The sequence below is a fragment of the Mus musculus genome, chromosome 16 (genome assembly GCF_000001635.26).
Source record: "Mus musculus strain C57BL/6J chromosome 16, GRCm38.p6 C57BL/6J".
Classification (NCBI taxonomy): Eukaryota; Metazoa; Chordata; class Mammalia; order Rodentia; family Muridae; genus Mus; species Mus musculus.
In genome coordinates this window covers 87,736,817-87,880,995 of record NC_000082.6, presented here as the reverse complement: position 1 = coordinate 87,880,995, position 144,179 = coordinate 87,736,817, and the positions used below count along the sequence as shown (strand labels likewise).

The 144,179-nt window shown below is 43.0% G+C and overlaps 2 long non-coding RNA genes and 1 pseudogene across 9 annotated transcripts; 1 reads left to right on the top strand and 2 right to left on the bottom strand.

Moving 5' to 3' along the window:
• Nucleotides 1-8,812: 8,812 nt before the first annotated feature.
• 2810407A14Rik lies at nucleotides 8,813-57,046 on the bottom strand. Of its 6 annotated transcripts, none has more exons than XR_876214.1 (7): nucleotides 51,440-52,269; nucleotides 49,511-49,598; nucleotides 48,407-48,534; nucleotides 47,211-47,273; nucleotides 46,627-47,102; nucleotides 45,151-45,349; nucleotides 8,813-8,903 (listed from the first exon to the last, which is right to left on the bottom strand). It is a non-coding gene; the product is annotated as an RIKEN cDNA 2810407A14 gene (long non-coding RNA). The 6 variants fall into 6 exon arrangements; XR_876212.2 differs by lacking the exon at nucleotides 8,813-8,903 and adding an exon at nucleotides 41,684-42,971 and having other exon boundaries at nucleotides 49,507-49,598; XR_876213.2 differs by lacking the exon at nucleotides 8,813-8,903 and adding an exon at nucleotides 41,684-42,998.
• A 24,308-nt stretch (nucleotides 57,047-81,354) lies between these two features.
• On the bottom strand, nucleotides 81,355-143,053 carry Gm32925. 3 transcript variants are annotated; one of them, XR_385018.3, is made up of 6 exons: nucleotides 142,807-143,053; nucleotides 125,599-125,980; nucleotides 122,583-122,688; nucleotides 113,934-113,974; nucleotides 106,367-106,524; nucleotides 102,619-105,271 (listed from the first exon to the last, which is right to left on the bottom strand). It is a non-coding gene; the product is annotated as a predicted gene, 32925 (long non-coding RNA). The 3 variants fall into 3 exon arrangements; XR_385017.3 differs by lacking the exon at nucleotides 142,807-143,053 and adding an exon at nucleotides 141,982-142,392; XR_001781984.1 differs by lacking the exons at nucleotides 102,619-105,271; nucleotides 106,367-106,524; nucleotides 142,807-143,053 and adding exons at nucleotides 81,355-81,636; nucleotides 141,982-142,392.
• Gm23994 lies at nucleotides 119,353-119,440 on the top strand (annotated as a pseudogene).
• Nucleotides 143,054-144,179: the final 1,126 nt, after the last annotated feature.

Genomic DNA, 144,179 nt, shown 5'->3' with positions numbered 1-144,179 from the left:
AAGAGTGTTCCAGAAGTGAGAAAAAGATTGGGTGAGAGCCAAAAGTACTGGCATTGTCATCTATGCTCCAAAAGGAGCAGCAGGAAAGAAAACTTCACCAAAACAAAGGGAGGGCTTAGATCATAGGAGAAAAAACAGTAACTGGGACCTGTGGCTGCTGATACAGGAATACAGACTCTGCTGTCACCTTTGTGAGCAAGGAAGGGACGTACTGTAGAATGCTATTCAACTTGGCTTCCCATTGAGCATAGCCACCTAGAAGACTCGGGTCTAAGAATCCTGAGGAAGTGGTATAGGAAAAGAAGCCACCTCTTTCCAGTAAACAAGAAGAATGAGGAGGTGCATAGACTCCACCTGAAGAGGCTATGGAGAAATAGAGAAAGCTCTAGAGAATCAAATTAAAACTAGACCTCCACTACATAGTTCTTCTAAAGAAAACAAGGTAGGACATATTCAAAGCCAGAGAATTACAATCTGATCTTGAGAGATGCAGACCAAAAGGACACAAGGCATTAATCCCAACACTCAAAGGCAAAGACAGGCATATGTCCGTGAATTCAAGACCAGCCTGATCTACATAGGGAATTCCAAGCCAGCCAATACTACGTAGTGAGATTCTGTCTCAAGAAAGCACAGGGTGGGAGGAGGAATGAAGAGAGAGGGAGAGAGAAAGGGAAAGACAGAAATGGAGAGTTAGAGAGAGAGAGAGAGAGAGACAAACAGAGACATAGAGAGAGATGGTGTTTTAATAGAACTCTCTGAGCTGTTGATTCAAAGAGTATAATGAACTCCATAATGTATCACCTTTAGTAGGTATTTCAAAACATTCTGAGCTGGGTTTATGTTTCTTGTGTCCTCTACTAAGACGTTTAAGATACATATGAATTGAAGTTCACCCCAAATTTAACTTCACGGGTGGCTCATTGCATACATCTTAAAACATATATAAAGCGACATCTAAGGATTATTACAAGATGTCAGCAAACAGTGCTTTTCTGGCAGTGTTCTTGTAAAGAACCTGGCTTCATTTCCCAGCACTCACTGATGCATCCAGTACTGCAAACATTGGGTTGATAATAAATGCTTATCATAACATATAGTAAACATATTAATTATGATGGCAGAAAAAAAAGATGTCAGTAGCTATGGGATAAGAGAAAATTAACTTGTGACTGGAGAAGTACAGAAACAATTTGGAGAATGGAATGCCTTGATCAATAGTACAGTGTAATGGAATGTAATGGAGAGTTATACTCAATTGTACACCCATAAAAGCATACAATTGTACATCCTAAAAGTACAGGGGAAAATAGAGACAACTCTGCTCAATGTTGACATCAGTTATCTGTTTCCTTATGTGAATGTCTTTCTCTGACAAATGGATATATCATAAACATGACATACCTGTCATCACACTGTAATTGGTCCTTCTCAAATGCTGCCCAACTCCCAGAAATTAAGTCAACCTATAATATTTCACATCAGGTCCTAGGAGATGTAAAGGAAGACCAAGAATCAAATATCAGAAATGAGATGTTTTCTGCCACCTGAAAACATTTCTCTAAAATAATGATAAGCAATCTAGACTATACTCTGAAAGGGGTTGGTACAGACAAATCCCAGATTGCTGAAAGAACAAGTGGGTCTTTAGCAAGGTCTCAAGTCCCTTTATCTTGGAAATGTGAACTGGTATGAGGGGTCAGTGTATACCCACTAAAGAAAAGACAAAAACCAAGGCAAACCATACAGGCCACATGTACATTCACAGTTGTATACACCTAGCATTAAATTACCCAAAAGTGCTCAATTAAAGAGAATTACCACCCCCTTTAAAGCTGCAATCATAGCCATTATGTATCATCTGGCTTAAATCAGTTCCCTGGGAGATGTCCTGATTAAGCGGATTTCCCAATTAAACCTGTCCCAGTTGAGTGGAGTGTACCATTCTGATTAGACTCCTAATTTATATGAGAAGCTTTATATTTTATAGAAAGAGGAAAGGAGTTGAGGAAATTGTCAGTCTATGAAATGTTTCCCTGTGCATTCGTCTCTCCAACAACAAACCTCTCCTCATCACTGACAAACACAGCTACTTACATGCCAAAGCAGTTCTAAGCCTCTTACAGATAATATGAATTGTTCCTGCTGGAGTTCAAGCTATTCTTCAAGAACTGTTCAATACAGCTGGCCATCCCTTGACAGACAAACTCAGAGGAACAATTCAGAAAACAATAGTAAAAGTGTTTGGAATAGGACACAGAGGCTGCTACCATGCTAACTTGCTCCCTGTTGCTGTGACAAACACCGACCACAAGCAACTTAGAGTGGAAAGGGTTTATTTCTTCATATAGGTTACAGACCATTATCAAGGAAAGCCAAGAAATGAAAACAATGCAAAAACAACGAAGGAACACAGCTTACTTGCTTGCTTCCAGACTCATTCATATTCAACAATGGTTCTTATACAGCCCATGGCCAGCGGCCTTGATGTTATACTACCCAGAGTAGGCTGGGTCTTCCTATTTCAGTTTCCAAATAGAGGCTTTATTACATGCATAGCAAGCCTGTGCTAGAGCCATTTTTAGAGTGGATTTTTATGGAAAAGGAAATAAATCAACATGAAGAACCAAGAGTAAGGAGCAGGAAGGGTTTGGCAGAGTACAGCAAGCCTGCATTTCAGCCTCAAGATTGACAGTGGTACTCATCTGGATTTTAAAACTGCTACTGTCTGCTGCGTACAGTACAATTTCATCTTCTGACTGTATCTATTGGGACCTCTGCCCTATCTATGGGCCAGTGTTATATACTGAGAATGGGGAAAAGAATTTGAGAATTATTTTCTTCACTTCACAGATGTTGCTATAGGGAGAAATAGTAGACAGTATACTGTTCTAAGGACACTTATCCCTCAGTTATCTTCCTTACATGTGCACGTGGAACTCTGGGATCCTGAACCTTAAGACTGGATAAAAAGGGTATGGGTGAGGATTCTGAAAGTGCAGCAGAGGACTGACAATCCACTGGCCTTTCCAGTTGAGAAATTGCCTTGGTCTGTTAAAAAGGCAAACTTTCTGTTCATTTCAGACTATTTAAAGGGCTGAGAATATGTGTCAGTCGTAGGGTACTTCCATACTGTAATCTGACTGGGTTCTGGGTTTGATCTTGTGCCCTGTAATAGCTACAAAGGAGTAAAAGAAAACATATACTGGTATTTTACACTATCGCCTTCTCCATTTTTCTCCAAGCTGACAGTATTCCTATTAGTAAAACTCTGAAATTTTGTGAGTTTCTTATTATCTTATTGGCATTCACCCTGTTAGGTGAAAGTCACTAAATACATATCTTCCCTCAGATTTGCACTTCTCCATCCTAGGTCATCTATGAGACCATTGTGAGACAATAAGATTTTTCAAAGTTCTTTTTTTTTTTTAAATTGAAGTCTTTTATTGGCATAAAGAGTTTTCTATTGTAGGACATTACAAAGAATGTAAAGACTCATTCTGCAAATAATCTCTAGTCTGTGTCTGTATCTTAATTTTAGAATCCTTTGCCCTCTGGTGGAGGAGAGAAACAGCTTTATTTTCAAATATGAAAGTCACGACCCTTTTGCTAGATCTCTGAATTTTGAGTGAAAATTGAACATGTGCACTTGTGATTCATTTCTCTTTATCCTTATCTTATGCTCAGCCAAAAGTTGACAGTTTCAATACCATACCTAGAAATCTAATTATTCACATCTGTGAGGTCAGTATGTTCTCAAGACAAATGTGTTTTCAGACTTCGCTGCATAGCAAGTGTCTCCTTTCCTCCAGCATCCAACAACTTTTTCTCATTGTCCTTTGTGCCATCACTAAACGTGACCTGAAGGGCTACCAAGCTTCCTGTAATCATCTATTCAGAGATGAGATTATACCTCGCCACTCCTGGTCCTTTGACCTGTTCTGGATATCTATGACAGATTGACAAATCATGCCTAAGCGGTGGCCCAAACTGACAATCATTGATCTTACTTGCTAAGCTGAGAATGGTTGGAATCAGCTAGGCAGCGGCCACTCGGAATCCATCATGTACTTGATACAGAACAGTGGCTGGGACTGAGCTCATCTCGGAGGTTTCTTCATCCACAAGTCTGTACCTGGTAATAATTAAGACTCAAACAAAAGCAGGAACACTGCAAGATGTCGGATACCAATCCCTCTCCCTCTTTCTCTATCCCCTCTCCTCTCCTTTCTGGTTTTGTTTACTGATGCCTAAACTCATCCTGAAGTTCACTTCTCACAGAAGTGGGATGAGGTCTGACACCCACAGTCATTGCATATGCAGCAAAGAATAAATGTTTAAGTGGGCAATCGAAAATGTATTCAGAAAAGAGCCCAGGAGGTACCACGTAAATGTTTCTACTTGACCTCTCCCAGTGGTGTGACCTCACTTTTGTGATTAGTAATTAATTCTGCTAGCAACAACATTTTGAAATATGCAGCAAATGTTTCCAAAAAAAGGACACTCACCCAAACCCTGAAATCCAGCACTTCCACTGAGAGTCAGTCACATAAACACGGTAGATCACTCATACAGCTGACCTTAGCTCTTCAAACCTCCAGAGGTCAGTTGCTATCATAGTTCAAAGTCTTTACGAAAAATCATATTGATAAATTAACTGTCTGACAGAGCTCAGGGCTTCCAGTAAATGAAGGCATACTTAGCAGACAATGTATTTCAAGAATTCAAAGGTCCCCTGCCCAGAGCTAAAGATAACCCAAGTTTTTCTTTTGGAAGACCGATTTTTAGCAGCGTAGACCCAATGTCTAGGCACATTATTTAAGAGTAGACACATTTTCAACACTGCAGCCAAAGACTCCCTTAATGACTCCCACAGGAGAAACTCTACAGCCACACAGTACTGTTTGACAGAGGCTTGGAAGTCATTCAACAGAAAACTGATCCTGCCTATCTATTAATCAAATATAAATTCTGCTCAAAGTTATAGTTGGGAAACCATCTCACAATGGGGGAGGGGCATTGAAACATTTATTAAAAGGTATACAGTCATCATAGATGATGAGCAAGATGTAAAAAGATCTTCTTCCTGTCTCTCCTGACTGGGAATAAGAACCTTTCCTCACGTTGCTTCTGTTTAAGGAGAAAATAATTTCTTGTCAAATTAAATAAACATAGACAAAACTCCAAGTCTAGGTTCAAACATGGAAATTTCCATTGGCCTGAGCAGAAGTTTTGAGTGACTTGGAACTGCTCTTTGCTGTGGGTGAAACATTTGGTGAATGTATCCTTTCCAAAAGGGCCTGATGAACCCCTATCCCTAGACTACATGAAGGAATACCAAAGGTTCTTAAAGACTATACAATTCCACTTTCTTCCTTTTTCTTATTTCAAGCACCCTTAAATAACTCTCTATGAATATCTTTCTTAAACCTTCTTAAAGAAAAAAAATGCATCCATGTAGCAAACCTGATAGACATTTTTAAACAAAAATATATTTCTGCATAGACTGAAGGGAACAAGAATCCTGAGACTCTTGCTTTGCACCTTTAAGCATTGATGGCACTGCTATCTCTTCCCAGGAGGAGTTAATTTTTGAATATATTTTATGCAGTATTTTACCTTTAGTTTCTTACCTTGCCTTTAGACTGTTAGGTATTGGATCATTTTGGTTGGAATGACTCCCAAACCAGAGAGAAAGATACTTGGCATCAATAAGAAATTATAATTATTCACGTAGCAAGACTCTTGCTTGCATGGTACCAAGGTAGACTCCAACCTCCCTTAGGAGTCAGATTTCTGAGGATGGTTTGTGACTCAAAGAAGCTAAAATTCTGAAAGATTTTAATCTGTGTTGTTCCTAGAAACACCCTTCCCTTTCAAGGCCACCTCCTGAGAGATTTGAGTGGAAGAAAAGACAATCCACAGTCTAGGAGGCATGTGTATCCAACACATAAAGCAGAGCAGAATACAGCGAGCAGGATGCCTAGCCATCATTAGGATGCCATCCCATTTTGTTCTGTCCATGTGTTCCTTTGTTTGCTCTTGTTTGAGAAAAAGTCTCTCATTGGCCTGGCACTCCCCAAGTAGGCTTGCTGACCAGTTGTACCCAGGACCAGCCTGTCTCAACCTCACTGGAGCTAGAATTACAAGCAAGTTCCTCATAGTCAGTTTTTTTTCCACCAATGTCACTGCTGCTGCTGCTGCCATTGTCTAATGTGGCATTTCGAAGGACAGCCACCTAATAAGAAAGCCCAAATTGCCATTGCCCGAGATCCTGTTGTGTACTATATAGCACCATAGAGAAGGTCATACCTGGCTGTCTCAGCTTAGAAACTCCTTCTAGAAGGTTACATCACAAGCTTGTGTTTCCAAGTGAATGTGTGCATGGCATGTAAACTGAGACTATAGTGTCAAGGGAGATTCTTGCACGGGGTTATTTTTCTAGGCTCCCAAGAAGAGCAGCATTATGAGCAGGCTTACAAACACTATAGCTGGTTCCAACACAAAACGATTCTGAAGTTTAATTTAAATTTCACCCTCCTGGCTATTTGTGTTTGGGTTTCACTTCACTTGAAAACTAAAGTAGCTTGAATGGTTGTGGACGTGTGGTTAGGGCTTTTAATTTCCCAGCCTTCATGCACTACTGCTTACACGGCAGGAGAGCTTCCCCTTGACACGGAAGCCAAGTTGCTCAATTGTTCATTGACATCTTTGGCCTAACAGCCACACAGAATTTTGTGTACAGATCCCACTGCCACAATCATCCAAACCAAATGCTGATGACATCTGGGTCTCTCAAAGCTATAGCAACCGCTCTACATTCTATTAACTTCTCCCAGGACAATGTACCAGATAGAAAGAGATTCTTTAAATATGGGGACCCACCTTAAACATGGTAGAAGGGGTGCTAGAAAATTCTAAATCCTTCCATGCTTCTGAATATATTCTTTCTTTAACTGATGTTAGGGATCAGCAATCCAAGGAAAAGAATATTCTCTATATAATAAGAAGTTCATTTTAAACATCCTGAGATCTCACTTCCTCTTCTGTGAACTGGGGTTGTTACTATTATTATTATTAATAATCATTTTATTTGTTTACATTTCAAATGATATCTCCCTTCCCGGTTACCCCTCCACCAACTACCCCATCCCATTCCCCTTCTTCCCCATCTCTTTTGTCTTTATGAGGGTGCTCCTCCACCCATTCACCCACTCCTGCCTCACCACTCTAACATCCCCCTATGCTGGGGCATCAAGCCTCCCTCCCCTCCCATTGATGTCAGATAAGGCCATCCTCTGATACATATGTATCTGGAGCCATGGATCCCTCCATGTATACCCTTTGGTTGGTGGATTAGTCCCTGGGAGCACTAGGTGGTCCAGTTAGTTGACATTGTTCTTCTTACAGGGGTTGCAATCCCCGTCAGCTCCTTCAGCCCTTCCCCTTGCTCTTCCATTTGAGTCCCCAGGCTCAGTCTGATGGTTGGCTGAAAGAGTCTCTTTGGAAGTTGAACTTTGCATTCAGAAGGCAAAGATGTGATCAGTTTACCTGTGTGTGACTCAGCCTGGGGGCTGGCCATCAACCGGTCACTGACAGTGTTTCACTCGTACTCTGTTTTGTCTCCAGGCTGTGATGTTTTGTTTTGATTTATTTTCTGATTAGCAGAGGACAAAGCCAACATGATGGATGAGAGAGGAAAGACCTATTCCCCAAAAGCAGTATCTTCCAATGTGGCCATTCTGGCTGCTGCTCCTTATTAATTGGGTCAAAAGTATGTGGCATGTAAAAGCACCATAGATCATCTTATACTTCTGGTTTTTTAAGTGTGTTTAATTTCAGTACTTAATTTTAGAGAACCTTTTTGTTTGTTTGTGTTTGTGTTTGTTTTTGTTTTTGTTTTTTTGAGACAGGGTTTCTCTGTATATCCCTGGCTGTCCTGGAACTCACTTTGTAGACCAGGCTGGCCTCAAACTCAGAAATCTGCCTGCCTCTGCCTCCCAAGTGCTGGGATTAAAGGCATGCACCACTATCACCCAGCTGTTTAGAGAACCTTTTAAGTGTGAAAACATTCACGGAGCTTCGAAGACCCCTATGAGAAGGTGCTTAGGAACCAATGATGAGCAGGGAGTTTATATTCTGTTGAGGCAAAACAAAGAGGAAGAAATCCACACATAATGGAAGTATAAGAAAATAAAAGGATAAGGATAATGAGGGAAGGGGTCCAAGGTCAGGATTCAGAGTCTAACCAAAGACTGCAAGGCAGAGGGATAAACTCTTTAGTCTCTCAATTGCCATTCATTGCCCACCCCTGGGTCTGACTTAACATCCCTTGTAACTATCAATAAAAGCTTCTGGAATGTATTAACTTAATAGACCACTAGCCACCATGCTATGTTAACATCCAATCTCAGTAATTTCTCTTACAGTTATTCAATGATATTACAATAGATTAGATGAGATTAGGGGTAAGATACTATATTTATAAAATAGGCCTCCAAATTGAGTACCATATTACCTCATCCTGTCCTCAAGATACCATCCCGGAATAAGCTATAAAATGTGACCTTAGCATTCTGGTAAAGGAACAGAAGACACAGCCCACTTGTCTATACATTTTTAACCTGCTAAAAATGGTTGATACGCTCTACATGTTAGCATTTACCAATGACTGGAAATATCAAAAATATTTCATTACATGTGCAAAATATACAAAAATGAGAATTTCTGTGTCCGTAAAGTTTTATTAAAGTATAGATAGATTCATTTCTTCACATACTATTCATAACTGTGTGCTACAACAGCAGAGCCGATACACATTGCAGCAAAGGTCGCGTAACCTGCGAAGCCTGAGAGACCATCTTTCCCTCTACAGACTGAGCCTTGTCCTAAGTAGCACAATTCTGAAAAAGGAAAAAAATAAAGATAATTTTAAAAGTTATAAAGGTAATAATTCTCATTGTATATATCAAGGGCTAACAGCAAGTCCATTGGTCTTTCCCAGAAACCAGCATGGTCTTCTGTTTGTTTGAGAATGCTATGCACACATAAACTGTGTTTTTGACCAAATCCAGTCTCCATTCCCTCCATTCAAATTCTCTCATCGTCACTCCCACCCCATTCTCTCCCAACATCTTGTGTTCATTATTTTTTATTTTGGTTTTGTTTGCTTTTCTTAACCCTCTCCATCCACTCAGTCCTGTATCATGTGCTTAGGATTGGAGGCTACACAGCCTCTTGGGGACCTGCATATCTGAAAAAATGTACCTCTCCCCCAGAAGCCATCATCAGTTGCCATCGGTTTCTCAGTTAGAGGCAGGGATACATGATCACCTGCATTCCCCACACTAGAATTTTTGACTAGCTCAATCTTGCACAAGTCTTGTGCATGGTTGCACAACCAATGTGAGGTCCTATGTGCACCTGTTCTGAAAATAGTTTCACTGTACTCCTGCATCAACACCCTTTGGCTCTTACAGTATTTTTGCTCCCTCTTCCACAATGATCCTTGAGCCTTTGGAGGTGAGATGATATAGACGTCCCATTTAAGACTGAGCACTCTGAAGCTGACCAGCTACAGGTATGTATGCTAATCAGCACCCTCGGTAAGAGAGAAGCCTCTCTGGAGGGTTGAGAGATGACTAATCAATGAGTATGGCGATAAGTCATCACAACTTGGTTTAATGCTATGTTGCTTTAGCAGAATTGTAGTAGGATGTTCTCACTGAGGGCCACAAGTTGTTGCCCCTAACAATGGTGCTAGGCATGAATTCTCTCTTGCAGAGCAGGCCCTAAATCCAAACAGAAAGTGGTTGGTTATTCCTGTAATATACATGCCGTTATTGCACCGGTGGGCATATCATGCCAGGACAGTTATTATTGTACTTTAAAGGGTCCGCATCTGGTAAATGTGCCCTCAAATAACACATTCCAATGTGGAAACGGGTTTTACAGTTACAGATCAAAAGAAAATATAAATCAAGGCACTTTTCAATGCATTGGTGAGAAATGACACAGAGATGTACTACAGAACAGCAGGGAAAACACCCACTGTCCGTCTCATATCTTAATCTGGTGGCATTCTCAGCTTTGTTGAGCACATGGTCTATTAAAACACTCCAATAGGTTGTACTCAATAGTCACAATGATGTTACGTCAGACACAGAAGTCAACAATGAAAGTTGAGAGGACTAAAGAGAGCCCAAAAGAGTTTGGCTCTATTTCTGCAACATTCCATTCAATTCTCTGAAATCACAAAGTTTTAATCTGTCAATCAGCCTTGGAGCATCTTCCCCACGTGCATATCTGGTGTCCTGGGAACACCAATTCAGGAAAGTCAGGTATGTATGTCTCCTAGCACCGCCAGGAGGCTTTATTCTGCTTTATCTTTCAAACAGGGCTCTGCATAAAGGATAAAAATAGCAATTGCCACCCCCTCTTCCCTACTTTGTCCCTGATGCCAACCGTAGCACCAGGCAGGCCCATAAAGAAAGTGGAAATTATGTTCCTTGCTGTTCCCTCCTTCTCTTCTACCTGCTGCTCCTACAGAGACATCTGTAGTCTCCATCAACAGGGCCAGAAGCTGGTCAACATCAGTATAACCAACCTGCCCTGCCCAGCTGATAGAAGCTGATGAATGGTCCTCAAAGCCATCTAGCCACAGTGGCAACAGCCTGAACTACACATGGCTAAGGAGATCTTCCTGGCCCAAGGGGCATATGTTGGGTTGGGAAGATTATTCTAGAGTAGCTCAGTGACTCCTTAATAAAATCACTCTTTTTCCTGTCGAAGAAATTGTCGCAAAGGAGTCCAAAGCCAAGGAATGATCAGATACAGTTGTAGATACTGGGACAGCAAGAAAGGGAAACTCTCAACGGTGCCAGTGTGAGCCAACATCTGGACTCCAGCTCAGGGAAACTGACTTGAGATTTCGACTTCCATAACTTTACCAGGAAACGCTAGCTGTGTTTCTTTTTCATATGAACTGAGCTTCATATCTGATTTAAAAGAAAAAGAAAACGATAACAAGACTTTGACTTCAACTCAAACTCCATCCTCTTTCCTTCGCAGAGGCTATTGCTTTAAGTTTGTCCATGCACAATAAAGCATTTTTTGTCCTAGCTTATTGTCATATACTTTTTAAATTTTCTTTACTTATTCACTTTATATCCCATTCTGCCGCGCCCCCCCCCCCGTCATCCCCTCTGACAATCCTTCACCTATTCCCTTTCCCTTCTGCTCTGAGTGGGTAGAGCCCCCTTGGATTTGTCCCCAACCTGGCACATCAAGTTTCTTCAAGGTTAAGCATTTCCTCTCCCACTGAGGCCAGACAAGGCACTTCAGCTTGCAGAACATATCTCATGTACAGGCAACAGCTTTTGGGATAGTTCCCGTTCCAGTTCTCTGGAACCCACATGAAAACCAAGCTGTACATCTGCTACATATGTGCAAAGAGGTCTAGGTCCCACAGTGTATGTTCTTTGGTTGATGCTTCAGTCCCTTAGAGCACCAAGGGTCCAGGATAGTTGACTCTGTTGGTCTTTCTGTGAAATACCTATCTCCTAAGAGCCAAAATCTTTTCTCCTATTCTTCCATAAGAGTCCCCAAGCTCCAACCACTGTTTGGCTGTGGGTGTCTGCATCTATCTGAGTCAGCTGCTGAGTGGAGCCTCTCAGAGGACAGTCATGCTAGACCCCTGTCTACAAACATAACAGAATATTTTTAATAGTGTCAGGAATTAGTGCTAATCCATACGATGGGCCTCAAGTTGGGTTGGTTATTGGTTGGAGATTCCCTCAGTCTCTACTCCATCTCTCATGACTGCATTTCTTGTGAAGAGGATAAATATGAGCAGTTTTTAACCCCCAAGTTTGTGACAACTAGGTATATAGTGTCCATACAAATGCAAATTCTCTCTAGACTTAGGTATTTTCAGATATTAAAAACGTAGCTTATAGTAGGACCTGCCAAGGTAGATTTGAGAGTAGAAAACAACAACAATAAGGGAAACCAAATGAGGGCTTACTTTTTAAACAGACACCCAACATCAGTGATGAAAGTAAATAACTGTGCGTGTACTTTTTAAAATTTTTTTATTAGGTATTTTCCTCATTTACATTTTCAATGCTATCCCAAAAGTCCCCCATACCCTCCCCCCCACTCCCCTACCCACCCACTCCCACTTCTTGGCCCTGGCGTTCCCCTGTACTGAGGCATATAAAGTTTGCACTACCAATGGGCCTCTCTTTCCACTGATGGGAGTGTACTTTTTAAAAACCACTATCACACAGAAAGCCCTAGTGAGTAAAATAACAAAATTTTAAACAAAGAGAAGTCAGCACTGCTGGCTTCTTTCTGCCTCAGGCTCCAACACAGCTCTGCGGGGTACTTTTCATGATCCCAACTTTACTTAAAACTTGGGCAATTGGCTTACCCTGCTGCTTTTTGTACTGATTTTTCCTGTTAAAAACTTACATTAAAATCATACTTACCTTGAAGACTGAGGTTGGGGCACCCCTTTCACATGGAGCCTAAAACAGGTACTTCATTCCCTTAGTGACAGCCCCTGTAAAGTCCTATCCGTGTAAGAGGACAGGCCACACACACACCATCTCAGCACACTCTCTTCTGCTCCTGCCCTCTTCTCTCAAGAACGGCTAAGAAGAGCAACCTTCCAGACAGATGGCAGAGACAACGAATGAATAGTGGTCAGCTTTATTTCTCCCCACTTCCAGCAACGGTGCCTTTAGCTTTAACAAACGCACAGACACTTGGCATCTCCATAGTTGGTTTGCACATAGTACTATTTGTTTCCATTTTACACAGAATGAAAATGGAATTAAGGGAACAAGACCTGAGAGAGATAAAGAAATTCAGTTGCCAAATGAGAACTTGGGGCTGGTTTCCATTGTGTCTACAAACCCTTCCCACAGGACAGTTCGCCCCTTCCTAGAAGAATGCTTCTTTACTCTCCCTCAGCGAGCCCCTTGCCCGGCGACCTGGCTCTTTCCATTTGCACGGGGCTCTACAACAAAGCTGTACATCCTCCCAAAGATAAACTTGCATTCAGCCCAGTAACTCTTCTCACTCATTCAGCTCGTCACCTCAGCCCCTGCCTTACCAGACTCAGAACTGCAACAATCTAAAAGCCCTGGGCACCATGAGTTGCATTTCTCCATGAGTTGCCCCCGCCTTTCACCTTTTCAGGTTCAGCCAGCCCACGTTTGATATACTGCTTTATTTCTTCCCATTTCCAGCAACAGTGCCCTCAGATTTAACATAAGCACAGACAGTTTGGCACCTTCATAATGAAAAATAATGAGAAATTCCCAACATTCCCAGTGGCCGATTGTTCTACATTCTGCAAATGTGCAGCCTTGGTGTCAGAAGCCTAGCTCATCTTGAATACAAATAACTTCTAGCGTGGCACTTTGGAGACTCTCACAGACTTCTCCAGTCCCACTTGGCACTTGTGACTCCTTCCCCATGGCCACAGTCAGCTCTAGCTACACTTCAAAGATTTCTTTTCAGAGCAACAGGACCACATTCTGAGCACTGGCTCTTTCTAAGATAGGAAGGACTGCCTTCTGTGGACTCGGGAACGATGATCTGTAGGACAATAGTCAGACCTGGAGCCTGAAGCCACGGAAACTGTCCCTTAGCGCTGTCCACCGCAACTGCCCAAAGTTCCACCGAAGACGCTTTCTACATATTTCCCCTTCATAATATCTTGAAGAAAATAATAAGAGTCAATAAAAAAAATCACTTGGGAATTTGTATGTGTGTTCTCTTATCTCCCACAGAAGATATGCTGAGTCTCAGCTACCATTTTTCAAGCCTTACTCAGGGAATGGCTAAAATATAATCTCAGAATGTCTTTTCTCCTCAACAGCCCATACCTATGGATATTTCTTTGCTGTATACATGACTTCCTTTTGCTGATATATTAAGGAGACATGAGCAGAAGAGGTCTCAGTCTCTAGCAGCCAATCCACTCAACAACTTTACATTGTGGGGAAGCAGTGCATGTTCACTGTGAGTATATAAGTTTATGCAAGAACATGTGTATGTGCATGTGGACACCAGAATTCAACCTCAGCTCTCTAACTGGGACCTGGGGCTCACTGCTTAGGCTAAGACTAGATGGCTGGTATGCCCCAGGGATTAACCTGTCTCTACATCAACAGTACTCCAATAACTTGCCATCACACTTGGCATTTTATGTGAGATCTTGGAATTAAAATAAGGTCCCCATGCTTGCATGGCAAATGTTTACCCACCAAACCATCCCCCCAGCCCCTCAAGGGCTTTCTTGATGGCATCTGTGACCGGTCACACATGTCCTGTTTCAGCTTCAGCAGCTCAGACTATCTATAACTTGCCATGGCTGGCTGGGAGAGAGGAGCTCTGTTATGGTCACTGTGGCCCATTTGTCTCCCTACAAATTTCATCACACTTCTAGGAGCATCTGAGCCGGGTGGGTGTCTTTCTCTCTCTGATTCCACAAACATAAGTGAGATTCTACATATTTTTCACAACTCCTTCCCAAAAGCATTGTTTCAGGCACTATTACCATCACTCAATGTTTGGTCTCTCACCTTTCCCCAAGATGGGAAAAGGAACACCTATATTTATTTTTCCTGTTAGCAGACAAGGGTTTCATCCAGCTCTCAACTCCAAGGCGCTCCAGTCTTTCGTGATGCATGTAGCAGACTGGATAGATGCCTGTAATTTTCCTTCCCTTCCCAGGAGCGTTCTTCTTGTGAGGTATCTTATTGGCTCGTCCTATCAGAATAGAAGCTGACTTTCCACTCCTTAAATCCAGGATGCTATTATATCTTTCTTTGGCCAATGAAAGGGATGCTGTGGCAACTCTGGAACCTGCAAGGGAGACAGGTGATTGACAGATGTGGGGAGGCTTACTGCTAAGGTGTGACGAAATCAAGGCCAGAATGCATAATGATGGAGACTCGAGGACATCTTCTGCACCCCACATCTATCAGCCAGTCCCTAGACATGGGCAGAGGCTATGCATCCCTCTATAAGTTGACTTCCAAGCCAGAGTCTGCCATAGCCGCAGTCATCTAGGTTGATTCTGATCAGCAGAGCTCAGGCAACAGTAAACGATGTTTGTGTTAGCCAGGAAATTCTGGAGAAGTTTGTCATGCGGCAAAGGCTAGCTGAAAGTGTTTTCTCATAACATTTTTCTCCGCCTCAGTTCCTCTGCATTTCTCTAAGGTTCAGACTTTTGAAACACTTACTAGCTCCTCTCTCCCCTTAGTACGGATGCTAGATCTCAGCCATGCCATTTAACCTCTTCTGAGCATGCTCCCTTCACTGCAACTTACTACTCCATTTTGAACCTCACCTGCCCACCCCCATACCCACTGCTAAGACTACCACCCCCTGTAGGAAGTAAATAAATAAGTTTACTGGGGGAAGGCAACTATTAAAAATCCTCTTTCCATATGCAGACCATGGAGGAATCTCCACTTTCAGGAGCGAACAGTGGCACCTGAATTCCACAAGTCCAAATGCTAGGATTTTCTCCATGAGTCACAGGTAACAGCCGTTCTTGGATGAAGAGATATGTCATCCATTCTCAGATGTTCTCAAAGAAGGCGTTCACCTCTGTGAGTTGTGGATTTTTACCTCCATGAATGAAAATCACTAGCAATGTCCACCCTAAAAGGTTGGTTTTGTGTCTAAAGAATCAGGAAGACCCCTTTCCCTCTGCCTACACCACTATGGGGTGTACAGTTTCAGAATCAACTATAAAATAAAATTGTTTCTGCCTAGATCACAGAAGGGTCATTTTGTCTTTGAGCTACATATTAATTATATTATTCTCTTGTTTAATAAGTCTATCTCACATGTAGAATATTATCAACATGGGTCTGCTCCTAAAGGAGACAACTCGACCTTAAAGTAGCTTTGTGAAGCTCAAAAGTATTGGCTGCAAAGTCACATGAAGGTGTTGCGGGACATACACAGGACACAGACGTTACAGCAGTGTAGCCACTTAACCACTTAATAAGATTGCCTTTTCCCTTTGAAAACGACAGAAAGAGTATGGCCAATCTCTGAACGTTTTCCTATTTTCTGGTCTCTTCAGAAAATAATACCTCACACTTTTTCCCTACTCCCAACCCTCAGTAAGTGTTGGTGCGTCATGGCCCCTGCTATGGCAAATTGCTACTTGAAAAAAAAAGTTATTTTCAATTTTAGACAGTCCTCACAAAGAAAGAGGGCACACGTCCACGCTAGACGCCTTCTGGAGCACTGTGCCCATTTAGGAGAAAAGGAACCAGCTGGTGTCCTGAAGAAAATACTCTTTGGTGGTGCTGGCTGTCAGATTGCAAAGTAAAAATAAAGATTTATATAAATAGACATACTAAATGACTAACAAAGAAAGCCTAAATGCGAGATATGTCAAGGACTTGGGAAATGCCCAAACCTCTCCTTTTTAGCACACTGAAAAGGCTATTATGAACATCAAGTCTAATTTTACTGTTACCATTTGCTTAATAAAATGGTCGCATTGTCTAACTTATCCACTATTTTCTACTTGGAAGGCATTAAATCAAGGGAATAGCTACTTCTCCCCTCACATAAAGAGCTATTTATCTGAGGTTTTGAATATGACGTATTCATATAGCATCTCTATGTTACTAAACATGACTCCAGGTTAAACAAATATCGTGCTAAGGAAAAGATGAGTTGGTATTCGACAGGAAGAGGGTACAAGAGGCTGTCAAGCTAAGCCCTCCGAAGAAACATGGATTTGATGCAGCAGGGATGAACAGGGACATTCTTACTACAAATGACAAGTCAAGCAAAACATACTCCTGTCCTGTGCCAACAGAAATTTCTCAGAAAAACAAAAGGGGAAAGGGAAAGAAGAATTTGAATGGAGAGCCATGTTTATTTGTGAACAATTAAGACCCAAAGAACACTTACATCCGTACTGGAAAATTTGATGCTATGATGAAATATAAAAAATTTTGTGGAGAACATAGAATTTTGTTTAAATGCTATCCTGGACACATTGAGTATCTCAAGCTACCTGCCGGGGGTCTGGGAAACAACACAGTTAGTCCTGGTTTTGTATTTGATGATACTAAAGTAAACTAAATAGTTCTGTGCCTTAACATGAAGCTAATTTCTTACTATTTTTTCCCAAAGTTAAATTTGTCCTGAAGCCACCTTCCTACTTAGGTTGACCTAAAGGTTTTTATTTATGTAGTGGACTGTAGTCTAACTTGTATATATGCAGAATGTACTCTACTCTTGAAAAAAAATAACTTAAGCCCCATCTAATTGCAAGCAGCAGCTGTTTATATTCACATAAGACAGACACAACTTTAAGCAACTGGATTGGCTCTCCTCTAGTTCCTATTTTTGCATATCACTTTCTTTCCTCTAAGTGTAAATATAACTGGCCCATGTTGGTCAATGGAGCTTTCTGAATCATCTTAGGTGCAGACTCGAGCTGGATTCTAGAACTGCAATTAAACCCATAACGTTTTTTCATAGTATGTATGTTTTAGTTTTGTCTTTTAGCAAAGGCCTTCTTGGAAAAGTTCCCATGATAGTCTATAAAATCTCCTGTTCCATAGTCAGCCAGACGTACTCCATCCCTTGTGACATCATCTCCCTCCTCTCTAGAGCAAGAGGTAGAATTAGTAGCTTGGCAGGCAACCTTTTCTGGTATGGTTATGTCAGGTAAGTCACACACACAAAATGGTTGAAATTGGATTATTACTGTTTTATCTTCTCTCCATTTCCTAAATTCACCTCTGGTCAGCAGTACAATAAGAGCCAGATTACAGTACCAGGCCAGCTGTTCAGCCTGAAAATGAAGATGTACCATAATCCCTTCTCATGACATCTTGGTATGGGCATTTTTATTCCTCCTCCAATTTACCTGTACTGCCTGTCCCTCGACAGTTGAAATAATTTCTAACCATGATGGCAGAGACCTACTGTGGAACTCAAACTCACTGTCCATGGACCTGTCTTTTCTTCTGTCACACCATGAGTACTTTAAAGCTACATAGCTCTGTCTATAATTGTTTGGGCCTAGGAATACACAGTTAAGGAATACACTCTTGCCCTGGAGTAGCTCAATATCAAGAGAAGGAGACATGCCATACTTAAGGTACTACAGCAACAACCTACATAATGGAAATGAGGTTTCTGGGGATCACTGTCAAAGCCTGCAAAAGATACCAGAGGTGACCCCCAAAGACAGAGAGAGACTACATGTATCTAAACTCCATGGTTATAGTTACGCTTCTGCTCAGCTCTACCCTCTACTCTCCCTTTCTAATTGGGTTCAGCCTCCTACCTTCTAAAGTAAAACTGAGACATGCAATGGTCCAGAGTTACCCAGGAAAGCCTTGTCTGCTACCTGCTGTCCCCTACACAGCTCCCAGGCATCATTCTTATTCCCAAGAACATTTCCTTTGATCTGTAAAGGTCTCTTCACTTCCTACTACTTAAAAGGCAAGTCCTAAACACAACTAGCTACCTTAGGAGGAGAACAGAGACAGTATCTGTGGGAAGCCCATCTGGCCTGGACAACTAGCCATGGGTGCATGCAACCGCCTGACCTCCTTTGCTTCTCTATGAACAGGGGTCACTGACATGCAACCAAGCCAATTTCTCAAGTCCCCAGGGGAAAATGTTTTTCTGAACCCCACCAACAACCTCTCTTAGGACCTACTGACCTTTTGCTCTCATTTCCTATAAAGTGACAGCAGGGTAAAAATAAGAATGCTGTGCTGGTATTTTCTATTTTTTTTTCAATTGAATGATCCAATGACTTCTTTGTCTCCTTCCTGCTTGAAAAAGGGAGTAGGAAATAAAACCAGAAGCTTAAGTGTCACAGCTCACAGCAGGGATAGAGGAACGGATCCTTCAGAAGAGAAGATGCTAAAAACATAAAATGGGGCAGAGCACAATAGTCCAAGTCAGGACTGAGTGCCCACAGTGGGTGTTTACACCACTGCAGAAGGTTTTCCCATGGGCACTGTCTCCTCCCTATGGCCTTGAGAAGCATCCCACAGTGGCAAAACTTGCTAGTGAGCCATAAACTCCAAGTACTTCCTCTTATTATCAGTCCAAGGTGCACAGTAACCTGACATATTTCCTTCTCATGTCCCACACCAATTCATTAGCACATTGGCCTGCAGGAATCTGCACCTCTGTTAGATCATGCACTGTTATTTTTTTCTAAAAACTGTTTTCTGCTTTCCTTTGACATTACTGTTCCCTCCCCTAACCTTCCAGAGCTCCTGACATTTAGGCTGTGATCATATCTCACAACAGTTCCTAGAGGTTGTTTTCTAAATGAGGCAATCTCTAGCTTCAGGCTTCAAATGAGCAATATTCATACAGGTTTCCCCATAGTTTATGGAGACAGATCTTTTAGCTTTTTAGAAGTTTCAGAGTAGACCTTCCTAGGTTCCTGCAGTATGGAAGAAGATTTACTAATGTCAATAGCAAAATGATAATAGTTCTTAGTTCCCATCAGCTTAATGGTAACATCAATAGACACTATAAATCTCTCTTGGCTATTTTGGGTATTTCTTATGTAACTGAGATGGAATCTGCTCTTGACTTTTCTTTCAGTCATGTATTCATATTATTAACTACAAGTGTAGATAAAAGTCTTGAAAATGGATTGACGCCCTTGAAGGCCTGCTGAAAGAGCAGAAGGTATAGGTCTAGTCTGCTTCACATCTCATTAATATATATCTCACCTAGTAACCATTCTGAGGTTCCGTATTGCCTAAATGATCCTACCGTAGGATGATAGTGCCCATCACCCCAGAGTTGTTGTTCTGCTTATGCTCAAGTTTTCACACACACACACACACACACACACACACACACACACACACGGCCTTGTTTTAATTTGACACTGACCATGATCAAAAGCAACTTGGAGAAAGAAAGGTTTCTTTCAGCTCACACTTTCAGCTTTCAGTCCATCACTGAGGGAAGTCAGGCAGGAACTGAGGAAAGAACGAGAGTAGAAACCATGGGTGAACACTGCTTACTGGCTTGCTCACTGGTTGGTTCATGCATATCTAGCTTTCAGACCACCTGCCTAGGGTTAGTGCTGCCCACAGTGGGCGAGGCCCACCTGTAACAATTAGCAAGCAAGGCAATGGCCATGGACATGGTCAGAGTCCAATCTGATCCAGGCAACTCTTCAACTAAGGTTCCCTCTTTCAAAGTGACTCTTGCTTATGTCAGTTGACAATAAGAATCAAACAGGATAGGCCTTGAGATTCTTAGCTAACCTACTCTAGTCTCTTTTTAAGGTGAGCAATTGACTCTGTCACAGTTTTGGAAAAGGAATGGGAAAAATATATACTACCCATCTCTTGCTTATTCCTATATTCTTTGTTTTATTTTCCAAATGTGTTTTCCATTACAGTGGATTTAATGGTGTGATAGCTAGCATCATGGTCTACTTGCCACAATCTAAAATCTCCTCAGAAAAGAGTATTGATGAAGGAGTATCTAGATCAAGTAGATCCACAGGCATACCTGTGAGAGATTTTCTTAACTATATTAATTAAGGCAGAAAGACCTACCCTGAATGTGAGTGGCACCTTCCCTGGACTATTTAAGAGTAGAGACAGCTGACAGAGCACTAAGATAAGTGTGTATGCATATTCTCACATACTGTCTGTGTTCTTGACTGTGAAGTAATATGACTAGCTGCTTCAGGTTCATGGCTCCTTGGCTTGTCTGCACCAATCTGAAACTGCGATAAAATAAACCCTTTCTCCTAAAGTTGCTTTTGTCTGGATATTTTATCATAGTAACAAGAACAAAACTACCACAACTTGTATCCGACAAAAAGATGCACCCCAAGTTGTAAACTTTATACTGCATAATATGATTGTGGTGGTTTGAATATGTTTGACCCATGGGAAATGGCAGTATTAGAAGGTTTGACCTTGGAGGAAGTGTGTCACCACTCTTTGGGGCATCCCTGTGGTCAACCTCTGCCCAGTGTGGAAAAGAGTCTCTTCTCCTGGCCATCTTCAGATAAAGATGTAGAAATCTCAGCTCCTCCAGCACCATGTCTGACTGCATATGGCCTTGCTTCCTGCTGTGTTGATAATGGTCTAAACCTCTGAAACTGTAAACTAGCCCCAATTAAATGCTGTCTTTTATAAAATGTCACGGTGTCTCTTCACAGCAATGAAACCCTAACTAAGACAATGACCTCATTTGGAAATAACTCTTCTGTTGCTCTCTGAAAATCTAATTGTGTTTACGATCTTAGAAGGAACATACCTTGGGTTCAGAATGGATTCTAAACTCCATGACTGTTGTTATTTTAGGAGAAGGAGAGGACGAGGGAATAACTTTGGATATGAAAGGGAGAAGGCATTATGAAGGTGATGGTAAACATTAGATCTTACCATAAGTAAGAAACACCAAAAGCCATCAGAAGCTAGAAGACAAGAAGGACTCTTCCCTCTTGTCCCTGGAGGGTTGTGGTATTGAAGAGACCTTGGTTTAAGACTTCTGGTCTCCAGAACCATGAGGAAACACATTTCTGTTTTCTTAAACCATCAAACTTGTGGTAACTTTTGGCAGTTCTGGGAAATTAATGAAGCCTCATCTAATCCAGAAACCACAACCCTTTTCTCCATTGATCCTACCAAACAAATATTCAGAAAAATAGAAATAAGGAGCACAAGCATGTCCTAACTCCTCAATGGAATGAATCCTAACAATGTGAGTCAGGAAAGAGCTAATGTTTACTGAGAACCAATTTGTTGGCATTTATTGAGTTCAAACACTCTATGTCCTGAGTTCCTTTCTGATAAATTTATAGGTAATAATTAGAAATAACATAATTTTATTTAAAGTTAAAGGACGTATTCTCTGTCCCACATACAGCCCAGCTCACTCTCCCTCCCTGTCAACTTAGCAAAAGAATCTTCCACAGTGAAGAACAGTAAGATTCATGTTTCTGGTTTATGTCTAAATGATCAACATGAAGACTACTAGGTCTTTCCATACCACCTTGATTAGCATTCCATTTGGTACCAAGCCTCTTTCCCTAGACCCTGCTCAGAAGAAAAAATAGATTTGAGTTCTTCCTATCATGAAAATTTCAAACAGCATTCTCCCCTTTTTTACCACATCCTTCCTCCAGCCAGGATGCTTTGTCCCAACTTATAAGACAATCTTCTTAAGACAGGAGTTTACTTTTGAGGCTATGTTTTAAAAGCATAAATTTGGCTTTCAGAGGACCTATATAAAGTTCAAGCTCCATAATTCAATATGCTTCTTATTGACTCCTTAGGTGAGGTCACAGATACAGTATGAGAACACACTGAACTGAGCTAGCAAATCTAAATAAGGACTGGAGAGGGTGAAAGAGGACAGAAGCCCAGAAAGGAGATGACGAGAGAATCCTCTAATTTAAAATCAAGAAATGTGACTAAGCAGACATAGACGCAAGCTCCCTTGGTTTCTCTAACGTTCTCATAGCTCATCCTAACTATTCAGAACCCCAGATGGAGATAAAGCTTATTCCCAAGATCTAGGAAGCAGTGCACACAGCCTCCAAGGGCAAGCCAGATGCTCAGAGTGTATTTGAGAGACCAACCATCCAAACCAAGGTGGCCGGTTCAGCATACTTTGTAACACCAATACAATGTTCCATAGAGCATCACCAGCCTAGCATTTTCTGAGTGGTAATGGGTGAGTAGACAAACAAGAGTCCCCTGAGAATCTTCATTATACACGTAGAGCCATTACACTGCTATAGTTGGGTATTCTGTATGAATTTAGTGCCTCTCCCACTATACCGAAAGCATCTCTGACATCTCTTATATGGACAGGTACAGAAGGTCACCTTGAATCATTCTGAGAAGAATGATTGAGTTCCCTTTGGGTTTCCTGGATGGATGAGTGACAGGCTACATTAGAACAAATTTCCCCTAAAACTGACAAGAGAGACCTCAAACTAAACTTAATGTATGTAAACTGTATTCTTTCACAGTAATTGAACTTTAAAATATAGCAGTGTTGCTATGAAGATGTGAAACTTCACATACATTCCCAGAATTTCTGGGCAGGCATAGGAAAGAGGGATTAGTCCTGATGACACACTGTGAGGCGAGCCACATGGGAGTCACTGATAGTTAGAGTAGGGTATGGTTCCCGATGTCACCAATGTGTACCAGTGTACTTTGTGGAGTTGTAAAGCAAAATGAGATGGGGTGGGGAGAAAGAAAGAAAATCATGATTAAGATCTCAGAAGCTAAAAATGAGACATTGTTAATCTAATTCAAAACCATTTTTATGAGAACTATGTACTTGAGCTGCGAACTCTGATGGGCCCCTTCAGGTGCACAGAAAATTTCTAATTGAAATTTGAATGCTCCCTCTTACAGGTAAAGGATTTCTCAACAGCCAAATAACAAGTAACTGTGGCAGATGGCTGTTGCTGATTCCCAGTTTTCCTGGTTCCAGTCTCTGCTCCCTATTTTCAACAGGTACACACAACTTCACACAAACTCTACAGGTGTCCCTGGATAGTCATGACTGACTGCATCGGCCCTAAACAGGGTATATTTGCTGCAGAAAGGGGAAGACATCTTTGTTTATTATTAAGTTTGTATGTGGTAGTGGGTGGATGGCTACATGGGTACGTGGGGTGTGTGTGTGTGTGTGTGTGTGTGTGTGTGTGTGTGTGTGTGTGTGGTATGTGTGGTGTGTGTGTGAGTGTGGAAGCCAATGATCAATATGGATGGTCTTCTTCTTCCTTCACTCTCCACTTTATTTTTGACACAGTATCTCTCACAGAATCTGGATCTTGACAATTTGATTCAGCTGGTCTTTGTGACCAGCAAGTTCTCAGAACCCTCCATCCATTGTCCCTTGGTGCTGGGATTCCAGGGAAACTGCTATGTCCTGCTTTTTCTATGGGTTTGAGGTATGAACAGCAAGTACTTTGGCCACTGATAAATCTCCCTTGCCTCTGTCTTCTTATCACAATTCTTTATGAATGGACTTTTGAAAATATCCTTTATCTGTCCCTCTGATAATATCAATCATGTTCTATTTTTCTTTTCAATATGTGTGTTGTTTTTTTTTTTTTTAAATAACTCAGTACTTTCCCCCATGGAGAAGGGGAAGAGAAGTGGATGGGAGTATGAAAGGAGAAGGGGAAGAAAGGGCTGGAGGAGAGTCGGGGGGGAGGGGCTGGGAAGGTAGAAGGGAGGGGCTGGGAAGGTAGGAGGGAGGGGAAGCTGCAATTGAGATGTAAAGTAAATAAATTACTTAATTAATAAAAAGAATAGCTCAGGATTGGTGAAGAACGACACCGGGATGTGACTGTTCTCCAACAACCAGACTGTCAGAAATGACCACATTTCAGCTGAAAGTAAGATTACAAAATCATAGCCTGAAAACAGCTTTTATAGTCAGTATCCAAATCTAATGCCCACCATGTGGTACCTTCTGCTGAAGCTCCTGAAAGGCATCCTATGCTCCATCAATCTGCATGTGGAGACCCTCTACCATAGCCACAGTTATATGCTATTGAGCATTTCATTGGATTTACAAGAGCTAAGTGGAGAATCCCTGCTATAATGGGAAATCCTGATAAAATAACTGTCAGGGAAAACAACGGCAAGCTCCAGGAGTGGAAGGAGCAGGAACGATTTTACAGACGCTTCATCTCCTGGAATGTCTGTCCCTTCCAGATCTCTCTCCTCGGTTTTCATTCATCTAGTCTGAGCTCAACATTTGCCAGACACTGGGGGCTTTGGCAATGAAACAAGCCAGATTTCTGCACTTTGGGGAACTTGAAATCTATTTGGGGAAGGAAGACTAGCACAGGATGCAGGTCTCAAAACCTACCGGTGCCTATAGTTAAGGGATAACTCTTGCAGATTTGAAGTGCCTTAAAATATCATCAAAAGGGAGTTCAATGGGTAAACCTATCTCAGCTTCAAGGAGTCAGGGATGTATGGGGAGCTCCCTTGACAGGCAGACAACACGAAGGAAAGCAGCCTGTGACTCTCACATTATTCTGTGGTAGGGAGAAAAAAGGGAGGGGAGGAAAATGGAAGGAGGAAGGGAAACTATGGAGAGAATGGGAAGAGAAAGGGACAGAGAGAGAAAGAGATAAAGAGATAGAGAAAGAGGTTGGGAGAAAATAATGGGGAAAGAGAATAGAAGAGAAAGACAGGGAGAAAGGGGAGAGGTGGGGGAGGGGAAAAGGTGACAGAGAAAGAAGAAAGAAGTTGAAAAGAAAGGGAGAGAGACAGAGGGGGGAAGAGAGAGAGGAAGAGAGAAATTAGGATTTACTTGATTTAAACGTGCTATGAGGGGTTCCAATTTAGATCTTTGGAAGCCTTCCAGAATGTAAGTTTACGAGCAGCTATCTCTTGTCCATTTAAAAGACAAAGAGGATCACAAATCTACAGTCAGAAAGAGCAACTCTGGCCAACCAAGGAAGGGCATGCAACTCTACTCTCCTTTATAGCCTGGGACATAAAAGACACACCGTTAGCTGAGATTTGCTCACTCCGTGATCATTTTCACATATATTACCTTCATGTTTTAAGGTGTTGTCATAGCTGTTATTTTACTTCAGATACTAAAGTTTCCATTTTTATCACCACTCACAAACAAAAAGTATAAGAAGGAATTGTGTGGCCTAAGCAAGAGCATCACTAGTCAGAGGCATTGGGTCTCCTGACAGAGGGCCAAGCATTCAATTCACTACACATTATTCTGCTTGCAATCTTTTATTTCCTTATTCTTTTGTCCCAAATGAACATTATTATTTTAACATTAATGAAACAGAAAAAAAGATATCAACATTATGTTACCACACAGGTAGCCTTGTTCTTAGGTTTCCACTGCTTGACCTAAAACTCACTTCAAATGTCTCTCCAAGATACACTCCCTTAACCTGCCACTCAGGTCATACAGTTACCGAGTTATTGCTTCATAGCAGGATTCATTTTAAGTTCTAAAGAAAAAAGTGTCCGTTCCTTGGGAACTCACGGGTCACCTCTCCCCAATCTTCTACAAATGCAATCTGCTTCAGACCTTCACTCTGCTTCTTCTCTTTGAAATATAATCCCAAATCAATCCCTCTCCTCCCTCTCCCTCTCCCTCTCCCTGTTTTTCCTCTCTCCCTCTCCTCCCTCCCCCTCCCCCTCCCCTCCCCTTCTCCCTCTCCCTCCCTCTCCCTCCCTCTCCCTCTCCTTCCCCCTCCCCCTCTCTCTCTCCCTCCCTCTCCCTCTCCCTCTCCCTCCCCCTCTCCCTCTCCCTCCCCCTCTCCCTCTCCCTCTCCTCCCTCTCCCTCTCCCTCCCCCTCCCCCTCTTCCTCTCCCTCCCTCTCCCTCTCCTCCCTCTCCATCTCCTCCCTCTCCCTCTCCCTCCCCCTCCCCCTCTCCGTCTCCTCCCTCTTTCTCTCCCTCCCCCTCCCCCTCTCCCTCTCCTCCCTCTTCTCCCTCTCCCTCTCCCTCTCCCCTCTCCCCTCTCCCCTCTCCCCTCTCCCCTCTCCCCTCTCCCCTCTCCCCTCTCCCCTCTCCCCTCTCCCCTCTTCCTCTCCCTCGCTTATTCTTTAACCAGCTGTGTATCTCTGTATTAACCATCATCCACAACAGAGAAGAACTTCTTGTTCTATCTCTCTCTCCTGCACCCATACTTCAAGTTCCACTCAATATTCCAGGGCCTAGTTACCCATAGGAGCCCAGACAAATGCTTAAATTTATATTTGCTTTAAATCAAAAGTCTTAATATAAAGACAATATATTCATAATAATAAAAGTAGTCAAATATGTTCATCTTTATACCAATATAATTATTAAAATACAATTATTCACTTATTTTATTGAGTTAAAGGATTTTCCATAACAAAAAGTATCTGCCAAGAGCCAGAAAATTCCAATTCTGAATAATGATTAGAACTGTATGCTATCTTTCCTAAGCCTTCATGTTAGGTTAACTTTTCTACTGCTGTGATAAAACACAGATAAGGCGACTTATAAAATAAAATACTTAATGGTGTTATGGTTCCAAAGGTTGGGTCCCTGTTGTTGTAGTTGATTAATCTGCTCTAATCTCCCGGGTGGCAATGGCATTACCCACCCCAATGTTCTGGATTCTCAAATGAAAGACACACACACACACACAGCCTTATATTTACAATGCTTTAAATAGCTCAATAACTGGGCCTCTCCTAAAATTCTATGTTGCTAACATCTCCCCTCCAATACTCCTGAGTTGCTACTAAATCTCTATTTCATCTTTTCTACTCTAGACCAAGCTGAGGGTGAGAAGACCTGGGGCTGTGCGTCCCCTGCCCTGACATAACTAGTATGCTTCTCCTCCTGTCACTTGCAAGCCAGAATCTTATTTCTTTCCTGGCATGGCAATTCTGCCCCCTCCTTGGTCCCCTCACCTGAGAATCCTAAAATCTCACTTCTGTCTCCCTGCTCAGCCATTGGCCACAGGGAACTTTATTTACCAATCAGAACCAGGTAGCAGCAGGGACCCACAGTGTCTCACATGTGAGATTCTGGTGTGACTTTGAGAACCCAAATAACATAATACAAGCATTAAACTAAATGTAAAACAGGTCCCTGATGGTAAAAGGAAGGCATGGTGGCAGGAACAGCCGAGAGGTCAGGTCTCAAACCACCATAAGCAGGAGGTAGTGAGAACTCAGTGGAAATGGTATGGGTATTTGAAAGCCTCCAAACTGGTCCATGTGACACATCTCCTCTGACAAGAGCCACCAGGTTTTTCTCAAACAGTTCCACCAACAGGAAACCAACAACTCAAATATATTAGCTTTTGAGGAGCATCCTTATTAAAGTCATCAAACACGGTAACAATAAGAAGCAGCATGCACGTAGCTTCTCCCAAGTATCACAAATACATACAAGACCTCTATGCGTATACACCACGGCACTCTATGGAGGAGAGGCTCTTGTCTCGATTTTACAGTGGCAATTTGGTGTCCATTTGAGATATTCTAAGGCATATCCTCTTCTACCTATCCACCTGAATCTCCATTATTCTTAAAGCTTATAATATACACATGGATTCTCTTAGTATGTCTGACTTGAGAACTGTACTCTGCAAGAGTATGCAATCATGGAATAAGAGAGTGAAGTATGTTTTCCCAGATGGTTTTAACAGCCTGGCACAGTCCTTATGATGAGTACCCATAACATATCTTTTAAACCTTCATCCTTCATCTCTTTGGGTGCTCACAACGCTATGCGATCTATGGGATATTCCAGACTTAATTTTATTTTGTTGGCCCTTGGCTAATGGTTATGAGGTGTCTGTGGGTTTGCTTGGGGGATGTATGAGGCATTGTGCAAAGATTTGATTCACTGTATTTGGTATATAAATACAGAGTAAAAAATTTCCAGAGGTCTTTACATTTTTAATAAAAAATAAACAGGAAAATACCCCAGGAGATTACCTTAAATACAAGTCAGTTGATTAAACTTTCTAAGAGAGTGCGATATAAGCTGTACAAACAGAAACATCATGTCAGCTTTGTGAATGATTAAAAGCCACCCAGTTTCCTGTAAGATGTCGTCTCTCTGTCATTAATGGCATGAACTCAGTTTGAATGCTTGACTGATTTTAATTTTCAAGTATAGAGCAACTTCACACTGGGTACCATGCCATGAAGGTGACTTGGGAATGACTGTCCATATGTTGACAAAGGAAAGGACTCCTCATTGTGCCTATATACGGCCCCACAGAAAAATTTCCCAGCCAGTTCTCCCACATCACAACCCACTGCTGCTAGGTCATCCTTCCACAGAAATAAATATATTGCCATAAATATAATTTCCAAATCTTTCATTTTGCTGTTGAAACCTTAAAGATATTCCTGGGTTCACCTAGGGTATTCAATAAGTGGAGCCTTCATTATTATTAATAAAACTGTAATTTTTGCCTGATTTCTTTACATTTATTGCTATGATTATTTCACTGTGTTGTAGATAAACGCCGGTTAACTGGGTAATGGTGGACTCCTTCCTTAACAAATTTGTTAAAAATTTCAGTATTACTTACCCAGCTGTCTGATTACCATATTTAACAAAGCCTTTTTCTGTAGGAAAGTGAGAGGCTAAGGCAAAGGCTGTCATTTGCATGCACACTTCAACCAGCTCTGAGAATGTGACCTTGATGTAGGCATTGAATAATGCTCTAAGCTTCACCCATCCTGCTTGTTAATCACCGCAGCCATAGCACAGTCTTACACTGGGCAACTAAATTATTTTGTAAACACAAAGCAAATTGTCTATTAGCCTGTTTGCACGTTGCCCTCAACAGAAAGCTAACATCAGGAAATGTCATTGAATGAACTAGACAAGGGGAAGAATGATATAATATAATGATAAGAAAACATATTAAAATATTTGTTTCTCTTTGTATTTCAAAAATAAAGCTTTATAGCAATTATTAACTTTCTACCAAAATCAATGCAAAGGCTGCTCAAAACACTTTTACTAAAAATATACGTAATGGCAACTCTGTAGTGCTGATAATAACATACAATAAAATAAAAAGATGCCTATATTATAATGCATATATTATAATGCATTAATCTGTATTTGTTACCACTGACCCAGACAGTGAATTTGAAACCTACAAAGCTTCAGAAAGGGAACAGCAAAGAAATTTAAAATATCTCACTACTGAAATAGAAATAAATCTTTCCAAAAGATTCCATGGCAAATACTGCGTGGCTCTTAGAACATGAGATTTTAGGTGGACTGGGAAATGTGAAGAGATCCTTGTCCTACGGCCGCTGTTATTAAACACGTAGGCTAGGTTGGTCACCATGGACTGTTTGCATGTGAGAATGACAAAAGCACAGCTTAAGAATCTTTAATTGATGTAAATCAGAAGAAAGACGGTCATTCATGCTTCTTTCCTGCCTTGGGGTTTACCCACTTTCTAGAAAGGAAACCTGGATGTCAACAAATATAAAATGAGTGACAGACAAAGGCCTGATTTCAGTGACCACTGAGTGTATTTGCTTTTCTCTTACAGTGCTTTGTAAACTTCGCTGTATTCAGAGAGGTCTATACATGTGCATACAGATTCATGTGGCTGTTATTATAGCATATATATTGAGCAGTCCAACAGATGAAGCCTGTTTTCATGTGACCAAGGTCAAAAATTCTATAGCCCTGTTTCATTATCAGACATGGAAGTCTAGGTTCCAGTTAGTGGGGGCTTGAAAAGCAGATTGTGAGTCCCAAGCATGAGGGCAAATGATCAAAGGTGCAGCCATCTACATGACAGGCAGAAAAAAGATCAGGTCACAAGACCAGCAGCCTGTTTGTTAGAAAGTTTGTGTGGACAGAAAGCACTCAAGGTGTGAGGTAAAACTTCAACCACCAGCCTTCAGCACTGTTAACTAAGCATAGGTAAGTGTCATAGTTACACGTTTTAAAGAATAGAGAGCTTTCTTAAGGTCTTTCCTGAATCATGTATCTCAGGAGTTTTACAATATAGTTTGGGTGGGATTATGAACACAAATTCTCATTCCAGAAGACTCAAAGACACTGGTAGAGAAGAGAAAAGTCTTGTTCTGCACTCTCTCTGTGTTATGAGGAAGTCACTGAGGGGCTACTTCTGTTTGTGCACCTATGTACCACCTAGGACTATAATAGAGATCTTGGGAAGAAATGTACTTTACTTGGTCCTAAATATTAAGTATGTCGATACCAGATTATTAGAACTCACTTAGGAGTGCTTCCATCCCTAACACTAGAATAATATTTTCATCCAACTAGCTGTACTGTCAATGCCAAGGTGATAGACGAAATAACTCACTGGAACAAAAATGACAATAAAAAATAAAGCCATAATGGCAACAGATTCTGTCTCTTAGATCAAGTTCCTAGAAACCTGGAATCGCTTGTGGATAATGTGGCCACTGAGCATGATGCGGAGTAAGGTTGGCTGGGTTTGACAAGACGCCACAAAGAATATCTCTGTGAATGTGTCAATAAACACGAAGCTCACCCTGGAATACTTAAAAGACCACAGGCAACTGCAAAGATGGCTGGCTACAGAAACAGGAGAGGTAAGCACAGAAACCAGAGTTGGCAAGAGCAGGTGTTCCAGAAACCCACCAGATCAAGAAGAGTATTCAGGGTATAGACAGACTGAAGCCAAGGAGACAGTTTGTATTCAAAGCCTGAGCTGTGCCTAATGACAATATCACTATTCTGGGCAGCTCTCAACAAAGGTCCCTTAATAAAACCAGCCTCCAGATCTTGCAGAGCTCATGGGAATTTATGAAGACTCAAAAAAAAAAAAATCTGGTAAGGACCTTCATAGCCTAGATGAATAGCAGAATGTCATTGACGAGCTTTCTGCATCCAAAAAATGGCCTTACACACTTGAAGGTGAACTTCAGAGAGGCAGAGATACTTAACTGTTTTATTGTTCTAGACAAGAGACTAATAACATCAATTACAAAGGCCCTCGCACAGTCCAAGCAGACACATGAAGGCCAGGAGATCTCCCTCTGTTTGTTCTACTGGTGTCTACAAATTAAGGAAGTCATTAGCAGATTGTTGCCATCCACCAAGGATTTCTTCAGCACCTGTCATCCAAAAACCGCCATGAGTCCGTGCCAAGGTGACAGATAAAATAAATCTGGTTGGAGCAACACTACTGGGGGCTGAGGAGACAACTCAGATGGCTTCTTATGCACACATGAGGACCAGAATTTAGATCCCCCCACTACCCAGGAAAAAGCCAATAATAGCCAAGGGACAAGGATAGGATCCTGGGAGCTTGGTCTCCAAACAGTGAGGTTCATGTTTGGTAGGAGATCTTGTTTGGAGGAAATTATACTGAGAATGATAGAGCAGGGCCCCTGTGGTAGTTGGACTATAACTGGCCCCCATAAGGCCGTAAAGAGTAGCACTATTAGAACGTGTGACCTTGTTGGAGGAGGTGTGGCCTTGTTGGAGGACTTGTCTTAGAGGTCTCATATATACTCAAGCCACACCCAGTGGCACAGTATCCTGCTGCTGCCTGTAAATCAAAATGGAGATCTCAAGGCTCTTCCAGCACCATGTCTGCCTGGACACTGTCATGTTTCACACCGTGACAATACTAAACCTCTGAAACTTTAAGAAGCCAGCCCCAATGAAATGTTTTGCTTTATAAGAGTTGCCGCGGTCATGTTGTCTCTACACAGCAATAAAACCCTAACTAAGACAGCACCTAATGTACTCCTCTACATTCTACAGATGTGCACATGAGCACGCACACACATCTGTTCACACATGCATTTGCCGCACACGTGCATGCGCGCACGCGCACACACACACACTTATGCATACATACACATAATTGAGACAAAATTATGAACATGCTAGTGTGCTGTGCCACCATTTAGCCAGCTATGAGCTGGGAGGAAAGGAACGTAAGAAAGTACAGAGCAGGCGATTTTGCAGGATTACAGAATAGGGAAGACAGAGAAGCCGTACCGAACTCCAGTGCTGATGCTCAGAGACCTAGCTGTAAAAATGTAGGAAATTGTTCTTCCATAATGAGAGAAAAATCCAAATAACTTGATGAGGCAAGTGAAAAAAAAAATTCAATGTGATGCTTCAGGAAAGATATCACAGACATTAATAGCAATTAATGTCCTTGCGCATCGTATTGTGCGTGGGGTATTGCGATTTCTATATAGTAAAATGATCAATTTCTCACTCCATTAATCAGAAAACATGATCATTGCGATCAGAAAGTGGCTTCGTTTTTACCTCCCAACCAAGACTTAATGGCAAATGCTTGTGACGAGGTCTCATTTCCCAAAGACTTTATCACAGTTAAAAGACACACTGCAGCCCATTAGTCTACTGACTGGATTATTATAATAAATACTTAAAACCACTTATCAAAATAAAGAAGCCAAAGCACATCCTGCCAGGCAGCAGGTCTGACTTTTTAATCAGAGTCTCTCTCTCGCTAATTGGAAGTGCTCAGACTCCAAATGGCTCGTCTTATCATTGGTGAGAATTAAAAAGGGTTTACGCTGGAGATACTTTAGTGGGTTTTTTTTTCCCCAACTAGGTCACCCTCATTAGACTTGCTTTGAAGCTACTATTACATTTTCTTTCTCATATGTCAGTTCAACAAAGGACTTTAAGGAGATAATAATGCTGGTGCCTACAGCCAGTGGCCTATCACATGGTTATTCCATATTTAGGCAGCTATATACACAGTCACTTGCTACAGGGGAAGAAAATCAATTTATTTCAGGAGATTATTAAAGCTATTTGATTTTATTTATTTGACAATGTACCAAACTCCTGCCTAAAAAGGAGGCGGTTCGTTTTATCTGCTTATGTACTTGTGTATAAGCCAGACACCAGGCAGCTTCAAAGGATTGTCAACATAAACAAAGGACCTGTCAACATACATGTTTAGCCTTTTGTTTTGTTCTGTCGGTGATGTTTTAAAACGCTGCCGGAAGACTAACGAGGGCAGAAGAGCACCTCCGTGTCCAGAGGCTCAGACCTTGCATTTTTGTATAGAGTTTTTCTCTGTGTCTCACAAAACAATCAGATCAAACAATGACTAAAGGAAGAGGAGAGAGGGAAATGGGCACAGCTTCCAGGAGTGACAAGAAAACATAGGACACTAGAGAGCAACACTTAAGAAAAACACTCTGTCCTCTGAGGACGAAGAGGTGGGACTTTGAATGGGAGAACATCAATCATCACTCGAGTGAGGGCACCAAGTCCTCATACGTACCACCTTCTCCTACCACGTGACGCACCACCTTCTCCTACCACTTCTCCACATGACCCCTGAAGGTCACGAGCTATTATAGTACACTGAAAGTAACTCTTCACTTTCAACAAACTTGACACACCAAAGTCAATCACTCTGGACCCTTCCAGAACCTACCATCTGCCAGGTCCTTCCAATAAGGGCAAAGGTAACCCACTCTGTGGGCTTGGATAATTACTACTGCAAGTTGAGCTAATTAGGATTGCTGTCTCATTATCAAGCAAGCTCCTCTAACCTGTCCTACAGCAGCTGACTCCAAAGACCTCTCTCAGAAGGCAAGCCAGAGCACACACACCTTTGCTCAACAGCAGCCCCATCTTAAAAAGGGAAAAAAAAAAAAGTTGATGGATGGAAGACAGAGTCATGAGTTTCATGGAGACAACAGTCAAACATAAACCCTTGCAGCCAAAAGAACATGGTAAAATAAAGAAAAACTTCATGAAGGCAATGTTCAGCTCCGACTCAGCTCTGACATCATTTCCATTCTTGTATTTGACCATGAAACATGTCTAAGTTGTCTCCTACAGGGTGAGGTGTAAGCCTAGCACTGTATGCCTAACAACAACGTTGCATGTGTATGGCCCCCAGTCCACAAGGAGCAGTGCAATGACCAAAAACGACAATATTGCTGCTGTCCAGACCAAGACAGAGTTAGCAAACATCACTGGAGAGGTGGGCCACCCTCTAACGCCCTGCGTTCACCTTTCACTTAGCAAGTACTTCTGCTTGGCAGCACAATACAGCTTCTGCTTCAGGTTGTCTGCCATGATCTCATACCTCCTGAGTCTTGAAAGTTCGGAGAAAGCCGGGTGGTGGTGGCACACGCCTTTGATCCCAGCACTTGGGAGGCAGAGGCAGGCAGATTTCTGAGTTCGAGGCCAGCCTGGTCTACAGAGTGAATTCCCTGACAGCCAGGGCTATACAGAGAAACCCTGTCTCGAAAAACCAGAGAGAGAGAGAGAGAGAGAGAGAGAGAGAGAGAGAGAGAGAGAGAGAGAGAAGAAAGTTCAGAGAGAGGAATCGTAGCTCAGCACTCTAATACAGTATAGTAAAAATGCCCTCTCAGCTCCCTTCTTCTTCAAAACTGCCAGGGACTAAACCACCAACCAAAGAATACACATGGAGGGACCCATGGCTTCAGCTGCACATGTAGCCTTGTCAGACATCAATGGGTCGGGAAGCCCTGAGTCCTGGAAAGGTTTGATGCCAGTGTACAAGAATGATAGGGTGGTGGGGCAGGAGTAGGTGGGTGGGTGGGGAGCACCCTCCTGGAGACAAGGGGAAGGGGGTTAGAATGGGATGTTTTCAGAGGAGAAACCAAGAAGGGGGATAACATTTGAAATGTAAATAAACAAAATAACCAATGAAAACCAAAGTGCAGCCTTTTTCCTCAACTGGACTGTGGTTCTTCTGTAGTCAGTCGTATTTTCTGACTGTCCTGCTGCCACACCCTCCTGCCCCTTCTCATACCCTCTGGACTGTTGGCCCCTTCATTTTACACTAACCAGACTTCTCCATGCCTGGATTCTTTGTCCCCACAGCACCTTCACACTTCCACGCCCTTCTGTAAAAACTGTCATCAGTGTACCTAATTTTCTTCCAACATCTCACCTCCGTGAAGCTTTAAAAATCTGGAGGGCCACGATGCTCAAGTAATAACAACACAATGCATCGCAGTCCCCAGTGCTTAAAAAGTTTGCACTGAGGGAATCTGAAACTGTGAACGGTCAAAGTCTGATTTCTCTGTCTCTACTAGATATCCCTCCTACTCCTATTGGAGAGACACTGGAAGTCGGTGGCCTGAGTTTATGCCTGCGAATATTATCCCTATGGATATCACTATCTTCAAATTCCTCAGTTTCTTCACTCAAAAAATTATGGACACTCAGGATCAGGAGCGTCCTTGTGGGTGCCCCCTGCCCACCATGCAGTGTTACTGCTTAGCATCCACTTTTCAAAGGGAGAGGAATCGAAAATTTTCCTAGTTGCTTTCTTAGTAATATTGCAGTGCAGAAACAGACATCAGGAGGGATTCTAAAAGTGCACGTGTGACATGGAAATTAAAGTTATTTGTAGCCAAAGGGTAGACTGTTAGACTCCTACTGTAGCTTCACCGCTTAGTGGTCACTGGGACTCAGTGTGTCACATCACAATCTTAGTCTTTTTGAGGCTCAGATGGAGGTGGAAGCAGACAATACCAGGTATCAGACCAATATGGAGTTTGAGAGATTAACAAGTGTGACAGGCTAGTAATGGCTAGTTCCCACCTAGTAAGGGCTGTGACAGCATTTGATATCAGATATTACTGTTATTAAGTTTTATAAACATGCCTCACGTCACTCAGGGAGGGACCATTCAGAGAGACAAAGGGGCTGCAATATTCTTTCACCTCGCAGTCCAAGCATAAACACCCACTACTTACTTCTCACCTACCGTTCCACAAAGACACCCCATATACAGTACAAACTGTACCACAAACCCTCGGAAACACTGGATTCATCCTGTGAGTAACTTCAGTATAATTATACCCTCTACTGCCTAAGTTCTAGCTCTCTGGTGGGTCTCTCTTTCTAAATTCATGTCTATCCCATAATAATAGTTCCAATAATACTCAGATTTACAAATTGCTTATGATTCACTTTACAAGCTTTAAACTTGTTTCATTTGCAGAACAAACCCATTATTATACGTAAAATTATTTTTTTAAAAAAATGAGGAAGCAAAGGATAGTTAAACCACATCACCCGAAGTGACACTGCGAATTGTATAATGTTAAAAACACGAGCGCATGAAGCAAACGGAGAACAAAAATAGCTCCGACGTGTAACAGCTCATCAACTACTCCAGGTGGATTCTGTCACCAAAAGGTGTCAACCCCTTGTGAGCTGTCTGGAAAGGTCACGGATAGCAGAGACTGGAGCTGTTTGTTAGGCTCACAGTCTGATGACTGCAAGGTCCAAATAGCAGGACATCAGCCTCCGAGGCAAGTGACCCTTAGCTACATCACAGCCCAGAGCAGAAGCAGGCAAGGGAGCCTGTCACACACCAGAGGGGTTGCTTCAGGAGAAATCATCTTTGCCTACCAGATCTGACCCATTCTCCAGGGAGGAGCCCCTTCAACTATCTATCTTCTCTGCTAGGCTTCCTGACTCAAAACCAGCACAAAAACCTAAAGGCTATAGCACTGGATCCTAACCACAGAAGGTGAACTAAAAGGAAATATTGCAAAAAGAGACAAGGTCAGACGAGAGTGAGGCATGGGCAGAGAAATCACTGGGAAAGGAGAGATAGGAAAAAGAGAAAATGGAGAAGAAACGGGAATGGCCATCAGCAAAGCTCTCACTGAGGGCAAAGCTTCATCTGGGGGCTTTTCCTGTGCATGGCTTACTAGTACTCTAAAGTCTTTGGTCTTGTGTCTCACATTGTACTTCTTGGGCAAGACTTCAAGCTCTCTCCAATGCTGCATTTAGAAAGTGAGGTCATGGCTTCATCTGTTTTCAACTTATGTTCCCTCACCCAGTGAAGAGATCCGTATGTGTGTTTTACTTCTATGTTTTGCACTACATTAACAATTGAGATGATATCAGCAGTTGAGTGTTGTTAAATATATTATTATATTTAATCCACGCACTATTAAAAGTCTAAACATCCCACAAGCGGCTGTTTCATCTGTTTTCAGGGATGAGTTGTGTTGTGGATGGCTCTGGTGCTGCCTGTATTTTGGTGTTAATTCCACTTTCCCAGGAGGACTTGTCTGGGCCGGCCGAGGAATGGCTCACATACCCTCCCCCAATGAATAAAGGGCCCAATCACTGGGCAAGTAGGCGGGACTTCCGGGTTGGACAGAGGACAAGAGGAAGCAGGAGAGAGGGGACTTTTCATGGGGATAGCATAAGGAAAAGATGTAGCTGTTGGTGTCTCCTGGTTTCAATGGTGGATCTTCCAGGATTCAACACTGGAGGATTTAAATTTAATATGGCTTACAAGATTAGGATTCTAGTTGATGCGCCCATAGATTGAGTTACCATTGTTTCTGAACTAAGTTTGTGTGGTGTTTTCCTTCATGTGGAGGCTCAACTAGGTTCCAGAGAGAAAACGTGGGTTTGCCAGTTGTGCACCACAAAGGCCGTGGGGGTTTTGAAGTATGGGGCTGGTGTGGTAACGACCCATCAATGGGAACCTAGCGAGCTGGGTGGAGAGATTTTGGAGCTCTGAGTCAGAGAGTCTCCATGGGATAAGAACAGGCTGGCCACTGCCCGCCAGAACTGGCTGGCAAACCTGCCAGGGCAGAGAGTAGCAGGGTGTAGTGTGGGAACTTGCAATTCTTCCTGAGTGTTTCCCACCACAGAGGTGTGCATTTTCAGTTATACATAGAACACTTACATCATAGAAGGTGAAATCATGGCCTTAATTTTCTTTACTTGGACATTAAGCATGACACAAGGACAGGCATGGGTGTCAAGCTGACCAAGATCGTGATGGTTAATCTTGATTATCAAGTTATTTAGATCTAGAGTCAGCTAAGAAACATTCGTCTTGACGGGTCTGTCGGGAGCTTGCCAGAAAGATTAAGGGAGACTCTCCTCCCGCGTGAGACGCACCTTCCGTCCGGTGGTTTAGTGATGCAGGACACTTTTCATGAAAAGCCATGAACTAATATTTACCCACCCAGATGGGAAGCCAACAACAGATCCAAGCAACAAGAGCACGAAAGTCCAACTTGGTGAGCCAGTGAGTTTTTGAAGGTCCCTTACAGGAGCAGGGATGAATCAACGACAACTGAACCACATAGAGCCCACCGCATCCTGGGTGACAACTCGTGAAAGCAGGTATACCAGAGCTCCCGAACATTTCTGCGTGTTGTGGATGCTTTGTTTGAAGTCACGCTTGTGCAGCAAGACTGAACACGACGCAAACGCAGGGAACACATTGGGTGGCACTCATCACATCGCTTCCGATAGTCAGCACAGTGCCCGGTGTGTACAAGACTCACAGCCAAAGGAAACAACTAAGACTCGCAATGAATCTAACTGTTGCTGGGCCTGAGGATACAAAGCAAGTTGTCGCACAACTGCCATGTCCTGCTCATGCCTGCACCACTGCTTCCACAGTTCACTGCCCACCCATGTGATAGCGAATGTTCATCTCTAACGAAACAGAGACAAGAGGTAGAGATGCTTGTGGTGGTAGCTGAGGTCCTCAGTTCAATTCCCGGCACCCATATGGCGGAAGGAAAGAAAAAACGATTCCCATAAATTGTCCTCCTAACTATATAGGTTCAATGTAGCATGTGCACACACACACACACACAATGTACGAACCACATAGAACTATAGCATAACAAGATCATAATTTGTTCTAGATATTATTGGACCCTCACAAAGCAAATTTTAAAGAAATGGACCCATTTTGGTGCAGATTTTAATGAAACAAGCTTTTGCATTCATTCTAATGCAAAAACAAAATCAAACACACAATCTGATAAGAATCTAGAGTGAACTTGCCAGTCTAATGACATATGTAAACATGAATAATGAGATCTATGAACACTCGAGGGTAGAAGGCATATTCTTTCCCTGGTGTGTGTAAGAATTTTCAGGAAATCTGCATTACTGGAAAAACTTAACCAGGAAAAAGTAACGACAAGATATTCATCTCCCATATGTCATTGTTTGGATAAAACAGGAGGTGAGAGGAAGGAAATAAATGAAAGAATGAAAAGAGGGACCAGAAGGAGGGACCACGGAGGGACAGTACACAGTCCATACCACCAGACTCCTAACTGCTTTAACACAAAGAGGGCTGGGGTTTACAGTATTGGGAAAGCAGCACGAAGGTTGGCCTTGCAGAAGTAACAAGGGCTCAGCCGCAAAACATACATTGTCGGGGAAAACAGATCTCCCACCGTAACAGAAATAAGCACTGCGCTGAGAAGGCGAATAAAAATGCTTCCCACACAGAACCTCTGGGCCTCCAGGCAAGTACTCCTCAGCGCTCGTCGTCGGCTGCCACCAAGCGGCCTCTTTAGGCATTACAGCATCCTCCAACGTTTTAAATCCAAATACTTGCCCAGAGAAAAGCAGCCGTAAAAACTAAAATCTAGACTGTGTCCTGGGATCTCCCGTTAATTTACTCATCAAACAACACTCTGGAAATTTTTATTTTCCCCTTAATATTGGATTAGACTGAAAAATAGACATAATGGTTAGGTTGAATGAGCATATCTTATACAGTTTCATCTTACCATTCATTCTCACCGTCTTTTAAAATGTATTTAGTGAGGCTGTTTCTGTCCCTCCTCTAGGATAAAAGTCAAAGATCTCAGTCCTCTCTGGGTATATCAAATTCTGTTATATACTGGTTAGAACCGGCTTAGCAGGGCCAGGATCAAGCAGGACGCTGGTTGCTTGAGAAAGAAGGAAGCGTTCTCTCTATGCCTGCTTGGCACTTTAAATTCTTTCCATCTCGCTTGCTTCAGCTTCTGACCCTTCCATGACTGAGATCCGAGGATGGAAATGAAGGAATGAAATCTGAGTCAGTAATCTCTTGTCCTGGATTCTGTGTGGATTCTGGGGACATACTCCCTGTGGAGATCTCTGCCTATGCTTTCTCAGTCTGGGTGCTATGGACTGAAGTTTTGCCCCTCAGAATTCCTAGGTGGAAATCCTAACCCTTGATACAATGTTATTTAGAGATGGACCTTTGGGAGATCATCACTGTTGGCTATGACCATGAAGATGGGTTGTGGTCCCTGACCTTATACAAAGACACCAACACCATGACCCTCCTGGCACATATAGCGAGGGATGGCCATAGGAAGATACAGAGAGGAAATCGGTATCTTCTGTGGGCCAAACGGCAATCTCACTAACACCCGGCTCTGAGTTCTCAGCCTCCTGAAGTTGTAGAACATAAATTTATGCCGTGGAAGCCACCCAGTCTGTAACAGTCTGTGATAGTACCCCAACATGACTAAGATGCTTGGTGAGTATTTTTTGATCCTAGCTGGGTTTCTCACATTCTCTTCAGCTCCCAGGATACACCCTAACCTAAAGATCTTCCTGTTGGGATCTTGTCTTTCTGTGCAGCCTTCTTGGGCGAGACGCTAGCAGAACCCCATGCAACAGATGGCTCATGAGAATAGCACCTTGGCATTTTGTGTCCTAAGACAGATAGGCAGGAGCCAGTCCTAAGGCTTTTTGCTTCCATTCAGAAATTGACTGACCAGCCAGCCCTGTCTCTCAGTTCACTCCATGAAACCTATAAAGCATCATTTCCCTCTGGCCTTTAGGGATCAGCGTTGACATCATCTAAGTGTTATCTCCCGGGCTTGGGTTACCTGTTCTGCATGCAGTGGCCTAGCCCACAGGAAATCGCCATTCCTCCTACTCTGTCTTCACTGAATGAATGCTAAGGACTTCTGATGGTGGCAACAGGCTCAGTCTCAGCAGCCACAGCCTGGCGCCATAGCACTGCAGTCACACTACAGTAGAATGGACGCCATCCAAAAGTGAGAGGGTGGATCCGTAATGCTCACGGTCTCCTGTGAACCAGTGGAAGTTCAGAGACATGCTGTGTATTTGCAGGGCATGATGCATGTGTCCACTGAAAGCTGATCAAGTCACAACACCCAGCAATCCCCTTTCTGTTTACATATTTCCAGCTCTGCTCTCTTTTAAAGTTTGTAAACTTTTAAAGTTTAAAGTTTGATTAGACTGGCCACGGTACATTTGTTTGTTTGACTGACTGGTTGATTGACCAACTGACTGATTGATTGATTGATTGATTGATTTTAAATTAGCTGACATTTCAATGGGACACAACTTCATATTTAAGGTTTTGTTTTACTTTTATTTAATTGGTAGACAGCAGTTGCGTATACCCGTCTCACAACTTACATACAATGGCTATGTCCTGAAACATCCATCACAAGTTGAATACTTCCTAAATCAAAGACATATTTAACATACCTACGCTATCAACCATCACCGCTCATGTGCACGCAACTCAAAGAAGCCTGAGGTTTGGGCTGAGACCGCTAACACAAAGGCTATTTTAGAACATAAAAATGTTGACTACCTCATTACATTATTGGATACTACACAAGAGGTTGTTTATTCAATAAGTCTCTGTGCTCATCATTAGCATATGTTTACTGTGGGTAAAAATAAAGTGCAACCTTCACACCATCAGATAATTGGAAAATGGTGAAACCACCTCAAGACTGAAGCCATGTCTACTGTGTCAGCTTCTTTTGCCTGCGTTCACATGACTGGTACACTAGGAACAGAAGCTCGCCCTTACCGTGTGATACTGTGTAAGAAGGAACCAAGATGAAGCCATTTTGAATAAAACTTCCATTTTGAATAGGGGTCAAATAAAATTTAAGTTCCCAAGACCCCCCTGCTGTAGCTGACATCCTCCTTGGCAGACATAGGAATACTAGGCAAGTCTCCCCTCCACAGCGGTATCAACCAACCAATGAGAACAGGATAAATGTGCCACACAGAGAAATGTTCCCAGTGAAGGCCCCTAGCCCTGAATCCTGACTGGTAGAAAAATGTAACTACAGCTTAGCACAGATGTCTGTGGTTTTCAGGCTTAAAAGCTCTATAACACTCTGGCCTGAAGGGGATAGGGGAGGCAAAGTTCAGCACCCGATTTGACAACTGCACATTGGCGGGAGAAGCTCAGAATTCAGTTTGAAGATATAGTTTCTCCTACCAGGGTATCATATCTGCATGTCAATTAGAAGTCAAGTCTGCCATCAAATGCCAGCGATGGACTATATATAGACAGGGCACAAGATGGTTCATTGATGCAGGTGTCCACCACAGTGACCAACTTGCAGGAATTAACAAACCTCTCATTCCGTTCACACACTTCTTGTTCAGTCTCTCCTTGTGACGTTCGCAGACAGGTCAAGTCACAGCACTGCAGCAGCTAGAAGTGGCTTAGGAGAGGAGTTTCTTCCTTGATGAAAGCTGACTCCTAGGGTAGGGATCTCCAGTAATTTTTCTCTCCCCTTGAATACTCTCTTGACACACGTGAAGGGCTCTCTTTCCTCCTCTCCCACTTCTTACAGTTGAGTACCATCTTGACACCTAGAATACCACAGCACAACAGCAGCACTGCACAACAAAGAATACAAGGGGCTTAAGAGCCTCTACATAGGCTCAAAACTGTAGTGTGTCATCATTAGTTACAGCTGCCTCGCCACACCGAGGTCAGAGCAGCTCGTTGTCCTAGCCAATGTGTATGCATCCTTCTGGTCCACCATCCTCCATATACAGGTTTTACAAAGAAAAATTTTATTTTTGTATTTTTTAAATTGACATTGTATGGTTTCATCAGATATAATGCAATCTATAGAATATTGCATAGAATGACTGAATGTAATTCATTAGCAAGCGCATTGCCTCATAGCTGGTTTGGTGAGTGGGTTTTTTTGTTTGTTTTTTGTTTTTGTTTGTGTGTGGGATGGGATTACATTTATACTTTGGAAAGGAACAGTGAGGAGATGTGTGGAAAACATAAAAATTTAAACAAGGATTATGCATGGAAATAGTTCCAAGCTCTGCCACGCGTAAACCTAAGCATATGAAACCCTTGGCCCAGAGCAGTGCTCTAAGTCTGGCCGTTCTTCACAGCATCTCCATTCTGCCTGGAGCCTGCTGCAAAGACAAGGTGGACTTCTCTTCTAAATAACCTTGAGTGTGGATGCTGTCATCTGACAGAAAGGGTATGCAGGGTTGTCAGTTCTGTGACTTCACACACCTGCTGGTGTTTAAGAGTGGGAAAGAAAGGAGGGAGGTGTGGCCAAGTGCCAGATAACAGGAATTAAGAACACACTAATACAAAATCCCCAGATAATGAGGAGAAAGGGAAACTTTTTAGAGGCATGGGTTGTTGATGATGTTGTTGTTGTTGTTGTTGTTGCTGCTGCTATTATTCTTAGTTATTGTTCTTGCTGTTATTGTTGTTGTTAGTTATTGTTCTGCTGCTGTTGTTACTGCTGCTGATGTTTTTGTTGTTAATTATTGTTCTTGCTGTTGTTCCTGTTATTGCTGCTGCTGCTGCTGTTGTTGCTGTTGTTATTGTTAGTTATTGTCACTGCTGTTGTTGTTGTTGTTACTGCTGTTGTTGTTGTTATTGTTATTGTTAGTTATTGTTCCTGCTGTTGCTGTTGTTACTGTTGCTGTTACTGTTGTTATTGCTAGTTATTGCTACTGCTGTTTTTGCTGTTACTGCTACTGTTGTTTTTGTTGTCAGTTATTGTTCCTGCTGTTGCTGTTTGTTGTTATTGTTGTTGCTGCTGCTGTTATTGTTATTGTTAGTTATTGTCCCTGCTGTTGCTGTTGTTGTTATTGTTGTTGTTGCTGCTGCTGTTATTGTTATTTTAGTTATTGTCCCTGCTGTTGCTGTTGTTGTTATTGTTGTTGCTGCTGCTGTTACTGTTCCTGCTGTTGTTGTTGTTGTTTTCAGTTGCTTGAACTTGGTTTGGCTTGGTTGCACAGTGAGCCCTGACTAACCTAGTTTCCCAGGATTAAGGAACCAGTCTCTTACTCTTGGGGCTTCACCTTAAGCTTTGTTTTGTTTTTATGTCCCAAGCACTAAATCAGCTTTCATATGACAAACTTTCCTCCCTCCGTGAGTCAGAGAGGACACAATTCATTGTGTGCTCTCACTGGCAGGTCAGTTCTTCTAAGAACATGACCTGATCCAAATCCTGAGCTTATTAAAGCACCCTGTATTATTACAGGTGTAACAGTACAAAGTGAGCAGAAGCTATGGGAACTCCCTCACTAAAAAAGCCTGGGCTACTTCAACTGACCATCATGAAAGAAAATAGACTCGCTTCATGCAAAGAAAACAACATTCATAAATTTAACCTCATGCTGGAGAGCTGTCTCAAACTTTAAGAGCACTCGTTGCTTCTGCAGAGGACCTAAGTTCATTTCCCTGCGCTCACATCCAGTAGCTCACAACCATCTATAAACCTGCCCCAGAGGATCTGACATGTTCTTCTGGCCTCCCTGGGCATGCACAAACACACACACACACACACACACACACACACACTTAAACATAAAATATTTTCAATTCACCACAGTTATCCTCCTACTAGATAGAGAACTGTGGTGGTTTCAATGAAAATGGCCCCCATAGGCTCTTAGGAAGTGACACCATGGCTTGGTGGTGTGGGTATGGCCTCCTTGGAGGAAGTTAATCATTAAGGATGTGCTTTGGGTTTTCAAATGTTCAAGCCAGGCCCAGGGTTACCTCTTACTGTCCCTGTTGCCTGCTGATCCCGATGTAGAACACTCAGCTACTCCCCAGCTCCATGTCCGCCTGCATGTTCCCATGCTTCCCCAACATGATGACAATGGTCTGAACCTCTGAACTGTAAGCCATCCTCAATTCAATGCTTTCTTTTATAAGAGTTGCGGTGGTTATGTTGTCTCTTCACAGCAATGGAATCCTTAACAAGACAAGAAAGTTTAACTGAACATGGAAACACTGAAAGAAAGATGAAATTTCAAGACCTGTAAGTCATATAAAGTACTCAGAAATTGCTGGTTGTTTGTGAGCCTAGAGGCTGCCTGGGGCTGAGAATAAAGAAAAACAAACCTGGGTATGCCCTGTAGTTAAAACATTCCTGGGAACAGCTTAACCTTAAAGATAGAGAGAAATGTGAAGACATAACAGGGCTATCTGAACTGAGTCAACAACTCACAGAACTCTGACACCCTGCACGTACATGTAATTTTTCTGCTGATGTTTGAATAAGCCAATAGTGTGTCGCTATGCTGAATTCCACACCCCTAAGCCCCTTACTCCATAAAAACCCCTAGCTTCCGAGTCTCGTGGCCGACATCTGTTATCTCCTGTGTGGGATGCAAGTCGGTCCGGAGCTCCGTCATTAAACGACCTCATGTAATTACATCAAGGCCTTTTCGTGATTCTTTGGGTGCACGCTGAATTGGGAATTGAGTGGGGGTTTCCTCACTAGGTTCTATTAACACAACTCTGAAATTACAAGCATGAGACAGTAAAATGTATTAAATCCTGAGGATGCAGAGCCAGGGAGGAAAAAACACATTTGAAGTATTTTATATGCTGGCAATACACACCTACATGTAACATTTAAGCCAGAGTTCTCCATGGTTTGAGCCTTTCTGAAAATATATTTAGTACATAAATAGGAGCCTACTTATGCATTTGGTGACACATATTACCCTCAAACCCTTTGATAAATGAGTGCTCTCCTACCTATTAGTTTCTCTCCAGTTATTTGCAGTTAAATGAGTTTGTCTCAGAGATGTATTGGGTTTAGAAAGCAGAGCACAGGAAAAAGACCTGGATCTTTCTGTCATTTCTCTTTGCTTTTCTAGTAAACAGAATTTCTCTGGGTCCAGGAATACTGGCCCCCTGAAAAGCCCTAATGGGCCCCCAATGAGCTAATGGCAGGCCTTAGCTGTGCATTCCTTCTAACAATCTCCCAGGGGAATCATACACAGAAATCAACCTCTGATGGATTATAGACCAGCAATCAGGTCATTCCCCCACCATCCCTGTTACTTAGCAATAACTGGCCTGCCCTCGCACAGTACCATAAATTCAGCTCATTACAAAAATCCTTGGGAGCCAGCCCACTTGCTCCTGCCCCTCTTTCAACTCATCCAAGAGATAGGTCATTAACCTACAGTCTGCGGGAAGTGTGACCTTTAACCTCCACACGAGCTTCTCTCTACTCACAGAGTCATCGTGGCGTTTGTTTTCAAGCAAAATCCACCTTTAACGCATGTCCCTTCTGAACGATGCTAATCTTGAGGCACATTTGATGGCTCGGTTAGCCCTTCTGTTCGCATTTCCTCTTATTTGCTTGAGCCTTGAACCAATTACTCGCCCTCTTTGTAATCACAGCCATTAATATTCTCCTTGAGTGGTCTCTTTTCTCAGCCCGCTGCCTAGAAATTCCCTTGTAGACCCTGGCTCTAAAGGGCATATTATTTTACATTCATCCCTTGCAGAAATACATGTTTCTAAATATGTGGAGCAGTAAATTCAGCCCTGGTTGAAAAATATGATGAAGTAAGGGGGAATCCTTCTAAAGACAGTCACTGCAAACAAAACAAACAGAGGCCATCCTTAGCTTGGATGTGATTCATAAAAGGCTGGTGATGAGTTCCGACGATTTTATGAAGAATTGAGACCAATTGTTCACCTTGTTCCTTAAGGTTTTGGAAAAAAAATTAAAAAGACAAGAGGCAGCTCAGTTGCATTGTTTGCAAGAGAAAACATCATGACAGAAAGTGTTGTCAGGTATTAAAATTAGTTACCCAAGGAGACTTGGAAGCTCGTGCCCTTGAGTGGATGACATCGCGAGATGAATTCTTATGTGCCTGGGAGGAAGCAAGGGGGGGTGACTTTAGTGGCTTTTATAAGCCTTGCCCTATCTGATATTATTATGCCCAAGTGGCATACAAGTTGGCTCGCTCTCTCTCTCTCTCTCTCTCTCCCTCTCTCCCTCTCTTCCTTTCTCCCTCTCTCCCTCTCTCCCTCTCTCCCTCCATCCCTCCCTCCCTCCCTCTCTCCCTCTCCCTCTCTCTCTCCCCCTCTCTCTCTCCCTCTCTCTCTCTCTCTCTCAAGAATGGAAATGTGTGGCAGGGAGCACAAGAGCAATTGAATGCAAATGTAAACTGTCCTCATGAAATGCACTTCTTGACAAGAGGCTGTGGGAAACTTGCATCGTCCTCTGTGTATGTCACTGATGATTTCTGTTGGAGATTAATTCTGGCTGTACAGAATTAGAGCATCTATTAGGGTGTTGCAGTTATTTACAGGAGACATAAAAAAAATTTAACAATCACTTCTCATTTTATTGGGAGAAAAGAATCAGGCATTTGAATGGACGTGATTGCAATGATTTAAGAGCAAACTAATAAAATGTTCCCTTGTCAACCATTGAGAAGCTCATCCTGCCCTGTTGGAGTTATCTGTTCTTATTTAACCTCGTGAAATAAGGAAGGAAGACTCATTAGCTACGTATATTGGGGAGAAAACAGTGATGTGGTATTACAGGAGGTGCCTATGTTAATATGCAGGAACAGTGGAGATGATGACAGACTAAAGTAGAGCTGAAATTCTCAGAATGAACAAAGATGAAAGGTGCCAGTGTCTGCCACATCACAGGCAACTCCTTGCTTAAAGATATCATTTTGGAGTCATCTGTTTAAAATTTAGAGCAAATATTCCAGCAGGATCATAAAAGCTCTGGGTTGGAAAGAGTCTCCGTGATCATTTAGGTCAACAGCTGATCTGAGATTTAATCATGCCTGGAATTATCCCGTCCATGTAAATCATGTTAGCAAAGGATTAAGCCTGCAGACTACATGACAAAATTGTGTTGACATATGACGCAGCATCCATGTACTGAGCACGTAGAAGCCCAGCATTTTCCAACTCTATTATGTTTCTATAAAAGCATGGGATTATGAGCTCATGACAGTTTGGGGTGCCAGCTACACAGACATACCCTCCTGCAGCTGCAGACCCCGACTGGGAACATCTTTCACTTTGCTCCATGTGTTACCACCAGAGGGCTAAGGAAAGAAGTTACCAAAGGCTATGAAGCCTGGAGACCTAGGATAGAAGCAAACAGGACTGGAAAAGGAAGAAAGGAAAGAAGGAAGGAAGGATGGATGGATGGAAGGAAGGAAGGAAGGAAGGAAGGAAAGAAGGGAGGAAGGGACGAAGGGAGGGAGAGAAGAAGGAAAAAAATCAATGAAATGATTCCTTATGATAGTCTGCAGGGTCCCAGACATTACAAGAAAACCCACAAACTCAATCAACCTAAGCCCATAGGGACTCAAAGAGACTGAACCGCCAACCAGGGAGCCTGCATGGGACTGACCTAGGTCCTCCACACATATGTTTCAATTGTGTCACTTGATCTTCTTGTGGGACTCCTAACACTGGGAGCAGGAGCTGTCTCTGACTCTCTTTTCTACCTTTGGGACCATTTTCCTCTACTGGGTTGCTTTGTCTAGCCTTAATAGGAGAGGAGGTGCCTAGTCCTACTGCAACTTGATGTGCCATGGCTGGTTGATCAAGGCTGACCCTTTCTGAAGAGAAATAGAAGAGTGGATGGAAGAGCGACTGGGAGGAGAAGAGGGAGGGGAAACTGCAGTCAGAATATAAAATAATCAAAAAGAAAGAAAGAAAGAAAGAAAGAAAGAAAGAAAGAAAGAAAGAAAGAAGGAAGAAAGGAAGAAAGAAAGAAAGAAAGAAAGAAAGAAAGAAAGAAAGAAAGAAAAGAAAAGAAAAGAAAAGAAAAGAAAAGAAAAGAAAAGAAAAGAAAAGAAAAGAAAAGAAAAGAAAAGAAAAGAAAAGAAAGCAAGGGAAAGGCCGTAAAGAGTAGGATTAGAATGAATGTCACAAGGTCTGAGAAAATGCAGATATCCTAAAGGATCAGTAAAATAGATTTCTCTACCCTTTAGTTTCTTTCACATTTGTAACCTCCAGCTGTGTCTAGGCTGTGAAAGGAAGAGGGGAAGCTAGCAATGTATAACTGAGGTGTGATAGTCAAGGATGTGGCTTGCCTGTGCTTTCCCTATGTCCCAGTCCACCACTTACTTACTCCTGGAAAAGACTCCCTTGTGAAGACTGAGCGGCCTGCAGGTGGGTAACACCATACCAGGAAGATGTAGTTTCGGGAGATCAAAGGTCTGAAGGAATGAAAAGAAGAGAAAAGGTTGAAGGAGATAAATTTCGAATAGAAACAGAAAGAACATATTCTCTAGGAGCATAGATGCTCAGGGCTTGTGTGATGGTTTGTATATGCTTGGCCCAGAGAGTGGCAGTATTTGGAGGCGTGGCCTTGTTGGAGTAGGTGTGTCCCTGTGTCTTTAAGACCCTCATCCTAGCTGCATGGAAGTGAGTATTCTGCTAGCAGCCTTCAGATAAAGATGTAGAACTCTTAGTTCCTCCTGCACCATGCCTGCCTGGATGCTGCCATGCTCCCACCTTGATGATAATGGACTGAACCTCTGAACCTGTAAGCCAGCCCCAATTAAATGTTGTCCTTATAAGACTTGCCTTGGTCATGGTGTCTGTTCACAGCAGTGAAACCCTAACTAAGACAGCTTGGTACGTATTTCTATGACTGAGTCCTATCCACAGGACACAAGCAGGAACATGTCCCATCTGAGAGATGCAAGAGTAGGTTTCACCACCAACATTGTTCTTTCCCTGGCGACTGACCTTGGAAGTCTCTTGTCCCAGGCCATGACTGTATAATGGAGAAGCGCTCTCAGAAACGCTACCCTTTAAAGAAAGATAAAAAACGCATCTGGGAGAGATGCAAAGTCAATACAGTCCAGGGGCTTACGTGTTTCCAGAGCACAGCACAACTGACTGATGAATCTCAGTTCATCCATCTTGAACCATCATTTCAAGATAAGGAAGTTAGTGGTTACTCATATATGTCAAAAGCTCCCTGACTTAGATTCAGTACCTTGGGCATTATTTCAAATTCAAGTTAGAAATGATCCCAGAGACACCAGTTGCTATTAGAAGACATAACATGTTTGTTTGTTTGTTTGTTTGTTTGTTTTAATTTTCTAAAGATTTGCAAATTTTATATTCCCTTCTAAAAATCCACCCAAAACGATGCTAGGCCAGAGTACCTCTTTGTGGTCCTGACCTAGTTGAATGGCTCTGAGCTTGGCATGGGCCATCATATGCATAGGTGATTGGAAAGATAAGACATGTGAAATCCACCGCAAAATCCACTGTCTAGACCCTAAGAAGGCTCTCAGTCACGTGACGTGGCGTTGTCTTTGAAAGAATCCTCTGAGTAATTTGTCTTCCTGTCTCCACATTAGCAATAGCTGTTCTATAAAACTGAATATTACCACGACCCATTTTATCAGGTTGTTACAAAGATTAAATTAAAGCTTAAGTAGATTCCTGCATCAGAATGGGCATGAAATATAAATGTGCCATTGTTAGAACTTTTAAAACTCTAGTCCTGTAAAGTATAATAATGCTCAACATGTTTTATGACAGAGGAGAGACTAAACCTGAGCCTCCTCACCAGCAGTCGCCACTGACTCCAGCTTTTCTCTGTCTCTGTTTCTTGCCATCTTCTTCTGTGATTTATGACTCTGCTACATATTATATATTTCTATAAATGGACCTAAACTCTCTCCAGAGCTAGAGATAGATAGATAGATAGATAGATAGATAGATAGATAGATAGATAGATAGATAGATAATAGATAGATAGATAGATAGATAGATAGATAGATAGATAGATAGAGAATACACCTTCAATTCTTTATTTAACCTTTGCTGAAAATCCTACATACAGAATTTTCTCCACTACAGTGTCTTCTTGCTTTCCTGGTGTTATTAAAGAGGTAAATCTTAGCACCCACCCCAAGCAGAACATGAGCTTGGTACCAGCTTAATAACCTAAGCTTAACTCTTAACATTTCACTCCGAAAGGGTCATTGAGTCATCTCGCCTGCACACACAGGGTTGCTACAGAGCACCAGGCACTTACCTTGTTCATGAGTTGAGATATGCAAGGATGCTCTCCGGATGAAAGTTATGACTGCCATTTTCCAGAAACTCCATCGACCAGTGTTGTGATAACATATCAATGGAAATGCAGTGTTTAAGTTCATCGGAAATTTTGGGAAGCTTCTGGGTGGCTGAGCAGTTAAAACCTTGTAGCTTGTTCAGAGGGCTCTGGTTTGATTTCCACTATCCATGTGGCAGCTTGCCATTTTCTATAATTCAACTTTGGTGGGACTCACACCCCCTTCTGACATCTTGAGGCACTGCATGCACATAGTGGACTTACTCAGAAAAAACAACAACAACAACAACAACAAAACCTATGGGGTACATAACCATAGTAACAAATGAACTCAAAGCACTGTTAGTCTGAAGCTCACCGAAAACTCAGTAATACTCAGTTTTGTTTCCCAGTCATTTGCTTGACCTTTGGAACCTGTTCATGAATAAAGCATGACATTTTCAAGCTTTCAGAATCTTCATAATTTGAGTCGATAGGCACATGTAATGATGCTATATTACTAAACATGTTTCATTTTGTTCAGAGCCTTCACTAGAAAGAACAATTACTGGTTGAGTTTCCGTATTTACTATTTGGCTCTGTCCTAAGCCATTATCTAACTGAGGCAAGCCCTATGACTAACCTCACTGCTGGTTCAGAGCCCATTCTATGGTAGACATCTTCAATATTCTAGATGGTAATATGCACATACATAACATGTACAGAAAACAATATTTCTAGTATGTATGAGTAACACTACTATTAAAACATAATAGAAAGACCTATTTATAGTAGCAATAACAATACCTATAAAAGGGATAAGATTATCTGGAAATAAAACTAATAAGGAGTCTTCAAAACAAATAAAAGATGAGTATATATTTCTGAACAATTCAAAGTCTTTGAATAAATGAAAAGACTTACTGTGTTTGCCAGTTACAAAAAGCACAGTGAAGACACCAATTTTTCTTATGCAACCTCATAAAATTAATTCATAAACAATCCCAATAAGAAAATTGAAAAAAGAACCTTGGTCGAAAATATATAAGCTAATTTTAAAAATAATAATGATAACTTACTAAAAATAGTAACTGGGAAATCTCTAAAAATTGATCTTATAAACCAACATGTGTTTTATGAATTATTGGTTTCAATGTATATTCTATTATATAGTGTAGGGGTAACAGAACAGTCATGTGAAATAGATGTGTTTATATTCGTGCATTCTATCAAAGGACATCTCTATAGGGCTTTAGAATATTTAGATGTAAAGGAAATCACAGGATAGTTGAATTCCCTCAGAAACTTAAAAGAGAGCCTAAGAGCAATGAACAGAAATGAGAAACTGATAAGAGAAAAAGGTTGCTAGATTAAGTCACATAAGATTAATTAACCTTGCACTCAAAATACCATAAGGAAAAATGCGAAGCAAATATATGTAGTTCCTACAAGAGCAAGGGGGTCACTCAATGAAGAAAATCTAGAAATTAAAAGAAAAATAACAAAATATATTTTTATAACTATGAAAGGACATCTTGAAAGAAAACATACTTGGTGTATACTTTGTATATTTGTATTTCACCAATATGATTGATTGCCGTTTCAATTTCCTATTCTTGAATAATTATCATGAGCTTAATATTCTTATGAAGCATGCATCTATTAGCTTTGAGTTCCAATTGGTCAGGAGGGTAAGCATAGCTTAACTGGGTCCTTGGCTCATGACTGCAATCAAGTGATTCATGGTACATAGGTAGGTATAGACACACTATCTACTTGCACTGTCTTCTGTAAGAAATTGTGTATATTTTCAGAAAGAAGCAATGGAACCATTTTTTCGAATTTTATAAATGGATAACTGCAAAGAAAGGATTTGGAATGGGACCAAGGGTTCTCCATGAATATTGTACTGCTTCTGCCACTGTTGTGTGCCACCGAGTCCTTGACAAGAATGAGATGGCTCAGTGGGTAAGAGCACCCGACTGCTCTTCCGAAGGTCCGAAGTTCAAATCCCAGCAACCACATGGTGGCTCACAACCACCCGTAATGAGATCTGATGCCCTCTTCTGGTGCGTCTGAAGACAGCTACAGTGTACTTACATATAATAAATAAATAAATAAATAAATAAATAAATAAATCTTTTTTAAAAAAAAAAAGAAGTCACTGAGAGGGAGAAGGCTTATCTGGCTTTTATTTCGAGGAGATACGGTTTACCTGGACAGGAAATATTCCACACTCAAACCACAACAAGCAACTTTTTGTATCATTTGCACTTTTGAAACATATCAACATATTTTTTTCCTAAAACCTAAATTTATTGTAGCTTAATTGTTGAATGGATGGGGACGGGGGAAAACAGTGTCGCAGTGGGTATGTGTTTCAGATGCAAATGAGGGCAGGGGAGTGAGATGGTACCCTCAGTTCACCTGTCCTTAGAGGACGGAAGGCCAAGCAGAACTTCACATGGCATCAAAAGCTACAGTGATGGCCCTGCCTCCAAGAACTTGACAGACAGTGGTTGCTGCAACTTCAAAGAAACTGTGTGCCGGAACACGTAGTCTGTGGGGAAGTAAGGAATTCTGATCTTGATAAATGTATTAGTTATACCAGATGGTCACGTATGAGAAAGGGGGGCAGAGGCCAGAGAATTCTTTCGAGAAGCCCATGGAAGCTCTTTTAAATCACTTGTACTTTGTATTTTACATAAATGCCTCATTTGATCACTCTTAAAACGGCTTGAAGAATATGCCAGATGAAGTCTATATTAGTTTTCTGTGGCTGGTATAGCAAATTATCACATAATTAATGGTTAAAAATAACTGAAATCTGTCCTTTCATACTTCTAAAAGCCAGCAATCCAGGCCCCAAGTCTGTGCCAGGCTCAATGCTCAACACAAGTCCACATGAAAGGATGGTCACCAATGGCTAGATGAGAGGTTTCAGCAAGCATCCCATTTCTCTGACTAAAACAGCCATGCCCCATCATGGTTTGGGAAGCCACCGATGAGGCATTACTCCTCATGGAAGAGCTTTTGACAGGGAAAGAGTAGCCAAGGAAAGGGGTGCCATTTTCTTAAGAGGTATAAACAGTGGTTCTTGCCTGAATATTTTGAGTAATTCCTTATGCAAGACTCCTTACCCAATTACAAAAGGAAGTGTAATTAAACTCAGTGTAGAGAGGAGAAGGAGGAGGAGGCAGAGACAGAGAGAGAGAACAAGACATGAAATAGGAAAAAGATGTTAAGAAAGAGGAGAAGGGTAAAGGGGGAGGAGTTTGGATATAATCACAATGCATTATACATATGTATGAAACTTTAAAAAGAATTTTTAAAAACTTCCCCCAGGCAAAAACATTAAAAGCCATTCAATGTTTCCAGAAATCCATCCCACACTTTCTTTTCTATAATTTAAGCCCATCCCACGTGCTTTGCTTTTCATATGAGCACTTAAATGTACACTTGTGGCAGCCCCTTTCCATCTCTTCTAAGTCTCTTTTATATATTTATATAGCAACCATTTCACACCTTATGGCAACTCTGGCTGGCCATCCTTCTCTGTAGTGTAAGAGGTCCTCAGGGAACATTCCTTCCTGAAAGCGAGACCTAGCTAGAGGCAGACAAGGAAATCTACACAGGCACTTTTATACAGGAAGAGAGTCTAAGGCATGTGCCTCTGGGGTTGCCGGTGAAGTCTGTATAGCTCTAGACCAACCCTGACAGTCAGTGTGGACTCTCTAAAGAAAGTTGCAGCATATGAAACCAAACTACAGTAGACAAAGGGGAAAACCAAATCTTTAAACTTCATATAAGAGTCAAGAGAGCATCCCATATGAAGGTAAAGGACAAGCAGGCCAACCATGCCATTGTCATGCCCTACAAAATGGCTAGCAATCATGCCAGAAGAAATAATTCCCCAGAACTCATCCAGGTTATGTTAGCTTGTGTAATGGGGACAACATATCCAAGAAAGGAGGAAAGTCTTTATTCAGCTGATGGTTTCAGGGACTTGAGCCTTTGTCACTTTGGGCCTGTGGCCATGCCACACATTATGGAGAAGTTTGTGTTAGAGGCAGGTGTCTGTCTTATGGACACCAGAAAGCAAAGAGGGAGTACGAGGTTCAAGTTCCAACATCTCTTTCAAGAACATGGCCCAATGGCTTAGCTTTCTTCTCCTCTGCCCCTAGAGGTTCCTCAGCCCCAGGAGCAACACAGCCTGGTGACCAACCAAATCTTTAGCATCTGAGCATGGGTCAAGAGACATTTAGGGTCCAAACCGTAGTAGTTGTCTTGTTGTTGCTATCTGTAGAGTCTACTGACTGACTTGTTGAAGTTAATCAATGACCTAGGTGACTCCTTACTTGCTAATCGATAAGAAATGGCTCATTTTCTACTGATGAATGATGCAACTCAAGAAAAATCCACCACAGAGCACAGTCTGAAATAACAAGCACTCTTCATCTTTCTTCATCTGCATGGTACCCAGCATATGTAGCCACTGTTAATTCCTATGTGGCTGGCACACAGAAGCGCTTCTAAGTTATTTATTATCTTCATAAGTTAAATGTAAAGGCCTCGAGGTAATAAGTGGTTACCATAATGATCAGTATACCATGGACCACTTGTCCAAGGATTGTTGGTCCATCTTATTCGGTAGACTCAAGTTCTTTCTATGTGAATTCCTCTCTAGTCAGAGTCTCTCATACTTACCTCTTGCTCCCTGTGGGAAGAATAAACCACTGGGTTTATTGCCATAAATTATACTTAAACAGAATATTTTGGAAGCCTTCCCCGCTGATATTGTTTCAAATTGCTATGAAGCAAGGGCTGGGTGTGCTGCCCAGGCATTTTCACAAATGTTTACAGCTTCAGGACCCTCGGCCGACTTGAACTTTTGTCCTGGCCTCTCTTCCTAGACAAACTAGCACAGCTTTCTCACGCTTCTGCGCTTAATTTCTGTTATCAAAATGTGTACATTTGGACATGTGCTCATCACAGGTTCGAAAATTCCAAGTTTCCTAGCTGGTTTTCAAGTGATGAACTGAAGCTTGCAGATGCAGTGGCGGTCACAGTGCACTGAAGGTGTGAGTATGAGCCATCAAGGTCCAGCCTCTCCCTTTCAAGGCCTATCACAGATGCAGTGGCTCTCAACTGTCCTAATGCTGCCACCCTTTAATTCAGTTCCTCATGCCCTGGTGACCCCTCCAACCACAAAACTATTTTTATTTCTACTACATAACTGTACTTTTGCTATTGTTATGAATCCTAATAAAAAAGTGTGTTCTGTTGGTCTTATGTAACTCCTATGAAAGGATTGTTTAACCTGATGGGGATTCTGAACCAAGGACTAAGAACCTCTGCACAACCAGTCAGACCCCCTGAAGCTCCCAGGGACTAAACCACCAACCGAAGAATACACATGGAGGTACCCATAGCTCTGGCCACATATGTGGCAGAGGATGGCCTTGTTGGGCATCAGTGGGAGGAGCAGCCCTTGGGCCTGAGGGTGTTTGATGCCCCGTGTAAGGGAATACCAGAGCGGGAAAACAGGATTGAGTGGGTGGGTGAGGGAGTACCTACCTACAGGCAGGAGGAGGGGGATGGAATAGGGGGCTTCTGAAGGAAAGACCTGAAAAGGGGAAAACATTTGAAATGTAAATAAAGAAAATATCCATTAAAAAAAAGAGAGAGAGGAAAATTAAAAAAAAAAAAGAACCACTGCACAAATGGCTCTAGGAACTATTACATCCATAAGTGAGTTCACCATGTCCATAGCCACAGCATAAAAAAAAAAAAAAAAAAAAAAAAAAAAAAAAAAAAAAAAAAGCCTCAGTAAGCAAAGCTGGCTGTTACAGCAACCCGCTCTGCCTGAACCTGAATCCTCCATTCCCCAGGAGGAAACCTTTCAACAGCACACCATCCCTTTAAAGGGGAATGTGTGACTCCTGAGATGCTGCAGAAATAGATACGGTGGCACAATATACAAGGCTTTGTGCGTGGACAGTTAACACACAAGTGATTGCCACATTACATAATAGTAGGCCCTACAATGGAGACAAGGAAAGAATAAGTGGAATTGGACCTATAAGTGATATGCCAGGAATAAATACAATATAAAAATGAACAGATTCGACCCTGCACAGCAGTTAGTATTCCTCAGATAAGACAATTCGTTGGTGAAATGACACTATTATGTACCCTCAGGGCTTTAGTAAGTTAGCTTTGCTGTGTGCTGGTTAATCTTTACTGTCAACCCAATGGGACTTACAATCACCATGGAAACCAATATCTAGGTGTGTCTGTGAGGCATTTTCTAGATTAGCTTAACCAGGGTGAGAAGACCCACAATAAATGTGGGTGGTACCATTCTATGGGCTGCAGTCCTGGGCAGAGTCAAGAACAGAAGGGAACTAGGCATCAGTATCTTCCCCCTCCACCTCTGACTGTGGATGAAGTGTGTCCAGCCACCGCAAATTCTACCGCCATGCTCTCCCTGCCTTGATGGAAGGCAACCCTCTCTCCCTAAGTGTTTGGTTTGGTTTTGTTGTTTCCATGTGTGGCAGGTATTTCATCATAGCAACAAGAAAAGAAACATCATGCCATCCTTTTCAATGAAGACATCAATGCCAATTGAAGAGAAAATGATGGGGTAGACTATCTCTCCATGGTGCCTTGCAATAGGTTGTAATTGCCATTTCTCTAAGCGGCCGTCACTTAGGCAACAAAATTTGGAGAGTGGCCTAGGTAGGTTTCTTTTTTTTTTTTTTTTTTTTTTTTTTGTCCTGAGCATACATTTAAAACAAATAATGAATAGATGGATAGAGAATTTGATACATAAACTGCTGAATTATGCTCATGTTTACTGAATGGCCTTCTGACATATTGGAACATATCATTTTTGAACTGTGTTTCATCCATTTATCCACAGATGTTTTTCTTCTAAAATAGGACTCTAAACTTCAGAGGGACCTGGACCGTTATGGGTAAGAAAAAAAAAGAGTAGTAACATCAAACTGCCTCATCCCATTGTGTCACTACTGCAAGCTGTGAACATATTAAACTTCTTTATGGTTTAGTTTCAATATGCTTAAAATGAGAAAAGCAATGCCCGGCTCCAACAAGATGTTCACCATTCTTAGCAATGAAACACTACTTGGCCTTTGTAAGTGCTTGATAAGTGTGTTTCTATCTTCACACTTCACTGACATGAACACCCATAATCATCATTCAGTAATTATGTCCAGATATAAAATATCACTCATCCAAAAGATATGTTAGTTAATTTTTCATCATTGTAAAAAACAAAAACAAAACCAAAACAAACAAACAAACAAAAACAAAACACCAGGCATAAGCAGTCTAAACAAGAGGACTTGTTTGGTTCATGGTCTTATCATGCTTTAGTTCATAGCTGGCTTGATTTCTTTCAGGTCTATGACAAGGCATAAACATCATTAAGGAAGGGCACAGAGAAAAGCTGCTTGACTTGTGTCATCCAGGATGCAAGGTGTGGAGAGACTAACAACAGGCTCTACCCTCCAAGACATAATCTCGGTGACATAGTTCCTCCCACTAGTGCTCAGATCCTAGTTTCGAATGTATCCAACAATGGCATTGCATTCCTACCTTGTCAGCAGATTAAGCCGGTAATGCTGTTGTAGCTTCCTGACACAATGACCTCTCAATAGCACCACCAGATTCTGACTAAGCCTTTGACCCAAAAGCCTCAGCGGAGCATTCTGTAGACAAGTCACAGCATCGTACAACACAGTGTTGGCACACAGAGGAACGCAAGTCTTTTCACATCTATCCCTAGTCATTTCCACCATGGTGTACTGCTGGTATTCTTCTATACGGTAACAGACCACAGCACTTCCTGCTATATGGAGTTCTTGTCATATAGATGCCTTATGAAAGAAAGGATCTATAAATTAGAAGGCCCAATGTCACCATTGTAGAAGTCTCAAGGAGAGAATATCTAGGCAAAAGAATTGCTCTGATACTGGGAAAAGGAATTTTTTCTTAGCAACTTTGTCAGAAAAGATGCTGAAGATCACCAGCAAGGTGGCACGTGCCTTTAATCCCAGCACTTGGGAGGCAGAGGCAGGTGGGTTTCTGAGTTCGAGGCCAGCCTGGTCTACAAAGTGAGTTCCAGGACAGCCAGCTATACAGAGAAACCCTGTCTCAAAAAAAAAAAAATTGATTGCTGAACCAAGTCACTTCCATGTAACTTAAGCATTTCTGTAGCAGCCACAAATGACAGTAAATGCCTGTAAAGCCAGAACTCAATACACTGAGGCAGAAAGGTCAAGAGTTCAAAGCTAGCCTAATCTTTAGAGGTAGCACGGCATGCAATAAAATATATAATTAATATAGTTTCCATCATATAACTGTACACTGGGCTATAGTTATGGTACCCAAAACAAAATCTTCCTTTTACTAGATGAGAATAGAAGATAACATAAATTATCATATAGTTATAATATTTATATAATGACTAAGAGCATTAGCTATGCAAGAAGAAGAAGCTAAAAAAATGAATGAAGCAAGAACATATAATTTGATATTTGGGGTGTCAGACTTGAATTTTATTTCTTACACAATTGTCTGAGAGCCAATAGAGACATTGGGACAAGTAATGGCAAGTAAGCCCACCATGAGATTGGTTGTTAAGAAAATTAACTTTCCTTGACAATGAGCAGAGACTTGCAAAGTAAGAAGCGCTTTACTCCTACAAAACACCAATGTACGTGAAGATCTCATTCAAACTCAGTCTCGAACCATGAATAAAATAGTTTGTGAGGCTCTGGCAAGAAAACCAGTAACACGTTTTAGAGGTATATATTCTCCTGGTTCCCACAGAAATTCAGCAACAACAAAATGTACCTTGTTCATATATACTTTATAACCCAAAATTTTACATAGTAAGGAAAAAAAGAAGACATCAGAGATTTCCCAATTATTCCTCAATTCTTCAGGGCCAATACTATTCTTCCACGTGAAGTTGATTGAGCATAAGTTCTTTTACATTAGAAATCAGAACTTCATATGAAGGACATCTTGACCCCATAAAATACATTAAAATCTATGTATTTAAGTTCAGAATGGCTTTTCTTTCATTCCCATGGGTTTGAAAAGTCATGTTGAGGTATATTTTTAAAGATCCATACTGGTCCAAACAAACAGAAAATGTGAACACAATATCTCATTTTTAAGTTCTAAGCTTTAAATATTCATCAACTGGTGGCAGCAGTTACTTATCCTCATAGGTCATAGATAGGAGGTAAGCATTGGAAGGGCTCGTCTCACCTCTAGTTACCATGATAAAACATCCGGACAGAAGCATCTGATGAGAATGGGTCTATTCTACATCACTGTCCATTATTGTGGGGAAGGCAAGCAGAGAACTTGAAGCAGCTGGTGACGCCCACAGCCAAGAAAGAGCAGCATACCCGTACACTGCTTAGCTCAGCTGGTCCACACTTACACATTCAGGACTCAGCACACAGGGATGGTAGTCCTCACTTATAGGCTGACTCTTCCCACATCAATTACTACAATCAGGGCAAACCACCACAGACATGCCCACGGGCCCTTTCAATCTACCACAGACACACCCACGGGCTCTTTGGATCTGGATCCTGCTTCATCGGGGTGCACGTTCCTCTGGGTGGCGATCACAGTTACCATCTTTGAAAAACATTCTGGGTTACAGCCATTCTTCTTTACTCTCTGTAAAGAAGAGTTCTTCATTACTTCATTCTTCTTTACTCTTCTTACCTCTTGCCTCCTGATTACCACATGGGAGGCCGGGAAACGCTACTCATTTAGTACAATTGTTTTCATGGAAAAATAATCATTTCTTTGTTTCCTTGACCACATTTTCCTGTGGCAGACTCCCCGCTCCCCTGAAAACTTCAGCCCTACCAGATTGCTTCATGGTAAGTTACTGCTTTCTGCTTCACCTCAGATACACATGTGTAGGAGTTTGTGTGCATACATATGTAAAATATGACAAGATGCTCTACTTTAAGTTTGTTCTTTTATTTTCACCTTCCTCTCAGGTCATCAAAGTGTCTTTCTACATGGAACATACTTTTCTACTGAAAGAGAAAAACCCCACTGATTGAACAGGTGTTCTCTCTGTTGCCCTGTTGGACACAGGGTCCACAGTATCTGAGGAATGTCAGCAATCTTAAAGAAACTTGGATCACACATAAGCACTGAAGGCACAGAGAGGAGCCAAGTACACAGGCAACTCAAGAGAACAGCGGAGAACCAAACATGCAGAACAAGGTCGATGAGCAGTTACTGGAAACCAATTGATAGAGTATCAATTACATATCAAGTTATAAAGAAACAACTTGAGTGTTTCAAGAAAATACCTATATTATCAGTAGAATTTAAACTAGCAAAAGGGGAAAATGGTGGGGTTTCCTTTTTATACCCATTACATTATAGTCCGTGCATTATCATTTAATTTTGTTCAAATATGAGTTTGACTTTCTACTGAATTATATTACCACAGAACTGAAAAAGGATCACTGCTAAGTGAGCAGATCCTCAGACATGGCTCCTCATCGTGTGCTCGTCTGGTATAGATCAGAATAACCATTGTCGAGTTGGAGAGCGCAAGTCTTCAGGTGTCTCCCTCCACTGAAGCTCAGCACTGATGGAGACAGGTAGTCACACTTTGCAATTAATCAGGAGCCCATCAGGAAGACAGAACCCAGATTTGCTCATTAAACACCAATAGATTTCTTCCAAAGCCTTAACACCTTCCCCCATTATCAAGCAAGAAAATTAAAAAACCAAGATTGGGTAGTTTAAAAAAAAAGGGGGTGGGGGGGGTGGGGTAAGGGATGAACAAATGAACTCAAACCCAACAGGGTCCTCAGGAGGAAAGACTCTTTACAGCAATGTTCAAAGGAAGCATAAAATAAATGCCTCTGCATTGCAATGTACATATACAACGCACTGGGATTAAAATGCATGTTTCAGTAAACATCAAGATTTATTATGCTGTTAGAAACGATTGACTAAGGTGAAAGTCAATACATCTCTATGTTCACCACAACGAAATCAATACCTGTTTAATAATTTACCAAGACTCGTGGGATTTAATGTATCTGATGGCTGTGAAGTGAAATAAAACCCCTACCCTTTCTTCCAGTCATACTTGATAAAGCACTGGATGCCACATCCATAGCTCATGCTCCTCGCACCCTGCCTTCGTTGGATGAGGCACCGGAAGCATCAGCTTCGCCAGAATTGAGGATGACAACTTTGAAATTTGAGCAAGGAGACCAGACTAACAAGAAGAGCCTCGGGGAGACAACACTTATTAGCAAGGAATTTGGTGTCACAGACGAATGTGGGCATCTGTGCCTGTGACTTAAATAGCGGCCTCCTCCTGACAAATAAAACTTCATCCAATCTACTGGGCCCCCAAATTGCCTTATATTGATTGCATGTTCATTCTTTCCTAGTTCCCTGCATATCTCCAGAGATAAATAAACGCAGGTTAGGCAAACGCTCAGCAATCTAAATCTCAGTCTAACGGGACTTAGAATCAGTGCGCTCACGCACGCTCTCTGCTTTAGGATCACCTTAGTGTTTGTTTACACTTAAAGGAAGCCAGAAACAAAAAGAATGCCAGTCCCCTGCAGTGCAGCCACAGCGATTCATCTATAAATCAGAAGCTGAGCAAGTAGGACTCATCATTAAAATCACTGAACCTTAATCCAAACCAGAGGCACTCTGTGCTGGGTTATGAGGATGCGTGGGCTGTGTTTTCCTGATGAATATGCAGAGTGTGTCTTCCTAGAGCTTCTAAATGGCATTAATAAGTCAAATTCTGGAAGGTAAACAGAGGTCACAGCAACCAGCAGACTGAGCAAAGCTGGGCTCCGTCCAGAATGTATTTCTAGTGATGAATCGTTGAAGAAAATGGCCAAACGGCTGTTAGCTGTAACTACAGAAAGGAGATCTGGCTTCGCTTTATGAAGTCCACCAAGGAAAATAATCCATGAATAAATGCAGGCTTCAGAGAAGGATGCTGGAGAATATTCCCTGATGCGGACAGAGAAGGAGAGTGATCTCCACGGACACTGACAATACCTGAGTCAGGATGGAACACATCAAAGCGGCCTCGGATTTGGTGAATGCCACAGGAGGAGGAGAAGGAAAGGCAGTAAAGACTTCATGCCACCTTGACATAAGCAGTCCTGCTAGTGACTGAAGTGACTCTAAAAGCACCCAACTGTCTCATATCGCATGCATTATGATGAGGAATATCCATGGTGGTTGGATTCTTCAAGTGCATCTATTTTCAATGGGTCCAGATAGAACAGAAAACAATAAATGCAGTCTTTCCAACCAAAAGAGCTTCTCATATCCACCTCTGCATACTTTCTAGCACAAGTGAACCCAATGAAGAGCTAATGGGATAAAATGTACAACTTGTAACTTATTTTACTAGTTGCTATACTAAAATACCCAGCAAAACAATCCAAGAAAGGAAGGGGTTACTTCAGGCTTACGGTGTAAGGGGATACAGTCTATAACGGCAGGAAGGGCATGGTATCCACAGTCAGGAAGCTAAGAACAAGCAGGAAGTGGGGCCGGACTATAAAACTTGAAAGCATGCCTCCCAGTGACTAGCTTCACCAGCTTCCCAGTCAGCGCCATCACGGTTCAAAGCCAAGCGCCAATAGTGACATTCCACACCCAAACCACAGTGCCACTCAAACATCACAAATCATAAAACCTGCATCCTTTGCTCACATGAGACATAGTACCATGCTCTGTCCAATATCATCTCTATGAAGAGAAAATAATAGTTACATTCTGATAAGCAGACTTGGGAAGTGCCCTTTAATGATCAACTTCCAACTCTCTAATGATCTTAAATTACAATGACATTAAAAGTTCAGCCAATGAACTCCCTTCCTTAGGATCAGTTGAGAGGTTGAAAATGCAGATAAGTCCCACATACAGACATTTGAATCATAACTTATCATGGTGGGTCACTGTACTGACTGGTTTTGTGCATCAACTTGACACAGCTAGAGTTATCACAGAGAAAGGAGCTTCAGTTGGGGAAATGCCTCCATGAGATCCAGCTGTAAGGCATTTTCTCAATTAGTGATCAAGGGGGGAGGGTCCATTGTGGGTGGTGCTGTCTCTGGGCTGGTAGTTGGGTTCTATAAGAAAGCAAGCTGAGCAAGCCAGGGGAAGCAGGCCAGTAAGTAGCATCTCTCCATGGCCTTGTAGTGTGTGTCATTGTCTGTAAAAATAAGGGGGAAATACCAGAATGAGGGGCTTGACCAATGCTGCATCCCTGATTCCCTGCTGTGTCATTTTTTTCTCACATCCCCAGCATCCTTTTGTTGTGGTGGTTAATTTGGTTTTAGTTTTTTGAGACAGGGTTTCTCTGTGTAGCCAAGGCTATCCTGGATCTCTTTGTAGACCAGGCTGGCCTTGCACTCAGAGATCCACCTGCCTCTCTGCCTCCCAAGTGCTGGATCTAAAGGCATGTGCCACCTTGCCGGTGATCTTCAGCATCTTTTCTGACAAAGTTTTCTGAGTTGCTAAGAAAAAATTCCTTTTCCCAGTATCAGAGCAAACGAGCAAAAAATTATAGCGACCAACAATAATAAATGAAGAACAAGCCGGGGTGTGCACTGTTCAAGGCAGCTGACAGGGAGTGTTGGGGACAGAGGAGTCTAACGTGGAGGGGAGGGGCATAGCACAGTTTCCTACTCTCTCCCCCACTACTGAACACCACTCTATCCCAGGAGGCATATCCCTGGGCTGGAAAATCTCCCCCAAGCCCCCAAACATGAACAGGAGGGGATTGAGTCTACATTTGAATCACTTTTCTCCTCCATTAACAGAAAAGTATTATATTGACTCTAAGATTAAGCAAATTACATGGAGAAAGTAGAAAACATAAGTAATTCTCTCTAATGAAGTACACATTTCAGAAGAGTGTCAGGAGAGTGAGTGTGTGTGTGTGTGTGTGTGTGTGTGTGTGTGTGTGTGATGTGTAAGCCTGATCTTAAATTAGTTGTCCCTCAGAATCTCTCCACTTTTCTTTTTAAGACCAGGCCTCTCACTAGGACCAGCATTCCCATTAGGCCAAGCAAGGCCCGGGATATTCCTGTCTCTGCCTCCCTGGCACTAGCATTGAAAGCGTGTTACCCTCAGCTTCTTAAGTGAATACCAGGAATTGAGCTCGGAGCCCTTCTACTTCACAGCAAGCACTGTACTGGCTGAGTCTTTCCTCAACACCCCAAAGAAATGTTCCTGAAAAATAAAATAAAGTTCAAGGTCGCTTTAGCCTCTCTGGGGAAATATGACCGCCCCCCCCCCACCTTGATGGATTACTGAATATATATTTAAATGAAATCTTGAAGGTAGAATACATGATAAGTGTCCAAAACCAAACCTGCTCAGCTGTTGTTTCTGCTCAGTTTTCCTTTCAGGCTCCTTAAAACTTGAGAAGACAAAAACAAACAAAAACCAACAACAACAACAAAAAAAAAATCGTGGTTTCAAGCTGAAGAGTACAGAAGATACACACTCTTCCTTTATGTAACAGGACAAGGACTTAGAACCATCTAGCTCAACATCAGAACAAAGAGGGCACCGGCACAGGCCTGCTAAATCACAGGCAGGGAGAGAAGAAAGGATGGAGACAACTGCGCAAATGTGTGACGGAGGAAGAGGATGAGAACACTCTGAAAAAGCAGACTATAGCCAGATGTGGTGGCGCACGCCTTTAATCCCAGCACTCAGGAGGCAGAGGCAGGTGGATTTCTGAGTTCGAAGCCAGCCTGATCTACAGAGTGAGTTCCAGGACAGCCAGGGCTATACAGAGAAACCCTGTCTCGAAAAAAGAAGGAGGAGGAGGAGGAGGAGGAGGAGGAGGAGGAGGAGGAGGAGGAGGAGGAGGAGGAGGAGGAGGAGACTATCCAAAAGACAGCTACTCCACAAAGAAAAGTAGTGTACAAAGATGGAAGTTCCTCTTTAAATCTACTAGTATGCAAAACACTGTTATGGGGGTAGGGGTGGGGGTGGGTCAGGGGGAGAGCCAAACAAAACCAAAAAATATATATAACACAATAAAGCAGGCAGGCTGAGGTGAAGGGGGAAGTTGTATAGTTGAGGGAATCAACTGATGTTTAAGTCAACATCAATAAGAGAAGCTGCGAAGGAAGACAGTGACTGTAGATTTCCAAGGGCATTAATTACAGGGAAGAATGCATGCCTTAAAAGGAATTTGGCATCTTGGAGCATAGAATCCAACAAATAGAGCTGAAACTATAGAATAACTTCAAATACAGGACAGATATAGTCCCAAATTAAAAGGTAAACTGGTGTGTGTGACTGAACGAAGGAGTCATGAGAGAGGCATCTTAAACTATCAAACATTAAGAAGATGGAATATAGACATCCAGTGAATAATGAAGGCAACACTATCCGAGTTTTAGCTGCAATACCACACTAAGGAATGCTGGTGATGTGAGTCCAAGGAAAGAATTGTTCATCAGAAGGGTGTGGGTGACCAGAAGTACCAAGCCGACTTTCTCTAACAGAAACTAAGGGGTGAGGGACATCTATAGATGTCTTACTGAGAGAAAAATATAGTTAATTCATAGGTGAATTCAAATTTAAAACTAGAAAATAACGAGCTTGTGGTCAGAGAGTTGCTGTTAAGTAATAAATGTATGGTACAATCTCTGAAACTTTCTTCTATGTTACAAATCACTTGAATGTGTGCGGTCCTGTGTTTCTGTGGTGATAGTTCGGCTCATTTATAGGATGGTGCTGTCTGTGTCACTGGGAACCTAGGCAATCCTACTGCTTCAGGAGGGATACTGAATCGGAAGCACTGGAAAATATCTGTCAGAAACACCCATCTTGCCACTGTGTGAGCAGATGTATAACTCGGATACAGCCTGAATTTTTTTTTTTTTTAAAAAAGGCAGGTTTTGATCAAGAGACTAGATTGAGACTATCTGACAGAATCAGGTCTGTGAGAAGAAAACATCCAAGGAGCAATTTTGCTATCCAGTAATAGATGTGTGCATATACTTGTATGCATATTGTCTTAGTCAGGATTTCTATTCCTGAACAAAACATCATAACCAAGAATCAAGTTGTAGAGGAAAGGGTTTATTCAGCTTATACTGCCATAATGCTGTACATTGCCAAAGGAAATCAAGGCTGGAACTCAAGCAGGTCAGGAAGCAGGAGCTGATGCAGAGGCCATGGAGGGATGTTCCTTACTGGCTTGCTTCCCCTGGCTTACTCAGCCTGCTTTCTTATAGAACTCAAGACTACCAGCCTAAGGATGGCACCACCCATAATGGGCTAAGCCCTACCCCCTTGGTCACTAATTGAGAAAATGCCTTACAGCTGGATCTCATGGAGTCATTTCCTCAAGGGAGGCTCCTTTCTCTGTGATAACTCCAGTTTGTGTCAAGTTGACACACAAAAACCAGACAGTACACATATATATCAAATTTCATTCTAAAATAAATTTATGCTATATTCCTACAAAAGAAAATAAGGAAATCCTGGTCTACATCTTTTGAGAACTGTCGGTTCTCAGCACTCCGGCTCCCCAGAGCATTTGCTTCTGTTTTTCATCTACTCCGCAGTATCCATATATTGTGCTATTAGGAGGAACCATTAGGACCGGAGGCTGCACAGAACAGGCAAATTAATCGATGCCTTTTCTACAATTGTTTTTCTAATACAGCTGTAGGAGCAAATATTAATATTCAGATATGGTGCAAAAAATAATATCAGGGACTGAAAAATCTATTATGATCTATTATGAATAACTAGAGTAATTGCATAATCAAAAGAGCCAAATGAGTCTATTAAAGAAAAAAACACTAGAGGTAATAAAATAACTTAAAATTTTTATACCAGTCTTATATTCTGTAAAAAGGTAGCCAGCTAAGGCATGGTAAGAGAGATACATTCTCAGTAAGATAAAATTAGAAAACATTCGTGGAAAAGTGGCATAGAACTTTTATAACAGATTTGGAGTGGGAAATAGAAGGAAGAGCTTTAATAAATAAAATTATTCAAAAAGGGAGCTTCAGGTTTTTTGAGAGAATTTACCCTAATAAAGTAAAATGAGAAAGACACTAGGCGCCAGGCTGGGAATTCCATGCTCATGTGCATCCACACACAGGCAAACATGCATACATGCCTGCACACACACATCCACATGCCGATTTTTTTATAAAGGGGGCTAGAGAGATGGCTCAGTGGTTAGGAGTGATCTAGAGCACATGAGCTTGATTCCTAGCAACCATCATTGCCTCAAACTCCAACCAGGAGGTCTGGCACCCTACTCTGACCTCCATAAACACCCACAAATACATGTCAATTCACTCACACAGACAGATACATGCATATAAGCAAAAATAATAAAGCTAAATAGTTTAAAGAACAATTCAAAGTCATAACAATTAATACTATGTATTTATGGAGGTTGAGTGTGATTATGAAGCCTGTGAAGGCGTAGCAGATACTGAACAATTATTAACTTGTTTTTTCTCCTCACCTTTATCACAGCACACACACACATATGTACATATACACATATGCACATACACAACACACATAAGTAAGCACATGGATATTTAGTTCAAGGAAATAATTTAATGAATCTCCCTTGTGCTGTTGAGAATTAAAGGGAACGTGACCATTCCCTTAACACTAGTAAAGCACTGTAGAGCATCAAATCTCCACTTCAATCAAAGGTCACCATGTTGAAAAAATAATGATAATAATAACAAGACCCAAAAAGACTCAATGGAAAAGGGAAATTTGCTCAAAGGCCAGCAGAGAGAAATCACTCCAGGGTAGAATCTAGACCTGGACTGCACCAGAACCCTGACCAGTGCTAAAAAGACCCCAGATGGCTGCATCTCAGTGCAGAGCCTACGACAGAAGGGCTGTGTAAGACCCTTGAAATTATCTCGCTACAGTCAGCGCACCTCTTAGACAGCTGGCCCCGCACATCAGACCTGCCTAAGCTTCACACTGGATTGTCCTCTTAAAACCATTTTCCTCACTAGCCCATAGGTGAAGGGAAGGAAAAATCTGTCATGGGAAAAATGTTTTCTTCTACACACCTAGGTTGTAGCATTAGTTCCAAGGTGTGGATTCCGTTTGTGAAAGGTCTTTTTCCAGAATCAAACAGCTGTGGTTAGGTGGTTTGTGATTGGGTAATGAGGTTTTTTTTTATTTGTTTGTTTAACCTAATATGTCAGATGAACTCCCTAAATGTAACCCTCCTTTGCATTAATTCTTATTCAGAGTATTCAGTACCAGTTGCAAACACCCTCTTGTTTTGACATGAATGATTCGCAGATTGGTGATCAGAACTCTGCTTATGCCTCACCAGTCTCTCCTGTCGCCTGGAGTTGAGGCTCCATCCCCTAACTGATCACTGTGTCTACATCCTAGGTATGGCTCCATCCCCCACCGCACCCCACCCCTGTCTGAAAGATTTCCAACCGCAACACTTACTGTTTCAAATGTTTCCGAGGAGGGTGGGGAATCTCATCTTCTACTGAATTAGCCAACCTTAAAAACGATTCATTTCATTGTCCAGCCTTTTTACGATTAAAAGACCTTTTCATATTATTCATGAGTCTGAACTGATTCATCCATATAATTTAGATTTTAAGCTTTTAGGTTAAGGACTACAATTTCCCTGTGACATTTCCAGTGCTGGGTAGAGAGCCTGTACTGAAATTGATGTTCTTTCTTAGAAAGGAAATGTTAGGACTCTCTCCACCTTTTAACTTGGGCTGCAGAACTAAAGGAATGGGTTTATATTCTTGAAGGTGGGAAGGCTCCTTAATAACTGCCTGGAGTGACAAACCGTAATAGGAAGTGGGTTTCACACAAATAGGTTTCTGCTTAAAATCACACATTTATGTAAATCAGTAGAAGGGAACCATTATGTGTGGGTGTCCTACTTTCAAAAAAAAAAGCTTATTTTAATCCATTGTAGAGGTAATATATGTTTAGTATAGAAAATAACAAAAATAAAAAAGGGTGAAAAATCAAACACAGTTCTGCTAACCAAAACAATATCAATGCTAACATCTGGAAATTTGATTTTCTTTTTCATTTATCTAAATGGAATCTGGGGTTTTATTTTCTTCTTTTTATCTTCTTTTTTTAATAAAATTATGATTTTATGTATATGGTATGTATGTGTGTATATATATACATACACATACATACATACATACATACATGTATGAAGATTCATACATTTTTATGAGGGCTGGCAAGAGCAGGCTCAGCAGGTAAAAGCCCTTTCTCCCTAATCTTGATGACCTGAGTTTCATCCCCAGGACCCACATGGTAGAAGAGTGGTAGAACCCACTCCCTCTCGTTGTTCTCTGACCCCCACATACACACACCATGACACACAGTCCATGCTCCCTCCCCAAATAGACAAATATAATACTGATTTAAATATTAAAGCATAAATGCTACTTCTATTTTTTATTCCCAGAAACCCGTTTTAAAACAATTATATCTCCTTAAGTGGCTACTTTACCACATTTTATGTTAAAACTAAGAACTGGAAATAATATCTCTAAGCAGAAGGTTTCTTTGTTGGGGACCGGCCTCTGCAGCTATGATCCCTTGCTGCTCTTCCCGAGGACCTGAGCTTGGTTCCTGGCACATGAGATAGCTCATAACCACCCATAACTCCAGCTCCAAGAGATCTGACGCTTCTGGCCTCCAAGGTTTTATTCTTATATGGTTGATATCTATTACATGATATATCTATGGTTCAATTCTTGTATAGGTATTATGCCTGTGCAACTCACATTAAAATACAAGCTTTATCCCCAGTCCTTTTAATAACTGCTATTGCAAACTGTTTAAAATAATTAAGTAATGCTAGTTAATAGTCAATCAAACTCATGGTCATATTACATACAATTTTAGTTAATTACAATAAAGTGTTTTCAAGGTTATTCGAATAGTAAATAGCTAACAATAAACTAGATATAGATAGAGGGTCTTCACAGCCCCAGAGATTCACAGAATATAGAGCAGAGACTGAAGGAAAGGCCATCCAGAGACCACCCTACCATTCGATCCATTCCATCTGCAGACACCAAGTTCCAACACTATTGCTGATGCCAAGATGTGCCTGCAGACAGGAGCCTGGTATGGCTGTCCTCGGAGAGGTTCTGCCAGCAACTAAGACAGATGCAGATACTCACAGACAACCATTAGATTGAGCCCAGGGACCACAATGGAAGAGTGAGGGGAAGGGCTGAAGGAGCTGAAGGGGCTGGCAACCCCATAGGGAGAACAACAATATCAACTAACCAGACCCCCCCAGAGCTCCCAGGGAGTAAACCACAAACCAAAGAGTACACATGGGTAGGTCCATGGCTCCTGCTACATATGTAGCAGAGGGCTGCCTCATCTGGCATCAGTGTGAGAGGAGGTGCTTGATCACATGGAAACTCGATGCCCAGCATAGGAGGATGCTAGAGCAATGAGGCAGGAATGGGTGGGTGGTGGGGGAACACCCTCTTAGAGGCAAAGGGGAAGGGGATGGAGTGGGGGATTTGTGGATAGGGGACTAGGAAGGGGGATAACATTTGAAATGTAAAAAATAAAATGATTAATAAATAATAAAAAATAACTAACTGATACAATATGTATCTGAACTTTACAAATTAATTAGAATTCTCTACAAATCAGTCTATCAAGATGTTCCCAACTGATATTCAGCTGTTTAGAAGGGATGTGTCCAGAATCAATATTATATGTGTCTTTCAAGGGCTCAAAATGTGGCAAATCAATAAAGTACCATTGTAGGAAAAATAAATTTATTTTATTATTAAAAGATCTTTTGACTATGAGATAGGTCTGTTCCTCATAGTGCCCCCATTCTACTTCAAAGATGAGGAGCACCAATAACCTCCCTGTGGAGTTGCTTCAATTGTGGCAAGCTAGCCACTGGGCAAAGAAAACTCCCATGCTTCAACTACAGACAAATCTGTCTGGAAAGGCAAATGAAAGCAGGGAATTCAAATGCCAAGCTCTGCAATACAGGGTAAGCAAGTCCTTCATAGTTCCTGCTTCACAAGATGTCTGCCAGATCTTCTGGACCAAAAGGCTGAAGATGCATGCTCTAACATTAGAGAGAGTGTTGGGGACTGTCCGGGCAGTCAGCAGTCTCTGTGATTTCTATCATTTTTGGAAACTGTGTTCCTGTGCTTCCTACACACTCAGGTAATATTTGCCCCTTCTCGGGTCTCTGATGGGATTAAAGACTAGATATTCATAGTCTTACTACAAGCTTAAATTGTTTAAGAACTAAGATGTTCTAAGTCTAAGAAGATGCTTTTAGGCTGACAATACAAGTTAGGATAGAAAATGATTTAGATACAGAACTCTGAACTCGCCAAGATAGGATAACTAATAGAATACTTTAAGTTGCCAAATATAAATGGATGGAACGTTATAAATGTATAGCATACCTTACAGTTTTCGTGATTATATTTATAATCATATTCAATTTATTTTTGAAAGAAAGAGAGACTTTTATTGGACTCTAAAGGAGAATTGTAAAGAGAATATCATGTGTATTTTATGGATCCATCACCTGTCAATTAAAAAGCTTATGGCCTATGGCATAGGCAGGAAATAGAAAGCTGGACACCTGGAAGGTGAAAGAGTTCTGGGATAGAGCCAGGCACGAAGTATTCACAGGGAAAATGTGAGAAGACAGATGCCTGAGCACAGAGAACTAGCCATATGGCAAAATGTAGGTTAAAAGAATTAGGTTATTTGGTTATGATCTAGTCAGCATAGAGCCTATCTATATGGCCAAGGTATTTGTAAATAAGTTTTGAGTCTGAGTCTTATTACTGGAAGCATGGGACTTGGAGGCAGAACCAGGCCTCTTCTACATCTGTATGCTGGTTGGTTGGTACCTCAGTTTCTGGGAACTTCCAGGGGTCCAGGTTAGTTGAGACTGCTGGTCTTCCTATGAGGTCATCCTCCCCTTCAGTTCCTTCCCCCTAATTCCTCCATAGGGGGCCTCGACTTTAGTACAATAGTTAGGTATAAGTATCTGCGTCTGTCTCAGTCAGCTGCTGGGAGAGCCTCTCAGAGGACAGCCATGCTAGGCTCCTGTCTGAAAGCACATCATAGCAGCAGTAATAGTGTCAGACTGTGGTACCCCCCCACCCACCATGAGATGGATCCCAAGTTGGGCCAGTCACTGGACTGCCTTTACCTCAGTCTCTTCTCCATTTATGTCCCTGCAGTTCTTTTACACAGGAACAATTCTGGGTCAGAATTTTGACTATGGGTAGGTAATAGCATCCCTCCACTTGGGGCCTGTCTATCTATTGGAGGTGACTCTTCAAGTTCCCTATCCCCACTGTTGGACATTTTAACTAAGGTCACTCTCATTGAGTCCTGAGAGTCTCTCACCTCCCAGGTTTCTCAGACATTTTGGAGAATCCCCCACCTCCCACCTCCAAAAGCTGAATATTTCTATTAATTCCCCTGACCCTCTAGGCTTCTCTCCTGATCCCCCACCCCATACCTTTCTCCTCTCCCTCTCCTCTCCCAACCAGGACCCTCCCTCCCTCTGCCCGTGGTGATTATTTTGTTTCCCCTTCTAAGTGTGATTGAAGCATCTTCACTTGGGTCTTCCTCCTTGTTAAACTTCTTACAGTCTGTGAATTGTATCCTGAGTACTCTGTACTTTTTGGCAAATATCTACTTATCAGTGAGTCCATATCATGCATATCCTTTTGGGTCTGAGTTACCTAACTCAGAATGATATTTTCTAGTTCCATTCTTTTGCCTGAAAAATTCATGATGTCCTTGTCCTTTTTTGTTTGTTTGTTTGTTTTGTTTTGTTTTGTTTTGTTTTGTTCTGTTTTGTTTTTTGAGACATTGTTTCTCTGTGTAGCCCTGGCTGTCCTGGAACTCACTCTGTAAACCAGACTGGCCTCGAACTCAGAAATCCGCCTGCCTCTGGGATTAAAGGTGTGTGCCACCACCGCCCAGCTGATGTCCTTGTTCTTAATAGCTGAACAATATTTCATTGTGTTACCACATTTTCTTTATCCATTCCTCTGTTGAGGGACATCTGGGTTCTTTCCAGCTTCTGGCTATTATAACTAAGGCTGCTATGAACATAGTGGAGCATGTGTCCTTATTACATGTTGGAGCATCTTTTGGGTATATGCCCAGGAGTGTTATAGCTGGGTTTTCAGGTAGAACTACTTCTAATTTTCTAAGGAACTGCCACATTGATTTCCAGAGTGGTCGGCCTAGCTTGCAATCCCACCAGCAACGGAAGAGTGTTCCTCTTTCTCTACATCCTCAGTAGTATGTGCTGTCACTTGAGTTTTTGATCTTTGCCATTCTTATATGGTGTAAGGTAGAATCCCAGGATCATTTTGATTTTCATTTCCCTGTTGACTAAGGACTTTGAACATTTCTTTAATTACTTCTCAGACATTCAAGATTCTTCTGTTGAGAATTCTGTTTAGCTCTGTACTCCATTTTTTAATTGTGTTATTTGGGTTTTTGGAGGTTAACTTCTTGAGTTCTTTATATATTTTGGATATTCGCCCTTTATCAGATGTAAGGTGAGTGAAAATTTTGTTCCCAATCTATAGGTTTCTGTTTGTCCTATTGACTATGCCCTTTGCCTTCTAGTAGCTTTTCAGTTTCATGAGGTCCCATTTATCAATTGTTGATCTTAGAACTGAGCCATTGGTGTTCTCTTCGGGATATTTCCCCCTGTGCCAATCAGAGGATCTTTTCCACTTTTTCTCCTATTAGATTCACTGTATCTGGTTTCATGTTGAGTTCCTTGATCCACTTGGACTTGGGCTTTGTGCAAGGTGATAAAAATAGATCCATTTTCATTTTTCTGTATACAGACCACCAGCTAGATCAGCACCATTTATTGAAGATGCTTTCCTTTTTTCACTGTATGTTTTTTACTTCTTTGTCAAAGATTAAGTGTCCATAGTTGGTGGGGTTTACTTCTGTGTCTGTGAATCTATTCCATTGATAGACCTGTCTGTCTCTGTACCAATACCGTACTGTCTTTATCACTATTGCTCTGTAGTAAAGCTTGAGGTCAAGAATGGTGATTCCCCAACATCTTTTACTGTTGAGAAATGATTTGGCTATCCTGCAATTTTTGTTTTTCCATATGAAGTTGAGAATTGCTCTTTCCATGTCTATGAAGAATTGTGTTGCAATTTTGATGGGGACTGCATTGAATCTGGACATTGCTTTTGGTAAGATGGCCATTTCATTATGTTAATCATACCGACCCATGAGCATGGGAGATCTTTTCATCTTCTGAGGTCTTCTTCGATTTCTTTCTTAAGGAATTTGAAGGTCTTGTCATATAGATCTTTCACTTACTTGATAAAAGTTACACTGAGATATTTTATATTATTTGTGGCTATTGTGAAAGATGTTGTCCCTAACTTCTTTCTCATCCTGTTTATCGTTTGTATAAAGGAAGGCCACTGATTTGTTTGAATTAATTTTACATCCTGCCTCTTTGTTGATGTTGTTTATCAGCTGTACTAGTTCTTTGGTGGAATTTTGGGGGTCACTTAAGTATACTATCATATCATCTGCAAATAGTGATACTTTGACTTCTTCCTTTCCAATTTTATCCGCTTGAACTACTTTTGTTGTCTAATTGCTCTAGCAAGAACTTCAAGTACTATATTGAATACCTAGAGAGAGGGCAGTCTTGTCCCTGATTTTAGTGGGATTGCTTCTAGCTTCTCTTCATTTAATTTGATGTTGGCTTTTGGTTTGCTATACATTGCTTTTATTATGTTTAGGTATGTGCCATGAATTCCTGATCTCTCCAGGGCTTTTAACATGAAGGAGTACTGTATTTTGTCAAAGGCTTTTTCAGCATCTAGTGAGATGATCATGTGACTTTTTTCCTTGAGTTTGTTTCTATAGTGTATTATGTTGATGAATATTTGTATATTGAACCATCCCTGCATCCCTGGGATGAAGCCTACTTGATCGTGGTGAATGATGGTTTTGACGTATTCTTAGATTTGGTTTGTAGGAATTTTATTGAGTATTTTTGTATCTATGCACATAAGTGAAATTGTCTGAAGTTCTCTTTCTTCGTTGGGTCTTTGTGTGGTTTAGGTATCAGACTGACTATGGTTTCATAGAATAAATTAGGTAGTGTTCCCTCTGTTTCTATTTTATGGAATAGTTTGAGGAGTACTGGTATTAGCTCTTCTTTGAAGGTCTGGTAGAATTCTGCACTAAAACCATCTGACCCTGGGCCTTTTTTTAGTTGGAAGATTTTTTTTAATGACTACCTCTATACCCTTAGGAGTTATGGGACTAGACTTCTGAATTTTCATGTTGATTTTGTATTCTAGAGCTCTACTGATTAATTAGTTCTGGTAGGCTTTTGAGTTTTGTGTGTGAAATTTTGAGATTTTTCTACTTAGAGAATATATAATCTGTAAACTGAGATATTTATTTACTCTCTACTTGTATGTCTTTTCTTTCTTTTTGCCTAATTGCTCTATCTATGCCTTCTAGTAATGTGTGTGTGTGTGTGTGTGTGTGTGTGTGTGTGTGTACATGCCGACACTGCTGCTGCTATCAGACCTATGCCTTGCTCATGCTGTCCTAAGTCTCCTAACCTCTGACTGCTTACGTGCATGAAGCGACTGTTAACTAGCGTAAGTCCTAACCTCTGACTGCTTACTATCAGAAGGTGACTATTAACTAGCATAAGGTACTTTCTGTCACCGCTTATTAAATATTCTTTCTTTTTTCTTCCAAATTTTTATTAGGTATTTACTTCATTTACATTCCAAATGCTATCCCAAAAGTTCCCCATACCCTCCCCCCCCCCCCACCGCTCCCCTACCCACCCACTCCCACTCCTTGGCCCTGGTGTTCCCCTGTACTGGGGCATATAAAGTTTGCAAGACCAAGGGGCCTCTCTTTCCAATGATGGCTGACTAGGCCATAGAAAGTACCCAAGGAGCTGAAGGGGTCTGCAACCCTAAATATTCCTTCTCAAATGACTCTTTATTTATCTATTCTTACTTTGTTTCACAAAGTTCCTAGATACTTGAAATTGGTAGGCATATCATCCAAAGGTTATGATTTAATTTATTTCATGGGAGCTGATTGTTTTAATGTTTGCAAAATGCAAGTTATTTCCAAAGAAATGGAAACAAGTCTCCCTGAGGCATGAAGTATCTCAGAATAAAATGGTGGCTCCTTCTGCAGTTTCTAAGTTCCACATGAAGAAATTGCGTCATACAAACCCATTTGTGATGCGTCATGTAAAATGCCATTGACACTGAACCCATGAATAAATCCATAAAGTCAAAAGCATGGTTTCTAAAGTGTTCCAGCTGAGCCTGACTGGTGGCTATCCCTACCATGTATAGGATTTTGGACATGTGCAAATGTTTGGAATTTTTTTCTTTATTATTAGTTAAGGAAAACATAAACTACATAGAGTAATAGCCAATTGTGCCAAGGTTGATTTTTATAAATTTGATATCAATGCTAATATAAACCAATAAACTATTTGGGCAAGTGGCAGGTATATGCCAAAAATGGAAAGAAAGAAGGGAGTTTTTAGTTCATCCAGGAACTCAGAACGTGGGATTAACAGACAGCATGCTACAGAAGGCAGAAGTCTGCCTGTCGACAACTGTGGAAACACAGAAAGTCTCAGGAAAGCACCAGTGTGATAAAAAATACAGAATAAGGATACAGACTTAACACAGAGGTCCTGGTAGAATCCGGGTAGATAGACGGATACTGAAGTCTAACACTCCCTGCCGAGACCCTAAATGAAGACTGTGCCCTGCCAAGTGCTCTCATGAATCCTGAGTGACATCTATGTAAGATCTGCCAAGATGTGCCCACAGCCAACCATTCAGTCTCTGCCCATCACCCTCTATCCTACTGATGGGCATTCAAAGGAGGAGAGAAGAGTACTGAGCATAAAGCTCTGTCATTGTTTGGATCTGGTTGTATAGGATTGATTTCTTGTAACAAAACTATGAATTCAAAGGGATGACATAAGTGATCTACACAGGGAGGCTGGGGCGAGGGTCCATAAAGTACTTCAAACACTCTGCCACTTTGCTGGTGTGCCATCAGTAAAGGGAACATGGCTTCTGGGAAGGGAAGATGGCCTCTAGGGAGGTAGAGCCACAAGCACAGTGATAGGTAGAGTTAAGTGGGACAAAGACTAATAAAGACGTCACAGATGAGGTGTTGTGCCTAGTGTCTAGATGAGGATATGGGAGGTACAAAGATGGAGTTGGTAAAGAAACCCCCCTGCTACAAAAATAGAACTACGACCTTCAGGTTCAAATATGCACTGAAGCCAAAAACACTCCTTCCAAGAGGAAGAGGCAGTTAGAAACATCTGTCGTTTGTGTTCCATCAGTTGCTACAGGAAAGTGGTTCCCTGCCTCCCACTTCCCAATATCCCCCACCACTCATCTTTAAATACCGAAGAAGACAAAAGCATCATGAGTAGTAATAGAGGAGTAGAAGCTGGGTGGGAAAATGCAGATGTCTCTTGACTTCCTGTCGGGTCCTGTTCCATTAACTCAGCTGTACACATAAAAGACACACAAATACCTTATCTACTGAATACTGTGGGTCAGCAACACATAGCACGTAGAATATTGATCTCTTTTGTCTTCCATTACTGTGAGGCTGGCTAGCTACACTGCCCAGTATCGTAAGAGAGGATTAGAGTGCATGAACTAGCCTTGCAAAAGACTCAAATTCAAAACACAGTTCCCACTGAATGTGGACTGCTTTGGTCCTGTGGCAGTGGAATAGTGGAATGGGACATTTCTATACTTAACAATCATAAGGAGATATAGTGATGAAGGCAGTTTGGTGCTCAACCCTGAGAGAATGAACCTTGGGCTTAGAACATGTCACCAAGTGATGAAGATGTAGTCTGTGCCAGGCTTCAAGCTAAGGTGTGTGTGTGTGTGTATGTGTGTGTGTACTCGTGTGTGTGTGTGTGTGTGTGTGTGTGTGTGTGTATGTGTGTGTGTGTGTGCATGTACCTCTGTACATGTGTCTGTGTGTATATGTCTTTGTATATGTCTGCATGTATGCATCTCTCTGTGTATGTGTGTATATATATATCTGCATGTATGTCTGAGTATTTATATATGTTTGTGTATATCTCTCTGTGTATATATGTCTGCATGTGTGTCTGTACAGTTTTGTCTGTGTGTGTGCATGTGTGTATCTATGTGTAAGTGTGTCTGTATGTGTATATGTCTACATACATGTATCTCTGAGTGTATCTGTATGTGTATATGTCTACATACATGTATCTCTGAGTGTATCTGTATGTATATGTATATGTGTGTGTATGTGTGTGTGTATGTGTCTGCGCATATCTGTGTGTGTGTGTGTGTGTGTGTGTGTGTGTGTGTGTGTGTGTTGAAAGAAGGGGTTCCAGTTTCTTTGTTTAAAGCTCAAGTTCTACTTTCCCACTCTTTTGCTCATCTAAACTGATATCCAGGGTCTGAAGTCACAGGAGTACACACACACACACACACACACACACACACACATACACACCACCAACAACAACAACACACAAAACTTTCAATACTTTATACACAGAGAAGGCAGAACCCTTCTACCACACCGGAAGGGACAATGAAGACCATTTAACTGAATACTCTGCCTGAGGACCCAATAGCCACAACGTCCTGATATAACTGTTGGAGCAGGTCTGCCACTGTCTCTTCCTGGGTGACTCAGGTTAGTTTGCTTTTTGTTCTGGTTTGGCTTTCTCTGTTGTTTTCCCCAAGCAAGCTCTCAGCATAAACAACATAGTAGAGAAGAGAAACGCTACCACATAAGAATCAGGGAACATTCACAGAGAGTCTGCAAAGACGCCTGTCTGAAGGTACACCAAGACCTGCTTATAGTCTGAAGACTTCTACGCATGCTCACATGCGGGTGTTTTGAGATTCCTTCTCTGAGACTCACTACGTTTGTTAATCCATATACTTTGCCCACCGTCTTTAGCAACACAGACAAATAGAAATAAAGGGAAGTTGCTAGGCTTGCCTCAAACACAGTAGGACCGAGGCAAGAAGTTGGATATATGCCCAGTGAGCACCTGTGGAGATGGCTAAGCCCAGGAATACAAACAATCACAGCCAGGACAGAAGGACAGACCACACATCTGCGAGCCGGTGAGGGCGGGGCCTGATCCACTGGTGACTCGGCTTTAGAGAAGTTCTGGATTGTCACAGCTCCTCTCAAGTGCGGGGTCAGACCGGTTCGCAGTGATGCCTCTCATAGGCGTCACCATGCCGTGCCTGGCAACTTGGGGATTTGCTGCATACGCCTTCTCTGCTCTTACCATAAAATTCTTCATCCTCTGAACTTTCTACTGTTAGTCACGATTTGATGTGGAATTATAAGCTCCATCGAAACAATCCAAATATTCCAGAAAAGACAAAAAGCTGTAGTTCTGTCTGGGGTGATATTAACACAATTAAGAAAGTAAACATGATAATTAAGAGTAGCTGTCCGGTCCTCTGTTTATACAAAATCTTTCTGGGATACAAATAATAACAGTTGACTTGACTTACCCCAGGAAACAAAGGTAAACCTTCTGACTTATCTTACTTCCCACAGATAGTATATGTATATGTATGTATGTATATATATATATGTGTGTGTGTGTGTGTGTGTGTGTGTGTGTGTGTGTATATATATATATATATATATATGTATATATATGTATATATATTCACGTGGGTATATGCATACGTGTGGAGCCCAGATGTTAATATCAGATGCTTTCCGCAATTGTGGTATACTTTTTTAAAAATCTTTATGTGTTTGAGTATCTTGCCTGCATGTTTATGTGGGTGTCAATGTGGAAGCACGGTACCAAGTGAAGTCACAACCAGACGTCAGATTCTGAAACCTGGAGTTACAGACAATTTTGAGCCACCATGAAAACGCTAGGAATTGAACCCAGATAACGTGCTACAGCTGTTAAGTGTCCTTACGCACTGAGCCATCACTCCAGCTCCATTCTGTAAAACAAAACAAAACAAAAAAAAATTAATGTGGTCTCTCAGTGAATCTGGAGCTCACTGATTTGGTTAGCCAGCAAGACCCAGGGGTTCCCATCTTTGCCTGCGTCTACCTCTGCAGCACTGGGGTTACAAACATACAATGCCACACTGGGCTTTTCTGTGAATAGTGTGGATAGAACTCAGGCCACCACGATTCTTCAGCAACCTCTATTGACGTAGCCATTTCTCCATTTCCCTGATGTTCTACCTTGAACCATGAAGACCTAGACAATCATCATAGACCCCCTAGGGTTGAAAGATGTTTTCATTTAACCCGCTTTCCATGTGACTCAACACAAACTGGTGATCTGCTGAAGAGGACACAAATGAGCAGAATTCCTCTCTACTTCAACTGGTGAAAGAGAATCTGCAAGCGAGAGTTAGCTGCACCCTCATTTCCTCATGTGCGGTGACCACAGAGCAATTTTGTGGTGAGAGGGTGAGTGCTGTCTTGTCTTTCTGTCTGTCTGTCTGTTTGTTTGTTTATATGACTCCAGGTATTTCAGAAAGGTTCCCTGGCTGCTGCAGTCAGCAGCACGCACTCACTGCTGGGAGAGACTCACTTCTGCACACTTCTATGCAATATAGATCAAGTCTCCCAGGACTGTGTGATCATGGGAAATTCACATAAATGTCATCAGCCTCGGCATTAGCATCACTCTTCAAATGTCAAAAACAGACCTTTAAGCTACTTCCTAGTTATAAATATAATGAGAACGAAAACACACAACACACACACACACACACACACACACACACACACACACACCAGTGACTGTTCTAGAACAGCTGTGAAACACCATCACTAGCAGCCAAGAATGTCTTTTTCTCTTCCTCTGGGCGTGAAGCATCTTTTTGTTTGGCATTCAGAGATGGATGCGATGGATGCCAGGTATCTGTCTCTTATTGCTCTCCGTTACATTTTGAAACAAGGTCTCTTATTTAAACCTGAATCTGACCAACAAACTCCAAGGATCCATGGGGGGTTGCTCCCCACCCCCAACACAGGAGCTACACAGGCAGCCTCCAGCACTCAGCATTTTATATATGCTAACTGGGGACCTGATCTTAGGCCCACACACTCACACAGCAGGCAGCAACTGAGCCATCCCCCCAGCCCTATAGAAATCTATAGCCCATCCCTGTTCCTAAGGTGGTGGGGGGTGGGGTGGGAATGGCCGTGAGGATCCAGCTAACTCTTCATATGGAGCCAGAGCTAGGTATTAGCATTGCATGAGCACCAGTCTCAGGTCACACCTCACAAGCTGAGAGCTGAAAATGGATTTGGAGAGCATCACCACAGGGCCAGGCACTTTCAAAAGAAGTCTGAAAGAAATGATGAATGGCCAAAGACTTGAGAAGTAAAACTTGGGGAATTTCAGGAACCCAGAGTACATCTAGTACGTCTAGTTGATTTTGATTTTCGGAGGTGCTGTGGTATGGGACCAGATGAAAAGGAAGGTAAAGGCCTTGTGTTCCCCTTATTCCATCCCTCCCGGGATGTCTCCTCCCCTCATAGCAGACTGCCGGGTTGGAAGGATCCACTCTGGTGCCCATGACTACCACATACATTTCTTACTTCCTCAAAGAATCCTTATTAGTACATCCAATGTTGCTGTATGGTTGAATCCCTGGAGAGCCCAGAATTTTGAATGAAGGCTGGACCTTTAATCACTAACCCACAGATCTTTCAGACCAACCATCGTTTTCAAGATAATGCTAAATAAACAGCCGTGCACCTGTCCACCTCCTGTCTGGTGCTAAGACACCAGTTTCTTTGAAGACTATATAATATACCTTGACCTGCCACCCAAGTCGGCTTTAGTCTTCAAAGTCTCTCCTGCCAGGTTAGTGATGTATTTACTAGTGCAAATGATCAGCCAACCGAGGGCTTCAATTCTACTCTGCCGGAGGCAGTTCACTTTCTTTCGAAAGGTAAGCGAGGCTCAGGTTCCTAAAAACTACTCTGCTCACATCCGGCTTCCAACGCTTTCAGAAACCATCACTAAGGACTTCTGTCTTTTTTTTTTTTTTTTTTTTTTCCCTCCTCCAAGCCTATTAAGAGACAAATCTTGAGTACACAGTGGACTTAAATTTAAAACTGGGGTAGATTCAGGCTGCGGGACCTCAAAACCACTGTCTTAGCTTCCGGTCGGCAGAGCCGTGCCCTCTGCAGCGGCTCTTGGCTGTGTCAACCTGGCTGAGCTAGAGTTCCCAGTTTTTTTCCAATCAAACACTAATCTGAGTGTTGCTGTGAAAGGATTTGGCAGATTCAAGTTAAGTCCTCGCTCGGTTGACTTTAATTAAGGAAGCTCTTGCTGCCAGCCTGTGTGGGCGTGGCTAGATCAGCAGGAAGCCTCTGGAGTTTAGCCCTGGCTTCTCTGGAGAGGAGAAAAGCCAGGATGAGCATGGTGGTGCACGCCTGTCGTCAGCCCTGGGAATTCGGAGTCTGAACGATAGCCGCCTAAACCACAGTATGAATTCCGTGCCCTGTCTTGAAAATCAAAAAATCAATCAATTAATTCCTTTTATGGAAGCAGAAAGTCGTGTGTGGGCCAGAGTTGCAGCCTGCTCTGTGGAGCTCCTCGCTGCCCCGTGTTCCTTTCCAGCCATTCCTTCTTCTGCAGTTAAACCCTGATACCTATTCCTAGCCCAAGAGACACAAGCTCGCTGAGAACACTGATATCCGGCCCTGGCACCACATATACTCTCTGGGAATGTCCTCCTCGGGGCCCCTTGATCAGGACTGCCCTGTTCCCCTCTCACAGATCTGTCACAAAGATGGTGTTTCTAGCCAGAAGACTGGCTCTCAAAATAAGGATAGATTTATTTTTTTATTGCTCTGTGTAGGTGCTTATATGAAATCTCCGCTAAGAGTACAAATGTTCAATTCTGCTTACTTATGTACGTTTTTACTGATAAGAATTCGATAACTTGAAATTGAAAAGCTGAGCCTAACTGGCGAAGAGACCAAGGTGCCCGTTTCCGAAATGAACTACCTTCCCGCTTCTCATGGGTATTACCTCACAAATGTGCCTGCTTTCGATGGTTCTTATAACACATGCACGTGGAGATTTGAGTATAATTCATCTTATGGTGAATGTCTACAGAATTCTTTGAGAGAGGATACTTCATAAAATCGGTGGTTTGGGTCCCAGCAACATCCCAAGCATCTGCTGGGAAATATATGCGTTTTTATGTCCCACCCCAATCTGCTAAATCAAGATCCCTGCCAAGGAGGGGTGCCCAGGGGTGATCACTTCCGGTGGAGGAAGCTAGTGTCCTCTAACACCATTTCGTAACTGAAGGCTGAGACTCGAGCACTGGCAACATGCAGATAAGCAAATGTATAAGATGAAGTTGAAAGTCAAGTAGAGGTGTTATTTCACTGGGTTTAAAGGCTTCCACATACAAGAAACTGTAGTCAATAAAGAAGCCACAGGCTTCCTCTCTGGACAGCACTGGAATAGGCAATGGATTTGGAAGTATTGTGAAGTTTTTTTGGTTTTTCTAGAAGGAAGAAGAGTGTGTCCACAAGTGACTTTACAGGTTATATTACAGGAGCAGGCCACCTAACAGCAGCATCTTAAGAAAAGATGAGATTATTTTGTCTTACTGTTCAAGGGTACAGTCCGTCATGACAGGGAGTCTGGCAGCAAGAGCCTGAGGAGGCTGGTCCTGCTGCCTTCCAGTCAAGAAGCACAGAGAGATGAACAGCGGTGTTTAGCTTACCTTCTCGTTCTCATTCAGCCTGGGACCCCAGATCTTCTACTTAGGTTGCTGCTGCTCTGATCAGCAGCAACCAATACTGAAAGCAACTGGGGAAGAAGGGTTTGTTCAGTTTACACTTCCATATCGCAGGTCAGGAATTCAAGCAAGAACTTGGAGGTGAGAACTAAATTAGAGACCATGGAGGAACGCTGCGTAATGGGCTTGCTCTCCATGGTTTGCTCAGTCTGCTTTCTTATACAACCCTGTACTGGCTAGTTTTGTGTCAACTTGACACAGCTGGAGTTATGACAGAGAAAGGAGCTTCAATTGAAGAAATAACTCCATGAGATCCAACTGTAAGGCATTTTCTCAATTAGTGATCAAGGGGGAAAGGCCTCTTGCGGGTGGAACCATCTCTGGGCTGGTAGTCTTGGATTCTATAAGAGAGCAGGCTGAGTAAGCCAGGGGAAGCAAGCCAGTAAAGAACATCCCTCCATGGCCTCTGCATCAGCTCCTGCTTCCTGACCTGCTTGCGTTCCAGTCCTGACTTCCTTTGGTGATGAACAGCAATATGGAAGTGTAAGCTGAATAAACCCTTTCCTCCTCAACTTGCTTCTTGGTCGTGATGTTTGTGCAGGAATAGAAACCCTGACCAAGACAAACCCAGAGCCAAAACCTAAGAGTAGCATTGTCACAGTGAGCTGGGACCCCTCAAGTGTAATCAACAAAATGTCCCACTCCCTTGCCTGCAGGCCAATCTAATGGAGGCAGTTCCTCCATTGAGGGTCCCTCTTCCCAGAAGATGCTGGTTTGTGCTAAGCTGATAAAAGCCAACCAGTTCACCAGCCTATGGGGCAGTACCCCCCACCCCCCACAGGTGGGTCTTCTCATCTTAATTAACCAAAACCAGAAACTCCCTCATTGACATGGCCAGAAGTTTGTAACGATGGTGATTCTAAATCCCATCAAATTGTCAACCAAGACCAATATTACCATATGTACACAGAGGGACGATATTGTGAAGAATCAGCTTTTGGGTTATTCCTCCCTTGTCCACACAACGGTTTGGCTGAGTAATTGACACTACCACTCAAAGTGAATTTTTTAGAGAAAAAAAAAATTAAAAACCAGCATTGAGCACGAATAACAAGAGATGAAAAGAAACAAGACAGAAATGAAAGATTTGGGTTCCTGGTGCCGTTTTTTGGAGAGTCATGTACAGCCTTCTGGAAGAGCTGCCCTGATAGGCCACTGACCAGGCCCAACAAAAGCGATACTCTTACTACAAGACTCTCAGTGAAATGTTTAAGTACCTTATAAGGGCATGGAAGGTCAGCATGGAGTACTGGAGCAAGCAGGACCAAACTAGAACAATCTGTGAGTGATAACCTCTAATTACAACTTCTCTTAGATGCCACTGCAGGAACTCAACATCCCTCATCAAATGCCATCCCTAGGTGTCCCTCGGGCTGTGTGGAATATCCAAATTATCTGTTCTCATTTTCCTTTACCCCAAGGACAGACAATATCCCTAAACCCAGCATGTGCCCTAATAACCTTTCCCTCTGCCCCTCCCCTTCTCTGTCCCTCTCTTCTTCCTCTGTCCCTTCCAACTCTGCCTCTTCTCCCCCCTCCTCCCCTTTTCCTTCCCCTCTGCCCCTCCCCTCCCCATCTCTCCCCACTCTCCCTTCCCCTGTCCATCCCCTCTCTCTCCTCCCCTGTCCCTCCTCCCCTCTGCCCCTCCCACCCTTCTCCTCCCCACATCCTTTCTTCACTCCAATTCTTTCCTCCTTCTCAGTTCCTTCCAGGCCGCTGTGTACATGATACTCATACCATCTGGACCAGCTCTGATCCAGGCAAAGTGTGAACTCATCTATCTCCCTCTCTTCCTTAGAACCATTTACAGCCGGCGGTTGAACAATATTTATTGCTCACGTTTTCTATGTCTTTAGAAAGACTGTGAGAATAAGGCCACTGGGGACAAAATTCAGAGAGCCACTTCTGTGCTGGAAAAACATTTTTATTATCTGTACAGTATATGAGTTACGCTGTTATCGTGAAGGTTCCTTCCCACTGTAAAATGCCACCATCCTCATTGTGTAGCTAAACTGGGGTCGTTAAGGGTACAGGAATTAACTTTGTTTCAAGTACAGAAGACACAACTTTAAAACGACACTGGTATCAGGTAGTCAATGAAAAGCACTAAACCAAAATAAATCCTCCCTGGGCCGTCCACCATTTTTCACACTCCCCTGTGATGTGTAACTTCTGCAGTGATGTAAATTTTCCTTCGTACCTTCTGTCCAGGGCTGTGGGGACCTCCTGCTCTCCTTTCCTCCCCTCTGCACATCACTGCCCCTGATCAATCCTCCCCTTCCAGCATCTTCATGTGATTTCCACGCAAACAAAGTCATTCTTGTTTCTGGGCCTTCCCAGAACCTATCAGAGCCATGCATCCTGCTATGGCTTACAGCTGCAGTCTCCCCAGAGTCTGCTCTATGAAATGCCTGCCTCTCCATTTGGGAAGCTCTGGAAATTGTAGAAGATGGCATCTCCCTGGAGGAGATGGACCTCCAAGGACAGGAGGATGGGCGGGTTGGCCCTGTTGACTCCTTTCTGCCTCACTGTTTCCTGTTTACTATGGCAGAGACTGCATAGACCAGGCCTCCTCTGCCATGATGGACCACTGCCTCTGAGACTAAGCAACGGAAGAAATACGTCCTTCAGTGAGGTGCTTGATCACAGCATCGACAGAAGTATCTGGCTTCCAGTTTCTAATAACTAATGGTAAAATTCGTTGATCCTAAAACTGTACTACCAAGCCACAAAAAGACACGGAGGAAACACAAATGTGTTTTTCTGAGCAAACACAGCCAACTAAGAAAGGTCGCAGACTGTATGGTTCCGATTATATGACGTTCTGAAAAGTGCAATAGTATCTGGCAGACAGAGGCAGAAGGTTCAGAAACTTCAGGGTCGTCCTCAGATGCACACTGAGTTCAAAGTCAGCTTAGGTTATAGGAGTCTTTTCATTACACAGACGGACAGATGGACAGACAGGAAAATGTCAATGGATGGCAGGAACCTTGGGGAAGGAAAGAGAGAGGAGCAGCTCATTCGATGGGGTGCTATTAAAACAGAGCACGTGTTCTGTGTGGTACAGTCTGCAGGATGCAACATGCCACACATTGGTGAACCTGCTGGGTTGGACAAAGCGTTCAAACCATTCACAAAAAGTGACCCTAAGGAAAACTATAGGGAGAGTTTCTGCTTCTTTAAAAGCCCAGTTACGCTATGAAAACACGATTTTGTTTTAATCCCAGGTGTGGGATATGAGGCTGCTTCAGACTATCCACACCAGACTATTTGCCTCGTGAGTGCTCCGGCAGGGACGTGATTCAGCTAGATGCAGATAGTTTAATTCTGAGGACTCTGGAGAAGGTATAAATGTCAGAGCCCTGAGTGGAGCAAGGTGGGGGCGCTCCCTGTTGCTATTCCCCACTGCTGGCTCATCTTGCTGCAGCCTTTATTATTACTGGTTTACTGGAGATGATTGGACATGCCCCAAGGAACTAGGTCCCTACTCAGCAGGAAGTAACTTATAGAGGACCACTCCCTGTTTCCCCTCTAACCTTCATTCTCTCCTACCTAGTGTTGGGGGATTGGAAGGAATGAGTGTGGATAAGGGTTGGAAGGGAAGTAGAGATAAGTGAACCCACAGGCACACACACACACACACACACACACACACACATGCACACACGAACACACGCACGCACAGTAGTCTTAGATAGGATTTTGGTTACTGTGATAGCACATAGGGAGGAAAAGTTTTGTTCCATCTTGCAGGTCACAGTGCATCTTCAAGAAAAAATGGTGCAAGAACTCAAAGCAAGCGCCTCGAGGCAGGAGCTGAAGTAGGGCTTGATGCCCCTGGATTGCTCAGCCTGCTTTCTGATACAACTCAGGACCACCTCTCTGCTATGGCACAACCCACAGTAAGATGGACCCTCCCCCATTTATTAATCAAGAAAATGCCCCCATAGACATGATCATCAGCCAATCCGATGGGAACAGTTACTCAATGGAGGTTCCCTCCCTTCAAGTGACTCTAACTTATATAAAGTTGACAAAAATCTAACCAAGATGTCATGACCAATATTAGATCATCAGGTTTATTAGGTATGATACAACAGTGCAAGGTTTAATAAGGGAAACTGATGCAGAAAAGGGGGACTCTATGGAAGCTATGTGTGTTCACTTTTCTATCAGCCTAAAACTGCTTTTAAAAAATTGCCCACCAGGCAGTGGTGGCGCACGCCTTTAATCCCAGCACTCGGGAGGCAGAGACAGGCAGATTTCTGAGTTCGAGGCCAGCCTGGTCTACAGAGTGAGTTCCAGGACAGCCAGGGCTACACAGAGAAACCCTGTCTCGAGAAAGAAAGAAAGAAAGAAAGAAAGAAAGAAAGAAAGAAAGAAAGAAAGAAAGAAAGAAAGAAAGAGAGAGAGAGAGAGGGAGGGAGGGAGGGAGGGAGGGAGGGAGGGAGGGAGGGAGGGAGGGAGGGAGGGAGGAAGGAAGGAAGGAAGGAAGAAAGAAAGAAAGAAAGAAAGAAAGAAAGAAAGAAAGAAAGAAAGAAAGAAAGAAAGAAATTGCCAAATTTAAAAATGGTGAATGACCTCAGCCCACCCTCCGGCATAGCCTCTTGGACTACTTGGTTCTATTTAAGGGAGTTTTAGCATGAAGCTGTCGGTAGCTAGACGGGATATTAGGAAGGTGCTAGAATCTGTGCTGGACTTGGAAACTGTGAGGGAAGAGAGAGTGGACAGGGAGAGGTTGGCGGGAACTATACTGGGCATGAAGGAGGTGGGGCTTCTTGGCTGGACACGGGGAGTAGGTAAGGGAGAGTCAAGATGGAAGAGGTGAGGAAAGAGAGCCCAGCCAGGGAGAGGGCAAGGGGAAGGAGAGAGGACAGGAGTAAGGAAAGGGGAGGGAGAGTGGACACAGAGAAGGTGAAGAAGGTGTTTAAACTGGATCGCAGTCCACATTGACAGGGGACAACCTTCCAGGCTCCTACTTCTGACCTAAACAGATTTTCTCTAGCTGGCTAGTTTTTTATTATTTTTATTATTCAGATTGTACCTGCCTTCCTGTTAGTTTCTTTATCCAGCAGCTTTCACCTATTTTTCCACGCCTTTCCCTACAGTTGGTCGGCACCATCCAATCATTTTCTTGTCTGCTTTGCTAATTAGCAATTGACTCCGGAAAAACACAGCTCATCTTCAATAAATGCCCTTACTAAGTAAGTAGTCAATTACGAAGACTGGCGCCCAGGAATTTATGACATCATTAAGTCTCCAGTCTCCCCTTGTGAAGTCACATTCAGGTTCCATATATCAGGAGGGTGATCTACAGAGGCAGGAGGAGGTGCCCTGTTCTTTAGCCCAGCTGTTGAGCTCAGCCCCAGGCCACTGAGCCCATCTCCCCAGGACCATGGGCTGTCACAGCCAGATTTATGCTCTAATTATTTGCCTTTCTTTTGCAACCCCTACAATTTAGTGGCCATAGCGTTTTCTTCAGCTCCGGTGTCTTTTTTCAAATTGACTGCCATGCCATTAGTTTTGTTCAACCGGCTTCTTCCTAGGAAGGGAGCTTTGCAAAGGTATCTATCTATCGATCTGCCCTCGCTTAATAAACACGCGGAATGCTCATCTTCAATTGTCTTCTATACGTGGAGGCGCACTTTGTTCTCACACAGAAGGCCTTTGTGAGTACCTAGATTAATCACTGACAGAAAGCCACCTGGTTCAGCATCCCTGAACACTCCTCTCTGAAGCCCTCCCCAGAGAAAGGTGGTGCGGTGATGAGCTGAGGTAGCATCCTGAAGGGCAAAGGCAGATGCCTCACTTGCTCACATCCTCATGTCTGTTGAATGAGGACGAGGATACATTATGTGCAGCAGTAAAGAACGCGTTTGTGGATACAATGCCTGGGCTTTCAACACACTCTCTGTCTTGTCTCTGTCTCTGTCTCTGTCTCTGTCTCTGTCTCTCTCTCTCTCTTTCTCACTTCCTCTCTCCCTCCCTTCTCCCTCCACACCTTTATCCCTCCCTTGCCCCCTCTTTCTGCAGAAGCAAAACACAGATGATCTGCCTTAACTAAAGGGGTCTATGTGCACCCTGCTGTCCGTGGCCAGTTAATAGCTCAGTAAGTGAGCACAGTGAATAGAGAGCCCTTGGAAGCAGATCAATCACTGAGTCAGTTATTGCTTATGGTGATGGAGAAGGAAATTCATCTGTGTAGGTCTCCAATGGAGGCTGGTGGGATACCTCCAATGGAGGCTGGTGGGATACAGCCAGTATGAAAATCATATTTAAAAAATATATATTTATGAGGCCACAGTACATTGTTCATACAGCTCTATCAGAGTGTTTGCTGTGCAAGCATTAAGACCTGGGTTCAAATCCTCAGCACACTCACAAAACTCAAGCTGTGGTTGCATGTGTGACTGTAACCCACCATTGTGGAGATCACCGGGGCTTGCTAGTCACCTCCTCACCCCCAGTTCACTGAGAGACCAATCCTCAGGGCAATACATTACCGTGTGACAGAGTAGGACACCCACTATCCCTTTCTGACCTCTGCATGCACACTGGCTCACACACCACCACCAAAAAGACCTTCATGTACACCGAAAAGTAAACTTTCAAGGGCAACAACAACCAACACTTAGACAGCGCAGAGTAGAACACTTGCTGATGGGATGCAAAACAATACAGAAATTCTTGCATAAAGCAGAGCATTCCAGTTTGTCAGTTAAAAATATTACTTATTTACCATATGACCCACTGTGCCTAGTTTGAACGAGAATGGCACCCACAGGCTCATATGTTTGACTGGTTGGTTGGTCTTCAGTGAGTGGACCTGTTTGAGAAGTATTGGAAAGCCTTGTTGGAGGAGGTGAGCCACTAGGGTGAGTTTTGAGACTTCAAAAATTCCACATCATCCCCAGTTAGCTTCCTCTCTCTCTCCATCTCTCCGTACTCCTCACTTGGCTACCGCTCTAGCACCATGCCAGCCTGCCTGCTGTCATATTTCATCTCACAATGATTGTGAACCAACCCTCTGAAACTGTACATAATGTTCACAGCATCTTTACTCAAACTCACCCATACATCCTCCAGTGAGTGATTATTAAACTTTACATTCAGAGAAATGCTACGTGGCAGAGAAAGGGGCTGAGTTATGGATTCAAGCGGCAGCATGGACGACTCCCAGGAGTGTGGGTGCAAACGTCAATTCCTGACTGCAAGCACTACAACTGCAGGTGTGAAACCATCCAAAAATGCATGAAAACAACCAGAACAAAATACAGCCTGCTTTCCAGGATGAGAGAAGACGGGGCAGTGATGTTAGCAAAGGGCTAGCATGAAGGGTTAGCACGCGGAAAGTCTTTGTGGCGATGGGAGAGCTCCTCATCTTGATCGTGGAGATTAGGCTTGTAGAGATTCAAAACCTAGGCCTGACTGCCTATGTGCACATTGGCTGCACTGCTGTTAATTTTCTGGGTCTGCCTTGACTCTATAGTTATGCAAGATGTTACCTTGGGGTTAAAAATAATGAAGGACACATGGGATTCCTTCTACTCTCTGTAAATCATAATTATTGCAAAATAGAAAATTAAAATAATATCTAATAATATAATAAACATATATTATATATCATAGTGTAAGACGCCTATTGAATATAAATATGAATACTTACATTCTGGAAGTGGCTTAAAGAAGAACTCCTACAATGTCAACATGAAAATTCTATAACCGGCACGCAGGGTTCTGCTCCCCCGATTCTCACCAGAAGGACTCTACGGGAAGATGGCAAGTTAAGTGTGCTCTGCCAGAATTAATGGTCCAGCAAGAAGCTTCTGGAATAGAACTGATCCCCCAAGACAATCAATGTGTCCCATCTCTCCAGGGAAGACAGGAAAATTAAAGCCAGGCAGAATCCAGCTTTGGTGACAAGATCTTCTACTTCAGTGAACTGTGCCTTTCATTAACGAGTCTACTTAATGCTGTAGCCGTCACATTTAAATCACATACGTTAATTTTGTAATGATTGAAGCTGTGGTATTGATTTCCTCGGGGTGTGTTTGTTTACCTTCCCAAGGTAAGCGTCGGGAAGCGTGTGTCAATCATACTTAATATAAACAACCTGAACGACACTATAAGAGGATGGACCGCCCATGTGGCCACTGGAAAATTAACCTGAGATAAACGGAAGAGTTAAGAGCTTTACTGAAGCGTCTTCTATTTGGTAATTACTGTGAAGCTCTGTCCCACTCTTCACATCCCATGAGCCTCCTTGCTCTTCTATATAACAAATAAATTATTCATACTCTCTCTATTTGCACTTCATTTTCCTCTTTGGGTAATCTGTATCTACGAACTTATTTTTTGTTAAGTATTTCTAAAAGAGTCCCCCCCCCGCCCCCCCCCCGGCTTGAACATCTCCAGGATGAGTTTAATGACAAGAGATAACAACGGTCTATGATTTTTCTCCAGCTATTTGTGAAAACAAAGAACGGCTTATTTATTATTCAGATGTAATGCTTCTATTCATCAAAAAGGCATTGATTTCACATTTTCAGCTCAAATAATCCTAAATTATTTTAAGTCATGAGACAAATGCCATCCAAATCGCAATTTCAAGATAGGCTCGTCATCAAAAGGAAGGCTACAGTGAGCTGAAATTCAAATCAGTGTTTCCTTTCCTGGCCTCCATTTAAGCTAGAATTACAGGAACGGTAAAGAGAAAAATACACACGAGTAAAGAGAGGAAATTCTCCTTAACTACCTGACAGTCATAGGGAAATCTGTCCACTGTGCTTCTGAAACAACCACAAACACAGGAGTCTTAGCTGGAAAGATAAAACAAATATAGACATGATAGACAGGTTGGGGGAGAGTAAAAATACAAACAAGCATAGAGCTAGCCTGCTCCCCAAGAGCATGGGGTCAACTGAGACTCAAGTTCAGGTCCAAACCTCTGGACATCAGGTGACCACCCTGATTACTCTGATGTTCACTGGTTGGCGCTACTGAGTTCAAGACAGGAGTGCCTGCAGGGCAAGGCCACATTCTGCTCTTTGGCACTCAATGGAAGTCTGTTTCACTTGATTCTGTCTATCTGTCCTGGAATAAGGTGGTAGACCCTAGGCAACCCATCACCTTAAAGACTTAAGGTTCCTCAATCCTTGGACCTTCTTGCAATTCTTCCAATATCTCAGTTTGGATAAGTGAGCAGCGAATTCTTGGGTCTGCCTGATAAGAACTCCTTTGCACATATGGGTAGCACGAACTAGACTCAGGAGTTTAATCAATTGATTAATTAATAAGGAGAACGTGAATTTGGGAAGGTGATGAAGTTGGGGAGGAGATTTGATAGGAGGTCCTAGCGGGGAGTTAAAGGGGAAGAATGAAAACAGTAAAAATGATAGTGACACCTTGTATATGTGTAGAGAATTTTCAAAGGATAAATTTTAAATGCAGTATTTGGTCTCTGTTATCTCCACACTCAGGCCAATATCAGCTACCACATCGCCTCCACAGAAAGTCCAAACACCTTTGCATCATCATTATCCATTACTAGAAATTACTAATATTTCTTAAGTTTTAATTCATGTCCCAGAAACTCTGCTAAGAATAACATATGTACCACCTTATCTGATCCTAACAGCCTCCACCTGCAGGAATGGAAACCTAGCCCCTGTTATAAAATAAACCCACAACCAGAGCTGCTGCAAACAGCTCCGGATCACAAAGGCAGAGGACAGCAGGGTCAGGATTTGAACCCTCTACTCTTAAGCGTACACTGCCCTCCATACATGAGATAATAGCTTTGTGCTCTTCCTGGGTCTGCTCTCATAGAAGTAAACCTTCTCAGAATAAAACAAAACAATGATGTATTCTAGCCGGGGCTGTAACGGTGAGGGCACTGCCTCAGAGATCCATGCTGGAATCCAAAAATAGCCTGAGAGTAGAGTGAAGGCGATGTGAAGAAGGCAATGTGAAGATACCCACAGTCTTGCTGCACAAGAAACCATCTGCTGCCTGTGCCCTTCCTCCTGACATATGAAGAGCTACAAAGAATTTTAAAGAACTTAGCTGTGAAGTCTGTGACAATGGATGTCTTTGGGTTACAAACCTCTCAACGTGTAAACTCTTCAAGAGTAGGAGTGCCACCCTGGGTTTGTAGCACTCGTGCGTGCGTGCGTGCGTGCGTGCGTGCGTGCGTGTGTGTGTGTGTGTGTGTGTGTGTGTGTGTATGCGTGTGTACACTGGCGCATGCGTGCCCGCCCACGCGCCCATCCAAACCCAAATAAAACTTAGAAACTAGCAATTCACCCTAAAGCAAAGTTATCCCTGTCAAAACACAATGCGCCTTTTTGTGGTCTGTCCAATCAACAAGCCCTAAGACAAGTCTGAATACAAACAGTTGTCAGGAATGTCTCTCCAAGATCAGAAATAAAGGACTGGAAAAGTGATAACCGTGAAGGTTTTGTCAACTTGACACCACCTAGAATCTCCTGGAGGAGAGGCTCAGTAGGGGACTGTCTAGAGTAGGTTAGCCTGTGGACATGCCTTGACTCTGTTAATTAATGCGGGAATGCCCAGCCTATGTGTGGGTAGCACGGTGCCCCTGGTTTGGATCCTGAATTGTAAGAGAACAGAGAAAGTAAGCTGAGCTGTGAGAATGCACACGTCCATTCTCTGTTCCCAAAGAGGGTGTGGCTAGCTCTTTCAAGTTCCTGCCTTGATGTCCCGGTACTGATGTCATTGTAAGCTAAATAAACTCTTTCCCTTTTTAACTCTGTGCTTGTCAGGGTGTTTTCTCGTAGCCACGGGAATGAAACTAAGGCACTAATCAGCAAGTTCATGACCTGGGTGAGCACAGGCTGGGGCACCCGTGTGAAACGCTGCTCAGAAGAGCCAGGAACCGGAAGTCCTTGTTACTCACCAGGCAACATTCCAGTTATTTCTGAAAGTGCGCACTCCCCTGAAGTCTGGGTCCTCATCAGCAAGGCTAAACAGAACTCCATGACTTTACAGAAAGCACTTCAGGAGCTTTCCCACACGGAGCGGTTGTTGTGGAATCACGTGGGCTAACAAGGCCTCTGCCTCACTTGGAAATCTAGCAGGTGAAAGGATGTTCTATAACTCGCTGTTCCTTGTGGTCTCTGACTCTCAGGAAAAGCTGACAAGCTGAGGACAGTAAGTATCTGAGAGTACAGCCAAGAAACCGCTGGGCACTTCTCCGTTGGTGGGAGTGAGGTTCTGGAACCCAATGGAAATAGTTATCTATATTCATCCGCAACGGCCGCTGTCTTTGTTACTTTTCTCATTGCTATGACAAAAAAAAAAAAAAAAAGAAATGCCAGAAACATTTTCATGTGAGAAGGATAAGTCCCAGAGCTCACATTCCAGGGCTGGGCAGCTGAGTCAATGGCTGACTGTACTCGCAGTGCAAGCGTGAGTGTCTGAGCCTGTCCTCAGGGAACTAGAGTTGAGAAATGTGTATGACTATAGAGCCTGGTGCCTGCCTGCCTGTCACCTCAGGATATAGAAGATGGCCGTTCAATGGGAGGAAGAATCGAGCTGAAGAAACAGCCCTAGTTTAGAACGTCAAGGATACATAGCTTTCCCATGTGTTCTGGGAATCCAGGCATGAGCTACTTCTCGGAACTCTTCAGTCACAGTGACAGCTATAGAGAGAGTTAGGAGAAGCCAATGATATTACATCTCCTGCCACACCGTCCTCGCAAGAACCCATGCACAGACGCAGTGAGCCAGCGTCTAGAAGCTTGCGATATGGATGATCAGCCAAGAGAAACAAACACAAGCCAAGGAAAACCGTCTCTTCTCTTTCATCCTGACCTCTGCTTACCCAGGCTCTAACCCTAAAAGAGCCGGTAGCTGGACACAGAAGGAAGAAATTATTTGGGTCATGGGGAATGCAAATAGTGAAGAAAGGACCACTGACATCAGAAATAAACCAAAAGCAACTTTATTCTCCGTGGGAAAAAATGCTTCTAGCTGGTTAGGGTCAGACTGAGGCGCTAACACAAGGACCTTGGAAGGGTGTGGGCAGTCTCCTTTGAAAGCATGGACCCAGATGCTCAGGGGATAATAAAAAAGGAATTTGTAAATTGAGGTGGCTGGAGTGTGGCAGATAGCAGGATGTTGGTTCGGGCTCCAGGCTTCTGTAAAGGCACCTCTTTTATGTCACCCTTTATTGGGGTTCACAGGAACCAGGTGGTTTGACTGCAATTGAAAAGAATTCAGGCCTTGAGGACACGCAGTGAGATGGGGACAGCAGGCTAATGCCTGGAATTACTCTGGGCTCTTCAGAAATGAGAGAATCGCATTAAAAAGGACCACAGCTCTTTCTTCCTAGACCAGAGGTCTGGCCTCGTCTGAGAGCACAAGCTCAGAACTGGAGGTGAGGCAGGAGATTTTCTTCAGCCATATCCAACTCTGAGCTTCTGTCATCCGCTCAGTTCTGATCTCTAGCCTTTCCCGTTCTTTGCTGTTGGTTTGTTATTCCTTTGTTTTGTTTTTATTTTCAATGTTTATTTGGTAGCTAGTACTAGTTATACACTTTGTTGTTGCTGTTTTGCTTTTGTTTGTTTGTTTGTTTGTTTGTCTGTTCCAAGATGGTTCTCTCTGTGTAGCCCTCGCTGGCCTAGAACTCAGAGATCCAACTGCTGCTGCCTGCTGAGTACCAGAGTGTGGTTAAAGGGTTAAGGCCTTTGCTACCATGCCTGGTCCTTTCTCATTCTTTAACTGAGAAGTTATTTCTCCCCTGGTGAAAACAGACAAGTCAAGCCAGATTAGGTTATATTAAACTCAGGTTTGCTGGGAAGCTGTTCTTGGGTGAGTCCACTGGCCCCGAGGAAGGAGGGCAGGGAAGTTGCCATGGGAAGAGAGAGAGAAGAGAGGGGGGAAGAAGAAAAGAATGGGCGGAGAGAGAAAGATGCAGAGAGAGAAGGAAAGAAATGCCTGGATTATATAGGGAAGAGCCTCTGGGAAAGGGCAACCCAGCCTCAGGCTGAAAAGTTCAGAGTTGGGGGCAGGGTGTCCCATGTAGAGACTGAGGGATGCTGGGAGAACCTGGAGACCAGGTTGGCTTTGGTGTGTAAAATGTGCACCTCAAACCCTTGTCCCAGGGTCTGAAACGAAAAATTAACAGTCAAGAAAATATATTTGCAAGAGACAGACCTGGTCAGTGGCACATATCTGTAATCTCAGCTGCTCAGACACAGATGGGGATATCACAAGTTAGAGGCTATCCTTGGCTACAAAGTTTAAAGCCAGCCTAGACTACACTATATAAGGCCCTCTCTCAAAATAAATTTGTAAAAGGTATGAGGATATAGCTTCCTGGCAAAGTGCCAGCCTAGCGTCCAAGATGCTCTAAATTTAATCCCTCTTCCCACACACACACACACACACACACACACACACACGGACACGAACACACACACAGCAAAAGGAAATGAAGAAAATACATTTCCAGAATCTAGGACCCAGCCTAGAATTAAAATTAAGTATTTCCTCCCCCTAGTCCTTTTTTTTTTTTTAATGTTTTTAAAATCGCCATATTGTCATAACGCAAGCTTGTGCCTGAATTACATCCTCAATAAAGCAATGACAGTTTTATGTCTCAGAAGCAGGATGACCACATTAACCTCCCTCCGTGGAGTTATTAATTGCACATTCTGCCCTCATCCCTTCAGTGCGGCTTCCAAGGAAAGACTTCGAGAAGCTTCCAGAGAAGGCAAGTGCGTGTTTATAGTCAGCCCCGTGGGAGAGTTTGCATAAGTCCTGGAATGATTAAGGCAGTGTTTCTCTGAAACAGATGAGTGTCCTAAGTCATCATATGTTTCATAGGACACAAGTGTGTGTTGCACCTGATGGAGAACCCCTCGGGTCTCCAAACAAATAAGTGTCGAGGCGCTGGAATGAATTCGGACACAAATATAAACAAGAACTTCGAGGAGAAATGAGCTTTGACTCTTGACAAGAGAACTGTCTGTGATCTGAATGAGGACAGCTAAGCAGAAAAGGGAGCCCTGTGCTCCTGGGGACAGGAAACCTCCAACGGTTTCTCTCTAATCCCACGTTGTAAAGGCAGCTTAATGGGCAGAGGATCTGGCAGACAGCATTCTGATGAATCCTGAGATTGGAGTTAAACCTTCTCTAATCTGACTCGCCAGCCTTTAATCTTGTAAATGGGCATCCTTAATCAAAACTCAGAGGGCATGTCTAATCGCGTAGGTATAAAACAGATGATGATTAAGGGTCCTGGCCTGCCTGCTTCCCAGCTGCCTCCTCCCTCCCTGCTTTCTGGGCACTCACTGATGCTCAGAAGTTTCAGTGATGGAGAAATTGTGTTTTGAATCTGTAGGAGCATGAATGTGAAGACAGGATCGTGGAAAAGTTCGTGTCAATGTTACCTCAATTAATGAGCGTTCATTTCTCCATCAGTCACTGTTTTCCATGGTCATACAAAGCATGAACAAACAAGATGGACACCTATATTTTTTCCAGTATGCATTTTGATGTGTTAGAATAGCAGCCCGGGTCTGAACACATTACACCAGGCCAAAACAGTTTCATGTGTAAGAGGTTTATTGGGAGAGAGAGGGGTAAGGAAGATGGTGGTGGAAAGGGGGAAAGAGAGAGAGAGGAAGGGGTGTTCCCCTTATATGTATGGATAATGACATAACACAGGTAAAGGTGGGAGGTGAGCCAAGTGGATTCTGGAAATATGGTGGCCATTGTCTTACAACATGTCTGTAGGTCCTGCCTATGTGATGTCACAGGTCTCAGAGGTCCTGATGCCAACACATTTGAGATTCTTTTTTGCCCTGCTTGATCCTGCCCCGCTCCGGCCATATTTATTTCCTATATGTAGATACATTGTCACTGTCTTCAGACACAGCAGAAGAGGGCATTGGATCCCATTACAGATGGTTGTGAGCCACCATGTGGTTACTGGGAATTGAACTCAGGACCTCTGGAAGAGCAGTGGGTGCTCCCAACAGCAAGGTAGCCCTTGTGAATAACAAACAGAGCTCTAGAGACAAGCAGCCCTGCCTGCGCTACGAGAGACACAGCACAAAGAAGAGTCCTAGAGAAGACGGGGGAATGGTGGTGTCTTCCTCTGACTCTGCTTCCCCGGCCACATACAGGCAACACCTCCCCGAGTACTGTTTAAAGTGGTCTGTTTTAGCAATGTGATTAACTGGGGTTTGGTTTGGTTTGTTCTGTTTTGGCTTTTCCGTTTTTGGTTTTCTCATTTCCACTAGCCAAATTCAATTCAGGTAGAGAAGCCAGGCTTAAATGATGAACAGTTGACAGCACAACCCAACAGGCCACAATAAAGAAAATTAATCAGTCACCTGGAAAGCATTTGTCTGCAACTGGGGCCAAGATTATTGTTTTTATAAAATACAGATCTTCTGAAGCAAGAGGCACGCTGCTGCTTTTAAAGGTGTTTTCTATGTCAGATCTTTCTAAATAAGCAAACAGAGGCACGGCAGGCTCCTTCCTATTATTCCTCCCTTCTCTCTACTCTGAGAATGAATGAGTCTGAGTCATAAAACGTTTGTAAGAAGACAGCCATCATTGAAGTTTAAAAGAAAAAAAGTGATATTCTGCTCTCAGATTTATTCTATCCACCATGCTAAGATATTGGGCAAAGCTTACTGTGGCAAAATATATATATATATATTAATTGACAAGTTCTACAACAGAAATAATATTTTCTGTTGACGCTGGCGCATGCACGAGTATAAGCAGTTCCCAGGTGGTTTATTAGCTAGAGTGGGAAAGGCTTGCCTCTTTCCAGCTCTTCTCTTTGATTAAGACCAAATAGATGACCTGTGTAGGCTGAAAGCCAATGGGAGGGGCCGGACACCACACTCCTTCATTTGTATTGACCAGCTATCTTGGCGGTCCTCGGGTTCAGAGAAGGGGGTTATTAGTCATAAGTCAGTTGCACCTGATTTGTGAACTAAGAACATGTTAGCTAGGCAACTTGAGATAGATCCCTGGCACCAACATGGTAGAAGGAGAGAACTGACTTTCACAAGTGGTCCTCTGACCTCCATAGGTGGACCATGATATGCATGTCCTCTCCCACTCCCCCCGGCACACACACACACAAAACACACACACAAAACACACACACACAGAAAACACACACATACTACACACACATACACACCAAAAAAAAAAACATAAATACAACACACACATATATATTCTTTTAATTTTGAATAGATAATAGAAACACTGAATAAAGACAGCCCTGGCAGGGTTGGTACAGAGTTCAGTTAGCAGAGAGCTTGCCTCGCATGCACAAAGCCCTGGGTTCAATCCCCAGCACTGCATATAGCCAGACTGAATGAGAGAAAAAAAAGAAATAATAGAATAAATAAAAAGGAGAACATGAGCCAGGCGTGGTGGCGTGTGCCTTTAATCCCAGCACTCAGGAGGAGAGGGAGTCATATTTCTGAGTTCGAGGCCAGCCTGGTCTACAGAGTGAGTTCCGGGACAGCCAGGGATACACAGAGAAACCCTGTCTCAAAAAAAAAAAAAGAAAGAAAGGAGAACATGACTGTTCCTAGGTTTGGTGGAGGAGTTTATTATAGACATGAGGGAGAACATAGCCAGAGGTAGAAACATCAGGGAACGTCCAGAGTAAACATGACCACGAGGTCAGTCATTTGAAGAGAAGGAGAAGGGGAGACAGGAGAGCAAGAAGACCAAGAGGCCAGGAAGATAAAGACTAAAAATAAGGACCTGAATTACAGAGGGAAGAACCCCACGGAGAAGGGTACCCCAGCTCCTGGGCTAGAGAGTTCAGGGTAGAATGTGAGGTATGCCAGACACACCCTGTAATCGGCAGGAACTGAGGGGTGCTAGGAGAATCGTGCAGCCAGGTCTGCTCTGATATGTTACATAGACACCTCAGTTAGCCTTTTGTCCAGGTTGAGACCTAACACAGCTGTGGGGGGGGGGGGGGGACACCTATAATGTCAGGAGGTAGAGACCTGTGTCAGAAAGTCAAGGTGACTTTCGGCTACACAGAGAGTTTAAGGCCAGCCTGAACTACATGAGACCCTGCCATAAATAAATAAATAAATAAACAAACAAACAAACAAACAGACAGACAGATGGTTTAACAAACACAAGAAACTAGAGTGTCCAGTCTCTCTACAGTGACTACCAGAAGTGACTATCACTCAGAAAAAAGAAGTTGACTGGTTACATTACAGCCAATCCAGTTGAGAGGAGGACTGGACCCTATGGGTGTGAAGACCCTTGATCTCGGCAGAAAGCAGCGAAGGTCCGAGGGGCATTTTATTTCCCACTTTCACTCTAGATCAATAAAGGGAGAGGAGGGAAGACAGGGTGCAAAGACCATAACCACTTCTCAGCTCTGCTACCCTGGAGTCCGATATTCTAATTCCAACTGTGAGTCTCCCTCCACAACACTCGGTGGCTTGCAGACAGCCCCTTTTCTTTCTAAAAGAAAAAATAAATACTTTGCAGTATTTGAGACACAAAAGAGGAAGGAAGTGGTACCGTCCACATGTTTTTCTGCCCTGTCAATCCCAAAGTTGGAGGGGGGGGTGGGATGGGGGGGAAGACCACCACCAGACCAAATCATCACGGCCAAATTAATTAAAGCAAGCTTTTTTATTCATGCACACGGGCTGCCTCCTCCTCAAGGAGGGATTCGAGAGTCGGCACTGGATGTGAAGACAAGGCTGATAGCTCAAGGGTAGGGGGTTTCTAATGGGGGATTTAGTGGGCAAATTAGGCAGGTCTCAGGAACAGAATCATAAGCATAGCGATAGTCATAGCAAGGCAGTCATAAGTGGCCATAAAATCTTCTGAAACAACGGTAGTGTTGCAAGATGGTTTTAAGATCCTTTGAAACAAAGATGCGGTTGCCATTTCCTGAGATGTGCAGTACAGAACCATTGGTAGTTGAGGTTACAAACGGGACATGGTTAAAAAACAGAGGCTTAGTCATACACAGGAATGAACCTAATCTGTCTTTGCTGTAAGATGGCTTTTAAGCCTAAAATGGAGGCAGGCTGGTTTTTCATTCCCTGTCATCTGGTTTAAAAAGTACTACTAGCCAGTCATATTCCAAGCCCCATTGTCCCAAAATCAGCATCAGCCTCAATTCCAAAGCCAGTCTCCTAAGTGTTTCCTTATACTTCAACAACAAAAGTATCCCAACAATACAAGTACCCCAAACAACTTTATGGGTACATTGTATAGTTCTTTTTTTTAGCCCCTATGTACAATTCTATCATTTCTATCCTTACACAGTCTATTTAGTGTATTCCTGATTACTGTGTATTCTTCTGCAAGCTGCTTTCTCAAACAGTATTATATTTATGTGGTTCCCTCATGAACATACTTGACTCAAGCTCCCTGTCGGCTGCGTGGTATGCCACCGTGTGAAACGCTACCTTACGTTACTCCATTTCACTCCTGATGGGCACGGAGGTTCTTCCTAAGTCTGTGCAACATAAGCCATTTGGGTCTTGTGTTTATGGGAAATATTTCCCAGGTGGTGTTTAGAGGAGTCGGTTTTCTGAGTCACGGCTCACTCGATGAATCTTCAGTAGCACTAAGTGTTGCAAATGGAACTCCAGGTGCCTATGCCGGCAGACCTGTGTTCCGCACAGTGGCAGCCAGAGCCTTATATCCTGGTCAGCAGCTAATGCTGTCAGATTTCACAGTTTCTGCCAATATGATAAGAGAGAGAATACCTCTCCTGGTTTCATTTCCTAACTTCCAGTGGCATTGAGCATCCTTTGGAGTTACCAACAGCCATCTGTGATATTCCGCTGTCTTTCTTTCTCACTGCACTTTCTTTGTTCAACCTCCTCACTCTTATGTAGAGCTACTATGGAGAATAGATAGTGCTCCTTTATTGATTATTCACTTTGTCTGTGTTTGTTCTTATGATATGCTTTTATGCCAAACTAATTAGCAAAATATTACTTACTACTATAGTATATACCATATTTATAATCATTTCTGTTTTCCTGTTTTATTTAATTCTGAAGTATTACATATTTTTTAATGTTCTAAATGTTTTGCATTTCCCTTTTTAAAATATTGTCTCAGAGTCAAGTTAGCTTGAGTTTCACGTGCAGTACAAAGGGTGCGAAATAGTGACTTGAAAACATGGGATCTGGAGCCAGGCTTAGCATCTCAGCTTCTTAGTCTGTCCTTTAATCTGTATGAACACACCTGATTCATCTCTAAAATAGGCAAAATAACACTAATACCTACACAGACAAGGAGTGAGTCCTACTTAGAATACCCAGAGGTACTTAGAACCCCTACCAACTTCACTGATGTGATTGTTAATGCTATTGCAGTGTTCATCACCATCACCACGTTATATGAGGCAGGGATCCCATTTTGACGCTGTCTGTGAGTAGTCAGCTTCCCACTCCTCTGTCACCTAAGCTACCCCACCTCCTGCTCACTGATCTAACAATGCCACTCTGTCATACATCAGCTTGGTGGATGCGGATGATGGCCTCAGTTTCTGTCTCTTCATTGGCCTATTTATTCTCCAGGGAACTTCAAACCCATGTGTACAACTCCCTAAAGATGCTGATCTTGTTTCTTCTTTCATCTATATTCCCCTCAACACTATTACTCTGGTTGTTAGAGAAATCTAAAGGGAAGTGATGCTGGTGGCTTCTTATGGCCAAAGTAACAAGCTACCATGGATTATGTGGCTTCAAATGACAGAGACTTGGTCACACAGCTCTGGAACCTGGAAGTCAAAAGGCAAGGTGTCAGCTGAGCCACAGTCCCTCTAAAATCTGCAAAAAAATTCCTACCTAGAATCTTCCCAGCTACTGGTGCTTTGCCGGCAATCTTGGGACCTTGGCATGTGACTGCATTGTCCCAATTCCCCATCTTCCCAAGGTCTCCTCTCTGTGTCCTCTCTGTAACCCTACATAAATTGTTTCGTAGACACCACTATCTTACAGAATGACCTCATCTTAACTAATTACATAAATGCCGCCCCTGTTTCCAAACCAGGTCACAGTCTGAATTTCTGTGGGTTAGGACTTCATTCTTCAGCAGGTAGAAAATATAACTTACACAAGATGCTGGGGCTTTAATCCAAGTTTCTAATCTCCACTCAAACATCTCATTCATAGAATGCTGACACACCACCTTTATGTAGATCCAATACTCCTGCAGCCAGTTGCTCTAATGTGGACATCCTGTACAGCAAGTTACTGTAAACCTCAACTGTTAGCCAATCCCCTTAGGGAAATATGAAGAATGAAGGTTTAAGACTGACTCAATGGATTAGCAATACTGTGGAAGTCAATGGCCACACTTTGGGAAATGCTAGACAGCAGTGTTAAATGCCCATCCTAAAGAGAGGACAATTAGGGCTGGAGAGATGGCTCAGTGGTTAAGAGCACTGACTGCTCTTCCAAAGGTCCTGAGTTCAATTCCCAGCAATCACATGGTGGCTCACAACCATCCGTAATGAGATCTGACACCCTCTTCTGGTGTGTCTGAAGACAGCTACAGTGTACTTACATATAATAAATAATCTCTTTAAAAAAGAGAGAAAAGAATAGAAAAGATATGAGAGAGAGAGAGAGAGAGAGAGAGAGAGAGAGAGAGAGAGAGAGAGAGAGAGAGGACAATTAGTGGAGCTGCCAGCATCAACCCTTAGCTGCTTATAAACCCACAGGTCTTGAAAGAAGATGTTTATGAAGGACTAGAGTCTGCTTGATAAATACTTAAGAGGTTTAATTAATGTTGCTTCATGATTTAAAAATGCCTTTTGTAGAGGATCATAGAATTTAATTGGCTCCAATTACTAATTAGAATTCAATTGTACCTTTGGTCTCCATGAGCTGCAGCTTCCCCCAAGGCCAACAGAGGGCACTGCAGGAATCTAGGCAGGTCGATGCAGCTTGGAAGCAGAGGTTGCCTTGTTGTTTAAGGCGAGCAAACCCTTTACTTACCAGGCACTCTTCAAGGCTTTACCCATGGATCCTGAACAAAACATACAAAATCCATTACCGGTGAGGCTTTGATTCTCCTAGTAGAGTGACAACCAAAAAGCAAGATACATTAACAGTTCACGACACTAGGTATTTCTGTTTCATCCTAAATACCTGGACAGGGCATTGGCCCATGGTAGAAAGTCAACAAGCATGCACTTTACCAAAGGGCAGTAGATAAAAAAGCAAGGTAGGAAAATGGAGCAGGGATATAAGGTGGAACACAATTTCAGATGAAAGAATCAAGCATAGCCTCATGAAGTATAACTGAAGTACATCTCTGAAGCCATGGGCACACATCTGGGAAGAAAGGAAGCCACTGGACAGTCTAGACAAAGACCCCCAGACAGGAACATGCGCTATGTGATCAAAGGGTGGCATGGGGTATGGTTGGAACTGGGAAGGGGATCGAAAGCAGGAGAGAGGAAAGCAAGAGAACTGACAAGTGGCCACATCAAGAGGGCCAGATGACACGGTGGGGAACTGAGCATCTCCTCTGATATGGGACAGTGACTTGGGTTTATTTCAAGTCCCACGTTGAGAAAATGTTGAAACATATATGAGGGTGACTTCATCGAAATGTGCAATATACTAAACTAAAGGCAGCATGAGTACGGTGCTGGGTACATCTGGAACTTTGTAGCAAGAGGATTTCCTTATACATGGGAAATTAGACACAGTAGAGGGGTAGGTGGTTAGGGTTATAGACAGGTGGGCATGTGAGGTACCTGGAAATGTAATGAACTTAGTCACCTTCAACAACTGAGATCCTGTAGAAGTTATAGACCATCTCAAAAACTCTACGTCACCTCTATCAATTAGGGAAATGCAAATCAGGACACCTTTGAGATGTCATGTTACCTGCATCAGAATGGCAAAGATCAACAAAACAACTGACAAAAAAAAAAAAAATCTCTGTAGAGGATGTTGGAAACAGGAAACCTCAGATGCTGTTGGTTTGAGATTGCAAACTGGTGCAGACACTATGGAAATCAATGTGGCGAATTCTCAAAGAGCTACAATAAATCTATCATATGACCCACGTACAGCACGACTTGATAAACGCACAAAAGGGCTTGATATCCTACTCCACAGATACCTGCTCAGTCTTGTTCATTGCTGTTCTGTTCACAACACCAAGGAAGTAGAAACAACTTAAAATGCCCTCCAACTGATGAATGGATAATAAAATGTGATAAATGGATACAGATATAGAGATAGAGATATGATATAGGTATAGAAATTGATGTATAGATATACACTTTGGCATACTAATCAGATGTAAAGAAAAAAATGAAATCATGAGCTTTTCAGATACATGTGTAAACCGAGGCAAGAACATATTGAGTGGGGTTATCAGACCCAGAAAGACCTGTTTCTCATTCTCTCTCATCCATGACTCCTAACTTTAAATCTCCAAGCACATGGCCTGGAATAACTGCAGAAATGAGGGAAGTAAAAAAATTAACAAATTAAATTTAAAAAAGACCATGAGATAGGGGTGAGGGGCTAACAGAGTACACATGATTTGAAGGAGGAAACCAGAAAAAAAAATGGTGGGAGACTTGAGTTAGTAAGAGGGAGATGAATACAGAAGGTAAGGACGCCTGGCAATGTCATAAGGAATCACAGTGTTATCCAGCTACTTAAAATTACATATAGCATATATGTCTGTGTTTACATATACATATATAATTTAAATGAAACTTTCTTATCTAGGCTGGAAATGCTCCCTGCAAGAGGCATAGATCAGCTAGAAACAACAACAAAAGCCCTCAGCACTATAGAGTACTACTGTTGCCCTTGGATGCCCCTAGAGGTTGGAGGTGAGTCCCTATTGCTGAAGAAGCCATGTACTTCTGACACAGAACCTGTAGTACCCAAGCTGGATCAGACCTGAAAGCCTCCTATGGTACCAAAAGGCATTATGCAAGCTTCCAAGGGAGGGATCCAACCTAGCTCTGGTGCCTATGAGCTAAAACAATGACCAGCGTAGCAAGACATCCCTAAGGATGCAATAGTGGTGCACATACCTTGGTGGTAACCCACAGCTCTACAATTGGACTTAAGGCCCACTCAATAAGAGAAACCTACTGAAGTGCCTGGAGCTAGCAAAGTCATGAATCTTGGAGAAAAACCTACAACTGCCACTTTACTAAAACCAGCATAATTCCTATAAATATTTACATATATAGCAATTTTATTCACACAAAAAAGCTAGAAGTTTTCTAAAAATGACTATTACCACTGACCCATGACAGACCAAGCTGGCTTACAAAGGGGAGTTAGCTGGTGAGCAGAGTAAGGGTACACGGTGTGCTATGCCAGGAGCCAAAGGCACAAGGCTCAATAATCATTGCTAATCCACTTAATCACTACACAGGAACGGCAAGTTAAACATTAATGACCCGACTTTAAATGGTAATTGGGTCTCAAGTTCAATAACTTTCTTAAGGTTATACACATTTAAAAAAAAAAAAGGAAGAGAAAAATACATATAGCAAACCTATAAATTATTTCTTTCCCACTTTGTCACGCAGCATCATAAAAGATGCTGAATCTTTGCCTTCTCAAGGAAGCAACAGGCATGCAGAGTGAGCCATCTCTAGAGGTGAGAGGGCTCACGTGACAATATCAGACTGTTCTTTGGGAACTAGAACAAAGCATATAACATTTCTCAAGTCTTTGTTGCCCATCTGTAAAAGTCAGTTCGATGTGCAGCCATTAGACCTATTAAGATGACCATTTCAAATGTTTCAAACTAACACCTTCCATCCATGTATTTTATGTGGAGTAAAATATACATAACGCATGTATACCTTATAGACATGCAGATGGTAAGGATTTAGTGCACAGTAATGATACAAGCATCCTTATGCCCAGAGAAGTCTTTAGCTAGAAGGAAGCTCCACAGTTAAGGAAAACTCAGTGAGGATGTGGCTTCTGGACACGGGATATGACCAGTCAGTATCACCACACTTAAATATAAGTCTACAGCCACCTTAGTAACCTTAACGATGGCCTGTGGGCTACTTGGTGGCCAACTCCCCTTGATATGGAAGAGATTCATCATAGTCTGGCTGTAAAGGAGAGAAGGAGGGGCAGTGGATGAGGCAGGTTAATATACCGAAATAGTTAAAACCTTCTAATGTTCAAAGGGGATTATATTTTGAAGCATTGTAGATTTCAAATTTTCAAGTGAGGGATGTGCAACTAGTTAAGTCCATGCAAATTTAAAATCTTTGGAATCTGAACTGTTTCTCATCAAAAGCATTTTGGTAAAGTGTGTTGAACACGTACATGGCAATGAGCTGGTGTTTTAAGGAATATCTATCTTTCCCTCTCCCTCATGGTTCAACTTCCCCATATTCAAGAAATGTTGACTTCTCCTCTTTCTAACATTTACTCTGATTTACTGTCTGCCTGCTAATAAATAAATACAGAAGGAAAACACTGATGCAAAATGACAGTGTTAAGATTCAGATGTGAATCCTAATCTACTCTTAAGATGCTGTTATCAGATCCAGTATTTTTTTGTTTGATTGATTTTTCTAAGAGTAGATCACCAGAATTTATAATAGGGAAGGAAATTGCTTTCCTAGGAGATAAGGCTAAAAAGAAACAATTCCCCTTGGAGAGAGCGTGGGAGCGCTTCCCTTCACTTCACATGGAGGGGACAGAATTGAAATGATTTAGGGGAAGACAGATGTTTGTGCTTAGATGGTTTCCCTTGGGTCAGAGGCTACAGTAGAGTCTAGGAGAAAAGAACTATCCCATAATATTATAATAAAAGCAAGGTTTTTCTTCTTTCCTTTAAAAGGCATAGTCTAAGTGGGACATCTGCCCAATAATGCATATTTTTAAATTACAGTAAGGAAAAGACCCATTCACCCAAAATTAATAGCAACCGAAGGTCACTAAAAATTCCCTCCTAGCTTCCCAGAGGCTTTCTTAAGAATCCTGACCTGTGGCCTCCTTGCTCAGTGACCTTAGGCAGGTTATCCAAGTCTCCAATATAACTATGTCATTCATAAATGGAGACCAGGAAACACTGACTTCATAGGGCCATTACTAAGATTAAATAAGATAATATATATCAGGCAGTGAACACGGTATCAGGAAAACCTTGAAAATTCAAAAAAAAAGCAGTCTATGTATATGTGTTAGCCCAGAAATGACATTGTGGAGAGCTTCCTATTCGACGGATGTGGTGGTTTGAATAAGAAAAGCCCCTCATAGTCTCAGACATTTGAACATTTGGTCCCAGTTGGCATTATTTGGGGAGGCTTGGTTGGTAAAGGCTTGCTGGAAGAAGTATGTCACTGGGGGCAGGCCTTGAGATTAAAAGCCTTGTCTGCTTGAAGTTTGTTCTCTCCGCTTCTTACTTGTAGTTCAGGATGTGAGTTCTCTAATTCCTGTTGCTGCTGCCATGGCTGCTCCTTACCACCATGCTTCCCTACCACCGTACGCCCAAAACACTCCTCCTAATATAAGTTGTCTGGTCGTGGTGTTTTATCACAGCAACAGAAAAAAATAACATCAGCAGAAAAGAAATATCAGGTTTTTCAAATAGTAAATCCCACTTCTCTACAGAGTTGGCACCAAATCTAGATGTTATCAAAGTGCTTCTCTGATGCTGCCGTTTCCATAGATGTTTTCAAAATGTATTAGTCCCCTAAAGAGGGGACCATAGGACTAGAAATTTAAAAGTAAAGAAAAATAAAACAAACCATTTTCTTGGTACCATGATTCCATATGTAAAGCGCTGAAATGCAGGACAGGAGATTCTGGTGGCAGAAAATGCTAGAGATGACAAGTTTTAGCATCCCACTCTCAGAAGACCATCGAGTCAAGCTGAAGGATTCGGGAGATGATGTGACCTCAGCACTCCAGTATAACAGCAGTGAGTGTTGCAGGCACACTGGACAGGTACCACCTACAAAGGCCAGCCTTCAGCTAAATATCACGAAAGACACAAGGTGCCCACTCCTCTTGTCTACAGCAGACATCAAGTCTAAATGATTTTCTCCTTGATTACTAAGGGAAAAAACCTAGAACTCGAGGTTTTTCAAACACATCAGAATAAGAGAAAGGAGAATATCAACTATAGACTCAAAGAAAGAGGACACCTCTAAAAAACACCTACGAAAAGACTCAGGAAATGGGTAGCTTTCAAAATATCAAAGCGACACCTGACTCTTACAAAAGATACAAGGTAGACGAAAGGAACCAAAGAAGAGACTGAAATTAGAAAACAAATCACATTTCAAACTTGAAGTTTAAAGTAATATGACTGCTGTATGGAGCCAGCTGATGGGCACCTGGAAAGGCTGGAGGAGACGGCCACAGATTAACACCGAGAAAGAAGAGCCGCAGGGAACAGAGGTACCATGACAAACCCAATACCTCTCATGAAGGTGAAACTGAAGAAACTCTTAAAGTGGCAGGAAGGCAAATGAGGCAATGGTTGGTATAATCTCGTGACAGGGTTGTGAAAACCACCTAAAAATGTTATTCTGATGTGACAGCATGTGTCTTTAAATCTCAACATTTGGGCCATTGAGGCAGGAGCAGGCTAGCCTAGGCCACAGCATGAGATGCAAAACAATATCAAAATAATTATTTAAAATGTTTTCCAGCTCATAAACTCAAAGGCATGTGAGCAAAAGGATTCCCTCCTGCATGGTCCATAGAATAGGTACATAAACATATAAATAAAAAAGTAAAGAGAACATCTTTGCAACTCAGAGATACTCATTTGAAATAAAATCTCAAACAAGTTACTATGAAGAGACAAAGACAAGGTGACCAAATACCCCCATGTGAATAGCTTAGACTTCTAAAAAGAAAATACTGGAACCTAGGAATTTTTATGCACACAGCAGGGGGGGGATCAAAGGTTTCATTTTATGTATATGAGCACACCATTGCTCTCTTCAGACACACCAGAAGAGGGCATCAGATCCCATTACAGATGGTTGTGAGCCACCATGTGGTTGCTGGGAATTGAACTCAGAACCTCTGGAAGAGCAGTCGGTGCTCTTAACCACTGAGCCATCTCTCCAACCCCCTAAATTACAGGTTTTATATCTCATAGAATCCTGGCTGGGGAAAAAAAAAAAAAAAAAACTAACCTAAAAGTAACTGTCATTATGGCAGACGAAGCTAGATCACAATCCCAAGAAAGTTGTTTTAGAAAACAAATAGTACAAAGAGCTTAAAACCATACCGCAGATGGATTCAGTCTGAATGACGAAGTGTCATTAAAACTCCAGATACAGTGTAGATGTTTCAGGAGTTTTACAACAACAGAGTCTAGTGAAATGGGAGCAAATGTAGAACTGCGGTACGTGTAACATTTACAGAGGACAGGAACAAATGATTACATGGCCTTCATAACTACGGAAGGATGGCTTAATGAAGGGATCTTCACATTTCAGTGCAGTGACTTCAGGGACAGCAGGAGGGTGTGCAAGTCCCTGGACCTAAGAAAATGTGACCATACAGAACAGCTCAGAATCGGAAGTATGACAGTGAAATGGGTGCTGGGCCCCGCCCCGCCCCGCCCCCAACCCACCCTGCCCTTCCCCGCCCCGCCCCGCCCCGCCCCACCCTGCCTCCTGCCCTTCAGGAATGGTGCCCCTGTCTACTGTGAGTGTCACAGCTCAAAGCATCATGTCTTCATGCTGCAAGGGGAAAGGTGGATAACACCTTCTCTTCTGAGTCTACCAGAAGTTATCCTGATTTCCTCAGACTTCATCACTTATTTGTAATTTGGTTACAGGCCAAACATGTCCCACACAGTAGAGGATGCAAATGAATAATGACCCTTTGTCCTTTGCCCCTGTAAAACCCAGGATGCTGTTTTTATGCTCAGGTAATTTATATAGATCAAATCAAGAAGAAAGGGGTCTGTCTAGGGAGTAGGGTTTGAGTACCACCAAGATGGCTCAGTAGGGCCTTAAATACAATCAAAAACCAGTTGGTCACTCCCCTAACATCCATGCCGCTCCCGTGCCCATACCCATAGCTTTACCACACCAGTCATTATTGCAGCTCACAAGATTCACAACTGCGTAAGACTAGAGATGACTTCCCCCCGCCCCCCAGCAAGCTGCATAGCACCTTCTGGTACTCGGACAGCGAGCCCGCAGGGGGAAGCTTCCTGTTCAGTACCAGCCCGATTCCTTCATGTCTAGTGACCAATGTGTGTGGTGTCTTCAACAAGAGGTTTTTATCATAAAGTTCTGGTGTCAAACCAAGAGCAATGCAATAAACTGAATTGTTTAGGGGGCATCTCTGAAACCCCTGACCAACAACTCAACAGGAGGTATTCCACACCACACACTGGGCTTTTAATTTGGCAACTTGTGGCCACGAAAACTATTAAAACCTACTAACCTGCATTTCCACTTCGTTTCTCACACTGAAGTCAATTTTAACTATGAGAGAAATAAAAAGAAATACTATAAGTAAATTATGGGTTTTTAAAAATAATTTTGATATAATAAGTATATGCAAGAAAATTTTAATTAATTTGATGTTTAAAGGATTAAATTTATGACTTAGACATGAAAACCATAAAGATAACTAAGACTAAACATAAATATAATCTCGGAAATTATATTTTGATCTGATATATAAGGATAACATCATTTCCATTATATATAAAGGAATGTTATAAATAAAAGAGAAAGATACGGTACCTTCATATAAAGATGGGTTAAGGACTTAAAGGGAAAACTGGTAAGTACAGATTCAATAAAAATTGTATTTGAGTAAGAATGAATGAAATTAAACTAATGAGACACTTCTTCTAATATCAAATTATAAAACTTTCCGATACCACGGTCCTAAGAAACTGCAAAGATACTCTGCAATAAGAATGTCCTCTCCATAATGGTAAAAAGAGCAATTCAGCAATAAAATGTAAAGGTACACTTGGCCACTGACCCGGCCAGGTCCCTTCCAAGAACCTACTCTTGGACAAATGTATGTCACACCCACAAAACATCTACAAGAATATACAAAACGGAGAGAAAACTGGAGCCAGCCTGCCAGGCAAAGGGAGGCTCACAGAAATAACTACCAACCTCCAAATCAGAGGTTTTTCTCTTTCTCCAAACCAAGGTGCTTTCTACTTCTTTTGTAATATTAAGCATACTATGTTATTTTTGAATCACGTTGTGCAAACGCATAGATCAAATTATGTTGTTCTCCGTGCACACTGGTGCCCTCTGATGGATGGAAGAGCCTTGAAAGCAGAAACGTGCTGTTTTGTTCCACAGTGGACTCTCCGGAGCCTTGCTTGGCTCTGTAAACAGTGAAAACTTAGGGACTGTTTTTATCAAAGTGTATATATAACTGGCCACGAACAGCGTAGAATTCCTTCTCTCCTGCAGTAACTTTTGAGTGCTGAAACCGGGCACTGGGCTCAAAGGTGAACAACCATTCTCTGTTGTCATGAAGAATGCATCCAGTGGGAAAGACAGGACTGAACAAACACATAAATAACTGTAAAGTCTGAAACGACGGTGCACATAATCTCAGGAAGATAAAACGGAAAATTACTGGCAGAGGTCTCCTTCAGTTATATTGGTCAGAAAATACACCACTGTGGCAATGTTGGAGCTGATTTCAAAGGAGCAGTCATAGACAACAGAGCTGGAGAGAAACATCCTAAGTGCAGGGACAGCTGTACCATCATCTTGATTCAAGGAGAGCTTGAATGATTGCACTTTCAAAAACAATCCTGGTACAATGAGAGATTAGGATAGCTTAGATTGGAGAGCTATGCAGAGGTGCATCCAGCCTTTGTGAATTGATTTAGATTTAGATTTATTAAGTATAACGAAAAACCACCAACAGTTTAAAAGTGTGATGTCCTTAATGATGTAGAGAATATGACCACTTATAAGCACTGGGTAGAAAATGACCAACCAGCAGAGAACTGGGAGACATTCCATGCGGTTCTGCCACTGGCCAGGTGAGGGAAGGATTAGCAGGCAGTAGAGGCAGAGAAAGGAGATGGGGTCAAGATAGAGTCTAACGCAGTTGCTGGAGACCAGAGAGGAAGGGTTTATGGAAAAGCGAAAACTCAAGACTGACTCTTAGGTTCTGGGTTAAACAACTTTAAGAAATTGTACTTTTTATTAGGACAAAGCACACGAGGCTGTGACTTATTTGTCGAGGCTGAACTATCTGCCGACATTGTCGTTCAAAACAATTGGCTGAGTTGGACTCAAAGTCGGAGTCTTTAGGCACGGTGATAAAGTGTTAAAAAAAAAAAGCATAGAAAAAGAGAAGAGGATGCTGGACACGAAGGGATGCTCACACCTACAGGAAAGAATGGGAGCTCAGTAGAAATAGAAACAAAGCAGGACGCTAAGGAACAACAGCCTGATAACAGCCACTGGGGGCGGCGTGGGGAAAACCCCAGAGGAAGTGGGTTAGAGAAAAGTCTCCTTAAAGATGTGGAAATGATATAGTTAGCAACCTTTGAGAAATCTGGAATGAAGAATAATGGAACCCTATGTAGGAACTTACGGTAGACTCGAGATGGAGAAAGTGACTGTTGGTGTGTTGTGATTGGCTGAAGTAACGGAAGTGGCCACCAAAACACCAGTAGAAAAGCAAGAGGAAGCTGGCAAAGGGGAGGAGCCGATCACCAGAGCGAGGGCTCACCGGGTGCTTCCCCACCGCACAAAATTTGTATGCTTTCGTGTTTCAGTCGAAAGTGTTCTTTGACGAGCGAGCGTCTTGGCCACAGTGGGTGTCCATCTAAGACTTTAGGGCATCAAATGAAGAAAATAATTCAATTAGTTAACCATTCAGATCTACATGTAGGTACAGAAGAAACAAATTCAAGTTTCACCAGACATGTATGAGGGAGATGAAGGAGATGAGCCCCGGAAAGCATGGGTGAGGGGCAGCCATAAGAACACGGTAGGAAGCATTTAATAATGTCCATACGGGCAAGGAATGAAAGAAAATGTAATAAGATTTGTTGAGGTCAAAGAGCACAACTGATTTCCATTTTATCATTATGTGTTACATTTACACTGTACATTTTCTATGATAGGCATATTTCATTTCTAAGTATGATTATATTTTAACAGTATCTCGTATAAAATGAAAGCAGCCATATACTTAAATCAAGTTGAAATTGAGATAGAAAAAAAAAATGAATGCCCAATTTAATGGGTTGCTTTGTTAAAACCCACTGGTTAAAATGCATTAAATATGTAAATGCATTAAATGTGAAAATATTTAATGTATTAATGAACAAAATAGAGAACAAATACAAAAGCTTTACATTCAAACTCTATTTTGAAAAGTTAAAACCATGCTGGTCATAATTAGATATTTCTGGACGCCTTCTGAAATTCAGAAAATATAGCCTAGAATCCTGCATTTATCTTCTCTCCTTTATGGGCCATGCTTCAAGTTAAACAGACAGATGTGAAGAAAGTTTTTCCCTAGAAAAGAATTCCAGTCAATTCAGAAAAGGAGTTGAATTAAAAAATACCACCTTGCAACTTCCTATGAAAGAATGGAGCTACGCGATAGTTAACAGTGACCGTAAGTGGTAAATCTTAAGATGAACACACAATTCTGGTCACATCAGACTCAATGACCATTTTTTAGAGGTGGGACACACAGAACTCATGCCTAGTGACATGATATAATATTGAATATGGTTGTGAAATATTTTTGACCCTTATGAAAAATAAACAAAAACTTTAATAAAACTTCTAGATTTAGTGCCAGTATATAAGAACTAGAAAGCACAGGCTGTGTGGGCATGTGAGTGCACTCCCATAATCCCAGAACTGAGAGGCTGAGGCAGGGGGATGGTAAGCCCAAGACCAAGCTGGACTATATAGCAAGACCCTGTCTCACACACACACACACACACACACACACACACACACACACACACACACATAAATACAAACAAAACAACACCACAGGATAAAACCAGATTCAGGAAGTAGCAAATTAAAAAAGAAAAAAGCATTGTGTTAAAGAGATAAATGGTGTTGTGGTTTGAGTGAGAATGGCTCCCACATGTCTGAATGCTTGGGCCACAGTTGATGGGAAATGGTTTGAGTAGGATGAGGAGGTGTGGCCCTGTTGGAGGAGGTATGTCATGACTTGTTGGTTCCTGGGTTTCCAGCCCTGCACCCCTGGTGCTGTGGATCAGAAGTGAGCTCTCAGCTTCTGCTCTGTCACCAGGCTGCTGCCGTGCTCCCCACCGTGACAGTCATGGACGTAGCCCTCTATAACTGTGAGCCCCAAATGAAGTGCTTTCCATTCTAAGTTCCCTGGGTCAGGACGTTCTGGCAAGGCAATACAAAAGTAACCAACACAAATGGCTCGGGAAGAAAGAGGGAGGAAAAACTGCTAAATAGTAAGACCCTGAGACAGGTCACCATCAAGACTCGACCTTATTTTTTTAATTATAAAATTAATTGCTTTTAAAAATAAAAGATCTATAAATCAAATTTAATTAGTAACTTTTGGGGGTCCTAACTGGAATGAATGTGCTATTTTTAATAAGATCAAAAAATTTAAACATAGACAATTGATATAATTAAAATAAGAATGTTATCAGGAATGGCAATAATATTCTGATTATGTTCTTTTGAAGCCTGTATTTTTAGTTTTGTACTGAATTATTCACAAGTGGGGGATTAGTGAAGGTATACACATGGACTGATTGAACACAATTGGCGGATAACTGCCAAGTAGGGGGAGGTTAATAGCATCATCATGTGTCATATTATTCTATGTCATTTTAGATATATTTGAAAATGCAATTAAAAAAAAAAAAACCCAAGTGGAAAAGACAGTGTGGCATTAAAATCTAAGACTTGAGACCAGGGGCACCTATAGCCCTTTCAGACGCTAAGTCAACCGTCAACTTCAGATTACACACCGTTCTCCAAATGTCACCATGTTGTTACTCTTCACAACTGACATTCTCTGTTCCAAGATTTGTAATAAATCGAGCCACCTAGCTACCTACAGGGGCTTCCTGTCTCTGCCATTTGGAAGAGAGAAGAACATGTTTCTAGAATCACTCAAGTATCTACCAAACAGCAACCTTTCAGCAGGTGACTACGACGGTGTTAAAATTCACAGCCAGTTACTTCCTAGCAAGCAATTCTACCAGCAGACTCACATGGGTTCCTTAAGACAGAAGAGACAAAAGGAACAAGTAGCTATGTGCAGTCAAATGCACAAATATTGACCGACCACATCCCACCAGGCAATGAGATTGAGTGCCCAATCTGAAACCACACCATGTAGATACCAGGCACCATGAGGCAGCTAAAACGCCTCTACAGGATGCTGAAGCCTTCCCTGTATCTCACTTCAGATACATCGAGCAGCTGTCAAGCCACATCCGGTCTTCTGTTTCAGCCTTTCTCTTTCCTTTATACCTTTGGGAACTAGGATCTTAACAGAACTTCCATGGCTTTCTCAAAATATTAAGATATTTTCTTGATCAAATCCTACATAAGCATGTATATAAACATACACACACACTTGCGTTGGCTTCAACATCAGCAGATCTGAGCATGTGTTCTTGAGTCCAGTAGCTCTCTATGTCCCCATCCTGAAAGTCCCACTTCACACCTACAGAACCAGCAGCCCATGCTTTCGCCAAACAATTCTGAAGAAAAGAGAAAAGTCAAGCATTCGGTGGAACTACGTGAGACTAGAGGAAGCACTGCGGTTCCTTTTAACTCTTGAAAGCCTGGGATGGAATAGAGTAAGATATTCTAATCCAACCCAGGATAGGAACAGAGCCATTAAGAGACCAAAGAAAGAGGAGAGAGGCCGTGTCTACACTCAGTGTTCTCACCTGTAAGCATCTGAATGATTAGTAGCCTAAGATTCCCTGCAAAAGGAGACCATGAGATGACCACCAGTCTCGGTGCCAGCAGGCCTCGGCAGCTTCCCAGGATGGGGAGCAAGTTAGAGACTACAAGAACCCCACCTGGGACCACAGACCCTAGGAAGGAGGGCACCATAGGCAGATGACCCTCACATGGGACCACTTGGGTGGGCCTAGGCTAGGAGCTAGCCTGAGATGTCCACCAGTCTGGTGCTGTGCAACCCTTGAGGTACAGACCATGCCCTACCTGGTTCCATAATGCACTAGTGGGTCATAGCACTCTTGAGACCACTCCTGAAATGACCCCAGGTACTCAGAGACCTCAGGTACCACTAAGAGGAACAAGTAAGTGTGGCGGATAAATAGAAGAAAAGGAGAAACAAAAGGATATGGGCATGATGTAGAGAGACAGAACTGGGGACTCAAGGGTAATGAGGAACTAATGTGAATAGCCTGTGATGCCACCTGGGACCATTGTGAGGTCCTGACCTGTGCAGCCACTAGGGGCCATCTCTGGGTCCATAGCCCTGCAGCAGCATGGGTCTGTTACCACCAAAGGCCAAGCAGACATCCCTGGTCTGGGCTGCCATCCAGGGACACATTGATATCTGAATGCTGTGCAGAACTGGCCCCACCCCTCACCTGGGCATCATGGGAGAGCTGGCCGTGGGGATGTGAGAACAGGAGAGCTGTTCCTGCCCCTCACCTGCTGCAGCACTTAGGAGAGTTGGCCCTGCACCTTACCTGGTCAGCACGGTAGAACTGGCCCTAGACCTTGGGGCTGGGGAGGGATGCAGGTCAGATGCATAATGGGGTGAGCACAAAAGAGCCAGCCCTCCTCCTCCTCCTCCTTCTCCTCCTCTCCCTCCTCCCAGGAGAGCTGGCCCTGGAGTCATGAGAGTGGGAGAGCTGGCCATGTCCCTCACAGGCTGCAACACCCAAGGGAACTGGACAGGCTGACCCATTCAGATACCTCTCAGGCCCAGATCCAGGGCTTTGACTTGGTACCCCATCAATGAACTGTTGGAGCGCATGAAGAGGTTGGTCCTACGAAGCCAAAATTACAGGCTCTCCATGACACAGGGCAACAACAGGATATTCAAGGAGTAAGGTTCCAGTATTGAAGAACGGCCTCAAACCAGACCAAAGAATCACTGCAATGAACATTTGCAAGCAAATCACTGTGGACAAAAAGGTATGCTGGGGGACACACTGTGACACTCTACAGCTTCCACAGTGAGATTTGTTTTTCGCTGTTGGGAGGGGGAGGTTGCAAGGGTGGGGGGTGCATATAAGGGGAGGGGGAGATGAGTGGGATTGGGGTACATGATGTGAAATTCACAAAGAACCAATGAAAAGTTGAAGAAAAGGATATTAAAAGATGTAACCAATGTGGTCAGAAATGAGGGCTAGGGCTCACCACACTCATCCTCTGCTGAGCCTAGTTTTGCCTTTCACCAATATGCCAGCAAGTGTTCATTAAATAAATCCAGTGTCTGCTTCTCCAAAATATACCAACCGATGGTGAGACTCAGAGAGAGAAGCTGGGGGAGATCTCCAAAGGATCCGAAGTACTGCGGGCACTGCAGGGGGTGATATGCATGAGAGAAGATGGAAAATGACTCCTGCAGAGTCCATATTCTCTCCTGGACCTTCTTCACATCTAGAGAGAAGAGGTCTTTAGAAAGAGAGATAAAAAGCATCTTCAAAATGCTCCTTGCCTAGAGTTTTCTAACTCCTGCTGAGAAGGGCATTGGGCGTCACTTCTGGAAGGGAAGGACGTCAGTAATGAGGCTTCGTAAGTAGAAATGTGTCATTAATGCCACCATGTTCCCAGAATACGTTGGATTTTTGCAAAAATTAAAACGCCCAGGGTTTTTCTTTTACTTTTATTTTTATTAGGTTATGAAACTAGTAAGATAATGATTCACACTAGAAAGAATTATTTTTCAGGTTTTAAGCGATCACCATGTTTCAGACTCTTCATTTCATCTTAATTATGGTGAGGCTGCAGAGTATTTATAAATGTAGAGAAAAGTCACCCAGATGATAATATTTCACACACTCCCTACATTCTATTTAATTAATAAACCCATGAGCCATCTTTTGCAGAAATAACTGCCTTAAGCTTCAAAGAAAAGAATTTTCAGTTTAAAAGTAGCGAAGTTCAACATTTTATAGTGGGTGGTTTTATTACAAATGTCTGTGGTAACAGAAAAAAAAATGGGAAAACTACTAATGGAAGAGAGTCAAGGAGAGCAATGTTGATGAGAGAAGGGTGGGGTCAGAAATAAGGGCTAGGTCTCACCACAATCATCCTCCGCTGAGACAAGTTGACCATGTTCAGTGTGCATGCGTGTGTATGTGTCTGTCTGTGTTTGTGTGTCACTGCACACATACAGCAATCAGGGAACAACTCTGCTCTTTCCTTCCACAGTCACGTGGGTCCTGGGGAGAGAACTCAGGCCCAGGCTTTCTGGCAACTGCCTTTCCTGCTAAGTCGTCCTGCCTGCTCTCTCTTATACTTCCACTGCCTATAAAGGACTCTCCTTTCCCCCCTCTATTTTGCCCATTTTATTGAAGGCCTTTATTATTTGGATCATCTGCATAGGACTGGGATTGCTTTTGTGGAAACAAAGACGAACACACAGAGAAAAGGCACAGCGACGTTTGCAGCCCTGGCTACTGCAAAGGAGTCAGCCACCATCACTCGAGTTCTTCAGTGACGCAAGAACAAGCGCAGGCTTGGGGTGGGCTGTAGGGTGGGGACATGAGGAGTCCTGTACGCACTCTTATTGGAGACCATTGCCAGGGGAAGCTGGAAGCATCCCACTGGCTACAAACTGGGCCTCCTACTGCATATATGGCTTTCTCTGACTGGCCCAGAATAGGAAATGGGAATAAATCCCCTAATTTTTAAAAAATATTTATTTTTTTTAAATGTATGTCAGTACACTGTCACTCTCTCCAGACACACCAGAAGAGGGCATCAGATCTCATTACAGATGGTTGTGAGCCACCATGTGGTGGCTGGGGATTGAACTCAGGACCTCTGGAAGAGCAGTCTGTGCTCTTAACCACTGAGCCATCTCTCCAGAAAAAGAAAAATTCCCTAATTTTTATACTCAGAGGAAGGTACTTACCTCTATGGTCATAGGGCTCGGAAACCCAAAGGACATTTCATATCATTCCACTTTTGTCAGCGTCTGTACACTGGTGACAAACTGGAAACACTGAAGCTGATAGTCCCTGGACAGACACAAGTTTAGAAAAAAACGGCTGTGAGCCACTATCACACAGGTGGCCTTTACTAGCACGGGAAGCAAGCGGGCAAAGTCCACCAGCTCTAAGCAAGGAAGATAGCGGAGCTGGACCAACAGAGTGCTGTTACTGTAGAGGTGCCGCAGCACAGATGCAAAAACACTGTGAGCACCAAACAAATATGGTAGCCAGGGAATATGGTTCAGAAGCCAGTGCATTCATGCCGCCGTCTGCTCCGCTACACGGGCCAGAGTCCCCAATCTTGTCATGGTGCACAAGGCGTATTGTTGTTAGATATGCATTCTTTTTTGTTGTTGTTGTTAGATATTGTCTTTATATACATTTCAAATGCTATCCCGAAAGTTCCCTATACCCTCCCTCTGCCCTGCTCCCCTACCCACCCACTCCCGCTTCTTGGCCCTGGCGTTCCCCTGTACTGGGGCATATAAAGTTTGCAAGACCAAGGGCCTCTCTTCCCAGTGATGGCCGACTAGGCCATCTTCTGATACATATGCAGCTAGAGACACGAGCTCTGGGGGTACTGGTTAGTTCATATTGTTGTTCCACCTATAGGGTTGCAGACCCCTTCAGCTCCTTGGGTGCTTTCTCTAGCTCCTCCACTGGGGGCCCTGTGTTCTAGATATGCATTCTTAATGTCACCTCACTCCACAGTGGGAGAGCTGGGATGCCTACAATGAGTGATTGTCAAGAGTGAGGGTCCTCCAGTCTAGCCACTAGGTAAGTTGTGCCAAGCTTTATCTGAAAGAGTCCAAGTTCAATGCTCCCGGTGGGACAAGGACCCTCTTTCCTTGACAACCCATCCATCAGGAGCTTCGACTCAAGGCCACGTCAAGCACCCACCCAGACGGTAGGAAGGATCACTGGGGCCTTCAGCCAAGGAGTCTCTGAATGCACGTCTTCTGTGCTAACAAATTCCATACGGAGTGGGGTGTTTATAAACCACACAAGTTTACTCTTGACCATTCAGAAGGCTGAGAAGCCAAGAGCAAGGTGTGGGCAGATATGTTACCTGGTGAGGGCCACTTTCCTGTTTCCAAAATGGAGCCTCCCAGCCCCCATTTTTTCAATATCCAGTAGTAATTTCTAATTACTATGTTATTGGATTCTATTTGGATTCTATGGATAGAATGTAACTTTTCTACAAACCTCCCCCATGAATAAACATTTGTCATGCTAATTTGAGGAGACACTCTTTCTTTTCTTTAAGAAAGGATGTGGTCTTTGGCTCTGGATACACAGTGATAGCCCAGGGGAACTTAGGAGGAGGGTCTTTTAAAGAGTGACATTCCAGGACACTTTTTACTTCAGGCTCAGAAAAAGTAAGACAGAGGAGGTTTATTTAAATTCATTCTTGCATAGCTTCCAGGCTCGCCATTATAATTGGCACCAAGTTTAAAATGGATAAAAGAAAGAGGGAGGGAAAATTCCCTGTGTTCTACCACCCTACCCCCAGCCCTATGACTCTACAAAGGAGAAATTCTGAAATCTTAATGCCCAGAGCCCCAGAGGTTAAAGATAGGTCCTTAAGGATGTGACCAAGTCCTAAAACTAGAGGACTCCTAGTAGGAGAAAACTCTATCCTGTTTTCCCATGTGATGGAAGACACAATAAAGAAATGTCCAGGCTCGATCCAGAAGCTGAGCACACTAACCATTCTGTCCTGTTGGATTCTTAGCCTCTGGAGCAGAGGTTCTCAGCCTTCCTGATGCTGTGACCCCCTCTAATACAGCTCTTCATGTTGTGTGCCCCCCAATCATAACATTATTTCATTGCTACTCTGTAACTGTACTTCCACTATTGTTGTGAGTCATAATAAACTTTGGGGGGAGGGGTTAAAAAAATCATAAATACCTGATATGTAGGATGTCTGATATGAGGCCCCCAAAGGAATGGCAACCCACAGGTTGAGAGCCTCTGCTCTTAAGCTGTGAGAAATGGGTTTCTGTGGCTTACAAGATACTCAGTTACTGAGTTTAGGTTACTTTGTAATAGCAGCCTGAACAAACTAAAGGAAGAAAAAGCAGGTTGGGAAATTATTCAGCCAGAGGCCAGGCAGGAGCACGCATGATAAAAACCCACCCAGTAAAGACGCAGAGTCAAGGTTTCCAAATATTTGCTACCAAGACCCATTTTAAAACAGTATGCCATGCCATGACCCTGTGGACATGGACAAGCATGACCTATTAAAGTTTCAAAAGCAATATTTACTTACAATGTGTAATCCACATTGATAGTTTATAGTTGGGTTTTTCAGTGTTGGTCCATGACCCATATAAATTGATTTCTGGACCTTAACTGTCTACAAACAGCAATATAAACAACCCTCATGAGAATGAGACGACCAATAAGAGGGAGGGGGTGGCTTTTCTCTCTGAATTTTGACACATACATACCACACACATACACACGCACACACACACACACACACACACACACACACACACATGTTCCTTCTTTACCGTAACCACTGGGAACCATATGTCCCTGATAACCTACACTACAGCAGAGTTATTACCACCAAAATTTATATTTACAGCTTATAATTTTATATTATACGGCTTATTTTCTCTACCTACCATACACACCTCCCTAACCCTACCCATTGCGTGATTTCATGAGAAGTGGTGTCTTTTATAAGTTACCTGCATGTCACGGTGACCAAAACACCTCCCAGAACCAACGCCAGGCAAGAAAGATTTCTTTGGGCTCACAGACTAGGAAATTTTAGTCCATTCTGACAGGAAAGGCACACCAGCATACCTGAGACCACACGGGGGGTTGGGGGGGGGGCGTGGCAGAGGCTAGTCACACTGCAGTAGACTAACAAGCAAGAAACGTGATAGGGTCCGACTTTCTGATCCACCACCAGAAACCCACCTCTGTCAGCCAGGCCGCCATGACCTAAAGGTTCCACAGCCTCCGAAAGTAACAATTTCATCTCACAAAACTTAGAAGAGACGCCTCCTGATGTCATGGGAGTCTGTTAATTATCTCTCACTACTTTTGCTTGACTCATGACTCAACTGAAGTATTGCTGAAGGAAGGTCTCTCAGAAATTATGTTCTCGTTGATATGTAGGCCTTTGGCTACTATGAATGCCGTAATCTTGAGGAAGTCACATCTTGTAACAGCATCAGCCATAACGTAGGACAATGGTGATAGAGGTCTATAATGATATCCTTTGATTTTCCAGCAGGGGGCGCCATGCGCAAGGCATTCAATACCAAGGGCACCCTAGAGATACCCAAAGTCGGTGGTTCTGGAAAAACAAAAACAACGGTCATGCGTCAGACCATCTAACACACACACCTCTGTATCACACACCAAAGGAAAAGAATTATTCTGATGAGTGTTTGTAAGTCAAAGTCATGGTGGAAACTGGCTTTTCCCATTGGTCTTTAAGTTAGCTTAGCGTGCGAGTACTGGCCTGTGGCGCTCGCTCACCAGTGTCTCCATGGATTCCCCCATTCTCCACCCTGAACTTGGTCGCCGCTCCTCTCCAGGAGTTACCTCCACCCCCACCCCAAATAGTTCCCACCCTTAATTTCCTGTCGTGTCTATGCGCTGCGCCTGGGTCCCTGCTTACTGCACTTAACGTGGTTTCTACTTGCAACAAATTTCTTGTAAATGCCACGATTTCTTTTTTTATTGCATAATAATATTCCATTCACATAACTGTCTCATTTATTTTTACCCACTCATCTCTTTGCAGACATCTGTGTTGGGCCCATTGCCGATCTATTGAGAGTAGGGATACAATTAGGCACAGGTGTGTAAGTATCGCTACGCTACATTGACTTAGAAACTTCAGTGTTATGTATCTGACGCGGGGCGGCACTGCTGCTGTACACGGCATTAGAAGTCTCCACGGTGGCTGCGTCAGCTCACACTCCCGCTGGCTGTTCTTTTTCAGATCCTCAACCAGAATTTGTAGTCCTTTGTTTGCTTAATGACAGCCATTCTATTTTAGCAGAATTCATTTGCGTTTTCCTGTAGATTAGGAGTGTTGACCATATTTTATGTATTTATTGGCCATGTGTAACTCTTTGAGAACCGTTTACTAAATGGATTGGTTGGTCCATTTACTGATGGTTTTGTTGCTTACTTTTTGCAATTCTTTAGATAATCTAGCTATTTTTTTAAAATTACTTTTAGATTTATGTAAGTGTGTGTGTGTGTGAATGTTGAACCTTCACGTATGTCTATGTAGTACATGTGCCCTGTGCTCACAGAGGTCAGGAGGTCAGAAGAGGGAAGGAATTGGATCTCCGGAAACTGGTGATCCAGATCATTGTGAGCTACATCTCCGGAAATGCCCACAGGCACACGTCAAGTCTTGTTTCCTTTGCTAGGTCACTTTGCTAGTGTTGAGTCTGGAGCAGTTGATGTCCACAACTGGCTTCACTTACGTTTCTGCGTTGCACGCCGGGTCCCTCTGCTGCCCACACTTCCTGTGCAGTCTGTGGGCTAGGCAGACTCCCCAGATCCTCTTCTCTTAGGGTAACTAAAGGGGAGCCTTTTCCACACGGACTGGGAACGCGAAAAACAGCAAGATAACTGAGCTTGGTATGGGGGCAGGGGATTGATCTTTTTACTTCCAAGACTTGATGAGTGTCAATCATCCTGCTGGAGGGGTGATGGCAAAGTGGGTCGTGTTATAGGAGCCAAGTCCAGCATGAGAACTTGAGCTCTTGGGCCCCATAGTGGCACACTGGTAGTTCCAGAGTCTGAGGCTCCCAATGAATGCAGGCGCAGAACGACTCCAGGGTTCTTCTTGGTTGAGGAGGCCGTTGGCCAACCAGGTGCTTCCTTGCCTGTGCTGAGCCTCCTCCGGCTGTTCCCTCTTCTCAGCCTCTCCTCCTTTCACCCCTGCTACGGTCGGTTTTTAACAAGTTACGTCTCAAGACAGCAAGCAGACCAGCCACGGCCATCCAGGTCTTACTGAGTGACGGGGGCTTTGACTCCAGTGCTGATCCAGCTGCCCGATCTGCCACTAGAGTTGAGGTGAGTGGGACTGTCCTGAGGACTCTTATCTCATCTAACACAGGGCACAGCTCACCGCCCTGTCATGTGGTTCCCTCCACGTTTAAGGGTCCTTTTGTGTTTTTTTGTTTTTTGATTTTGTTTGTTTGTTTTCCGAGACAGGGTTTTTCTGTATAGCCCTGGCTGTCCTGGAACTCACTTTGTAGACCAGGCTGGCCTTGAACTCAGAAATCCACCTGCCTCTGCCTTCCGAGCGCTGAGATTAAAGACGTGCGCCACCACGCCTGGGTCCTTGACCTGCCTCGTGTGATTAGTGAATCTTCCTGTTCTCATCTGCAGTGGTAGTCGGTGAGGGGTTCTGCCTTGCGGGAATGTGTTACACAGGATGCTGCAAGTATCTCCTACAGAAACAGACACACAGCATCTTCTGCCCTGTCTCAGCCACAGTTGGTCTCCTTTGCCCACCCTGTAAGAGCCCTGTCCTCTTACACCAGCATCGTAAGTAGGAGCTGCCCGAGACATTGCTTTCTGAGGTTTCACAAACAGCTTAACAATTTCACAGCAGTCGCAGTATTGGGGTTTTGCCATGAACCCGTGGGAACAGCGTGGCCGCGAGATCTGACAGAGCTGTTTCAAAATCCGGATCGAGGAGTCGGGGAATTCCTAAGAAGCATTATGCAGCCCCTGGGAGCCTTGGCCTTGTCTGAAGCGGCTTCTGTGAGCCAGATCAGATTCTTGCTGACCCCAGGAGGCAAAGAATAGAAACCTGGAAAATCTAGAGGAACTTCTCCTCGTTACCTGCCACGAACACCAATCTTGTTTCTCTCTAGTTATCTGGGTAACGCTCTGGTTTCTCTACTTGCTTTTACTGAGAGGCAGAACAGGGACAGACAGAGTATTTATGGAGGCTGCTTTTCAAGCACAGCTTCTTTGGGCTGACCTCCCAACTCCCTGCAACAAATGCTGAGTCCTCTGTCTGTAACTCATGCCCATCAATGCCCGGGCTGCTGTAAAGTATTGAGGCCTTTCTAATTGATCTGGGTGGCTGCCCTCGTGGAACTAGGAGGATTGTTTTAAATGCATCTTCAATGGTCAAATCTTTTAAAAATCTTTTTAAAATATAATATGCAGATTAGCTTCCTGTTGTAAAAATTGGGAGAGTGGCTAAGACAGGGGTTTTCAGGACTTTCCAAGAGTACAGTTCTTCTCTCAATGATAGTTTTTGATAATCACGTATAAAGCAAGCCTGAGCTCATCAGATACATGCTTTCTACACTGGTGTTTATGTACCCATGGCGGCTGTCATTAGAGTCTCTGAGTATGATGGTTTGAATAATTAGGAGGTGAAAGGTGAGTGTTGGGCTGTTGAGTGAGCAAACAAATGTTTATATGGCAGAAGTGGCATTTCAGAAGAGTATAAATGCCCTATTTGGCATCAGCATGAAACCCCCAAGTGCAAGTTCAAGCCTAACCACCCACAGGATCGGCAGATCTACAGAACTCCCCTCCTGGGTCTCACTCAATAAAGGGTTCAGCTTTTCTGTGTTCTACGTCTTTGTATCTTGGGAAATGCTATGGTATAAATCAAGACACGTCAAACTATACCACAATAATAAATGGCCCCAGCTCTCAATTGTTCACAACTGCACAGGCTTATTCGCTTCTTGAGGTGTTCTAGGGGAAGAGCTGGAAGGCCTTATCAGTCATCAGCACGGAGATTCTGAGCAAACAGCTCACTGGTCTACGGTAACTGAGAAGTTCTGCCATCTGCCATACGCAAGCAGAAGACCCAGCAAAACTAGGTGCATGCGAATCCGAAGGCCTGAGAACCCAGGGCGTGTCTGAGAGCAAAGGCAACCGGAAGTGGGTGCGTTCTCTGCTTCCTGTTCTTTTCAGAACCTCGGTGGATTGACCGGGTGAGACCCACTTAGTGAGAGATGGCAGTCGAGGGTACTGAGTCGCTCATCCCAGTGCTAAGGTTATCCATAAGTGTCCTCACAGACACACACAGAGACACAGCACAGCTGGTGATGTGGCCAGTGCCTGAGAAAATCCGCATGATGCGTAAAGCTAACCCTTCATATCCACACCACATGCCAAGCGAAGATAGCTCCGGCTTGTACAGGCGAGAAAGAGGACAGAGAGTGCTATGTAGTGCTTCTTGGTGCATCTGCCCAGGGGTTTTCCTGCCTGTATTTCATTATCCACCCACTTTTCAGCAAATGGCCCGTGATGATTTGAATAGATTTGAGCCCCATGGAGAGTGGCACTACCAGGAGGTGTGGCCTTATTAGAGTAAGTTGTCACTCTAGAGGTGAGCCTTTGAGGTCTTTTATATGCCCAAGCTCTGCCCAGTATGGAACTCCAGTTCCCTCCTGCTGCCTAGAGATCAAGATGTAGAACTCTCAGCTCCTCCAGCACCATGTCTACCTGAGTGCTGCTGTGTTTCCTGCCATGATGATAATGGGCCACCCCTCTGAAGCTGTATGCCAGCCCCAATGAAATGTTTGCCTTTATAAGAATTGCCGTGGTCAACCCAGACACTATTGCATAGGCTAGCAAGATTTTGCTGACAGGACCCTGGTATAGCTATCTCTGGTGAGGCTATGCCAGTGCCTGGCAAATATAGCAGTGGATGCTCACAGTCATCTATTGGATGGAACACAGGGCCCCTAATGAAGGAGCTAGAGAAAGTACCCAAGGAGCTGAAGGGGTCTGCAACTCTATACGAGGATCAACAATATGAACTAACCAGTACCCCCCCACACACACACACACACACACAGAACTGTGTCTCTGGTTGCATATGTAGCAGAGGATGGCCTAGTCGGCCATCAATGGGAGGAGAGGCTCTTGGTCTTGTGAAGATCATATGCCCCAGTTCAGGGGAATGCCAGGGCCAGGAAGTGGGAGTGGGTGGGTTGGGGAGCAGGGCAGGGAAGGGTATAGGGGACTTTCGGAATAGCATTTGAAATGTAAATGAAGAAAATATCTAATTAAAAAATGAAAAAAAAAAAAGAGTTGCCATGGTCATGGTGTCTCTTCACAGCAATAAAACCCTGAGACATGACCTTTCCTGGGTTTAGCAGGCGTGAATGAAATACTCGGTAAATTCAAACACTGTCTACCACACCATACGTCGTTCTCATTTGGAGCCACTGCTTCAGTGACTGCCTCCTCACGTCTCCCCGAGTCATTCTTACCACCACCAGTCTATGCAATCCAAGTTCTGATCTTACCTAAGAACAAGAGGCCTCTCCCCTTATTCTCAAAACTACAGGAAATACATGGATGATCACATAAACACAGTTCACTGAGGACTTGCTTAAAACAGAGAGAATTACAGTGGAGAACAAGAAAAACTACAGCACTGGATCTAGCAATTTCTGCCCCTGGACTTGTGTCCATGCCTCTTTACTGCCTTTAGCTCCATGGTTCTCTCTAGCCCAGTCCTGGCCATACGTCACCGGCAGCCACAGTACCCTCCACCGTCCTTCTAAAAACCCACCACGTTCTTACCCAGAGGCAATGCCCCCCCCCCCCCCATAGCAGTACAGATGAGTAATTCTTCACACAGCGCTCTCAGCCCTAGGTGGCTTTATTCAAAGATGTTTTAGCTGTGTGTGGATAAGCTTCCTAATTCTAGGTAGGGAGTTTGCCATTGTGTGAACAAAGGACTCACTGGAGAATAAGTTTTCTGAGGGATAGTGAGCGCCTTCTATCTCAAAAAGAACACATTGCAAGAAGAATAAAAATAATTTTCAACTTTTCACAAAAGGAAGGAGTGGTGTGTGTTCTCTGTGTGTGTGTATATATATAAATGAAATGAGTGTGCGTGGAAGGAATATATATGTGTGTGTGTGTGTGTATGCGTGTGTGTATGTGTATATATATGTGTGTGTATGTGTATATGTATGTATATATATAGGGAACTTGGATATTCAGATAGGTGCTGATTTCCATCATGCTATTGGGAAATTTGAATATTCTATGTAATTATTTAATGAATGTAGTTGAAGACGACATCTTAGCATGCCAACATAACTTGTTACAGCATTCTCTTCCACTGGATGTTTCTCTTTAGTGTAATGAATGATGCTATCATACTACTTGATGCACAGGGACCCTGCTTTCATAAGATTATTTTATGGAAGCAAATTCCTCAGGATAAAATTCCTGGTCAAAACTATGTCTACTTTTACCTTGTATTAACTTTAATTTATATCTCTAGCCCAATTTATAATAATCATATGTAAGTATATACCTATTCAATATGTAACATTTTTTATCCTGTAACATTAGCTCAGTTTAATTTGATAACTAATCTGTGAAATGAGGGTGATAAATATCAAAGTGCTACGATCTAGACTCAGTATGTCTGGTTCATAATCCTTTGTCTGCATTCATGCCAACTTGTGAAGGAAATAGTTCATAATCCTTTGTCTGCATTCATGCCAACTTGTGAAAGAAATAGCCCCTTTCATTGTTAGCTTCAGCTGCCAACTTGAAAAAAAAAACAAAAAACAAAAAACCTAGAGTCATCCAGAAGAGGGAACCTCAAGTAGAGAATTTCCTCAGCCAGACTGGCCTGGGGTGGGGGATATCTGTGAGATGTTTTCTTAATTTCTAATTGATAAAGGAGAACCCAACTTGCTGTGGGTAGTGCCATCCCTAGGCTGGTGGGCCTGGGCTACCTGAGCAACTCAGACAGAGCAAGCCATTAAATCTGGTTCTCTATGGTTTCTGTTCCGGGTTCCTGCCTCTGGTTCCTGCCTTGGCTTCCTTCCATGATGGACTGTAATCTGTAAAATGAAATAAACCGTGTCCTCTTCAGGTTGCTTTTGGTCAAGTTGTTTAATGCAGTAATAGAAACCAAACTAGGCCATCCATCCCAAAGCAAGGAAAACTGATCAGTGAAACCTTAGAAGTATACCTGATCAACCAGCCATAAGCAGCAAACCTGCTTGCGCTCACCAACTGGGCTCTGACAGTTGGAGTATGAGCAGGGTCCTCCTCTTACAGCCTCTCTGTCGTCTGCTTCTTTCAAGTCTTTAAGCTTTATGCTCTCAATCTGTACACAACAGAGCTCATTCCTTACAGCTCTAGGACTAAGGGGGGGGCTGTAAGAAAGTGGAGACTGGAATCAATGCTTCCATCTTTCCACAAGGCTACACCCAGGCCGTATCCTTTGAGTAGGTGCTAATTTTTCTGCCTTGGCACTGAGTCTGTCTATATGACGCATTGTCATATAGATTTCTACACATGTGTAGAAGTCCTAATATATGCACATTAATCATGGAACACACCCTAACCAATCTGTTATATTGTAAGAGGTATATGCAACAAGTATATAAATCCCCGGCATGGACTGCGGGCATTGACAGCCAGGCTTCTGCAATACAGCCAAGCCAACCTATATCTTATATGTGTGTAAGCCATATTACTGAGGCTAGCTCACCCATACCACCAGACCTGCAGATACAAAACTGACAAAAAAGACCAATACAATACGAATAGGAATAGCATCTGTGGAAATGAAGGTCCCAGGAGGGAACAAGACAGCAGCTCCCACCTTAGGAGATGACGTCATTGAAACCTGAGGACCCCAGAGGACTTGGCAGAAAGAACCTTGGTAAGTCACTAGCCTGGTACCCTGAAAAGAAAGTCTAGAGGTCCATAACTTTCAGTTAGGAAGCAAACAAAAATAATCGCTACGTTTCACTACTGAGCAAGGCGCATTTTATTAATACATGGTCCCTATAACCTATTCTTGTGTCTAGAGTGAATTTAAGTCAACCTGCAGATAACTGAGAACTCAACAGAGACAGTTGGGTCCGAGTTACCACAAGGCAATGACTGAAAGTCCTTTAGAATTTAGCTCCTAAGAAAATAATGTTAAGCCTTTATAACTGTGGGCAACTGTTGATTCAACTTTTGATATCTGTGGTAGGAAATGGGGTCAAGAGCCGAAAGTGTTCCCTTGCTTGTCCCTTTCAAAAGCTCGTAGGACAACTACCAAGTGATTCGCTTTCTTTGAATTAAGAAACAACGTAAGAACAATGGGCACGCTCTCTGTGTGTATATGGAAGGCCTTCACTTACAAATAGTGTGCAAAATACTATTATTCCACACTGAACTAGGAAAAATATTTGGGAAATGAAGGCTTATCAGGCTTGGTTATTCGATCAAAAAGTTTTTCATTACTGACACAAATACCTGAGACAGTCAGTTTCAAAGAAGGAGCTTGGAATTGGAGCCTGGAGAGATGGTTCAGTGGTTATGAGCACCAGTTGATCTTCCTAAAGGATTCAGGTTCAACTCCCAGCCGCCAGGAGGCTCACAAACATCTGTAATACCGGTCTCAGGGGATATAGTGCCCTCTTCTGGCCACACCGGTCATTGCACGTATAGATGGTGGATGGATGGATGTGCAGGCAAAACACACCCACACATAAAATAATAAACAGTTTTGGGGTTTTGGGTTTTTTAAGAGAAAAAAAAAGTTCTTTGTGCTGAGCAGATGGGTCAGTGGGTAAAGGACACAAACAGCTCAGGCTGAATCCTCTGGACACACTTAAAAGCTGGACAGAGTCCTGTGTGCACCTTTAACGCCAGTGTGCCCACTGTAAGGTGGAAACAGGAGAATCCGCAGGGCCTTGCTGTCCACCTAACCTGGACTGAAGAAATGTGAGCCTGTCTCAAACAATGTGGAAAGTGAGACTGCGGCTGGATGCTGTCCTCTGACCTCTTTAAAATATAGATGGAAGATATATATATATATATATACATGTATATATATATATATATATATATTTCCAGTAACTCCCAGCCACTCCCTGAGGCTACAACCATTTAAAATTCAAACCTTAACAACATGCAACTCACACGTGGGGGTGCTTACCTGACATTTCTGCTGGACAAAATTTGTTGAGAACTCTAAATTCCCTGAGCTCTAAGTTCCGCTCACTTTATGAGAATGGTTTCTGGCCTTTCTGTTCCCCAACAACGGTGAAATTAACCACACAGGTCGCCTAAAACGTGGCATATGGACACAGTAGATTCCAAACCCTTCACCTGAATAACCTACTCAGTTAAGCAAAGTTTCATCTGCCTGAGTGTCAATCATATTTAACAGATAAAGATCTTACTTCGCCTTAGAACAGGGCACTGATACGATCTCGGAAGAGTGGCTTCTCTTTACAATAATCATTTTTCCATTTACCTGGTGTGGACAAACAAAGGCACCATCTGGAGAACGACTTCTATTAGCGATTACATAAGAAGAGCGCCGGTCCTGAAGAGGACCGTTTTGCATGTGCTTCATGCAGATAAATCGCTAGATTCCACAGTTAATCTCCATAAGCGTGGCTGGGCTTTAATTTAATAAATCCATTGGGTTATAAATGCCCTGACCTTGTTTATAAAGGAAGCCAGTTTGTTCACTTAATGAAGACATCAATTTGCCGCTCAGCTTGGACTGATTGCTCGTTACTGCTTTCCCCTGACCAGCAGCTCTGACTTTAGCAAACCCAAAGTCTGGGCCGATGTAGATGGTGATGTACTGCCATCTATAGCCGTAAAGAAAAAGATGCTGTGTAGCACACTGAGAGCCACAGCTATGCACAAGGGTGGACAAGAATATACAGTGCAGGCTGCTGCTGCTGCTGATACTGATGCTGATGCTGATGCTGCTGCTGCTGATGGTGGTGGTGGTGGTGATGGAGATGGAGATGGCGAAGACAGAAAAATAATACAGTCCTAGGTTCACAACTGTGGCCCTTTCACCATGTTAAAATCAGTGCAAGACACTGGTTCCAAATAAAATGAAACAGATAAACCAAGCAATAGAGTGTCACAACTGCAAAGTCTTAGCCCAGTGACTCATGGCTGGGTCAGGTCCAAAAGGGAAACATGAAAACTCTGATGGCCTAAGATCTGCTAGAGCTATTTTCCGAGCAAATCCTGCTTGTGTTTTCACAGAATTCCTGCCAGGAATTTTCCCCCACTTTCTTCTGTGTCTTTCCTAACCTAGAATGCCACCATCAGCAACATTGTGCTGGCTGGCTTTATGTCAACGTGACAAGAGCAAGAGTCATCAAAGAGGAGGGAACATCAATTGAGACAATGCCTCCATAAACAGCCACCTGTAGAGCATTTTCTTAATTAGTGATTGATTGGTGGTGTGTCACCCTGAGTTGTGGGTTATATAAGAAAGCAAACCACAAGGAGCAAGCCAACAAGCAGCACCCCTCCATGGCCTCTGCATCAGCTCCTGACTCCAGGTTCCTCCTGTGTGAATTCCTGTTCTGACTTCCTTCGAAGATGGGCTAAGGTACAGAAGCATACTGCAGATAGACCCCGTCCTCCCCAAGTTGCTTTTGATCACGGTGTCTGATCACAGTAATACTAACCCTGACTGAGGCCAACATCCAATGCATTTTTGAGACCTCCTTAAGTTCCTGGATTCCTACATACCTGAGATAACATAGATGACAAAATGCTCTTGCCTCTGAGATGCTTATACCTTACTGGAGTGAGATGGATAGGTAATACACAGACATACTGTGCACTGTATGAAATGAAACACCCCCAATTCTATAGATAGCCTATAGAATGGTGACATGTGTCATGCACAGGGCACATAAACAGTGTGTGGGGCTGGAGGCAGGATGGCACAATGAATGAAGGATGATGCATCCTAACTAGGGTGGTCAGAAGTCACCTGGAGGCAGCACGTGGGATCTGCACAGAAAGCAGAAGGTCCTCTATAAAGAGATGGTAACTAGCATATTGGAAGAGGCTGGCGTGCCTAGGGGCATTGGCTTGAAAGGCAGGGAGGAAGACCATGGCCTTGAAGGTAGCTGCCAATCATTGGCCTCTACCTTAGAGAACTGAAGCTTGCTTCTAGGGGTGTGTGTGTGTGTGTGTGTGTGTGTGTGTGTAATTGTTAGCCACCAGGAAAATGCACATTAAAACTGTTCTGATATTCTTTCTGAATTGCTATCATCAAGCAAACAAATAACAATACCAGTTATTATGTGGAGAAAGAGTGACTTTTCCTCACCTCCGTGGAAGTGTACACTGCACGGAGGAAGTCAGTGTGACAACCCCTGAAAAGTCCTCCAGGTAGACGTACTGAGCAGCTAAAGACTCTAAGTCACTATCTCAAAGACACTTGCGCGTCCATGATTACTGATCTACTAGTCACAATGGCCAGGAAATGCAGCCAGCTCCCACGCCATCTGCAGACGAGTGGAAGAAGCAAAAATGGACATCTACACAATGGAATTGTGTTCAATTGCAAGGGAAAAAAATCAAGTCATGACATTGGGGGGGGAGGGGCATAACCTCAATTATTCACACTTGAAAACCAAAGGACAAAGGAGGACACATCGTCCCCTAGCAGTCCCTGAGAGCAGTGGCCACAGCCATTCACTCTTCATGCTTCTGAAGTCTCTCCTCCTACTGCAAAGCAGTTTGTCTCATGCAGCCACATAAAGGGGGCCCAGAAAGCTCACAAAAGGGCCACTGTGTTATTTAATAGCTATGCCTTAGACATGTTGACCCTTCAAACAAAAGAATGGCAGTGTGTTACAGAGATCTTGGAGTCCCAAGCAAAGAGTTCAACTCTGAGTCTTCAAAGGGTGGCTGGAATGGTAGACACACACAGTCATACACACACACACTCAAACACACTCACACACACCACAACACACACTCACAACTCATACATACCACATACACACAGTCACACACACTCATACACACAGTCACACACACCTCACACACACCACACTCACACACTTACACACTCATACACACACACACAAACACAAACACACACACACACACACACACACACACACACACACCACACCTCACACACCACTGTTCCTCAGAAGCCCCCTGTGCAGAACAGAATGTAGAAGGAACAAGGATACTAGGCTCAGTGGAGAGATGGAAATAGCTCAGAGGGGCATCTTGGCATCATATGAGGAGCACGTAGATATTCTATGTATGATTCTACTACATATGGTTTGGTAGCAGAATCAACAGGCACTGCTGGTGTACTGGGGATGAGAGAGAAAGTAACACATGAGATGACTCTTCCGAGGGTTTGAGTCAGCAAAGGCCGCAGCGCATTCGCTGAGATGGAAATGACTAGAGGACGTGCCGGACTTAAACCAGGAAGTCATTCGAAGAACGGATTGCTGCTACGAATCAAAGCATTCCTAAAGCACGGTCCTAGGCCACAGGGTAAACTTGCTAACACTCGTGGACTCTGAGGCTTAGGGACTGGTCTCTGTCCTGCAAACGCGGACCTTCAGATGAAAAGGCTAACATGATAGGGTGTCGGGGGTTAAAATTATCTGGAGGCTTCATTCAAATATGAAGCCCTGTGTTTGGAGCTAGGCTCGGCTGGTATTGTCAGAGGGTAGAGTTACACACAGGGCCTTTCCACGTGACTTTCTCACAGCGTGATGGCCTCAGAGCATCCCCGCTTACCCATTATGACTCAGAGCTCCAAGACCTACTGTTCTGGAGGTGAACAAAGGGACAGACCATCTTCAGTGCTATCACTGCCATAGAACTGCACCCTAGCGACCATCCTACTGGGCAGTAGTGTGGATGGATGCCCCGGGTTAGGCGGGAGGGAATGGTGCATGTGAGATCAGGAATAGAAGGCCAGCCTGGGCTACATGAGACCCTGTTTTTGTTGTTGCTGTTATCTTCGCTGTTGTTGTGGTGGTGGTTGTGGTAGTGGTGGTGGTCTTCATACTCATCTTTGTCGTTCCTCTTCTTCTTCTTCTTCTTCTTCTTCTTCTTCTTCTTCTTCTTCTTCTTCTTCTTCTTCTTCTTCTTCTTCTTCTTCTTCTCCTTCTCCTCCTCCTCCTCCTCCTCCTCCTTCTCCTCCTCCTCCTCCTCCTCCTCTTCCTCCTCCTCCTGCTCCTCCTCCTCCTCCTCCTCTTTTTCCCCTTCCCTTTTCCTTCTCCTCCTGCTGCTTCTTATTTTTAAGGTATCTAGGTTATCCCTGCAAGTGATGAAGAAAGGAGGCAAGTGCTTTTGGGTTTAAGAGACCTGTTTCATGCTCAGCCTGGAGGTGCAGCCCACAGTCCCAGCCTCTTAAGAGATTGAGCAGGAGAATCACAAATTCAAAGCCTTGCCTGGGATACAGAGTGAGTTCAAGGCCAATTCAGTCCACTTAGGGAGACACTAATCTCAAAACAACTAGAAAGGGGACGGCGGATAAAGCTCAAGACAGTGTTTACTTAGCAAGCAAAACTCGGAGTTCCATCCAGTACTGGAAGAAATGAGAATAGGGGGAACTGCTGAAAGGAGGGAGGCAAAGGGTTCGGAAGAGGGGCGCACCTTCCTGTGAGAAGGGTCAGGAGGAAGGAGATGGAATGGTCTCAGGCTAACTACGCGTGGACACGGAGAGCAAAACCTTGTGCTTAGACTCCATCCCTAGTGGGTAAGATCAACCAAATGCAGATGATACAATGCAGTCATGTTTCTGTAGAGAGTGCCTTCCTGCCTTTTGGTGGTTAGAGCTGGGGCAAGTCTCAACCTCCCCACCAGTAGATTTTGAGAAGTGTGTAAGGATGGTTTTGTTTTCAAGTAGATAGAAACTCAAAACAGAATGTTTGAAATATATGCTAGCGTTGGAAACTGAATCATTTGACACGGAAAAAGCATTTTCCAGCTGCGTTTGAAAATCTGGTACTACCGCAGGTAGCTGGAACACAGCAAGGCAGTCCACACCTCTGCTTGTCTCTCGTTCTGTGAATTCCATTCACTTCTGCTTGGTCTCAAGACCCTGGGATCAGCCCCAGGAATGGCATGTTGTTTAGCCCTTCTTCATGGGCCTCATAGTTTTTTGTGCTGTTCATGCCTCTTGTTGTGGCAAGCCATCAACGAAGGAGGCACTGACACTCTGCTGAGCCACGGAGAGGCACCTTGTAACTGACATCTGGCAATGGCCACTCCACCCAGCCTCTTCCCTGTACAAACAGAGACTTTGTCCCTTGTCATGAAGGCAGGTGCTTTATATGGCTTTAGACTGGCTGACCCTTGGGGCACACTTATAGTTCACCCCAACATGGGCCCCTCCATAGAGGCCAAGAACGATAGGACAGGCTGCTTCTCTGTGTCTCTCCCTCTGCATGTTTTCACGGGCAGTTCTGCCAGTCCCTCTGCCATTACATTTCTCAAAGGAGAAAGAGGCTATCTGGCTTGGTAGAGACCTACTTCTCAAACCACCTATCAGAAGAGCTAAGGAGATGGCTCAGCAGGTAAGAGTGCTGCAATCACAAGGACCTGAGTTCAAATCCCCAGCAGTCACATCTAGGCATAACTCCATGCCTGGAGAAGGAGGAATGGGAGAGACAGGCAGATCCAGACCCTACAAGCTCCTTTGCCAGACAGCCAATCTGAGACACTGAGTTTCCAGTTCAATGAGAAAGCCTGTCTCAATGGAATCAGGAGACAATAGAATGGAACGGAGAGTAATAGTGGAAGACACCCGACATTGTCCCCTGGCCTCGTCACAATAAAGGAGGATACTCTAGGTCCTCCTCTGATCTCCATTTATGCATACATGAACATGTGTACATACACACATGCGTACAAAACAGAGACATACACATGTTATTGTGCACATGCATAATACATACACAGCATACTTTGATATACACATACATGCCATGCTTTGCACATGTGCACTTTCAAACACACACACACTCACACATCGCATACCAGCTTCACTCAAAAAACAGGAGGCTCACTTAAAGTCATGAAGCTCGCAGGAATATAGCAAAGAGTAAGATCTCAGACTTTCCCGCCCCTAGACAAGCCCACCTCTATGAGGGGCTCCTGGGAGGGGGTCTCTTCTTGATATTACTCCACAGTACTCGCTACACAGAGGGACTCCCTTAACGAATTTGGACTCCTGACACACCATGGGTTCGCCTATATGTGCGTGGGGAGTAGAACCAAGCCAAATGAATAATTTTAGAACTAAAGTCCTGCATGCGTCACTATTGATCTCTATCCCCCTGCCCCACTGTGTGTGTATGAGTGTGTGTCTGTCATCTCACTCTCTGCCTTCTCCTTCCCTTTCTCTGTTTTGCCTTGAGACAAGATCTCACTCTGTAATCAAATCAAAGCTGTCTTGGAACTCCTTATGTAGTCCAGGCTGCCCTGGAAACTGTGGCAACTCTCCTGTCTCCATGTGCCAAGTGTTGGGATTATAGGTGTGTCCACCATGCTCATCTGACATCTCTCCAGTATGTAGTGGACACTTGTCTCCTGTGTCCTAAGTGTTAAGGCTTGTACTGAAATTCCAAGGTGGCCAAACGAGCCAGCACACCCCTATTCTACATACAGTAGCACTTCCTTTGATTTATCAATGTGACACACTCTAATGAGCACTGCCAATGGAACTTACCACAACAACAGTGTTCCAAGTGTGTAGTGTGGAAACCAGAGCCCAGTGAGCCCTTGAAATGTAACCAGTAAGAATGAAAGATTATGTTATCAATGTTCATTAATATAAAACAGCCACATGCTTACTCACCTCACCTTTATCATTTAATATGTGCATGCTTTATGCTTGTTAATTTTTCCTCTATGTTATAAGCTGGGCAGAGGTACAACCTTTGTCCTTTTTCTTTAGTGTAATGGCTCTCAACCTTCTTGATGCTGCGACCCTTTAATACAGTTCCTCGTGTTGTGGTAAAGCCGACCACAAAATTCTTTTGCTGCTACTTTCTAACTGTAACCTTGTTACCGTTATGAATTGTAATATAAATGTCCGCTCTGCAGGATCTCGGAAACAGGACCTCCAAGGGGGTAGTGACCCACAGGTTGAGAACCTCTGCTCTAAGGGCTCTTTGGCCCCTTTCCGATGCATGATGACGTTTTTTCTGTGTGAATGAGTTGAATTATCTTTCGGGTTTAGCAGGGACTCCATGAAAGGAATGCAACATCCTCTAAAACCTCAGTGGATTTCTGTGTGAAGATCGACCGGAAGAGAACCTCGGAGATGGAGCCTGAGGGAAGCTGGACTGTTCTGCATTGGAAAGTGAACCAATCAATGAGAACCGAACCAATGAGGAGGAGGGGCCAGTGTGCAGAGCCACAGCTACTCTAGCACGGCACTGGGGGAGCATGAAAGCTCCCTGGCCCAGCATTCAGTCTGAAGCTCCCGGTGTTGCTGAGATGTAAACACGGTATGTCCCAGATTTTCAGTCAAGTCTAATAGGATAACTCACTTACCTAGTCCGATGGCGCTCAAGCAAGTGTTGGAGCCAAGTGTACCCAACCATGTTAACCACAGAATAAGACAACTGAAAAGCTGACTGGGTTTGCTGCAGCCCGCCCGCATCCAGACGGGGTGGCCATGAGACTCTAAGTCGGGCATAGTAATAACACCCACACATGCTACTGACAGATGAAGAACATGGAAGGAAGTCACGTCCATGAGGAATTAGTTTTCTTTTAGCTGTACAGCTGTCAAGCTTCGAGCCCGGGCTCCGGAACCAGATGTCTCTTAAGACCGGGTCTACACACTCATATTCCTCCCAGTCCCTTTAATGAGGGCTTAGATTTATGCCTGAGCCAGTGCCCAAACCTGTTTCATCCCTTTATTTCTTAAGCGCATACCTCACACTGCCGATTTCAAGCACGCCACAGCTGTCTGCACCCCCACCCCCACCCCACCCCTGCAGACTCCGGAGGCCACAATCTAGTAAGTTCTTCAGCTGGCCAGCTTCTCCCACCTTATCAGAGCAGCTACAGGTTCCGCCCACTCCTCCTTCCTATAAAGTCAGGGTTAAACTCTACGCATGCGCATGGCTCCATGTGGAGCTCCACTCGCGGGTGCTACCCCTCTGGGTAGCTGAAGCAGAGCCGCCTGAGCAGAGGTCCTGAGCTCTAGGAACGTCATGGAAGATGTCTTGGCAGAGCAGGCCTCCCACAATTCCCCTAAAAGTCACCCTTCAAATACTCATAAAGCTCAACCAAGGCCAACATGTGTTTTAAAATGCTCTTCCTCAGAAAGCTTTCCGGTTAGAGGCACCAGTGGACAACCCCTCTACTCACCATTTAAAGCTGACCGCATCAAATGAAACGTCCCACGTGATTACGTCACAAAGCCAAGCTGTAAGCAGCACTTCCTTACATACGGTGAAGAGCATATCTGAAAACTGTTATCAGATCAGATCATATAGCAATTAGAAAATGATTTGGGTCCTGGTGTTCAGATGGAAGTTAACTCTTCAGGAAACAACTGACTTTCTAAGAATAATTAAAAGTAAACTTGGGCAGGGTGTGGTGGCGCACTCCTTTAATCCCAGCACTCGGGAGGCAGAGGCAGGCGGATTTCTGAGTTCGAGGCCAGCCTGGTCTACAAAGTGAGTTCCAGGACAGCCAGAGCTACACAGAGAAACCCTGTCTCGAAAAAAACAAGCAAAAAAAAAAAAAAAAAAAAAAAAAGTAAACTTGGAGTTGAACATAGCAAATGCAGAAAAGACGGCTCTGTGTGTGTGTGTGTGTGTGTGTGTGTGTGTGTGTGTGTGTGTTTAAATGAAGTAGAAAGGCAGTCTGCTGGGTCTTGAAATCCCACTCTGATGGCTTCCTTTAGACCTGAAGAACGATGTCTGGAACAGAGGTGAGGGAGGTGGAGGAAACGTCTGGGGGAGGGGGGCGAGCACTTTGATTTTAAAGCTGGAGGGGAAGGCAAGTTCAGGGCTTTTATTGGAGTCTCCCTCTCTTGAGGCCACCCTGCTGTTTTCTCTTGAACGTCTGGAAGCTTCCAGATTCGTGCTTCCCCATAATTCGTCTCCACATTTCTCCCATGTTTTGACAGTGTTTCCCCTTTAACCTTATTGCTCACTCCAGCACTTGGAGGCGGAGTGTCCTGGGTGACTGATATTAAGGAAGAAACCCGGTAGCTCTCATCTCTCCTCAGAATAACATTCCTACCCCCCAGAAGCAGTATAAAGTCGGGGTTGGTCTCGTGCCGCTTTGTAGTCCCAATATTAATTACTGGCGGCCAAGATCTGGTTGCCCCATGAGATCCTCTTTCTCATGTACACCAAGTGATGCTATGTAAGCCTTGCTCCGCAAGTTAGTTGATCAATAAAAGGCTAAAGCCTGTGATTGAGCCTGTCAGAGAAAGGTGGGACTTGATGACAGAGAGGGTGGTCTCAGGAGAGACCAAAGGGAGACAAAGGGAGGATGCGGCTGCTGTGAGAGAAGATGGACCACGAGCACGTTGCCAGGAGAGACAGGTATCAAGGAACATTTCGCTGGGACGTCATAATAGCTCAAAATTTACCCAGTCTAGGCTTACATTGGGCTAGCTAGAATGTATCACTCGTTTTACAATAAAGGTCATGCTGTGCTGCTGAGAGGAAACCTTTGCAAGAAAATGTGTGTAGGGAAATTATTTCCTTCCCTCCAACAAGAAGAAA